A 142,900-nucleotide genomic window follows, 5' to 3' on the forward strand; every position below is an offset into this window, starting at 1 on the left:
CCAGAGATCAAATTGCCAACATCTGCTGGATCATCAAAAAAGCAAGAGAGTTCCAGAAAAACATCTATTTCTGCTTTATTGACTATGCCAAAGCCTTTGACTGTGTGGATCACAAGAAACTGTGGAAAATTCTGAAAGAGATGGGAATACCAGACCACCTGACCTGCCTCTTGAGAAACCTGTATGCAGGTCAGGAAGCAACAGTTAGAACTGGACATGGAACAACAGACTGGTTCCAAATAGGAAAAGGAGTACGTCAAGGGTGTATACTGTCACCCTGCTTATTTAACTTATATGCAGGGTACATCAAGAGAAATGCTGGGCTGGATGAAGCACAAGCTGGAATCAAGATCGTCAGAAGAAATATCAATATCCTCAGATATGCAGATGACATCACCCTTATGGCAGAAAGTGAAGAGGAGCTAAAAAGCCTCTTGATGAAAGTGAAAGAGGAGAGTGAAAAAGTTGGCTTAAAGCTCAACATTCAGAAAATGAAGGTCATGGCATCTGGTCCCATCACTTCATGGGAAATAGATGGGGAAACAGTGGAAACAGTGTCAGATGTTATTTTTGGGGGTTCCCAAAATCATGTGGTAGATGGTGATTGCAGCCATGAAATTAAAAGACGCTTACTCCTAGAAGGAATGTTATGATCAACCTAGACAGCATATTAAAAAGCAGAGACATTACTTTGCCAATAAAGGTCCAACTAGTCAAGGTTATAGTTTTTCCAGTTAGTGATGTATGGATGTGAGAGTTGGACTATAAAGAAAGCTGCGCACCGAAGAACTGATGCTTTTGAGCTGTGGTGTTGGAGAAGACTCTTGAGAGTTCCTTGGACTGCAAGGAGATCCAACCAGTCCATCCCAAGGGAGATCAGTCCTGAGTGTTCATTGGAAGGACTGATGTTGAAGCTGAAACTCCAATACTTTGGCCACCTGATGCGAAAAGCAGACTCATTTGCAAAGATCCTGATGCTGGGAAAGATTGAAAGCGGGAAGAGAAGGGGATGACAGAGGATGAGATAGTTGGATGGCATCACCAACTCAACGGACATTAATTTGGGTAAACTCTGTGAGTTGGTGATGGACAGGGAGGCCTGTCGTGCTGCAGTCCATGGGGTCACAAACAGTTCGACACGACTGAGCGTCTGAACTGTACTGATAAGGCATATTTTCTAAGAAAAATGAAAGTAATAGTATGTTCTTTTTCACTGATTCAAGAGGGAAAATTGTCCCCCACCCCCACCATTCTTGGCATTTACTTAGCAAATTTTGCATCTCCCAATGAATTATTTTCAACCCAATGAAAATTCCTAGTAGAGACTACTATTTATACATCTCTTGCCGTGAATTAAATTGTTACTTATAATGGGAAAAAAAGCCTATAAACTATGGGCATTGGACATTCTCGGGGCCCACACTGCACTCAATGCTGTAAGGGTGACGGAAGGGGAGTCTGTTCGTGAAGTTTAGGACAGTGCCCCAAGGCTTCTCTTCTCCAGGAGCCCAAGATAGACAGAAAACCTTCCTATTCAAGTAGAACCGAGTCCAGTTCACTGATGGAAATACACAGAAATGTGGAACAATAGTCCATTTGTGTGCTATTAACCCAGGAAACAAAGGGCTGCTGATGAAGCTGCATACAGGGATTCTGGGTGTCATCTGTGATGTCTCCTGTTCCCCAAGCAGGGACAACTGAGTGTGGAGGAGGACACTACCCTGGGGTCAGAGGGGGTCAGCCACCAGGAGCTGTTAGGTAGTTAGTGGGACACCATGTCTACGGGGCATCGTCAGAGGTATGGACAGTGCAGGTTTCTATTTATATCGACAGCGTTCCAGCAGATGGAATTGTCTTCTAAAATAACCAGGGACTTCCCTAGTAGTTCAGTGGTTTAGACTCCATGCTTTCACTGCAGAGGGTGTGTGAGTTCCATCCCTGATCAGGGAACCAAGATTCTGCATGCTGCAAGGTGTGGTCAATACATAAATAAATGTATTAGTAGATAGACTACACTTTAAAAGATAGGTGTCTATGTTTGTGTGTGTTTGTGTGTGTGTATTCCCTGTCCAGTTGTGGCTGACTCTTTGTAATCCCATGGAATGTAGCCTGCCAGGCTCCTCTGTCCATGGAATTCTCCAGGCAAGGATACTGGAGTGGGTACCCATTTCTTCCTCCAGGGAATCTTCCTGAACCAGGGGTTGAATATGGATCTCCCGCCTTGCAGATGGACTCCACTGTCTGAGCAGTCAGAGCCTTGTGACAATTTTCAGACAGGTAGACCTGAAGCATCTTGAGGAAGCGCACCTATTTATAACATGACCAGCCCTGGCCGTGTGGGGCAAGATCCACCCTGCCAGCCCTTAGCCCTCCCTCTCCAGGGCCTGGCATGGAGAGCCTGTGTGAACTGTGGGGCAGGGGGTGGGCATATGTATCCAGCTCTGGGGAAGGTGGCCCCTGGAGGTGGTGGCTGGAGGTAGGCGTCTGCCTTTGAGAAATCCCTCCAGCAGGATGGCTCCATGAAGCAGTGCCTGAGTCACCTGTTTCCCCTGGCACCTTCCACAGGAGGGCAGTGGAGCCCAGCCCTGGGAAAATCAGAGCATCGGACATTCAGGTGCCAGCACCTCTCTTACCTTCCGCAGGCTCCGCCCCAGCAGATGCCCATCGCACCGGATGAACAGTCTGTTGAAAGAGTTTATTGCCCTCTTTCCACATAGCTATTTTCTTTAAGTAACTGACTTGACGTCTTAGTTTTAGGCTTATCGAGAAATGGAGCAGAAAATCGAGTCCCAGTGTCCCTTTCCCTCGGAGAAGGCAGTGGCCCCCACTCCAGCGCTCTTGCCTGGGAAATCCCAAGGACGGAGGAGCCTGGTGGGCTGCAGTCCACGGGGTCGCTAAGACTCGGACACGACTGAGCGATTCACTTTCACTTTTCACTTTCATGCATTGGAGAAGGAAATGGCAACCCACTCCAGTGTTCTTGCCTGGAGAATCCCAGGGACGGCAGAGCCTGGCAGGCTGCCGTCTACGGGGTCACACAGGGTCGGACCCGACTGCAGCGACTCAGCAGCAGCAGCAGCAGTCCCTTTCCGTCTCCACGTAGTCTCCCATGTTATTAACATCTTGCATTAGTGAGGTGCGGCTGTTATAGTTAATTATATTAATAATATACTAATGACTTACATAAAGCAAAAACTAGATAGCATTTGAAAGTTAAAGTCACTCAGTCCTGTCTGACTTTGCAACCCTGCTCCTCTGACCATGGGATTCTACAGGCAAAAATACTGGGGGGGGTTGCCATTCCCTTCGCCAGGGGATCTTCCTGATCCAGGGATCAAACCCAGGTCTCCTGTATTACAGGAAGATTCTTTACCATCTCAGCCATCATGGAAGCCCTTGATAGTATTTACATTTAACATTTAAATTATTATTCAAATAATTAAATAATAATACTTTACTATTAACTAAAGTCCATAGTTTACACTAGGGTTCACTTGATGTTGTACCTTTCATGGGCTTGAACACGTATAATGACAAGTATCCATTATTATAGTGTCACTCAGAACAGACCCGATTCTATGTTCTGTGCTCTGCCTACTCAAGACTCCCCTGAATCCCAAACCTTGGCAACCACTGATCTTTTTACTGTCTCCGTAGTTTGCCTTCTTCAAAATATCACCTAGTTGGAACTTTTCAGGTTGGCTTCACTTAGCAATATGCATTTAAGTTTCCTCCATGTCTTTTTATGGTTTCAGTTCAGTTCAGTCGCTCAGTCGTGTCTGACTCTTTGCGACCCCATGAATCGCAGCACGCCAGGCCTGTTCATCACCTTGTTCCGGAGTTCACTCAGACTCACGTCCATTGAGTCTGTGATGTCATCCAGCCATCTCATTCTCGGTCGTCCCCTTCTCCTGCCCCCAATCCCTCCCAGCATCAGAGTTTTTTCCAATGAGTCAACTCTTCTCCTGAGGTGGCAAAATACTGGAGTTTCAGCTTTAGCATCATCCCTTCCAAAGAAATCCCAGGGTTGATCTCCTTCAGAATGGACTGGTTGGATCTCCTTGCATTCCAAGGGACTCTCAAGAGTCTTCTCCAACACCACAGTTCAAAAGCATCAATTCTTCGGCGCTTAGCCTTCTTCACAGTCCAACTCTCACATCCATACATGACCACAGGAAAAACCATAGCCTTAACTAGACGGACCGTAGTCGGCAAAGTAATGTCTCTGCTTTTGAATATGCTACCTAGGTTGGTCATAACTTTTCTTCCAAGGAGTAAGCATCTTTTAATTTAATGGCTGCAGTCACAATCTGCAGTGATTCTGGAGCTCCCAAAAATAAAGGCTGATACTGTTTCCACTATTTCCCCATCAATTTCCCATGAAGTGATGGGACCGGATGCCATGATCTTCGTTTTCTGAATGTTGAGCTTCAGGCCAACTTTTTTGCTCTCCTCTTTCACTTTCATCAAGAGGCTTTTTAGCTCCTCTTCACTTTCTGCCATAAGGGTGGTATCATCTGCATATCTGAGGTTATTGATATTTCTCCCAGCAATCTTGATTCCAGCTTGTGTTTCTTCCAGTCCAGCATTTCTCATGATGTACTCTGCATATAAGTTAAATCAGCAGGGTGACAATATACAGCCTTGACATACTCCTTTTCCTATTTGGAACTAGTCTGTTGTTCCATGTCCAGTTCTAACTGTTGCTTCCTGACCTGCATACAGATTTCTCCAGAGGCAGGTCAGGTGGTCTGGTATTCCCATCTCTTTCAGAATTTTCCACAGTTTCTTGTGATCCACACAGTCAAAGGCTTTGGCATAGTCAATAAAGCAGAAATAGATGTTTTTCTGGAACTCTCTTGCTTTTTTGATGATCCAGCGGATGTTGGCAATTTGGTCTCTGGTTCCTCTGCCTTTTCTAAAACCAGCTTGAACATCAGGGAGTTCACGGTTCACGTATTGCTGAAGCCTGGCTTGGAGAATTTTGAGCATTACTTTACTAGCATGTGAGATGAGTGCAATTGTATGGTAGTTTGAACATTCTTTGGCATTGCCTTTCTTTGGGATTGGAATGAAAACTGACCTTTTCCAGTCCTGTGGCCACTGCTGAGTTTTCCAAATTTGCTGGCATATTGAATGCAGCACTTTCACAGCATCATCTTTCAGGATTTGTAACAGCTCAATTGGAATTCCATCACCTCTACTAGCTTTGTTCGTAGTGATGCTTTCTACGGCCCACTTCACTTCACTTTCCAAGATGTCTGGCTCTAGATTACTGATCACATCATCATGACTATCTGGGTCATGATGATCTTTTTTGTACAGTTCTTCTGTGTATTCTTGCCACCTCTTCTTAATATCTTCTGCTTCTGTTAGGTCCATACCATTTCTGTCCTTTATTGAGCCCATCTTTCCATGAAATGTTCCCTTGGTATCTCTAATTTTCTTGAAGAGATCTCTAGTCTTTCCCATTCTGTTGTTTTCCTCTATTTCTTTGCACTGATCACTGAAGAAGCCTTTCTTATCTCTTCTTGCTATTCTTTGGAACTCTGCATTCAGATGCCTGTATCTTTCCTTTTCTCCTTTGCTTTTCACCTCTCTTCTCTTCACAGCTATTTGTAAGGCCTCCCCAGACAGCCATTTTGCTTTTTTGCATTTCTTTTCCATGGGGATGATCTTGATCCCTTTCTCCTGTACCATGTCACGAACCTCTGTCCATAGTTCATCAGACACTCTATCTATCAGATCTAGACCCTTAAATCTATTTCTCACTTCCACTGTATAATCATAAGGGATTTGATTTAGGTCATACCTGAATGGTCTAGCAGTTTTCCCTATTTTCTTCAATTTAAGTCTGAATTTGGCAATAAGGAGTTCATGATCTGAGCCACAGTCAGCTCCTGGTCTTGTTTTTCTTGACTGTATAGAGCTTTTCCATCTTTGGCTGAAAAGAATATATTCAATCTGATTTCGGTGTTGACCATCTGGTGATGTCCAAGTGTAGAGTCTTCTCTTGTGTTGTTGGAAGAGGGTGTTTGCTATGACCAGTGCATTTTCTTGGCAAAACTCTATTAGTCTTTGCCCTGCTTCATTCTGCATTCCAAGGCCAAATTTGCCTGTTACTCCAGGTGTTTCTTGACTTCCTACGTTTGCATTCCAATCCCCTATAATGAAAAGGACATCTTTTTTGGGTGATAGTTCTAGAAGGTCTTGTAGGTCTTCATCGAACCATTCAACTTCAGCTTCTTCAGCATTACTGGTTGGGGCATAGACTTGGATTACCATGATATTGAATGGTTTGCCTTGGAGATGAACAGAGATCATTCTGTCCTTTTTGAGATTGCATCCAAGTACTGCATTTCGGACTCTTTTGTTGACCATGATGGCTACTCCATTTCTTCTGAGGGATTCCTGCCTGCAGTAGTAGATATAATGGTCATCTGAGTTAAATTCACCCATTCCAGTCCATTTTAATTCACCGATTCCTAGAATGTCGACGTTCACCCTTGCCATCTCTTGTTTGACCACTTCCAATTTGCCTTGATTCATGGACCTGACATTCCAGGTTCCTATGCAGTATTGCTCTTTACAGTATCAGATCTTGCTTCTATCACCAGTCACATCCACAACTGGGTATTGCTTTTGCTTTTGCTCCATCCCTTCATTCTTTCTGTAGTTATTTCTCCACTGATCTCTAGTAGCATATTGGGCACCTAATGACCTGGGGAGTTCCTCTTTTGGTATCCTATCATATTGCCTTTTCATACTGTTCATGGGGTTCTCAAGGCAAGAATATTGAAGTGGTTTGCCATTCCCTTCTCCAGTGGACCACATTCTGTCAGGCCTCTCCACCATGACCCATCCGTCTTGGGTTGCCCCGCAGGCATGGCTTGGTTTCATTGAGTTAGACAAGGCTGTGGTCCTAGAGTGATTAGATTGACTAGTTCTCTGTGAGTATGGTTTCAATCTGTCTGCCCTCTGATGCCCTCTTATAACACCTACCATCTTACTTGGGTTTCTCTTACCTTGGACGTGGCGGTATCTCTTCACGGCTGCTCCAGCAAAGCACAACCGCTGCTCCTTACCTTGGATGAGGGGTATCTCCTTACCGCCGCTGTTCCTGACCTTCAACGTGGGATAGCTCCTCTATGCCCTCCTGCGCCTGTGCAGCCACCGCTCCTCCGGTTGCTCCTCCCGGCCTCCGGCTCTGGCCTCGGGCTCGGGGTGGCTTCACAGGGTCACCGCCCCTGGCCTCAGGCGCGAGGTGGCTTCTCCCGGCCGCCCCTGACCTCGGACATGGGGTGTCTCCTCCCGGCTGCCCCTGTCCTCAGACACGGGTGTCTCCTCCTGGTCGCCCTTACTTCGGACGTGGGGTAGCTCCTCTCGGCCGTTCCTGAGCCGTCACAGCCTGGCACTCTAGGCCACTGCCCCTGACCTCAGACGTGGGGTAGCTCCTCTCGGCCACACTCGCAGCCAGCCATGCTCAGTGCGCCAGCTCTCGCAGCCGCCCGCGCTTGGTAGCTTTTAATCTCTGAATAATATTCCATTGTATGGATGTACCACAATTTCTTTATTCATTCCCCTTTTGAAAAGCATCTTGGTTGCTTCCAAGTTTAGATAATCATAAGTAAAGCTGTTATAAGCATTCATGTTCAGAGTTTTGTGGGGACATAAATATTATTTTTAAAAATTTCTGTCATTGGAGTATAGTTGCTCTATAATATTGTTAATTTCCACTGTACAGCAGTGAATCAGCAGTATGTATACATACATACCCTCATTTTTGGGTTTCCTTCCCATTTAGGTTGCACTTCCCAGGTGCCATGAGTGATAAAGAACTCCCCTGACAAGGCAGGAGACATAAGAGATACAGGTTCTATCCTTGGGTTGAGAAGATCCCCTGGAAAAGGGAACGGCAACCCACTCCAGTATTCTTGCCTGAAGAATCCCATGGACAGAAGAGCCTGGCAGGCTACAATCCACAGGGTCACAAAGAATCAGACAAATGAGTGAAGCAACTGAGCGAAGCAACTGAGCGTGCCTGTACGCATGTAGGCCACCACAGAGCACTGAGCAGAGTTGCCTGTGCTATGCCTTCAGGGGGTGCTTAGCAGTAGGAGTCGTGTGTGCTGTTGTATCTCTCGAGCCCTCTGTTCCTTATCAGTTCCTCATATGAGCTAGCAGAGTGGCAAGCCACTCCCAGGACTGAGAACAGAGAGATGGGATTCTTGCATAGGATTTCCTTCATTAGCTTTTCCATATGGTGAAAGGGATTACTTATGACCCTCTTTTGCTGTGGATTGCCTTTTGGCCTTATGGGCTCTATTGCTCCTTGTTTCCTTGGTAACTTGTAAAGTCTGGTCTTTCGATCTTTATCTGAAGAAGCTACCTTGTAATACTCACACAGAATTCAATAAAGCACCCTTGTTCCACCAGAGACTTGGGTCCCCATGTCCTTCTTTCTCTCTCTCTCTCTCTCTTTTTCTGGCTGATTCCATGGAGCGCAGAGGCCTGCCAAGCTCGTTTTCCTGCCCGGGCTTCCAAAACCTCTCAGGACTTCTTGAGACGGGGCCCTGCACCTATGTGAGCCGTACAAGCTCTGTCCAAGGGCTTTATTGGTTTTCTGCGTAACCCATGGAATATTAGCCGCTTTCTTTCTTTCACTTTCTTATCGTTGACTCCAGACCACCAGGTTCTGGTCCATTAAAGGACCCCAACCAAGTGGCCCCCCAGAACAGGGGCCTGGTATATGAGGCACTTAGGACGGAGTGACTCAGGGCCTATTGAGGTCAGTACGTACAAGGACATACGTCAAATGGCTGGAAAGCCCCATCACTTTTCTACTTTATTTCATCATTTTTTTAAAGTTCAGGGACTTTTTGGTTTTCTGCCAGCGAACAGAGGCTTGCTTTCAAACAATAGTTGAACGTAATCGCTGGTTCCCTGATAAAGGCAGTTTTGATTTAGAAATTCGGCACTGGGTCAAAGAGAATGTTGAACGAGCCACCTGATGGGGAAAAATATTCCAATTGACTTCTGGCCCCTGTGGGCTCTCATTAAAGCTGTAATTCTGCCATTTCAAGGCAATTCTAGCCCTCCCAATATTTGACAACAGACAGAACACTTATTACATGAATATGAATTAGATGATGAAACTTTACAAAAGGCCCAATTAGAACAATGTAAAATATTTCAGAATTTTCCTACAAGCCCTTCCCCGGCTGCTCCAAACGCGCCTCCGCTGCCAACAGGCATGAATCCAAAAGTCTCTCCTTTGCTAGAACCTAATGATTCTGACATCTTTTTTGGATGTTAGTTCTAAAAGGTCTTGTAGGTCTTCATAGAACCGTTCAACTTCAGCTTCTTCAGCATTACTGGTTGGGGCATAGACTTGGATTACCGTGATGTTGAATGGTTTGCCTTGGAGATGAACAGAGATCATTCTGTCGTTTTTGAGATTGCATCCAAGTAATGTATTTCAGACTCTTTTGTTGACCATGATGGCTACTCCATTTCTTCTGAGAGATTCCTGCCCGCAGTAGTAGATATAATGGTCATCTGAGATAAATTCACCCATTCCAGTCCATTTTAGTTCGCTGATTCCTAGAATGTCGACGTTCACTCTTGCCATCTCTTGTTTGACCACTTCCAATTTGCCTTGATTCATGGGCCTGACATTCCAGGTTCCTATGCAATATTGCTCTTTACAGCATGGGACCTTGCTTCTATCACCAGTCACATCCACAACTGGGTATTGTTTTTGCTTTGACTCCATTCCTTCATTCTTTCTGGAGTTATTTCTCCACTGATCTCCAGTTGCATATTGGGCACCTACTGACCTGGGGAGTTCCCCTTTCAGTATCCTGTCATTTTGCACCATGAACTTCCAGATGTTCAAGCTGGTTTTAGAAAAGGCAGAGGAACCAGAGATCAAATTGCCAACATCCACTGGATCATCGAAAAAGCAAGAGTTCCAGAAAAACATCTACTTCTGCTTTATTGACTATGCCAAAGCCTTTGACTGTGTGGATCACAGTAACCTGTGGAAAATTCTGAAAGAGATGGGAATACCAGATCACCTGACCTGCCTCTTGAGAAACCTATATGCAGTTCAGGAAGCAACAGTTAGAATTGGACATGAACAACAGACTGGTTCCAAATAGGAAAAGGAGTACGTCAAGGCTGTATATTGTCACCCTGCTTATTTAACTTTTATGCAGAGTACATCATCAGAAACGCTGGGTTGGAAGAAGCACAAACTGGAATCAACATTGCCGGGAGAAATATCAATAACCTCAGGTATGCAGATGATACCACCCTTATGGCAGAAAGTGAAGAGGAACTAAAAAGCCTCTTGATGAAAGTGAAAGAGGAGCGCAAAAAAGTTGTCTTACAGCTCAACATTCAGAAAATGAAGATCATGGCATCTGGTCCCATCACTTCATGGCCAAATAGATGGGAAAACAGTGGAAACAGTGTCAGACTTTATTTTGGGGGGCTCCAAAATGACTGCAGATGGTGATTGCAGCCATGAAGTTAAAAGATGCTTACTCCTTGGAAGGAAAGTTATGACCAACTTAGCATATTAAAAAGCAGAGGTATTATTTTGTCAACAAAGGTCTGTCTAGTCAAAGCTACGGTTTTTCCAGTAGCCTTTCATGTATGGATGTGAGAGTTGGACTGTGAAGAAGGCTGAGCGCTGAAGAATTGATGCTTTTAAACTGTGGCGTTGGAGAAGAGTCTTGAGAGTCTCTTGGACTGCAAGGAGATCCAACCAGTCATTCTAAAAGAAATCAGACCTGGGTGTTCTGTGGAAGGAATGATGCTAAAGCTGAAACTCCAGTACTTTTGCCACCTCATGCGAAGAGTTGACTCATTGGAAAAGACTGATGCTGGGAGGGATTGGGGGCAGGAGGAGAAGGGGACAACAGAGGATGAGATGGCTGGATGGCATCACTGACTCGATGGACATGAGTTTGAGTGATCTGTGGGAGTTGGTGATGGACAAGGAGGCCTGACGTGCTGCAATTCATGGAGTTGCAAAGAGTCGGACACAACTGAGCAACTGAACTGAACTGAATGACATTTATGCTGATCTTAAAACTAGATTAGAAACTGCTATTTTCTGTACTGTAATCGGAAAAGAAGCTAAAAGGCAACTAGAGAAATTACTTGCTTATGAAAATGCATATCAGGAATGTCCAAAGGCTACAGCCCCAATTCGTGAGACAGGGACTATTACTGATTATTTGAAGGCTTGTCGAGATCTAGGATCAGAGACTCAAAAAATGCAAATGCTAGCTGAGACAATGGCTGCTCGCTTTAAAAAAGGAAATGAGGGATGTTTTACATGCCAGGATAAGAACCATTTAAAAAGGGATTGCCCTAAAAAAGCTAATAAAAAAAACCTCCAAAAATCTGCCCCAGCTGTCATAGGGGAATGCATTGGGCCAGAGTATAAATCTAAATTTGATATTGAAGGAAAACCAATCTCGGGAAACTCCAAGCAGGGGACCCCCCAGGTCCCCTTCAGCAAAAACCAGGGGTAAAATTCATCCTTTCCCTCAAATCCTCAACATCCGGCAGTGCTGCCGTTGATATACCAGCCCTAAATGATTTTCTCCTTTACCCTCAAACAGTCCCTTCTAGGATACCTACCGGACTTTTTGGGCCCCTGCCCCCACAAACTTTTGGTCTTTTACTCGGCCGATCTAGATTGATTTCTAAAGGAATTACTGTTCACCCTGGAATAATTGATTCAGACTATAAAAGAAAAATTCAAATTATGATGTCATCTAAGATTTTATAGCAATTCAAAAGGGGGGACAAAATTGCTCAATTACTCCTTTTACCTGACATTTCTATCAACTCCTCTAATGATATATTGACAGGCAGATTCGGCAGTACAGATAAAAAACAATCTTTATGGACATCATTGGTATCTGAATATGCCTGACCAAATATAAATATCAAAATTAATGGTAAACGATTTTCTGGCCTCCTCGATACTGGATCTGATATTACTATTAGAACTAAACATTCATGGCCCAAATCCTGGCCTATACAAAAAGTCTCTTGTCAAATTGCAGAAATTTCTCAAACCAAAGTACAAGAAGTTTACCCAAGTGTTCAAATCTACCATGTGAAGGACCAGAAGGCCAACCTACAACATTAAAACCTTATGTGATAGATACAACCCTTAATTTAACAGGAAGGGATTTACTTATGCAATGGCAAACTCAGATGTACATTCCACATTTTTCCTAGGGGCCACTGCTCATTTAACAAATATTGCAATTATTAAAATAACTTGGAAGAATAAGCCTATTTGGAACAGCAGTGGTCCCTTACAAAAGGAGAAACTACAGGGTGCTAAAAGCTTACAGATACACAATTAGAATGGAAACATATCGAGAAATCTTACTCTCCTTGGAACCCTCTTATTTTTGTTATAAAAAAGAAATCTAACAAATGGCATCTCTTAACAGACCTTAGAAAAGTTAATGCATCTATGAAACCTATGGGTGCATTACAACCAGGAATCCCATCGCCTACCACTATTCCGCAAAATTGGCACATCATTATTATTGGTTTGCAAGACTGCTTTTTAAATATACTCCTACACTGTTTAGACTGAGAGAGATTTGCTTTCTCTCTCTCTTATCCTAATCATATCGGGCCTCATAAATGATACCAATGGACTGTATTGCCTCAAGGAATGATGGATTCTCCCACCATGTGTCAGTACTCCCTAGCTGAAGCCCTTGAGCCTGTGAGAAAACAATTTCCTGACTTTCTTGTCATCCATTATATGGATGATATATATTTTTTCGGCTCCATCTGTCTTAGAAACTCAACAGATGTTTGATATAGCTCAACAATGCTTAAAAAACTCTGGATTAATCATTAGCCCTGAAAAAATTCAAACCTCTACACCTTATCATTACTTAGGATTTGTTGTTAATAGACAATGTATTACTCACCAACTAACTCAGATTCGTACTGATAAATTATCAACCTTAAATGATTTTCAGAAACTCTTCAGTTCAGTTCAGTTCAGTCGCTCAGTCGTGTCCGACACTTTGCGACCCCATGAATCACAGCACACCAGGCCTCCCTGTCCATCACCAACTCCTGGAGTTCACTCAGATTCACGTTCATCAAGTCAGTGATGCCATCCAGCCATCTCATCCTTTGTCATCCCCTTCTCCTCCTAAATTGGATTAGACCCTCTTTAAGTGAAAGTGAGTGAGTGAAGTCGCTCAGTCGTGTCCAGCTCTTTGCGACTCCATGAACTGTAGCCTACCAGGCTTCTCTGTCCATGGGATTTTCCAGGCAACAGTACTGGAGTGGATTGCCATTTCCTTCTCCAGCGGATCTTCCTGACCCAGGGATAGAACCCGGGTCTCCCGCATTGTAGACAGACGCTTTTACCGTCTGAGCCACACAGGAAGTCCAGACCCTCTTTCAGTTCAGTTCAGTTCAGTTCAGTTCAGCCGCTCAGTCGTGTCCGAATGTTTGCGACCCCATGAATCGCAGCACGCGAGGCCTCCCTGTCCATCACCATCTCCCGGAGTTCACTCAGACTCACATCCATCGAGTCAGTGATGCCATCCAGCCATCTCATCCTCTGTTGTCCGCTTCTCCTCCTGCCCCCAATCCCTCCCAGCATCAAAGTCTTTTCCAATGAGTCAACTCTTCACATGAGGTGGCCAAAGTACTGGAGTTTCAGCTTTAGCATCATTCCTTCCAAAGAACACCCAGGGCTGATTTCCTTTAGAATGGACTGGTTGGATCTCCTTGCAGTCCAAGGGACTCTCAAGAGTCTTCTCCAACACCACAGTTCAAAAGCATCAATTCTTTGGCGCTCAGCCTTCTTCATAGTCCAACTCTCACATCCATACATGACTACTGGAAAAACCAGAGCCTTGAGTAGACAGACCTTAGTTGGCAAAGTAATGTCTCTGCTTTTGAATATGCTATCTAGGTTGGTCATAACTTTTCTTCCAAGGAGTAAGCACCTTTTAATTTCATGGCTGCAGTCACCATCTGCAGTGATTTTGGAGCCCCAAAAAATAAAGTCCGACACTGTTTCTACTGTTTCCCCATCAATTTTCCATGAAGTGATGGGACCGGATGCCATGATCTTCGTTTTCTGAATGGTGAGCTTTAAGTCAAGTTTTTCAGTCTGCTCTTTCACTTTCATCAAGAGGCTTTTTAGTTCCTCTTCACTTTCTGCCATAAGGGTGGTGTCATCTGCATATCTGAGGTTATTTATATTTCTCCCGGCAATCTTGATTCCAGCATGTGTTTCTTCCAGTCCAACGTTTCTCATGATGTACCTTGATTTAATTGCTCTAATCATTATCAATGAAAGAAATAGGACTAAAATTCTAATTGGCTCCAATCCCCATAAAATTGTGATACCTGTCAATAAATCTCAATTTGAGAATGCCTTACAAACTTCTACTGATTTCCAAATAGCTTTTCTGGAATATTTTGGAGAAATTTCATTTCATTATCCTTCTAACAAGCTATGGAGTTTCTTCAAAAATACTGAATTTATTATTTCCCGCATTGTCAGCTCACAGCCTATACCTCAAGCTAAAGTTTTCTATATAGATGGGACTAAGAACGCTAACTCCAGGAGATGGTAAAGGACAGGGAGGCCTGGCGTGCTGCGATTAATGAGGTCTCAAAGAGTCGGACACCACTCAGCGACTGAACTGAACTGAAGAATGCTAAAGCCTCCTTCTGGTCTCTGAAAGAATATAAAGTTTTTTACATTAAATTCTATTCTGTCTCCACCATAAACTCCAATCAATCTATTATTCAACAACTCTTTTTTGAATTACTGTATTGACACAAATTCTTCTTTTATCTGGGCCCCACCTCTTTGCGGTGAAGCTACACAACACGTTATAACTCACCTATTAGCTTGTTTTGCCATAATGGGAATGCCTAGCTCTATTAAAACAGACAATGGCCCTGCCTGTATTTCTAGATACTTCAAACAATTTTTACAATCATTTTCTATTAAACACATCACAGGTATTCCTTATAATCCACAGGCACAAGGCATAATCAAACGAGCACATCACACACTAAAATTGCAAATAAAAAAATTTAAAAGGGGGGAATACACTGGAACATTGCTATCTTCCCTTTCTAAAGCAGACTCTACTAGATTCCTACATAAGATGTTCTCTAAACCTATAACTATTGTTAATACAACTTCATATGTTTTAAATTTCTTAAACTTACCACAAGGGGATATCTTGACAAGAGCAGAAAAACATTTTGAGGAATGGAAGGACACTTCTCTTCCTCTGCCTATTTGGTATCAAGACGGGTTCAATAAACAATGGAAATCTGGGAAATTAATCTTACAGGGAAAAAGGTATGCTTGTATTTCCCCAGATGGATCCAACGAACTCACGTGGCTTCCTCTTCAAAAGATTCAACCCAAGGGGGCCCCCCGCATTCAAAATGGAGACGAAACAACAAAAATCCCAGGAGGAAGAAATTCCAATATGGGTCATGTCGGCTCTAAAGATTTCCAGGAAGCACCGCCCTCGGTGACATTGATCTTATGACCTCCCCTCTTGGGGACAAATGAAAACCCTTACTAAGCAAGCTGAAAATCTGGTTTCTCAACAGGGAATGCCTCAGAGTCCTGAAAACCTTCTTAGCGCTATGTTGGCCTGTGCATCCCCCGCTTGAGCCAGATTAACTAACTGTACTTACTGGGCTTAGTTACTCAACCCCCTTTATTGCAGGTCCTAGAATGGTCGGAGAAAGGATGGCAGGTCCTAGAATGGGTCGGAGAAAGGACCAATTTTATCAACGAATGACCCCACCCATATGCCCCCTCCCTGGAACATGAAGGGGCCCTCACACCCTGGGGAAACTAATTAACATTCTCCTGACTCCAAAAGAAGACTTTCAGACATTGCTTGGATTATTTACTGCCCTTTCTTTGTCTGTGAACCATGTTTGTACTACTGAAACTTTAGGGAAAGAGTTAGGGAAAGAACAAAGGAAATTATATAAAGGGTTTACTTATAAGAACTTTAAATATACTCCTGTTCGTTGGGACAAATGTCAAGCCAAATCAGGAAAACTAATATTCGTGGCGAGCCACACCATTGTCGACTGGGGACCCCATGGTGTGTGACTGTCTAACTGCTCAGATGATATTAATAGCATTGCGTGTGATTATGCTGCCCAAGTGGCCTGGAAAGTTACTAACACTGTGATGGAACATCACCATGACAAAGGACTTCTTGGCTGGCTTGATGGTGGAATGGCATCCCCTCATCCTCGATAAACAAATCGGGCCTGAGCAATGGGACATATGGAAACTCGTTTCGAGCACTGAAGAACTTGGAACTTAGACCAGACATTTCACAGGAACCAGCTGTAGCCATAGTAATTATTTCTTTAGCTATAATCAATCATATTTTATACAAGCATGTATTCCCTTTCCTTTTGTTTTAGCTGTTATGCACCGAGCCCGTATCTCCAAACCAACCGAGAGAGCGAACAAGTCCACCGTGGTAATGCGAAGGCAAGAAGGGAATTTTTTACTTCTAGCGCGCTAGGGCTCAAGCCTCATCCGACGCAGTGGAATCAGACGAGAGCCCCGAACAAAGCAGCATGGCGGTTTATATACAGTCAGCTCTTTGTCTCAGTTACAGGGTACTTGGCGATACCTGATTGGACAGGCAGAATGAGCTCAGGCAACGCCTTCCTTATGCTATCGCATATAGAAATCTTTCCTTATTTGGTTAAGGAATGTTCTTCAAGAAGACAGGGAACATGACGCAGGTCCCCGGCGCTGTTATGCACCTCACTGAGCCGACCACCCTGCCTAACAGGAACATCACCATGACAAAGGACTTCTTGGCTGGCTTGATGGTGGAATGGCACCCCCTCGTCCTCGATAAACAAATTGGGCCTGAGCAATGGGACATATGGAAACTCGTTTCGAGCACCGAAGAACTTGGAACTTAGACCAGACATTTCACAGGAACCAGCTGTAGCCATAGTAATTATTTCTTTCGCTATAATCAATCATATTTTATACAAGCCTGTATTCCCTTTCCTTTTGTTTTAGCCATAGGAAACTTATAATTCAATAAGACTTTATGTTCTGTAGCTTGTATAAATTGCAAATTATACACCTGTCTTAACTCTTATATTTCCTTAAGAAATGAATCCCTTTTAATTCTTCAATCTTGATGTAATTTGTGGTTACCAGTAAATCTCCACCGGCCCTGGGAAGAAGGTCCCATGGCCTGGCTTACTTCCCAGTTACTTACTAAATTACTCCGATGATCTAAACAATTCATTGGATGGCTGATTCTTGGCATTTTGGGATGAATAGCTATTTGCACTACTGCTACCGTCGCTGGCGTTGCTTTACAAACCTCAATTCAAACACATAATTTTATCCAAAATTGGACTAGTGAGTGAAGTGAAGTCGCTCAGCCATGTCCGACTCTTTGCGATCCCATGTCCCTAGGCTTCTCTGTCCATAGGATTTTCCAGGCAAGAGTACTGGAGTGGGTTGCCATTTCCTTCTCCAGGGGATCTTCCTGACTCAGGGATCGAACCCAGGTCTCCTGCTTTGCAGGCAGACGCTTTACCCTCTGAGCCACCAGGGAGGAAAATTGGACTAAAGATGCTCATACTATGTGGGCCACTCAGGCTCGGATAGATGAGGACATTCAAAATGAAATACAGGAACTAAAAACAGCCATCAAATGGGTTGGAGATCAATTAATAGATGTACAAAAACAAGTGATACTAAGATGTGATTGAAATTCTACTCAATTTTGAGTTGAAAGTGAAAGTGAAGCTGCTCAGTCGTGTCCGACTCTTTGTGACCCCATGGACTGTAGCCCACCAGGCTCCTCTGTCCATGGGATTTTCCAGGCAAGAATACTGGAGTGGGCTGCCATTTCCTTCTCCAGGGGATCTTCCCAACCCAGGGATTGAACCCAGGTCTCCTGCATCACAGGCAGATGCTTTAACCTCGTGTTACTCTTGTTCAATTCAATCCTAGTACCTATAACTGGGAGCAAATCAAATTTCATTTACAAAATATACATGATAATGCCTCTCTGAATGTACAATTATTGCAAAAAGAAATCTCTGAAACCTTCTCTAAAAGTCTGCCCTCATCCGCCAATCTGGAAATTTTAGCTGAACAACTAGCTGATCAATTATTTGGGCTAGACCCACAAGGACCACAGCATCGGGTCTGAAACTGTAACTCTGGCTATTGTCTTGGCAATTATATTTGTTGTTTACTGTTGCCTTTCTGCAAAAATTATTAAAACTAAATAAAGTCAAAATGTCATGACCTTTTTTACAACTATAATAAAATAGGGGGAATTGTCAGAGAATGTTTAACAGTAGGATTCCTGTAAGCTGTTTCCTATCTCTCTTGAGCCCTCTGTTCCTTATCAGTTCCTGATAGGAGCCAGCAGAGTGGCAAGCCACTCCCAGGACTGAGAACAAAGAAATGGGGTTCTTGCATAGGATTTCCTTCATTCAGTTCAGTTCAATTCAGTCACTCAGTTGTGTCCCACTCTTTGTGACCCCATGAATCGCAGCACGCCAGGCCTCCCTGTCCATCACCATCTCCCAGAGTTCACTCAGACTCATGTCCATCGAGTCCGTGATGCCATCCAGCCATCTCATCCTTGGTCGTCTCCTTCTTCTCCTGCCCCCAATCCCTCCCAGCATCAGAGTCTTTTCCAATGAGTCAACTCTTCGCATGAGGTGGCCAAAGTACTAGAGCTTCAGCTTTAGCATCATTCTTTCCAAAGAAATCCCAGGGTTGATCATTAGCTTTTCCATGTGGTGAAAGGGATTATTTACGACCCTATTTTGCTACGGATTGCCTTTTGGCCTTATGGACTCTAACGCTCCTTGTTTCCTTGGTAACTTGTTAAGTCTGGTCTTTTGATCTTTATCTGAAGAAGCTACCTTGTAATATGGTATATAGTACTCACACAGAATTCAATAAAGCACCCTTGTTCCACCAGAGACTTGGGTCCTCGTGTCCTTCTTTCTCTCTCTCTCTCTCTCTCTCTTTCTGGCTGATTCCATGGAGCGCAGAGGCCTGCCGAGCTCATTTTCCTGCCCAGGCTTCCAAGACCTCTCAAGACTTCTTGAGAGGGCGCCCTGTGCTTACGTGAGCAGTACAAGCTCTGTCCAAGGCTTTATTGGTTTTCTGTGTAACTCAGGGAATATTAGCCTCTTTTTTTCTTTCTTTCACTTTCTTATCGTCGACTCCAGGTTCTGGTCCATTAAAGGACCCCAACACTATACAGTAAGTTTTCATTAGCTATCTATTTTGTACACACTGGTATATATATATCTGGAGAAGGCAATGGCACCCCACTCCAGTACTCTTGCCTGGAAAATCCCATGGATGAAGGAGACTGGTGGGCTGCAGTCTATGAGGTCATGACTGAGCGACTTCACTTTTACTTTTCCCTTTCATGCATTGGAGAAGGAAATGGCAACCCATTCCAGTGTGCTTGCCTGGAGAATCTCAGGGACGGCGGAGCCTGGTGGGCTGCCATCTATGGGGCCACACAGAGTCGGACACGACTGAAGCGATTAGCAGCAGCAGCAGCAGCAGCAGCAGTATATATATGTCAATCTCAATCTCTTAATTCATCCTCCCGACCTTGGTAACCATACATTTGTTCTCTACGTCTGTGTCTCTATTTCCGCTTTGCAAATAAGTTCATCTAAATCATTCTTCTAGATCCCACATATAAATGATATTATCCAATGTTTGTTTTTCTCCTTTGACTCACTTCAGCCTTATGATAGTCACTGGTCCATTCATGTCTGTGCAAATGGCAAAATCTCACTCCTGAGATTTTGTCTGAGTATTCCACTGTATAGACATACTGCATTGTCTTTATCCACTCCTCTGCTGATGGACCTTTAAGTTGCTTCGATGTCCTGGCTATTATAAATAGTGCTGCAATGAACATTGGAGTGCATGCATCTTTTGCAATTATGGGTTTCCCTGAGTATATGCCCAGGAATAAGATTGCTGGGTCTATGGTAGTTCTATTTTCAGTTTTTAAAGGAACCTTCATACTGTTCTCAAGAGTGGTGAAATCAATTTACATTCTTACCAATAGTGCAGTAGGATTCTCTTTTCTTCACATCCTTTTCAACATTTATTGTTTGTAGGTTTTTTGATGATGGCCATTGTGCCTAGTGTTAGATAATACCTCATCATACTTTTGATTTGCATTTCTGTAATAATTAGTGATACTGAGCAGTTTTTCATGCGTTTGTTGGCCGTCTGTATGTCTTCTTTGGAGAAATGTTTATTTAGGTCTTCTGCCCATTTGTTTTTTTAATTTTGAACTGCACAAGCTGTTTCTTTATTTTGGCTGTTAATCCCTTCTCACTTGTTTTGTTTGCAAATATTTCTTCCCATCCTGAGGGTTGTCTTTTCATCTCGTTTATGGTTTCCTTTGCTGTGTAAATTGAAAATGTAGAAGGAATCAACAGCTGAATAGCCAAGGCAGAAGAACTGGACAAAAATTTTCAGTTGATTTCAGCTAGGTTAGCAGACCTCTAGGTGTGTAATTGCTGGCTGGTATGTAGGTTAGCAACCATCTAGGAGTAAAAATGTTGGCTGGTTTGGTAAGAGTACGTTCAGTTTTGTAAGCAACCACCAAGCTGTCCTCCACAGCAGCTGTGTCGTTTTGCGTTCCCATAAGCAATGAATGAGAGCTTTTTGGTGCGACATCCTCTCCAGCGTTTAGCACTGTTAGTGTTTTGGATTCTGGGCATTTGAATATATGTGCAGTGGTATGTCGTTGTTTTAATTTGCAGTTCCCTAATGACATATGTTATCAAGCATTTTTTCATATGCTTGTCCCTCACTTTTTCCCTATGGGCCTAAGGGAGCTATTTCTTATTCAAAGCAGAAATATTTAGCTTGCCATTATGGGAGAAATATTTTTTTTAGATTGATTGGGCCACATATTCCCTTAACACATCTTTCAAAAGTGATGGGGAATGATACTCATGCCAAGTAACATTTTCTGTTTTATGTGCTTTCAAGATAGATAGCACTATCAATTAGATCAAGATAGACAGCACCATGGAGAAGGAAATGGCAACCCACTCCAGTGTTCTTGCCTGGAGAATCCCAGGGACGGGGGAGCCTGGTGGGCTGCCATCTATGGGTCAGAGTCGGACACGACTGAAGCGACTTAGCAGCAGACAGCACTATCAGTGTTAGATCAATAGGGAATAATCGAGGGCCTCCAGGGGATCCCCGTTGGGAATGGAGTTTTCTCAGCCACGTGGAGCCTTTGAGACCAAATCTTGCTGCTTTGCAATTGTGGGAAGCAACCAATCCAGACTTGAAAACTCTCCAAAGAGCTAGACACTAATTAATTTGTGAACTTCCTACAATACTGCTTCTCACATGTATATTTTTAGGTCAGGCAAGTCAGATTTTTTTTTTTTTTTTTAGAGAAAAGCACTCATCTCATTGAGAGAATTGACTGTTTTTTAAATATATATATTTATCTTGCTGTGCTGGGCCTTAGCTGCAGCATGTGGTTCCTTGACGAGGGATTGAACCCAGGCCGCCTGCATTAGGAGTTCAGAGTCTTAGCCACTGGACCACCAGGGAAGTCTCTGGCTTGTTTTTAATTCTGTCAAACTGAAGAATTTAATTTAGTTTCTGCGCTTGCTCCAGCAGGTTCTCTATAAGTCAATATTCATTGAGTCCTTGACATCATCTCCTAAGGACAACCTGTCAACCACAGTGAGAGACGCAAAGAGCAAAGGGCAGTGGCTCACTCCTGACCTTGATGGGAAGATGGGATTAACATGTAGGCAACAGCAGGGACAGCAAACAGCTAAAACAGGAATGCAGCCGCCAGGAGTTTCAACCTCCAGCTTGACCATGACTCTTGAGTTCCTTCTATCTCTAGTGTGACATTGATGATTCGAGCTGTCTGCTCTGAGGCATGTCACCCGGAAGAAGGAACTCTCTCAGTGGGACTGCGTGACAGTGCCCAGCGGCTGGCTGTCCAAGATCCTCAACAGGTCCTAGCAATGGTCAATATGTGGGCACCATGGTTCCTAGATGACCCTCTCTCTTCACAGCTTGTTTTTTTCCTCCTGAAGCTTTGGCAAATAATGAACCATCAGTTCTCTGCAATGTCTGAGTCAATATTTCTAGGAATCTGGGTGAGACTCTTCCCAAATGCATCCAAGCTTGGGGAGCTTGTCTGTGAGCTTCCTTCCTCCTCAGCCTCATCCCAGCCGAGCTCTGATGAGCATTACTCTGTGAAACACGATGGCAAGTGAGATGTCCTTAACATCCATGGACTTTGTCTTTAGCCCAAGGACCCTTCAGGTTCGATCCCTGGGTCAGGAAGATCCCCTGGAGAAGGGAATGGCTACCTACTCCAGTATTCTTGTTTGGAGAATCCCATGGTCAGGGGAGCCTGACGGGCTATAGTCCATGGGGTTGAAAAGAGTCAGACACAATTGAGCAACTAACAAACACTTTCACTTTCATTTCTGGGTATTACATAAAACTTTTGCAAATATTCCCTCCAAAAGACAGAGTTTGGACCATCTCATTCATTCTTCCTCAACCAGCTAATTCATAGATATTTTTTAAAAAATCTATTCTTCCAATGGGATCTATAAAGCAGCTGGGTTTCCAGCATCTTCCCAGAGGAAATGCAAAGTGAGGGAGATACTCTGGCAAAGGGCGGGTCTCTTTGACCAGGAGGACTGCATATAGAGAATCTTCAGAAGTTCCCACCTCCCCTTTCCCATCTGGAGCAGAAGCAGTGGTCACCACGGGACTTACCACATGGGTGATGTGAACCCCTAATCCTCAGCCTAATGCTAGGACTCTACATCCCATCAGCTCTCCATGCTCCAGGCCTGTTGAATTCATCCTGTTTCATTTCTGGTGGGATAGAGAGCTCCATCATCCTTCCTGAATGCAGGTGAATAGTGTTCAACCTTTCATGCTCTTCCCTATAGACAGACACCTGTCCACTTGCCAACAGATGTCTAGACAGGCCGCTAAATGCTGAGGGACTTTTACACTGTTTCATTAGACATATCTTCATTTTAGGTAAAAACTGACTGCCTTAGGAGATCTAGGAATTGAAGAAGTTGCTGCCTAATATTTCATTTGTGTTGCATTTGACAAAGATGAGGATAGGATGTCAGTCACACGGTCATGTCTGATTCTTTGAGACTCCATGGACTGTAGCCTACCAGGCTCCCCTGTCCAAGGAATTCTCCAGGCGAGAATACTGGAGTGGATTGCCATTCCCTTCTCTAGGGTATCTTCCAGATCCAGGGATCAAACCTGGGCCTCCTGCATTGCAGGCAGATCCTCTACTGTCCGGGCCAACGAGATGACGCTTTTATAAATGAAGGTGAACATTCTGAAATATTCCCTTTGAATTCCATTAGTCGGTGGCAATACAAATATGACCTCCCAGTCCCATTTTCTTCAGGGAAAAGTAGAGAATCTCATCTTTAAAAACCTGGGAAAACAGCCTGCTTTCAACAGTTTTTAAACTGGCTCTTAGTTGATTGATAGTATTATTAATAATTACATTCCATCACTCTGTGGGCAAGGTCCTAGAAGTTCAGAAAAAAACTATTTACTGATTTGCCGTTTCCATGTACTTTCTTCTGACAAGTTATGTTTTGAAATGACTTAAAGCAGCAAGGACATTGTGTCCAACTTGGTGTTAGTGCTGGAGTTAGAACAGACAAAAGGTAGTCTTATAAAATTTGCTGGTTCTTTCTGAGGTTAAGAAGATGTCTGGACACATATATATTTGTCTTAGCTGTTTTGACAAGTTCTTTGTCCCCAGTCAACTGCAGTTTTCAAAAAACAACATCAAAAAAAGCAAACCATCCTACTCTGTATAATTGCTATCAGTTATCTATTGCTACATAACAATGATACCACAAACTTTAAGGTACAAAACAACACACATTTACGATCTAGAGTTTCTGAAGGTTGGGACTCTGGGCACAGCTTAGCAGGGTCCTCTGGGCAAGGCCTCATCAGCTACAATCAAGGTGTCCACTGGGCTGAAGTCCCATCAGAGACTCTACTTTCAAGGCTCTTCTTCCAGACTGGTGTGCTGGGTGGCAGCTTCCAGTTCCTGTGGTTGTAGGACTGTGGGCTTCCGCTTCCTGCTGTGAGTTAGCTAGAGGCCATTTTCAGCTCCCATCATTTGGGCCTTTCCATAGGGCAGATTCCACCATGGCAATTGGCTTCTTCAAAGCCATCGGGGGGAGCATCTCACAAGGTGAGTGTTACAGTCTTATGTGCCCTAATTACTAGTAAAGAAATTGAATCAGTAGCCAAAAGCTTCCCAAGAAACAAAATCTAGGACTAGACAGCCTCACTGATGAATTCTACCAAATATTCAAGGAAGAATTAATACCAATCCTTCTTAAACTCTTTCAAAAAATAGAAGAGGGAGGTACTCCTTCAAACTCATTTATGGGGCCAACATCACTCTGATACCAAAACCAGGCAAGGGTGCCACATACACACAAAAAGAAAATTACAGGCCAATATCACCGATGAATATAGACAGAAAAAATTATCAAAAAATATTAGCAAACCAAATTCACCAGTGCATTAAAAGGATCCTCCATCATGAACAAGTGAGGTTTATTCCAGGGGTGCAAAGATGATTCAATATCCTCAAGTCTGGAAATGTGATATACCACATTAAACAAAATGAAGGATAAAAGATCAGCTCAATAGATGCAGAGAAAGCATTTGATGAAATTAAACATCCATTTGTGATAAAGGCTCTCAACAAAGCAAGTATAGAGGGAATATACCTCAACATAAAACAGCCATAGATGACAAGCCCACAGCTAACATACTCGGTGGTGAAAAACCTTCTCCTCTAAGATCAGTTACAAGATAAGAACGCTCACTCTCACCACTTTTGTTCAACCTATTATTGGAAGTCCTAGACAGACCAATTAGGCAAGGAAAAGAAATACAAGGAATCAAGTTAGAAAAGGAAGGAGTAAAACTGTCATTATTTGCAGATGACATAATGTTAAATATAATAGCACAACCCTAAGACTCCATCGAAAAACTATTAGAATTAATAAACAAATTCAGTAACACTGCAGGATAGAAAATCAACACACGAAAGTCTGTTGTGTTTCTGTACACTAATAACAGGCTATCAGAAAGAGAAATTAATCCTATTTAACAACTGTATCAAAAAGAATAGAAAACCTAGGAATAAGCTTAACCAAGGAAATGAAAGACTTGTATATTGAAAACTACAAGACATTAGTGAAAGAAATTGAGGAAGACACAATGGAAAGATATTTTACGCTCATAGATTGGAAAAATCAGTATTAAAATGTCCATACTACCAAAAGCAATCTACAAATACATGCAATCCCTGTAAAAACTCCAATGGCGTTCTCACAGAAATTGGGCAAATGATCTTAAAATTTGCATGGCACCCCAAACAGCCAAAGAAATCTTAAGAACAAGGTTAGAGGGACCACACTTCTTGAGTTTCAACTGTATTACAAAGTTATGGTAATTATGGTACTGACACAAAAACTATGGATTTGACTCTAGACTTTGTGGAAGCTTGACTCAAAGGAGGTGTTTTTTTTTTTTTTTTTTTTTTGAGCTGAAAGTCTTTTTTCCAACTCCCCACAGTAACTGCAAATCACAGAGTATGAGTTGTAAGTATGTGCAGGAAGTGGGCTTGATCCGTAGGCCCTGTCCCTGACCATGGGCTTACCGGGGAAGGTGTGGAGGCTGACTGGAGAGGGTGTCCCTACCGGGTTGACCTGCTGGGTATCCATCGCCTTTGGCATTTCTCTTCTCTCAGAAGTGTCATGCCAAGAGGGTCCCACCCATAAGACGTGTTTCTAGAGATGGAATTAGCGGGCAGAGTGATTCAAACTGCTGTGCCCTGGACCCTGGGGAAGATATTCTCCCCTGAATCTAGCAGAGAGGAAAGGCACAGGAGGAGTCTGAGAAGAGAGGAAACCCAGCCCTGGAGAAGCATCCTTTGAGGTGGGCACAGTATAGTAAGCCCTCTGTCGCTAGATTTCAGATTTAGCCAAGATAGTCACTGGATGGTTTTTCCTCAAAAAGAACTGAGCAGATAGCTGACAACTAAGGCTGTGCAGTCATGGGACAGAGGAAACTGGAACACAGGTGGTTTGGATGCAAAGCAGGTGAAAGGTAGAGAGAGAAGTCCCTGCCAGGGAGAGTGCCAACTGTGCCAGGTCAAGCCAGGAGAAGCCTGGCATTGTACCCTGGGCGGGTGGGTGCTGGAAGGACTCTGAATCAGTAAAGGAATAGGACCTTCTGTTGGGGCTAAGGGACAGTCTCTTGGGGTTAAAACAAAGAAGGCAGCTGGCAATCGTGAAAGATGACAGTTTCTGGAATACCACCTGACTTCAGCCCCTTCAAGAGAAACCAGTTCTGAGTTGTGGGCTGTACCCTGCGCAACAGCAGGACTTAGCCACAAGGCTGGCGGGCAGAATGAAAGCAAGCAAGGGCAGCTCGGGAAGCCTGGTCTCTTCCAGCCCTGGGCATGGGGAGGGGAGGAAGGAAGAGACCTGCAGACCTGCCCCCAGGGGCAGGGGTGGATGAGCAGGAGAGTGCAGTGGGAACAGGCCTGGGCCCCTGTCCCGGCCCCGCAGCAGCTGCAGCAGAGTGATTTTGGCAGAGGGCACCCAGGTGTGGGCGAGCAGGCAGCTGACAGGAGCCTGAGGTCTGCTCACCTGGGTCGCCCAGGGTCCTGGACCAGGAGGGAGGGCTGCTCTCTTCAGAGAGAGGCTGCCACAGGGGAGACTGCAGTCCCAGGGCCAGCCTCTTGCTGGGCTGGGTGGACAGCACCGGGGTCCCACACTGACCCTCAACTTAGAGCTGGTCCCAGTGGGGGTGGGGAACTCATGTTCAGTTGGGAAAAATGAAAACAATGGAGTCTCCCTAGGGGCATTGCAGAAGGCTCAAGGACCCAGGGACTCCTGAATCACACTGGAGCTCTAGACTTCTTTAGCAATCTTGGTTATCATAGCCCAGAGACATCCCTAATCATCGTAGCCCAGAGACACCCCTAATCTCATTGTTAGTGGCGCTAGTTGGAGCTGAGCCAGCGCTTTGAGAATAAGGTCAAGTAACAGATCAAAGAGGCAGATGTGTGAGCCCCGAGCTGGCCCAGGGAGGCGTTGCAGCTTCTGAAAGTTGCTTCTGTCAAAGAGGGACCCCAGGGGACACCCCAATAGGTCGCCGTGTGCACGCCCTCACTTGTTTCCGAGGGTGCAAGGTTCCAAGACTGTTATGGGTCCGAAAATACTCAGGCCAGCTGTGTTTGGCAATAAACTTGAGTGACCTCCAGCCAGAGGCAGCGAAAGGCATAGGGTCCAGGTTGTCCATGTGGAAGCCACAAACCCCCTACAGGACACAAGTTTCAGGTCCTTTGGTCCATGTCATCCCATCCAGGCTTTCTCTTAAGCATGGAGCTTTTCTACCTTAGCTTTCTCGTTGAGTGAAAAGCAATGTGGCTTTTTTTTTCACCAATGTGGGAGTTGTTTTGTTCATCTAACAAGTGTGTTTTGAGCCCTGACTCTGTCCCAGGTTCCCTACCAGGTCTTCAGGTGGGTCTCGATGGACAAGTCCCTGGGGCAATGCTGTTGGGAAGTGGAGTGGATATAACGTCAGCCATGAAGGCCATGCTGTGCGCATATCTAACCCTTGGCACCCAGCTCCCAGGGCATTGATCAGCCTGGGGAGGGTCGAACACTTGAGGTTGACGTCTCTGTTTATGAGGGCTTTTAGCATGCACTGGAGAAGGAAATGGCAACCCACTCCAGTGTTCTTGCCTTGAGAATCCCAGGGATGGGGGAGCCTGGTGGGCTGCCGTCTATGAGGTTGCACAGAGTCGGACACGACTGAAGCGACTTAGCAGCAGCAGCGTGCTTTCAGAAAACACTTGGGAAAATGCCAGAGATTTCTATCCTAGGAAGGCATAAGATTTTATCAGAGGAAGATTGGCCTGCAGAAAGTAGGGAAGAAGAGTTAACCCTCTGGACCTTGAATGAGGTGGCTGGTGAATCGGCCTTCTGTGTAAATAACGAGCAATCACCCATTTGACGTCTGAATAATTTCAGCATGTTAACAATCAGCCTCCTGGTGTTGTTGGATATGTGTCTGACAGCCTCATACACCATCATCCCCATAACACAACCTGCAAATGCTTTTCTGGTGCATCTGAGAGTGATTTTGTGCGGAATTCTAAGGAACATGGTAAAAAATAAAATAGAAAATTTTTTTCCTCTATCTTTCCCTGTGGTTTGGAAGAGATGTGTCTTAACAGGATAAGATCATTTTTGGACTAGCTTTTTTAATAAAGAAAAAAAAAGAGGGTTAAATGCTGTTTTCTTTTTAAATACAAGACCTTAAATGTTGTTAATAAAGATTATGTTCTTAGTAAATGTTTGCTTCTCTCTGGTCAAACCAGTTTGCATTGTACTTGGGGAAGCTCCACATTGAGCAGTCCCAGTTTTAAATGATTAGAAGAAAATGTAGCAGTATTTAATGGAGGGAGAGAAATAAGTTACGACTTCTGAATCTCACCGAGAAAAATGTTCATTCTTATTTACTACTTGACTACCTTCAAATCTCTAGAAAGAACAGAAGGGCACTGTGGATAATGGTGCTTGTGTATGCGTTCTATCCTCTGTGGTGCTGCCAAGCCTTTGAAAATGGAATTATTGTTATGTATCCAAGTTGAACATTTATTTTCTTTTTAAATACAGGGCCTTAAATTTAAAGTATGTTTTGCCTGCCGACTTGGACTGGAGTCTCCTATGGTATTATGGTTGTAGTGTGTGATAAAGGATTTCCACATCCTTCAGTATCACGTTTTTAATTCAGCACGCCATGGGATAAAGACTTCTGAGCATTGACAGTGAAGGAAAGCCTTCAGTCATTTTAAGTCTTTAGGAAGGTAAGTATTAGGAATATAACTCCTAAAATGTGCAAGTGTGTGTTTATTAAATTTGCACTGTGAATGGTCTTCACAAAGAACAAGGAAAAATTTTAAGAAATTCAATTACTGTTTATAGTCAATATTTCCTAAAATTCAGTAGAAATTCAGCTTAACTTTCAAACTCAGAATTGAGACAAAGGGTACATTACAAGTTTTTTTTTTTTTTTTTTTTTAATATTTAGATAGATGGTATGTGGTGGGCCAACAGTGCCTGCTGTTCATGACCAAATAGTGATTAAAACGTAAGACTGGGCTTCTCTGGTGGTCCAGTGGTTAAGAATTCACCCTGCAGTGCAGGGGACATGGGTTTGATCCCTGCTCTGGGAAGATCCCACATGCCAAGGAACAGCTAAGCCCATGAGCCACAACCACTGAGCCGGAACTCTAGAGCTGGCGCTTCTAGAGAAGCGACCGCAGTGGGAGGCCTGCATACCTTAACTAGAGAAAGCCCACATGCAGGAACAAAGACTCAGCACAGCCAAAACTAAAAAAAAAATCTTTAAAAAAAAGTAAGACGTTTGGTCTTTAGTTAACATTAAATATTTGACAATCCAAAAAGAAGAGGAAAAAAAATGGAAGGGAAATAGAAAAAGAACATAAGAACGAAAGGAAGAAATGAAAAAAGGGGTAGGGTGAGGAGAGAGACAGAAACAGTAAAAAGGAAGTAAGGGAATCGCTTTTCCCCCAAAGTGGTCTTGACAGTTTCCATTCCCGCAGGCCACGTGCGTGTGACTCCGAGTTGCTTCAAGTCCTCCCCGACACTTGGCATGCTCAGATTTTAATTAGAGCCTTTCTATCACATGTGTGGGGGTATATTTGTGGTTTCCTTTAAAAATGCAGCCTTTCATGGGAATTCCCTTGCCAGCCAGGGGTTAGGACTTAGTGTGCAGGGACCCAGGTTCCACCCCTGGTCAGGGCACTAAGATTTGTCAAGCCATGAGCCATGGCCAAAGAAAAAAATTAAAGAAAATTCAAAACCACCAGGCTTTCATCTTCCACTCCTCAATGTTCATCATCCTCATCCCCGCCCCCACATCTGTCTGGGGCAGATCCTCCTCTCCTCTCCTCTCCTCCTGACTCCCCAGCCATCTCCGGTTCCTGCCATCTCCTCTGCATCCGGCTCACCGCGATGGAGAAACCACGGCAGCCCCTGGGTCCGACATGGTCCCTCTCCCACTCAGACACCGCCGGTGGGCCCTGAACGACGGGACCTTCTGTCCTTTGGCAGGTGCATGGTGTCCTCTTCACAGGCTCCTCTCCTGTGTTATCCTAGCCCTTCCCCACTCCCCCTTTCTCACTTTGTTTCCACCAACTTTGGACTAAATTTGGTGCCAGAAGCTTCCTTGCCCTTCACTCCTCTGGCCTCTACGGGTATGGGGTCGGCCCAGACTTTCTCCCTGAATTGTAAAAAAAAAAAAAAAAAAGCTATATTCTCTGAGCAGATTGAGGGCCCTCTGTTCTCCATTTCTGATAATGCAAACATTGCCTTCTATTTCCCTTCTGCAGCAGACCTGCGGTCTGGGGTTCACACGAGACCCCAGATCTGCTGGGGGCAAAACTGCATTGTGGGGCTCCCCTGGGGGCACAGCGGCGAACAATCCGCCTGCCACTGCAGGAGACACGGGTTTGGTCTCTGGTCCGGGAAGATTCCCCATGCTGCAGAACGCCCAAGCCCACGTGCCCCAACTATTGAGCCCCTGCTCTACAGACTGAGAGCCACAACCACTGAGCCCAAGTGCGGCAACTCCTGAGGCCTAGCGCACAGAGCCCGTGCTCGGAAGCAAGAGAAGCCTCCACAATGAAGAGCAGCCCCCACTTGCTGCAACTAGAGAAAGCCCATGCAGAGCATCAAAGACCCGGCGCACCCCAAAATAACAAACAAATAAAACCACTTAAAAAACTGTACTGTGCCTTTTATGTGTGTATTCAGTTGCTGAGTCATGCCCAACTCTTTACAGCCCCATGGACTGTAGCCCGCCAGGCTCCTCTGTCCATGGGATTCTCCAGGCAAGAACAGTGGGGTGGGTGGCCATTTTCTATTCTAGGACGTCTTCTCCACCTGGGATCAAATTGCTCGTCTTACGTTCCCTGCATTGGCTGGCAGATTCTTTACCACTACGCCACCTGGGAAGCCTGTGCCTTTTAATCCCCTTGTCTCATTTAGTGCCTGGCCACGGTGGACCACAGGTTACTCCAGAGATGTGCGGAGTCACCTCATCCTGGTTTTTCTCCCTTGGGATACAGCAATAGTGTCTGCCACCCATTAAACACCTTCATTCAGTGTGCAAGAACTGTCATCAAATCTCAAAAGCGCTCTCAGCAACCTGTGCTGCCTCTAATCCCCCAACATGATGGCAACAAAAGAAAGGGGGGGACCCTCTGTCCTAAGAACAGAATGGCTGCCTGCGGGGAGCTCTCCGTGGTCCTGGAAGTCTCCTTTCGCATGGGGGCTCCGACTCGACACGCCGCGATTACTGCCCGCCTTCTCCTTTCCTTTTCACAGCATCTTGACTTCACTTTCCTCACCATCCAGACTCCACTGTCCATTTCTGTATTCTTTTCTTGCTTAATGAAAATATAAAAGAACACACAAAACCACAAAGTAAAATATAGCCACCCAGCATGAGTATTAACACTTGAAAGATAGATGTGATGTATTTGCTTTAGATGTTTAAAACAAACAAGAAAAAGTACCCATTCCGGAACACTGAAGTCTTCTCGATTCCCGGCTGAGTTCCAGTCTCTCTTGTCTTTGAAGATCAGAGATCTTGCTTTCACACAGTCAAGGACCTCTGGGTAGCCAACCCGTTTTTATGCTTTCATTGCCCACTGTTCTCCACAGATACGTTGCCTTGTATTTCCCTCTCAGCTTGAAACTCTGTATCACTCTCTGGTGGTTGTTTTCCCCTTGCTTCCTCCCTTCACCAGAAAGCTAACCCTGGCTTCCTGTCTAGTCTGAGTTCCCCTAGCTTCAAATGTACAGTCAAATGTGGGGCCTCCTACCTGGTACTGTGTTGCCCTGTTCTTGGTCTTCAGTTATATTTTCTAGGACAATCTTGATTTAACCTTCTACCTCTTCTATCAAATTCTCATTTCCTGAGTTACTAGATTCATTGTTCTCTGATAATTTCATTTTCACATATTATTGTCTTGTGAGTGTAATAATGTATTTTTTAAGCTTGAGCTGTAAGAGACATACAATGAACTGTATATACTTAGTATAATTAGATGCATCCAGCTGTGGACTCACACAACCAAAATAATGACCATCAAACCCAAAGATTTCCTTATGCCCTTCTGTAAGACCCCATCCCTTGCCTGCATTCCCAGGCAAATGTTTATCTGCACACAATGAAGTTGGCCCTCATTAACTGGGCTTCTTTCAGCCAGCAAGATGATTCTGAGATACATTCATGTTGTTGCGGATAGTCATACTTTATTCCTTTTAGTGCAGGGTAGTGTTCCATTGTATGGCCACACAATACGTCTAAGCCATTCATCTGTTGGTGGACAATTGTACTGTTTCTAGTTTTTGCTATTATAAATAAAACTGCTGTGAACATTCACGTAAGTTTTTGTATAGACATATGCTTTTATTTCTTGAGTAAATGCCTAGGAGTGAACTGTTTGAGTCATGCAGGAAGCATATGTTTAATTTTTTAACAAACTGTAACAGTGCTTCCAAAGGGGGTTAGATCGTCCCCCATTCCCACTAGCAGTTTGTGAGGGTTCCTGGGCCTCCACATCCTTGCCAAGCCTTGGCTGGTCATCCTTTTTAATTTCAGATATTCCAAGAGGTGGGTAGTGGTATCTCATTGAGGCTTGACTGGTGTTTTCCTAGTGACGAAAGATGGTGAGCATCTTTGCATGTGTGTTTTGCCATTTGTACATATTCTTTGGTGAAGTGGCCATTCAAATCTGCCCATTAAAAAATATTTAAAATATTTATTATTGAGATTTGAGAGGTCTTGACATATCTGGATATAAAATGTCCATCAGATGTGGTTTGAAAGCTTCCATCAGCCACCCACCCCTTCACGTCACCGAGTCACATTTCAGTGACTCAGTCACATTTCAGTGCATGACAACCGTCCCACACATGTTCACTCATCTGTGTTTGCTGAGTTGCCCAGATGTCACAATTAAAAAATTTCCTTTTGTTCCTGCAATGAGGTTTTCCCCAGAGCCGTTTGCTTTTCAGTGACAGGGACTTTTCTAAGTATCTGGTGATTCTCGGTCATCAGTTCACACCTTTAAAAAAGCACCAGAAAAGCAGAGCAGGAGCTGTCACTCAGGGGCAATACCACCCCATGAAGGTTCCCATGCAGCCCAAGGCAGACGGTGACAACACCACGCTACATGGGATGGTTCCTGAAGACCCAAATGTGGAGGCCCTTTTTCCTAGGATGCAAGCATCTATTTGCTCCGGCTTTCCCTGGAGAGGCCTCCCAGCCCTGCCCCCACCATGCTTCTCCCCTGGGGATGGGCACAGAGCTGATTTCTGGGCTTTGCGTCCTCTTTACGCGGAGCAGGGGGAGCAGGCACTGTTACCCGTTCTGTGTGTTAGCTCTCCACCCTCCCATCAGCCCTGGCATTTAGGGACGACCACCATCACAGCCCCAGGTGGCGCAAGTGGTAAAGAACCCGCCTGCCAATGCAGGAGACGTGAGAGATGTGGGTTCGATCCTTAGGTCAGAAAGATCCCCTGGAGGTGGGCATGGCAACCCGCTCCAGTATTCTTGCCTGGAGAATCCCCGTGGACAGGGGAGCCTGGCGGGCTGCAGTCCATGGGGTCTCAGGGAGTCGGACGCGACTGAAGTGACAGCACGCACCCACAGCACCTCTACTCGATTCCGTCTCCACCCACTCTCCTCGATTCCGTCTCCACCCCCTCTCCTCGATTCCGTCTCCACCCCCTCTCCTCGATTCCGTCTCCACCCCGACACGTGCTGTGGACCGCAATAACTCAACCTCATTCTCCTGACGGGGCCAACCCCAATCCATAAACTCCTTCACAGGGACTGTAGTGGGGGTCAAAATGCGGCAGAGGGAAGTAACAGCATACGTTCAGCTTATCATACCTAGCTGGGAACTTCTAAGTGTACTCCTAAAAATATAAAACCATTCCTTGGACGCTTAGTGCTCAGTTGTGCCCAGCTCTCTGTGACCCTTTGGATTGTACCCCTCCAGGCTCCTCTGTCCATGGAACTTTCTAGGCAACCAGAGTGGATTGCTGTTTCCTCCTCCAGGGGATCTTCTTGACCCAGGGATCGAACCTGAATCTCCTGTGTCTCCTGCAATGCAGGTGGATTCTCTACCTGCTGAGCCACCAGGGAAGCCCCAAACCATTCCTAAGGATGCTTGAAAAAAAAAAGGAACTCTCCTTTCCAGATCACTATAGAAAGTAAACAAAAGAAGCTGCAAACAAGTAATAAAAGCATAAAATATGATAAAAGAACATTTCAGTGTGAAAGAACAGTTCAGTTAATAAAAGAATTTGAGCTTGAAGTGGCAAAGTCCATTTGTTAGGTTGGTAAAGATAACTGAAACAAAAGATTTTTAAAAACTTGGAATGAGGACACAGGCAAAGAAATGCCAGATGAACTTACCAACAAAAAGAGCTTTGTGGCCATCTTTTTATCAAAGTAGAGTTAAGGCACAGAGAAGGCAACTTCACTTTCACTTTTAACTTTCATACACTGGAGAAGGAAATGGCAACCCACTCCAGCATTCTTGCCTGGAGAATCCCAGGGACGGGGGAGCTTGGTGGGCTGCCGTCTATGGGGTCGCACAGAGTCGGAGACGACTGAATTGACTTAGCAGCAGCAGCAGCAGCAGCAGAGTTAAGGCAAAAAGCATTCAGCAGGTAGATTATCTTATACTGATAACAGGTACAGATTACAGAGTGAAAAACTATGAAAAACAACAGCATCAAAACACAGAGCAAGAACTGTTTGAAGTAAAATGAAAATGTGATCTGGAAGAAAAGATTGCAGAGAATGGTAACAGTATAAATACTGTATCTGAATTAACCACAGAGCAAATGGCACCAATGTTTAAAATGATGTTGTATTTTATAAAAAAAGGTTTGAGGCTACAAGGAAAACTCAGATTCCTCAAAGGAGAAATCGCACAGATAACAATCTCCAGTACACCCACACGTGGGAAAAGAACAAAAAAACGTTTAAATAAAATCCCCCCAAATGGTTGAAAAGTAAAAAGCACCACTGCAAAAAGACTAGTTTTCCAAAAACATTTAGATCAGGGCTTTCCAAAAACACTTAGATAGTCCAGTGGTTAAGAATCCGCCTTGCAATGCGGGGGACACTGGTTCGATCCTGGCCCAGGAAGATTCCACATGCGTGCGTCACGGCTCCTGAGGCCGGAGGGCCTAGAGCCTGTGCTCCCGAACAAGAGAGGCCGCAGCAATGAGAAGCCTGAACACTGCAGCTAGGGAAAGACCGCCCGCTGCAACTAGAGGCCCAACACGACCAAGAATAAATAAATGCATGAAAAGCTGGAGTAAAACAGGCAAACGTAAAAGATAAGCATTGAGAGCGGCCAGTGAATAGCTACAAGGTCAGAACGTCCGAGTGAACCTAGTCAGCCTGTCATCTCCTCTACACCGGCTGGGAAATCCTTGTCTTCCTTTTTCATCTGTGCGGAGTGAGTTTGAAAATCTTAGTAAACAGAAAATGAACGAAAACAGCAAAGACACGATCCCAATGGCTAAAGCAGAAAACAGAACAATAACCACACAAGAAAATAAAAGCGATCAAAATAATAATTCTGAGTTAGGCATTCCTGTGGAGATGATGCAAACATCATAGCAATCACCTCTATTATTTAATCCTCCTCTTGAATTTCTTGCTAATATAAGCAGTGGACAACGATAGTACCAACAGCTTCAAATATTGCAAAACAAGAGCTAGTTAAGGTATCTGAGAATGGTATGTTGTGAAACTGGAGAATCTGAGAATAACAAGAACAAGAAGCGGGAATTCATAAAATAATCTTAGCAGCATGGTTGGATGACATGGCGCAAACGCCAGGAGACAGTGAAGGACAGGGAAGTTGGCAGTGCTGCCGTCTAATGGGGTCACCAAGAGTCCAACGTGACTTAGCAACTAAACAAAAGCGTGGCTGGGTGTGACAGATACAGAGCATCAGGCGTGGGTGTGTGTGCTCGTCATGTGCAGCTCTGTGACCCCACAGACTATAGGTGGGTGTGTGTGCTCAGTTATGTTCAGCTCTTTGTGACCCCATGATAGCTCGCTGGGCTCCTCAGTCCATGAGATTCTCTAGACGCGACTACTGCAGTGGGCAGCCATTCCTGTCTCCAGGGGATCCTCCCGACCCAGGGACTGAAGCTGAGTCTCCCGTGTCTCCTGCACTAGCAGGTGGATTCTTTATCACTGTGAATAGCTTTCATTCATCCTGGTTCTAAAATGTATTTGGGGACATAGTCTCATTCACAAGAGAGAATAAAATATCTAAAAATAACCCTAGCAGAAATGCATAAAATTTATATAAATAATGTTACACAGCTCTACTGCAAGACAGAAAGTACTGGACACTATGAAATGTAAGGGCTTAACTGGTGGCTCAGACTGTCAAGAACCTGCCTGCAATTCAGGAGACTGGAGTTTGATTCCTGGGTCGGGAAGATCCCCTGGAAAGGGAAATGGCAACCCACTCCAGTATTCTTGCCTGGAGAATCCCATGGACAGAGGAGCCTGGCAGGCTACAGTCCATAGTGTCACAGGGTCGGACACAACCAAGCAACTAACACACATACACACACACACATGAAATGCTAATATGAGTGGGAAGGAGAGCGCAGGGCTGAAACTTACGTTACTGTCTGAACTTCTAGTGTGAAGAATTATCCACACAGAAGAGTAACAAATGACTGAGCCTTCAACGGTTAATTTTATTAATCTCCTTTATTCTTATAATGAACACAATAATGTCATAATTTGCTACGTTACAGTGTCTAGTAATTGGAAGACAGGCAGATGAGACAAACTGAGATCTCTTCCTGCGTCAGACACTGCATGCCAGCGAAGCAGGGGCTGCGCGTGGAATCCCCACTGAACTCCAAATTCTGGATCACTCGAAAAAGCAGCGCCAACAGATGCAGAGTCCCCAGCAGGCCTCTCTGCCTTTCAGACAAGCCTCTTCTTGGCCAGGTACGCCTTCCAGGACCCAGGGCCCAAATCAGTGAAGGCTTGCTCAGATTTGAGTTTTCCAGACGACACTCTAAATATTCACTGTTTCATAGTGTCAAGTTGTTATTCACTCAGAAAAAGGTTCAAAGTTTATTTGATCATAAAGTTTCCCTGCAAGAGCATTCCAGTTTTAGTTAGAATGAAGCACAGATTTTATCTGATCATAAAAGTTCCCTGCAAAAGCATTCCAGTTTTAGTTAAAATGAAGGACAACCACATCAGGAAAAGCTTTTCGAAAACCCCAAGAGACTGTAACAAACTGCTAACACCAAGAACACAGTTTCTACATGAACACTCATGGGGAGGGAGCCGCTAGTGGGGAAGGTGAGCCAGGAGAAGGGGAGAGGGGTGCTGACCCGATGGGGTGCCCAGGGGCCCGGAGAGCAGGGGCCAGAGGGCATGCTTCCTGCCAGGAGGCAGCAGCTGAAGAATGCTTAAGACACCACGTCGTGCGTCTTGGAGTCCCGTCACTCAGCACGGTCAGCAATCGTAAGCGAACAGGAACTCTCTCCACTCACCCCTGTTCCAGTTCCCAGCTCTGCAAATGCAGAAGCAACAGAGGAGAGGAGGGGGTCTTCGCCACGTTCATTACATTTTCACAGCAGAGACTCAGCAGCCTTCCAAAGGGGAGGCTCCTGTGACATATCTGGCAATACCTAGTCAACGTTATTACTGCCACTGATCTCCGTAGAGTTAGGAGCATCGAGAATAAGAAATTCTGCTTCAAGTTGCAGGTGTGCAATCTTGAGAAGTACTTAAAAAAAAAAAGTTCCTGAAAAAATTCTAATTCTCCCTCAAAGGAGGAAGGAAAGCCATCCCAGGCCAGCAGCGCCTGGTGAGGGATGCGACGGGAGGGCTGGCCCGGGCACCTTCATGCCCCCAGCCGAGGGCCACCAGAAGTCCTCCTGGCAGGGGGATACAGTGGCCTGATCCTGAAGAATGCCCCTAGCCCCCTGCCTCCCAGTGAGGTCACCTGGTGGACCAGGCCGGAGCAGGTGCCAGAGGCCTTTGGTACCAGCCTCCACTGGGCCTCTCCAGGCCCAACTTCTCTGCCCACCCAGCACCCAATTGTGAGAGGCTATGGGTACACCGTGAGTACCCAGAACTGACCTGGTGGGATGAGGGACATGAAGATAGAACATGTCTCCGGTCAGGGGAAGGGGATGTCACCTTTGACCTTAAACTCATGCTGTAGGTTGTGTAAGGGGTACAGAAACGTTTCAGTTCATGGAAAGTGAAAGTGAAAAGTGAAAGTATCAGTTGCTCAGTCACGTCGGACTTTCTGCAACCCCATGGACCGTAGCCCTCCAGGCTCCTCTGTCCATAAGCTTCTCCAGGCAAGAATATTGGAGTGGGTTGCCATGCCCTTGGGAGAAGGCAACGGCACCCCACTCCAGTACTCTTGCCTGGAAAATCCCATGGGCAGAGGAGCCTGGAAAGCTGCAGTCCATGGGGTCGCTGAGGGTCGGACACGACTGAGCGACTTCACTTTCACTTTCACACATTGGAGAAGGAAATGGCAACCCACTCCAGTGTTCCTGCCTGGAGAATCCCAGGGATGGGGGAGCCTAGTAGGCTGCTGTCTCTGGGGTCGCACAGAGTTGGACACGACTGAAGTGACTCAGCCGCCGTAGCCGCCATGCCCTTGCCAGGGGATGTTCCCAACCCAGGGACGGAACCCAGGTCTCCTGCCCTGCAGGCGTATTCTTTCCCATTTGAGCCACCAAGCCCCACTCCATGGAAGCAGACCCCAAATCAGAGGAGTTCAGATTCCTGACCTGGTTGGTGGGCAGCGTCATACTTCAGTCTTGTGATTTCAGCTTGATTAGACTGTTATTAGGCAGCTTACACACCTGCTAGGGAAAAAAAATCCTAGAGCAAATCTTAAAACAGATGAAGTACCAGAAAAATGACAGAGACGCCAGTTCATTTACATGGTCCCAGGAGAAACATCATCGAAAAGCTTCAAAGTCCCGAGAGAAACATCATCGAAAAGCTTCAAGTCAAAGATAATCCCACTGACGGCAAACTTAAACCAAAAACGGAATCATGATTTTTCTGAATTTTGGATAATCTTCAAATTTCTCATGGTACCACCTGAAACAAGACCAAAAAATACATTTAAAAAGTTACTTTTCTCACTAAAACGTTTGACAGATGCTAACAAAATGGACAATAGTCTCCTCATAAAGGGCTCCTGACCTTTTCAAAAGTACTAATAAAACAGTAGAAATGAACACAGCATTGATAAGGAAACATACTCCAATCAAAAAAGAGTAATAAAAATTCTGGCATCTCAGGTACACAGCTTGATTTTGTCAGTATCATGGATATCTAAACACATCTGATGGCAAAGCATGATTTGAGAAGACGTGACACCTATAATTCACCTTTATATTGGCAAGGAAAGTTACAGGCATGTGATAAACACACTGATCGGGGGCTACCTTAGCAGACCCTAGAAGCAAACAGACTGGTGGAGGGGAGGGGAACCAAGCAGGTGTGTCCTAACGATGGTAATAGTGACTTTGAGAGTTTTCTCCAGTCCTCGGAGGAGAACTAGGGCCCAGAGTCTGTGGCAAGAGCACACAGCTACGGGCCGGGCAACTCTCAAAACAAATCTAGGAACATGCAACAGGGGTCATTCATAATGTGGCCCTCCACTCAAGCAAACAGGCGTTTTCAGTTTTGACTATAAATGAAGTCAACCAAGGCATACTCATTCATTGTGGAAAGGGTTGCAGCTAAGTGGACAGAGTAGAGATGAAAAAACAATCAGACAAAATGGAGAAATAGATGGAAAAAGGGAGCTTCCCTAAGCACAGTGAAGGTTAAACAGACTGAAAACAACGATGGAAAATGATTAGCTATTATTTTCAGACATGGCAGAAATATATGAAATACACCTGTTATAAAGATGGCAGAAATATATGAAGACAACAACCTGGAAGTGAGTCAGTAAAATCCTGTTGATTTTAGATAAATTCAACACTGTCATCCGCACGGAGTCGCGACATGGAAGACTGCCACGGTGCTTTCATGCGAGCTTCTGTATCCCCAAAAGGCACATCAAGAGAAGCACCCCGAGAAGGTGGTCAGGGGATCTTGGATGAAGCATGACCTCCCCTGACACGTGTGTGTGTGCGTGCTCAGTCGTGTCCGACTTTTTGTGCCTCTGCGGACTGTAGCCCGCCAGGCTCCTCTGTCCATGGGACTTCCCAGGCAGGAATACTGGAGTGGGTTGCCATTTCCTTCTCCAGGGTATCTTTCCGACCCAGGGATCGAACCCTGGTCTCCTGCATTCCAGGCAGACACTTTAACCTCTGGAGGTGAGGCCGTCGGGAGGTGATGAGGGTGGAGCCTCAAGAGTGGGGTCAGTGGCCTGATTAAAGGGGCCCCAGAGCCCTCCCTCTTCCCGCCTTATGAGTTTACAGTGAGTAGGCGCCATCCGCGACCCAGCCGAGGGCCTCCCCCAGAACTGGCCCCACTGGTGGCATCCGGATCTCAGATCTGCTGCCTCCAGAGCTGGGAGAAACAGATGTCCCTTGTTTATAAGGCCCCGGTTTATGGCACGTTTGTTACAGCAGCCTGAATGGACTGAGACATCCTGCTCGGGATCCAGGACATGAACCAGCTGGTTCCTAAGAGCCTCCCATAGCTCAGCAGGGCAGAGACACCAGGCCAGGAGGGCAGGAGGTGAGTCCCTCTCCTGACCCTGCCTGGGGACTGGGGACAGTGGCCTCGGAAGGGCAAGAGTGAAGGCCAGCGGCAGTCCAAAGTCAACAAGGACAGCCTCACCCACACAGCCCTCGAGACAGCCCCAGGCGCTGTGCGCTCAGGAGGCTGTTCTACTTTGTTCAACCACTGAGACCTCAAATCCACCTCAAGAAAAGACTTCAAAGCAGAGGTCGACAGCCTTTTTGGTACTAGGGGCTGGTTTTGTGGAAGATGGTTTGTCCACAGACCAGGTCAGGGGAATGGTTTCAGGGCGCCTCAAGCACATTAGACGCATCGCGCGCTTCATTTTCTTTTATTACTACATCAGCGCCACCTCAGATCGCCAGGCGTCAGATCCCAGAGGCTGGGGCCCTGCTTACAAGGAGTCTTCCAGTGGCCCAATGCTTAACACTCTGCGCTTCCGCTGCAGGGGGCACGGGTTTGACCCCTGGTCAGAGAACTGAGATCCCCTAAGATGACTCATGCTGTACAGCACACACACACACACACACACACACACACATATACATACACACTTTATATATGTGTCTTCTTGTTGTTCAGTCGCTCAGTTGTGTCTGATTCTTTGTGATCCCAGGCATGGCAGCATACCGGGCTTCCCCGGCCTTCACTATCTCCTGGCGTTTGCTCAACTCATATCCATTGAGTCGGTGATGTCATCCAACCATCTCATTCTCAATCACCCCGTTTACCTCTTGCCCTTAATCTTTCCTAGTATCAGGGTCTTTTCCAAAGAGTTGGCTCTTTGCATCAGGAGGCCAAATATTGGAGCTGCAGCTTCATCATCAGTCCTCCCAATGAATATTCAGGACTGACTTCCTTTAGCATGGACTGGTTGGATCTCCTTGCAGTCCAAGGGACTTTCAAGAGTCTTCTCCAACACCACAGTTCAAAAGCATCAATTCTTTAGCATTTAGCCTTCTTTATGGTCTAACTCTCACATCCAGCTCATGACTACTGGAAAAATCACAGCTTTGACTATACAGACCTCTGTCAGCAAAGTGATATTTCTGCTTTTAATACACTATCCAGGTTTGTCATAGCTGTCCTTCCAAGGAGCAAGGGTCTTTGAATTTCATGGCTGCAGTCACTGTCCACAGTGATTTTGGAGCCCAGGAAAATAAAGTCTGTCACTGCTTCCACTTTCCCCCTTCTATTTGCCATGAACGGATGGGACAGGCTGCCACAATCTTAGTTTTCTGAATGTTGAGTTTTAAGCCACTCTCCTCTTTCATCCTCATCAAGAGGCTCTTCAGTTCCTCTTCACTTCCTTCCATTAGAATGGTAACATCTGCCTATCTGAGGCTGTTGATATTTCTTCCGGCAATTTTGATTCCAGCTTGTGATTCATCCAGCCATAGACACTTTTAAAAGGACAAGCAGCATATTCCTATTACTTTTCTCGTTCATTTTTCTACCCCTAGAATCAAAACTTATGCGACACTTATATCACTTCTTTGTCTTGAATTTACTGCTGTTGAGGCTGAGCTGACATCTCTTTATTGCCTTTCTGCTGAATGCAGAATAACCCTGTAACCCTTTTTTGTGTCTGTGTGTTTCTAGCTCATGAAAAGCTTCATGTTCCCAATCTCTCTTCCAGAAGGCTTCCTCTGCCAGGGACGGGTCACTGATGGGTGAGCAAACACTTTCCAAGTGTAAACAAATCACAGATCTTTATCAAAGTTTTACAAAATACACTGTTGTCCCATGAATCTAATTTTTTTTTAAAAATTTATTTTCTAAGACATTTGATATTTTTAGTCTAAAGAGATGATAATAAATGGTTTCAGCCAGGCCTGCGGAGAGCATGGGTCTTTCTGGTTGTGGGCAACATGTTTCATAGGCCTGAGACGGCAGGGATCAACCAGCAGAGGAGAAAACCGAGCGTACTGCATCCCAGAAGGGCTGGCGTGTCAGCTTCCCGGGGCTGCTGCAACATACAGCCACGAACCTGGGGCCTGAAATGACAGCATGCCTGCTCTCACTGCCTGGGCACCAGGAGCCCACCACCCGGGTGTAGGCAGGAGTACGCTCCCTCTCAGGCCCCAGGGGACAGTCCATGCTGCCTCTCCCAGCTTCTGGCTGCCTCTGGGTGCCTCGGTCCGCAGCAATGAATATTCAGGACTGACTTCGTTTAGCATGGACTGGTCGGATCTCCTTGAAGTCCAAGGGACTCTCAAGAGTCTTCTCCAACACCACAGTTCAAAAGCCCACATTGCTGCAATCTCGGCCTCCAGCTTCCCTGTGTCTGTCTGCTGGTGGCCCTCTTTTCTCTGCGTGCCCGTCTGTCCAGGTTTCCCTTCTTCATCAGGACACCAGTCCTCGGGCCCGACTCCAGTGCCACCTCATCCACACAGGCTCCACTCCCAGGGTCAGGACACAATCCGACACACACCAAACTCCCAGCATCGCTGTGGCATCAGGGGGACTGTCCCGATGCTGAGCCGGTCTGGGAGCCCTCCTGTCGCAGGACACGTGACTTCCAACCTGCCTGAGTCTTTGTTCCCCGAGCCTCGGTTTCCCACCTGTTAGACTGAGCAGATGGCCTTCAAGATCACTTCACCTTTAGCACCCTTTGTTTTTCATGCTGATGGTCCAATGCGTCATAGGCCTTTTCGGGGATCTGATAAAGGCTGAGGCCCCACACTCTGGAAAATGATGTGAAATGATGTGATTTCGGGGCATGGTAACCTGGAGCCCACTGGGGACCCCAGGCCCGGGTGGTGGGGCACACCTGTGGGACAGGACTCTTGCCAGGGCACGATGCCGACTCTTCCAAACACTGCTGCCTGGTCAGCATCCCCCACTGTCATGGGAAAGTCCACAGCAGACCCTGAATCCCCTGCTAGACATTGAACTTGACCATGGAGCTCAGCCATGGAATATCAAAAATGCTCAGAACAGGGTGGAGCAAACAAGGAGGCTGACACATGCCGGACGATTATAGCTAGGCATTTCTTCGGACATTTGTGCTTTTCTGTTTTAATGTAGCTAAAAGTGTTAGTCACTCAGTCGTGTCGGACTCTTTGTGACCCCATGGACTGTAGCCTGCCACGCTTCTCTGTCCATGGAATTCTCCAGGCGAGAATACTGGAGTGGGTTGCCACTTTCTCCTTCGGGGGATCTTCCTGACCCAGAGATCAAAGCCGGCTTTCCCGAATTGCAGGCAGATTCTCTAATGTATGAACCACCAGGAGAGCCCTTTTGTCTAGCTAACGCTTGGTACAGACTGGGATTTGACAAATTAGTATGAACGCTTCTAAAATCTAACCTGAGGATTGCTCTACAGAGATCAGAGAACAAATTAAAAATGCCGAACGTGTTTCTGAACGTACTTGTGATGTTGCTGAGCCCTGGTGAACAGGACACAGAAGGTGAACACAGCGAAAGCCCAGCCCTGAATGGACCAGCTGGCAAGGGCGTAGCCGCACCACTCCACGACTTCTCCGAAGTAGTTGGCTGCAGATATGTATTCAAACAAGCCCCCTAGGAGAAAACAGAGCCAGCAGCACATTTACTAAAACGCAATGCCTAAGGAAACCTTGACTGCAGAGAGACCTGCAGATACCTGCAGGGAGAACATAAAAACCAACCCTGGAAAAATACGACCTTCACAGAACTTGCATCGACGAGACACCTCCACTAAGACCAGCTTTACTATTTCGTATTGCAACTTCTGGTAGTACCTGCATGCCTGTATCAATATTCACCTGTTTATCTGACTATAAAAATGCTACGGCTTCAACATACTTCAATGTTGCTTTACTAGCTAACGAGTCAAGCTGACAAAACTTAAACAAGGCTGGGAAGCACAGACTAACGTGTTGGTCTGGCTAAGGTGGACTTCTACGGACCCCTAGACAAAAAAGGGAAGGAAACACTAACTTTCAAGGACAGGTTCACTTGTACGTTCAATCATCAAGTCTCCCCAGATGCACCAAGTCTACACGACAGGCCAGACCTTCTTTTAAGGATGTGGGGTGCTCCATGGATGAGACCGCTTTCTGCACACCTGGGCTATTACACCCCAGGGAGGGTGCAGGGGGCTCAAGGGGCAGAGCAGGGTGAGGGGGCTGGGAGTGGGGCTGGGGTGGAAGGAGCTCGGGCCAGAGACCACAGCGGCGGACCGCAAGGACAACCCCAGGGCCACAGCTTAAGTAATTTGAGGTTCACGGGGTTTTCTGGTTATTTGTTCCGCTGTTATTTCTGTATGGTTTCCAGGAAGATAAACACAAGGATTCCAACCTGAGTGCTGCTGTTTGTGCTGTTTACCTCCGCTCTTTGAGTTCTTAGCTTTACCGACTGATTAAAAAAAATTTTTTTTCCAGAAGCTCTATTGTTTTTTTAACTTCTATATCTGTTTAGTTATTTTTATAGTATGCTACTCTTTACTCATACTTTCAATCCCTTTATGGTTGAAACATTTAAGTTTTAAATTTGAAAGTTTATAACCTGTATCTGAATTCTAAGCTCTGAGGTCACTCACATCAATGAAGCCCTTGCTCCTGGGGCTTTGTTCCTCAGGGGCTCTGCAAGGACTGTGGCCCTTCTCCCGCGGTGTAGGGTCTGCTGGGCTCTCGAGGCCTGAGTGGAAGGCAGGTTCTCTGGGAATCTGGGTTTGCCTCAATCATGGGTGTGAGCCCACCACCCCCAGGACCTCAAGGATCCTATTCATGGCTGGATGGTTTCTCAGATCAGACGAGTGGCACGGATTTGGGCTGCCAGCCAGCCTGAGGGTCAGCGGGCAGTCACCGATCCAACCAAGATGCACTCGGGCTTTAGCCCTCATGTAGATTTTGCCCTCTGATGATCATGTCTGCTCTTGATACCATACTGATGTGCCGGGAGCCAGCATGCGGAATCCCACCGGTGGCAAAGGTCATGAGGAAGGGGGCCTGACAAAACACAAAGGCGGGATCAAGCCTCAGGGGTCCCCCTAGATTTTCTCAAGCATCTACCCCCAGAACCAAAATCTGTCTGCCTTACTATATTATGCCTTTCACCAACTCCTCTGACATTAACAGGGGGCTATCCCCCACCACCTTTATCTGAAAAAAGTTAATTTAGAGCTTTCAGATAACAAATCCCCTGGGCATAATAAGAGTGTTTCAATCCAGAAACCCCTCTGATGGCTTTCTAGCCTGCCTGACAGGTCTGTCCAGACCTTTTACAACTGTGCATGTGATTGCTCACAGCCTCCCCACTGCAAGAGGCACAGGAAGCTTAAAACATCCTAGGAATTTAGGGGCTTCCGAGGAGTCAAAATCATTAGGACTGATTGGGGGTTTCATTGTTGAGCCAATACTTGCTGCCAAGTTTTCATATCTTTTATTTGTTGATATGGTTGGTATATAGAAAAAACAAGTAGCAACATAGATCTTTGAGTTAAGTACTTTCTTTCTTATAACCCACTGCACCTTTGTTCTATAGGGATGTAACTTTATTTAGTGCTTTGAGGGTGATGCAGATTAAAGAAAAACACTTCAGGGGAAATGAGATTAACATTCATTAAGGAAGAGAGCCATAAAGTGTTAACAGGCCAGAAGATAATGTAAATCACCTGAGACGTTCTGTATACAGAAAGATATGCAGAAAGAAAGCCTGGTATCGATAAGGGTCAGGACTGCTGCCCCTGCTTGACTCTGTATCTTCCATTATGTAAAACACAGGGTATATAAGCACCTTTAAGTTATGGGGGTTTTTGCACAAGCTTGGCCTCCCCCATGTCGACTCTCTCTCTCTCTTTCTCCCTCTCCCTCCCTCTCTTTTTCAGGCTGATCCCTTGGAACGCAGAGGCTCTCCGTGTCTACTTATTTGCCCGGGCTTCTAAGACCCACGCGAGAGGGAGCCCAAGGCGGAGCACCCTCTGCTATTCAAGTGGGCGCCTGTGGCCTAACATAGACGGTGCAAGTTTCCTGTCTTGAGACTTAATTAGCTCTCCATGTAAACCAAGGAATATCAGCCTCTTTTCTTCTCTATTTTTTCACTACATTATTCTTCCCTAACCTCTCTTTAAATTTCTAATTAATCTCTCTTTAATCGCCGAATCTGTCCCCGCTTCAAATTCCCTGGATCCACTGGGGCTGGTCCCCGGCACTGACGCATTTAAAAATTTTACTCAACATTTTAAAATGTTTTGGAAAGAGGGTCAGTCAAGGAATCAATTCTATTCTGTGGCAAGAAGGGAAGTGCTGGACACCCCTTGCAGACCATAAATTCCTACTCATATGCTCTTTCCAAACACAGATATAACTAGAGTTTCCTTTCTGCTTCCATTAGTCAGAACGGGTTCTTTTATCATTTTAATAAAACAATGATTAGTCACTGCTCCTACTAGCAGTAGTGACACACTGACCTGCAGCTAACGAACAGTGTCCTTCAGCTATGAGCTCTGGCAAAACCAAAGCCGCGCAGCGTCACGCCGTACAATCTTGGAACGCATGCTAAGTCGCTTCAGTCGTGCCCGACTCTTTGCAGCCCGATGGACCCACCAGGCTTCTCTGTCCATGGAATCCTCCAGGCAGTCAATTTTAGAAGAAATTCCCCATTTTCAGTACATACCTCTTGGTATTTTATAGCCAGTCTCCCCTGGTTTCCTGAGGTTCCTCAGGACATGATCTGAGTGGATGTTAATCAGCATGCCTATCAACCATAAGGCAGAACCTAAACAAGATAAAACATCCAAGGGTATTATGGTAACTAAGCCACAGAATTCACAAGCCCAAGTGTGAATGAACAGTATTATTGTAATCCTTCACAATATCATTAGAGGCATAACATATAAGCCATGACTGATAGTAAAAACCATGGAAATAAATACTGTGCTTTATTTAGAAAGATGACTTAAAGGTGTTGTGAGATAGGGCTTTGTGTTTCTAAAAACACTACTGAATTACGCATTTAAAACAGCTTGATCTGACGGTCACAATCTATGTTTTTAGGATGACTGGGATGACTAAAAATCTGACTAAGGCACAAGCCTCTTTAGGAAAAGGTATTGTCATCGCCCATGGGTCAGCCCACCAAGTTTATGTGGCATCACAGACACTGTCTGAAGCACAGCATCCCCCCCCCGACCCCCTCCCATGGGCAGACGTGGAGCAGGGAGTCCCCAGCGTGCGCTTTACCAGGGTGGGCTGCACTCAGGCCCCTTGAGGGAGTGGTTCCCAGGAGCTGAGACCTGGTCCTCATTTCTCTATAATTTTATGTAGCGATTTAATGTAGATCCACACCCCTCCCCTACTCATTTCCTGCTCGCTCGTCATTTGGCATTTGTGGGTCTGTTTGTGTCCTCAACTCTCAGCAAAACTGTCAACTGCCAGCTGCCCGGCTCTGGCTAGATATTCCTCAGCATCTGAACGCTTTCTCTCCCATTGTTACACGATTTCAGAGGTTTTTCATCAGTTAAGGGAGACTTAGTATCACACTGATGAATGTCAACAAGAAAAGGCAAAATGTCAAAACAGTGTTTGATAAAAGGAATGACTTGATTTCATAGGACGTTCGCTTGATTGTTCTGAGACATGAAAAGAAAAGTGGAAAGCACATGGTGCTCAACTGTGGCATTTGACTCCAAGTCAAAGAGAGGAACACTTGGAGCAACATTATTAACTATTCATCAGTTAGTCCAGGGGCATTAAACAGTTTTCCCGGGTGAGAACAGGGACGTAAATCACACTCAGGTCTACAGTAAGGCTTTCAGGATTTCTTTCCTAGGCAGCTTTCTTTCTAAACAGTTTGTACCTAATTTTGTTAGTAGCTTTTGTAAGTCATTTATTTCGTTTGTTGTTTAGCCACCCAGTTGTGTTCAACTCTTTGCAACCCCATGGGCTGCAGCCTGCTAGGCTCCTCTGTCCATGGGATTTCCGAGGCAAGAATACTAGAGCGGGTTGCTATTTCTTTCTCCAGGGGATCTTTCCGACTCAGGGATTGAACCCACGTCTCCTGCTTTGGCAGGCAGGTTCTTTACCACTGAGCCACCTGGGAAGCAAAAGCACTTTCTAAAGCCATCGATTTATAGTTGACTTGCTACTCTTTTTGTATTTCACTGTATCTATCACTTTTGAAGCTCCAGAAAGTGTCACATTCACAAAATTCCAGGAGACAAGTTTCCTTTATCACCAAGGTCAGTGATAAAACTAATATTTGTGTTCATCTGAATTAAACATTTAATTTCGTGCCTAGAGATCTTAACATCTCTGTACAAACTCTTTTAGATGAACTACATGTACTCCTCTGGAAAACTTTTTGTTGGGATTTTATTATTATTCACTATCTTTTCATGGTAACTATTGTAAATATAATCATTTATGCTATTTCGAAACTTCATATGATTACAAAAGCTATGTGCATGTGTACTTAATGAAATGAACAGGATACCAAAAAAGTAACCCAGCTTGTTTCTCAATGACTTATGCTCTCATTTTCAATTCTTCCTATTCAATCATGGAGAAGTTAAGAAGTCTATATATAATTTACTGAATGTCTTAAACTTTAGACCAGCTTCAAAGGGTTTGCAGGGGACAAGGCCTACCTGCAGAACTACTTCAAATGACATTTAAATGCACAGGCCAAATAATTCTTTTGTTTTATTGCTGTTCATCAAAAATTTTCAAACAATCCATCCCAGAAGCAATTCCCATGAGAACCTCAAGTAGCAGTAGTGTTAGTTGCTCAACTGTCTCTGACTCTTTGCTGAGCCATGGACTGCAGCCTACCAGGCTCCTCCATCCATGGGATTCCCGAGGCACAAACACTGGAGTGGGTGGCCATGCCCTCCTCCAGGGGATCTTCTTGACTCCAGGGATCGAACCCAGGTCTCTTGAACTGCAGCCAGTGTCTTCACCATCCAAGCCACCCAAATAAACATTTAAAACTGTTATCTTTTAGTTGAAAAAAATTCCCTTTCTCTGTCCTTGGTTGCCTACTTGTAGGGGCTGGTGAAACCACTACTCCGCTGTGACTCGGGCTAGGTCTGGGGCCGCCTGATTCACTCTCTGACCTTTCCTTCCTCGAGTGATGAGGACCTAACTTCAGTCCTTCTCTGAACCTCAGAAGGCAGAGGCGTGGGGGCAGTTCCTGGCAATGGGCCAGGCCTGTTCTTTTTCCTTCCTCCTTCTGGTAACTGGGGCAGAAGAAAATCAGATAGAGAGCAGGTAAATCAAGATCGTGTTTGAGGGCAGGGAGCAAACACAACAGCTCAGTCTGGCATTTCATGGAGGCACAGATTGTGGAGCTAGCCTGGGTGTGTGCTGGGTCGCTCAGTCGTGTCCAACTCTGTGCAACCCCGTGGACTGCAGCCCACCAGGCTCCCCTGTCCATGGAGCTTCCCAGGCAAGAACACTGGAGTGGGTTGCCAGGCCCTCCTCCGGGGGATCTCCCCTTCTCTGGGACTGAGCCAGCGTCTCTTGCGTCTCCGGCACCAGCAGGCGGGGCTCTGTACCACTCGTGCCATCCGGGAGTTTAAACGTTAAGTCCTCTCTGTTATGACCAATTCATAGATGTGGAGAAAAACACACAAACAAGAGAAATGGAGGGTTGCTCTGTTTTTTAATTTGTTTCTGGCTGTGCTAGGCCTTCACTCCTGCGCGCGGCTTTCCCGAGTCGCGAAGAGCGGGGCTGACTCTCTAGGTCGGTGCTCCGGCTCCTCACTGTGACGGCTTCTCCTGGCGCAGACCGCAGGCTCTAGGACACACCAGCTTAGCTGGTCTCAGGCAAGTGAAGTCTTCCCAGATTAGGGATCAAACTTATGTCCCCTGCGTTGCCAGGTGGATTCCTAACCACTGGACCACCAGGGAAGCCCGAAGGTTACTTTATATAGTTTAAAGGGCTTAGGGCAAGCTGAAAAGCTGACGGACTCTTAGTAGCTACCTGTGAGCATGTATGTGCGCTCAGGGGCTCACTGTGTCCAACTCACTGCAACTCCCTGAATGGGACTCTCCCGCCCCCCCACCCCCACCCCAGGCTCCTCTCTCCATGGAATTTTCCAGGCAAGAAAACTGGAGCAGGTTGCCATTTCCCTCTCCAGGGGATCTTCCTGACCCAGGGATCGAACCCACGTCTCTTCCATTGGTAGGCAGATTCTTTACCACTGTACCACCTGGGAAGCCCACTAGCTATAACTGAATGTGCTAGAATTTCTAAACATTAGGAGGGTAAACATATAGAAATTTCCTTATAAACAAGAGCCCCCAAATTACATATTTTTAACATCCTTGCAAATATTTTTGATGACTAATTTTTTTTTTTTTTTTTTTTTTTTACTATTTTTGTTTAGAAGTTGTAAGGTTATAATTAGAACTGGAAAATGTACTAGGAAAGTGAAAGCGTTAGTCGCTCAGCTGTGTCTGACTCTGTGACCCCAAGTACTGTGGTCTGCCAGGCTCCTCTGTCCATGGGATTCTCCAGGCAAGAATGCTGAAACAGATTGCCATTCCCTCCTCCAGGGAATCTTCCTGACTCTGGGATGGAACCCGGGTCTCCTGCATTGTGGGAAGATTCTTTACCGTCTGAGCCACCACCAGGGAAGCCTGGAAAATGTGCTACTTTATATTAATTGATAAAGATAAAAAAAATTTCGAAAACCTCATAAACCTCAGAGTTTAAAGTCTAACTGCCTCACTGAAGATGACTGACTTTCTCTCGCTTTCCAGAAGAAACTGTAGGAGGTTTGATGACATTCTTAGATTACACGGCCCATTAGTGCCCAAGCACCCTCATTCTTGGCCCCTTGCTTAGTCTGCTGCAGCTCGTTGCTATTTTTAGGTCATCTTAAGAACAGGTATTTGTGCGTTTGGCGCTTGAGTGGGCGAGGGAGCCAGGCGCTTGCGTCATGGGGACAGCCTGACCTTCCATCCCGCCAGCACTCAGTCCCCCGGCCTAGGTCAAGGGGCCTCCGCAGGCTCTCTGTTCTCTCAAGATGAGTGTGCTTTCTAACTGGACCCTACCGGAAGGTGAACACCGAGCTGAATGTTACAGGGATGGGATGCATCACTGAGGACACTCACCTGTTAGAAACCGGGGGTCGCTGAGCCAGTCATCCGCGTACACTGCGTACTGACTCAGATACCTGCTCTGCAGGTAGCCATTATAGGTGCAGAAGATGAATGCCAACAGGAAGGCGTACAACGGCGTGGGCTTCCCTCCTCGGATGAGAAATGGGAAAACCAAGGTCCTTCAGAGACAAGAAATATGTATTTTTTAAAGCAACAATGATAAAGAATTTAATGTCTGCAATTCTCCTTTACTGTCTTACATTTCTTTTTTTCTTTTTAAGCATGAAGATTTTCTTTATTTTCTTCCTCCAGCAATGCTTAGATGTTTCCTTAAACTGGCTCTTGGGCTTCCCTGGCGGCTCAGACGACGAAGAATCTAACCTGAGACCAGGGTTTGCTCCCTGGGTCAGGAAGATCCCCTGGAGGACGGCATAGCAACCCACTCCAGTACTCTTGCCTGGAGAATCCCATGGACAGAGGAGCCTGGCAGGCTACAGTCCATGGGGTCACAAACAGTGGGACATGACTGAGCGCCTTTCACTTCACTACTGGCTATTCTATTACTATTATCTCTAATTGTCCCAGATGTCTTGCAGAGCTTTCCAACTAGAGGAGCTCAGCACTGAATTACAGGTGTGCCAGAGCGGTGCTGCCTTAGCCCCCCAGCTGACAGGGCAGGATCTGGGGGGGCCAGAGCTCCGGAACAGCTATGTCTCCCCAGGGAGCCTTCTTGTCAGATTATCCCACTATATGCTAAAGATATGTCATGTACATTGTGTGCTATAATGAGAAACAGATTGAGAAGCTCTGCTCTCAGTGTCTTGGATTTTTAATCTTGATTTTTATATAAAAGTCATTCTTAGGAATACTTGCCCAGATGTACTGTATCTGTTGAAAGCAGAATTTCTAGTTAAATAATTAACTGTGTTTCAAAACAGGACACGACTGTGCAAAAATTCAGGGTTCTAGTTATACGGAGTGTGAAACAGATGCACGGAATGAGAGAAAACTGAAGGTACCATCCCCCTAACACCAGTGACTCAGTCTGGTCCAAGGTGTTTGAGTTTGGGGCCCACTGTTACATTATCTGTCACCATGGCGATGGCTATCATCTCCCTAGTGCCCACCGCGGGCAAGGCCTCCCAGCTACCTGCACAGAGTCACTGTCACCACAGTTGACAGAGGACACGGTTAAGACTCACAGTGCTCCAGTCTGCTTAAGGTCATGGGCTAGAGAGTGGCTGAGTTTAAGTATATTTTGGCCACCTGATGCGAAGAGCTGACTCACTGGAAACGACCCTGATAGTGGGAAAGATTGAGGGCGGGAGGAGAAGAGGACGGCAGAGGATGAGATGGTTGGATGGTATCACTGACTCAGCGGACATGAGTCTGAGCAAACTCAGGGAGATAGTGAAGGACAGGGGAGCCTGGCGGGCTGCAGTCCACGGGGTCATAAAGGGTCAGACATGACTAAATGCCTGAACAACAATATTAGCGTTGCTCAGTTGTGTCTGACTCTCTGTGACCCCATGGGCTGCAGCCTGCCAGGCTCCTCTGTCCGTGGGATTCTCCAGGAAGGAATACTGGAGTGGGTTGCCATTACCTCCTCCAGGGGATCTTCCCTGCCCAGGGATCGAACCCTTGTCTTCTGTGCCTCCTGTATTGGTAAAAGGATTCTCTACCACTGCGCCACCACCTGGGAAGCCCTTAGAGCACATCAGTAGAAGTTTAAAGACAGAAATTAAAAGGATAAGAAGCTAGAACTGTACGAAAAAAACAGGATGTAGAACTTTATGTTGTGTTTTAATTTTCTCTTTAAAATCAATACGTCATATATTTAAAAGGGGGTCATCACTACATATCATATAGCCCTTAAGAGGATAATAAGCGATTTCAACAGCTTTATGCCAACAAATATGACAACACGGATGAAGCAGACAAAAGTGACCAAAACTGAGCAGAGAAGAAAGTGACAACTTTAATCCCTCTATCAAGGAAAAAGAATTCAGATGCAAGGAATTCTAGAAAAGCCAAAACTAGAGTCAGGGGAAGGGATCAGCAGCAAAGAAGCATAAAGGACATATATGGGGACACAACGCCCTGTATCTCTGGGCTGTGATGATGGCCACACAGCCTGATCCAATCACCAAAACTGATCAAGTGAAAATTTATTTACGTAAATGATAGCTTAAAACGGGAAAAGGTGCACACTTATAGTTTCCATTTTGGCCATCTGCTCCAGGACATTAACGACTGTTAACAGTAACAGCACAGTAACAGCACTGCGATGTCACATCCACAAGGCATTCTCTCCCCAACAGCTTCACTCAGCATCTCGGAGAACTTTCCCAGGAATTGCAAGCAGGTTCTCATCTTGTTCAGCCACTTCCCCCAAAGACCTTGTGTAAGTTTAGGGCAAAGCACGAGCTGGACGGGAAGCATCCATCAGGCGATGACACCGCTGGTGGAGCAGCGATTTGCCTGGAAACCAGTGCTGACAGCTCAGCTCAGCTCAGCCGCTGAGTCGTGTCCGACCCTTTGTGACTCCACGGACCGCAACACGCCAGGCCTCCCTGTCCATCACCAACTCCCAGAGTTTACTCAAACTCATGTCCCCTGAGTCGGTGATGCCATCCAGCCTCTGTCGCCCCCTGCACAAGCCCCTCAAAAAGAACAGGGAGGGACTTCCTGGTGGCCCAGTGGTAACAACTCCAAGTTTCCAACATAGGGGGGTGCAGGATCACTCCCTGGGTGGGTAGTAAGAATCCACACTCTGTGTCCCAAGGTTCATGTGTGCTCAACTGTGCCCAACTCTTTCTGATGCTCTCTGCAGGCTCCCCTGTCCACGGAATTCTCCAGGTAAGAACGCTGGAGCGGGCTGCCATTTCCTCCTCAGGGAATCTTCCCATCCCAGCGCTCAAACCCACATCTCCCGCGTTTGCAGGCAGATTGTTTACCGCTGAGCCACGGGGGAAGCCCACGTGCTGTGTGGTACACAAAAAGAACGGCCATTTCTCTCTGCATCGGGGAACCATGGCCGCTACCTGGGCAGACAGTTGGTACAAGCTGACTGGCACTGGGACGCAGGCTAACTGCAGACACTGACGCTGCAAGGGCAGGGCTCGCTCTTGACTGGGGTACTGGCACAGGCTTCCTTAAAGACAGGCAGGGGTTCTGAGGTGTCGCGATCGGGCACTGTTGCCATGGTGCCTTCTGCTGCTCCCAGATTCTCAGCCAGGGCAGAGGGCCCCGTGTTACAGCCTGAGGAGGCGGCTGATGACAGACCGGTTCTCAGCCTGTCCCCGAGTGCCCAGACTTGAGAAGCACTGGGAATAAGCGAGCTCATTTCCCAAGTCAGCTCAGGGGATTCCCGAGCCTTGCGAAAGCAGGAAGGGGACAGTATGGTGAGAAAGTTGGGGGGGTGGGGAAACAACTTCTCGGGAAGCTACGGTCTCAAGGAATTTTCCAGGAGGGAAACTGCAGGACCCAACTGAGAAAGTGTTAGAATTCCAAGTTTGGAGGAACACGGAGGGAAGAAAAGTGAGTAGGAAATAAGACTGGGGGGGGACGCAGGGGGTGTGGGCTTGGTTTAGAAACATGCCTGAGGAAATGCACAGTGCTCTGGTCCTGAGAGTCTCGGATGGATGACCTGAGCAGAATCCACGCCGAGTTCAACACAGGCTAACAGGGATGCACGATCCGAAAGTGGAGGAAAAAAACCCAGAGAGCTCAGAGTAGAAAAACCAGGTCCTAAAAAGTGGTTGAGAAGGAAATGGCAACCCACTACAGTGTTCTTGCCTGGAGAATCCCAGGGATGGCAGAGCCTGCTGGGCTGCCATCTATGGGGTCATACAGAGTCAGACACGACTGAAGCGACTTAGCAGCAGCAGCAAAAAGTGGTTGAAGGGGCCTTCCCTGGCAGTCCAACGGTTAAGACTTCACCTTCCACTGCAGGGGCCACGGGTTCGATCCCTGGGTGGGGGACTAAAATCTCACATGCGGCGAGGTCAGGCCAAAAAAAAAAAACAAAACCCTGCAGTTGAAGGCAAATTTCTAGGCTAGTCATCACACATCTCTAGGTTATAGTTATATGCAGTGCTGAAGGCTTAAGTCTGAGGAAACGCTGCAGAGGTGGAAGACCTCTGTAACTTCTGGCAGATTTCCCCCCCTCTGGTTTCCACGTTTGCATGGGCAAACACCGGCTGGGTGTGTGTTAGCTGCTCAGTCGTGCCTGACTCTTTCCGATCCCACGGACTAGAGCCCACCAGGCTCCTCTGTCCACGGGATCCTCCAGGTAAGAATACTAGAGTAGGTGGCTATTTCCTTCTCCAGGGGATCTCCCCGACTCAGGGATCGAACCCTGGTCTCCTGCATTGCAGGCGGACGCTTTATCTGGCTGGCACCCCGTAAAGGTGGAACCCAAAGCTGCCTCTTGTTTTGCCTTCCTGACCGTTCCTCCTGGGTCACTAACGTTCTCTGACACCAGCGTGAGTGCGGATCAGGTGTCGGCAAATACAGCCGCCGGCAAACACAGCCGCCGGGACAAGTCCAGACCACCACCTGCTTTCTACAGCCTGGGAGCTAAGAACGCTTTTTACATTTTTAAATAGTGTGTGTGTTGGGCAGGCGGGGTGGGGTGTGGGGAATCAAAAGACTATTCCATGACACATGAAAATTGTACGAAATTCAGATTTCAGTATCCGTAAATAAAGCCGTGCTGGAGCGCGGCCATGGGCCTCTGTTAGCGTCTCGGCTGGAAGGAGTTCCGTGGGCGGGGCAGGCCCTGCGTGTGGCGCTCTCGTCTCTTTGCACAGGGCTCCCTGCGCTTGGTGTTGTGTCGCGTGGCGCAGGGATCTGCGTGCCCGCCCACCGTGTCAGAACGAGGAAAGCTGCTGGACTCTTCGTGCTTTGACGGTAAGTGGAGCGTGGGATTTTCTGTTACTGCGTGCTCGTGCGTGCTCAGCTGTGTCCGACTCTGCGACCCCACGGACTGTGTAGCCCTGCCAGGCTCCTCTGGCCGTGGGATTCTCCAGGCGAGGGTACTGGAGTGGGTTGCCACGACCTCCTCCAGGGGACCTTCCTGACCCGGGGACTGAGCCCTGACTCCTGCATCTTCTGCGTTGGAAGGTGGATTCTTTACCACTGAGCCACCTGGGAAGCCCCTTTGAGAACTCCACCAGCTGGCAAAGCATCCCTGGGGCTCACTGCCAGCAGAGCTGTGGCAGACTCTAACAGAGGCCCCCACTGCCAGGCTCGGTGGTCATTGCAGTATCCCCAACTATGGGAAAGCAGCAGTCAGAAAAATCAGAGTTTAAACCAGCACCCCAATACAGAACTTCTTTTAAAAAATGGATCAAAATGAGGCTACAGCCTTAGGAAGCTACCAAGCAGTTCATTTTGCTAGCCCAGCAAGGAAAACCATGTAGACCGACGGTGACTCAATTAATTGTAGGGGCCAAAGAAACACATCCAGGGAATACAACCTTGTGTAACATGATTATTAGCTTTTTGGGAAGCAGAGTGGCTTGGGGAGTGAGGACACCAGGAGTGACGCTGGGCAAGTGAAAAATGGAGGCAGAAGGCGGCGCAGGCGGGCATCCTCGGTGCCTGTAAGTCCAAGGGCATCGCTGCAATGGCTCAGCTGTTCACTCCAGGGGTCGGTGCTGAGGCTGGAGTGGCCGAGGGCTCAGGCTCTCTAAACCTGGGGCCCTCAACCCCCAGGGAATGGACCGGTGCTGGTCCACGGCCTGTCAGGAACTGGGCTGCAGAGCAGGAGGTGAACGAGTGACGCTCCATCTGTATTTACAGCTGCTCCCCCATTAACTCACTTTACAGTCTGAGCTCTACCTCCTGTTAGATCAGTGGTGCCTTTGTTGCTGCTTCTGCTAAGTCGCTTCAGTCGTGTCCGACTCTGTGCGACCCCATAGACGGCAGCCCACCAGGCTCCGCTGTCCCTGGGATTCTCCACAAGAACACTGGAGTGGGCTGCCATTTCCTTCTCCAATACATGAAAGTGAAAAGTGAAAGTGAAGTCATGCCCGACTCTTTGTGATCCCATGGACTGCAGCCTTCCAGGCTCCTCCATCCATGGGATTTCCCAGGCAAGAGTACTGGAGTGGGGTGCCATCGCCTTCTCCACAGCGGTGCCTTTAGATTCTCATAATAGCTTGACCCCTACTGTGCTTGAATCATCCCCAAACCGTTCCCACGCTATCATCTCGGTCTGCCAAGAAACCGTCCTTCATGAAACTGGTCCGTGATGCTGAAAAGGCTGGGGTAGGCTGCTGTATACAGTCTGTGGGGAACAACTAAAGGTGAGGCTACTTCCAAAGAAGTTGAGCAACCAACTAGCTCAGTACAGTGGAGTCTACAGTGGAATCTGCTGAGATGTTGTAAATCATGGTGGTAAATATGCGTGCGACAGACAAAATACAAATTCACAAAGCTTGTGAAAATTTAAGGCCTTTAAAGCCATCTCTTATACCAGCTTCTCTGGTGGCTCAGACATTAAAGAATCTGTCTGCAATGCGGGAGACCCAGATTTGATCCCTGGCTTGGGAAGATCCCCCGAAGAAGGGAATGACAACCCATTCCAGTATTCCTGCCTGGAGAATTCCATGGATGGAGGAGCCTGGTGGGCTACAGTCCATGGGGTCGCAAAGAGTCGGACACAGTTGGGCAACTAACACTTTCACTTTCCTAGACCAGCAACTTGTTGCTATTGTCGTTTAGTCACTAAGTCATGTCTGACTGTTCATGGCCCCATGGACTGCAGCCCTCCAGGCTCCTCTGTCCGTGGGATTTCCCAGGCAAGAATACTGGAGTGGGTGGCCATTTCCTTCTCTGGGGGACCTTCCCCACCCAGGGATCGATCCCTCACCTGCATTGCTAGTGGATTCTTTACCACTGAGCCTCCAGGGAAGCCTCAAGTTAAATTTTATTCCCCAGCAACAACAAAAAAGAATCCCATTCTTCTCATTACATGTCTATTACCAAAACTGCATTGAGGTGTTATTATATTTTGAATTCTCTTGACACAATTTCTGTGAACATCTGTTTCCTCTTCAGTTATCAGTTGTGACACCAAGGATCTTCCTTTGCAGACACACCTGGCCCTTTCCAGGGAAGTTCACAGTCCTTAGTCCAGATCACAACAGCAGATCTAATCTGGACATGTCACCTGGGTTTTCTTCGAAAGCACTCTTGCCTGTGGCCCCAGCACTTGGGTTTCGGACAGCCACTGTGGTCTGGGGCTGGCCGGTGGCCGGTGGGGACTACACACACCTGTCCTGTTTCCCAGATGACCAGGAAGGGTGCCCTGACCTCTGTGCCTGTGGGAGCCGGTCACAAACAACCTGGGGAGAGGATTTCTCTCTCTTTGGTCTCACGTGAGATGTCAGGAAAGGGGCCAGGACTGGAGACAGGGCCTTAGGCTGACACAGGTCTCTTCTGTTGCTCTCTGTCCTTGGAGGGCTCAGCAGGGACCCTGATGTCCACAAAACCAGGAGGTTGGAACAAACTGTCCCAAGCAATGCCACCCAGGCCACAGACCTCCAGCAGGGAGCTGAGATCGTTTTCCCCACCCTCTCCTTCCCCAGAGGCTGAGCATGTCCCCGGGGACCAGCCGCCCTGGCTCACAGACCGGGTCTTCAGCGGCTGGACACTCAGATGCGACATGCCTTCCAGAGGGGAGCGCCGTGCCCCCTCCTGGCATCTTCTGGGTGGTCTTCATCCTTCTGGGTTGTTCCATTTTCCTTGGAAAGCCATGCAGCTGCTACCAGCAGCGTTTCCCTTTGCCTTGGGCCAAGAGGAACCAGAAAGGGTGGGGAGGAGCCTGTGGGCTACAGTCCATAGGGTCACAAAGACTCAGACATGACTGAGTGACTAAGCGCACATGCAAGGACAAGGCATGTACAATGTGGAAACACACCAGAAGACTGGAGAACGAGAAGGGCACACCAAATCCTCGCCTGAGCCTTGTGGAAAACTTTTATGCCAAAGGTTAGAGTGACCGACAGTAAAGTATTCTTTGTGTTTGCAGCTTCACCTTGAAAGGGCAAAATCCTTGTTTAAATACATAGCTTTATCACAGTTTAATCACTATAATCACTAAATTCCTTTCTTTTTACAGAAGGAAAGATAAGAAAAAGGAACTGATCCAAATCTAGAAGGGCTGTAGATTACAGGGATGTTAAATTGTTGAGAAAGAAGTGAAACAATTAATTATTAAAATTAACAACAATTCTCATTTAAACATTTGAAAATGATTAGATCTACCATTTCCTAGTAAGTGGATAAGTAGACGCATGCTTAGTCATGTCTGACTTTATGGCGCCATGGACTGTAGCCCAGCAGGCTCCTCTGTTCGTGGGATCCTCTAGGCAAGAATACTGGAGTGGGTTGCCATCTACTCCTCCAGGGTATCTTCCTGAAGGAACTGAACCTGCATCTCCAATATTGCAGGTGGATTTCCCGCCACTGAGCCACCGAGGAAGCCCACCATTACCTAAGTTACTGCCAGATCACCCAAGTTGGCTACTTAAGTGTTCCCAAAATTGGGTTGGTGACCTTATAGGCTGCCCTGGGAGATGATGTCCAACTGCTTCTATTTCGAGGGTCAAATCATTTGCTGAATGATTGCATTATTTCTTATAGCAAGAAAACGAAACAAGAGTCTTCTCCAACACCACAGTCCAAAAGCATCAATTCTTCAGCGCTCAGCTTCCTTTACAGTCCAACTCTCACATCCATACATGACTACTGGAAAAACCATAGCTTTGACTAGATGGACCTTTGTTGGCAAAGTAAAGTCTCTGCTTTTTAACATGCTGTCTAGGTTGATTATAACTTTTCTTTCCAGGAACAAGCATCTTTTAATTTCATGGCTGCAGTCACCATCTGCAGTGATTTTGGAGCCCGGAAAAATAAAGCCTCTCACTGTTTCCCCATCTATTTGCCATGAAGTAATGGGATCAGATGCCATAATCTTAGTTTCTGAATGTTGAGTTTTATGCCAACTTTTTCACTCTCCTCAAGAGGCTCTTTAGTTCTTCTTCACTTTCTGCCATAAGCGTGGTGTCATCTGCGTTTCTGAGGTTATTGCTATTTCTCCCAGCAATCTTGATTGCAGTTTGTGCTTCATCCAGCCCAGCATTTCTCATGATGTACTCTGCATATAAGTTAAATAAGCAGGGTGACAATATACAGCCTTGACGTACTCCTTTTCCTATCTGGAACCAGTCTGTTGTTCCATGTCCAGTTCTAACTGTTGCTTCCTGACCTGGGTATAGATTCCTCAGGAGGTAGGTCAGATATCTGGTATTCCCATCACTTTAAGAATTTCCACAGTTTGTTGTGATGCACACAATCAGTTGTGATCCACACTGACTGCTTCAGCACAGTCAGTAGGGCAGTAATGTTCTTCTGGTATTCTCTTGCTTTTTCGATGATCCAGTGGATGCTGGCAATTTGATCTCTGGTTCCTCTGACTTTTCTAAATCCAGCTTGAATATCTGGAAGTTCATGGTTCATGTACTATTGAAGCCTTCGCTGGACAATTTTGAGCATTACTTTGCTAGTGTGTAAGATGAGTGCAATTGTGAGGTAGTGTGAGCATTCTTTGGCATTGCCTTTCTTTGGGATTGGAATGAAAATTGACCTTTTCCAGTCCTGTGGCCACTGCTGAGTTTTCCAAATTTGCTGGCATGTTGACTGCAGTACTTTCACAGCATCATCTTTCAGGATTTGAAATAGCTCAACTGGAATTCTATCACCTCCACTAGCTTTGTTCATAGTGATGTTTCCTAAGGCCCACTTGACTTCACATTCCAGGATGTCTGGCTCTGGGTGAGTGATCATACCATTGTGGTTATCTGGGTCATGAAGATCTTTTTTGTATAGTTCTTCTGGGTATTCTTGCCCCCTTTTCTTAATATCTTCAGCTTCTGTTTAGGTTTATACCATTTCTGTCCTTTATTGTGCCCATCTTTGCATGAAATGTTCCCTTGGTATCTCTAATTTTCTTGAAGAGGTCTCTAGTCTTTCCCATTCTATTGCTTTCCTCCACTTCTTTGCATTGTTCGCTGAGGAAGGCGTTCTCATCTCTCCTTGCTATTCTTTGGAACTCTGCATTCAGATGGGTGTATCTTTCCTTCTCTCCTTTGCCTTTTGCTTCTCTTCTTTTCATAGCTGTTTGTAAGGCCTCCTCAGGCAATCATTTTGCCTATTTCCATTTCTTTTTCTTGGGAATGGTCTTGATCACTTCCTTTTGTACAATGTCATGAACCTCTGTCCATAGTTCCTCAGGCGCTCTGTCTATCAGATCTCATCCTTTGAATCTATTTGTCACTTCCACTGCGTAATTGTAAGGGAAAAGCTTGTGCACAACAAGACCCAAGAGAGAGGAACAGTGACCCCACAAGAGACTGACCCAGACTTTCCAGGAGCCTCTGGCGGAGGCGTGGGTCAGCGGGGGCCTGCTGCAGGGTTGGGGGCACTGAGTGCTGCAGTGCATCATGAGACCTTTTGAAAGAGGTCCCCATTATCTTCATTACCTCCGCCATAGTTTGGCTTCAGGTCAAAGAACAGGGAGGGAACACAGCCCCTCCCATCCACAGAAAATTGGATTAAAGATTTACTGAGCATGGCCCTGCCCATCAGAACAAGATCCAGTTTCCCCCTCAGTCCCTCTCTCCCATCAGGAAGCTTCCATCAGCCTCTTATCCTTCTCCATCGGAGGGCAGACAGACTGAAAACCACAATCACAGAAAACTAACGAATCTGATCACATGGACCACAGCCTTGTCTAACTCAATGAAACTAAGCCATGCCGTGTGGGGCCACCCAAGGGGGACAGGTCATGGTGGAGAGTTCTGACAAAACGTGGTCCACTGGAGAAGGGAATGGTAAACCATGAACAGTATGAAAAGCCAAAAAGATAGGACACTGAAAGAGGAACTCCCCAGGTCGGTAGGTGCCTAATATGCTACTGGAGATCAGTGGAGAAATAACTCCAGAAAGAATGAAGAGACAGAGCCAAAGCAAAAGCAATACCCAGTTGTGGATGTGACTGGTGATAGAAGCAAGATCTGATGCTGTAAAGAGCAATATTGCATAGGAACCTGGAATGTCAGGTCCATGAATCAAGGCACATTGGAAGTGGTCAAACAGGAGATGGCAAGAGCGAATGTCAACATTTTAGGAATCAGCAAATTAAAATGGACTGGAATGGGTGAATTTAACTCAGATGACCATTATATCTACTACTGTAGGCAAGAATCCCTTAGAAGAAATGGAGTAGCCATCACAGTCAACAAGAGTCGGAAATGCAGTATTTGAATGCAATCTCAAAAATGATAGAATGATCTCTGTTCATTTCCAAAGCAAACCATTCAATATCACAGTAATCCAAATCTATGCCCTGACCAGTAATGCTGAAGAAGTTCAAGTTGAATGGTTCTGAAGACCTACAAAACCTTCTAGAACTAACACCCAAAAAAGATGTCCTTTTCATTATAGGGGACTGGAATGGAAAAGTAGGAAGTCAAGAAACACCTGGAGTAACAGGCAAATTTGGCCTTGGAGTACAGAAGGAAGCAGGGCTAAGGCTAATAGTTTTGCCAAGAGAACGCACTGATCATAGCAAACACCCTCTTCCAACAACACAAGAGAAGACTCTACACATGGACATCACCAGATGGCCAATACTGAAATTGGACTGATTACATTCTTTGCAGCCAAAGATGGAAAAGCTCTATACAGTCAGCAAAAACAAGACTGGGAGCTGACTGGGGCCCAGATCATGAACTCCTTATTGCCAAATTCAGACTTAAATTGAAGAAAGTAGGGAAAACCACTAGACCATTCAGGTATGACCTAATTCAAATCCCTTATGATTGTACAGTGGAAGCTGAGCCACAAGGGAAGCCCAAGAATATTGGAGTGGGTAGCCTATCCCTTCTTCAGGAGTTCTTCCCAATCTGGGAATCAAACCCAAGTGGCCTGGGTTGCAGGCAGATTCTTTACCAACTGAGCTATCAGAGAAGTTCATGGGATTATCCAGGTGAGAATCCTAGAACTGGTTGTCATTTCCTTCTCCAAGGGATCTTCCGGACGCAGGGATCAAACGCTTGTCTCCTACATTGGCAGGCGAGTTCTTTACCACTAGCACCATCTGGGAAGCCCCTTGTGTGTTGAGTGTTAGCTGCTCAGTGTCCGACTCTTTGCAACCCCATGGACTGTAGCTCACCAGGCTCCTCTGTCCATGGGATTTCCAAGGCCAGAATACTGGATTGGGTTGCCATTTCCTTCTCCAGCAGATCTTCCCGACCCAGGGAGTGAACCCAGGTCTTCTGCGTTGCAAGTGGATTCTTAACCGTCTGAGCCACCAGGGAATCCCTGGAAGTCCCTTATGACACATTTTAAAGAGCAGCTGACCAAGGCTCTCCCCAGGTCATCGATGGATTCCAGCAGGAGGGAAGCTGAACCTCAAGCCGGTGATAAGCTTTGAGGTGCTACCGTGAGGAATGACAACAGAACCAGGATCCCACAGGGTCACAGACCTGGCTGAGCACAGGCCTTGTGGTGGGCGTTTCAGAGTCTGCACTCTGGGACTTGGGGGTGGGGCGGGGTGTGTTTGGACCCCTTCCTCTGTGGCCTCAGGGCAAAGGTGGTAACTGGGGGCCCCAGTGGGATTTGGGTTTGTGACTACCGTTACACAGAGGGGCTGATGAAGAAATGACGCAGTGAGTCGCTCACTGACTGCCCAGTGGGAATCAGTGACTCAGGCGCCCTGGGTCCAGGTCACACTGAGTCCCTGCTTGGCTTGACAGAAAGCAGAACATGAGCTGAGACAGGGTTGAGGGCGCCACCCCAAGACCCCGGCGTGGAGAGGCTCTGAGCAGACCTGATAACTGAAAGTTGCTCATTTCCAGTACACACGTGCCTGGGGTGAGCAGGTGAAAGGTCACACTCTGCACACAAACAAAGCCCAGGGTGATGTGACAAGGTGTGGACAGTGCCCTCGGGACTCAGAGGCCTGAGATCAACAGCTGACCTCCACGCTGACCCCATGCAAGGGCGACCGGCACAACGACATGGTTTGCCATGGATTAAAAAAAAAATGCCTACAAACATCCTTGTCCATCCCCAGGGGTCAGGGCCTCTGTCTGACAGCTGGCCCTACCCGCTTCCTAGGCAGGCCTGCCCCGCCGTCCCCGGCTCTCCTCCAGAGGTCCTGTTGATTCTACCCTTGTACTTAGCAAAAGTACAAGCGTTTCTCTCATCCTCAGCGATGTCTTCAGAGAACCTCTTGCCTCACACGCCCACCGTGAGCAAGGCGTCAGTGGATCCTCAGACAAGGTGTGCTAAAGGACGATTATCCAGCATGCAGGCAGACACCCCTCCCACAGACCACGGGAAGCCCTTGCACCCGGCTCTGGTTCTTCACGATGCTAACACTCCCCTAGGGCAGGACCCTGTCCCCCCACCAGGGTCAGCCCACAACCCAGCCCAGGGCCTCGGCAGACGGCCACCAAGTTCTGGAATTTGCTGCCCACTCGGGCTTGCATCTCCCAAGCACGTGTCCCAAGCCCCGTGGTTGGTGTCTCTCCCGCCACTAGTCTGACCAGGTTGGGATTCACACAGCCCTTCTTCCTCAGTCTGGGCTGGCACAGCAAAGCAGGGGCGACAGACGTCTCCCGACTGGCGGGGGGCTTTGGGACGAGCTCTCAGTCCATTGTGCGCTCCTGTTCTTGTCCACTGCCTTCCGTAATTAGCAGCCTGGGGTGATCAAACGGAGGCCCCCACTTCCCCAGAGGCACAGTCCCTGCTGGGACCAATCGGCCCTTGTTATCAGGGCCAAGCTGAGCACACTTGGTCTAAAACTTGGCTATAAAACTATGATCACAGAAAAACAATTTTTGACAATGTGGTCACAATATTCTTTAGACTCCAGAGAAAGCTTGATGAACAAAGTTATCTCTTTAAGAATACTTGCCCTGAGGAAATAATTCCTCCCATACCTTTAGACCTGAGCCTCTCTGGATCACTTACCTAGACCATCTCTAATTCATGAAACCAAAAGAAAAAATGTGGAACAAAGCCTTTTCAAATCTTACTCCAACCATTTTTACAATTAGTGTGTTTTATATTGCGATACCTGATTCATAACTAAGTTTGAAAAACATAACTTTGTTATCCATTTATTTGGATAAATGTATGTCTCAGTGCGCATCTTTGTATTGTGGGTAATATTGCCGATTGCCGAGATCAGTGTGTAAATGACGTTTAATCTTATTGGCTTAAAAAAAAAAAAAGTGGGCTCGTACAATTCAAATAATTCTAAATACAAGACAAATTAACCTAAATGAATTTCAGGTTCATGTGAACTGGGAAATATTCAGTATTAAATACCTGGTATTAATGTTTGTTTGTTGATCTAAATAATGTAGACATGTCTAAGAGTAATTAACATTAAGCAGAATATTTTCATTGTACCTAGGTTTAACAGAAGTTAAATATTATTACATGTGTTACAGGTTTGTCAGCAAGGAAATTCTCTCAAGTGAAAAAACTTCTTAAAAATGCAAATGAGATATGAGCCTTTAGATAGACTCTATTAAGAATAATTATGCTTTAGGAATGTCCATCTAAAATAGTCTCTGCAGACTGGGGTAACCTGAACTTCTAAAGGTTGTACTTAACTAAGTGTTGGAAGTCTACTGAATAGCTAAGTCATTTTCCAAATAAAATACGATTTTGAAACATTTATCACTGAACACCAATCTCCTCTTACAGAGAAACTAAAGTGATTTCGAATTAAAAATGAATGATGTTTGGTGTCATCCTAAAATGTTCTAAGAAAGCAAAGCGTTTAGAAATTAGTGGTATCTATGCTCACTGATCTATATATAAAATGCTAATATAAAAGTCAGTTCTTGTTGCTTGAGGAAAGTAAGTAGTGTGTTTTCAGTAGAGAAGGAGTGAGGAACGGAATGGCATTTTGTGACAGGAACAGAAGTAAGCCTGGCTCACAGGTGGCTTTCTGGATGGAAGAACACGGTGACAGGTACGGAAAGGGATGAGGCTTGCAACAAGGGAACCACGCGAGAAGGGTCCTGTACATGGTTAGGACTAAGTTTAAGATAAAGTTAATTTTAAGTTTACCTTTCAAATAAAGAAAGCTGGTACAAAAACTTGAATTTAGCTTTTCTCTCTGTCTAGAGGACACCTTTTCTTCAGATGTTGAACTGCCTATGATAATAGATTTAAATTTTAGTTTCTTTATCTCTTAAATGATTCTGAAATCCCTTATTGTTGCTTTGGCTAAGTGAATAGTATTGTTTCACAGTGAACTATAATCCCATTTGACTGAGTGCTCTAAACCTTTTTGATATTTGTTGACAAAGCTTCCTAAATCATTCTAATGAAGAAGATTTCTAGCTAGCCTCAGGATGCTTCAGAGGGCCTCTGAAACATCCCAAAGAGAGATACTATATTAATTAGGTTCACTTGGTATACAGAATTACATGGGGGAGTACTGTCAAGTGAATAAGTCTCGGGTTATATTGTACAGTAAATGTTGCTAATGTAGATGTCCTAGAAAACTGTGTGGAGTTCCTAAAATTCTGATATGTTTGGGTGTAATGTTATCAGGCATAATTCTAGTTACTATCTCAAAATATTGTCACAGCACTAACCAAGTTTCTCAAAAATGCTTCCTCTTCAAGAAGATTTATAGAAAGGACTTTTGGATAAATACTAGTTTCTGAACTGGTAAGGATTCTAGTGGAAAACCTGATGACTTCACAAAGGTTCACAAAAGGACTGAATGGTGAATATGCTTATGGTTTCTATCTGAAAAATTACTGATTTGAATCTGTGTTTTCCAGGTGTAAGAAAAAAAATTAAAACTTTCTTCTCGAAGTAATTATGACAGTTATTTGGTAAAATTATATTTTATAAACAAATCGACATTTATCTTTTCTATCTGAACTCTCCAGATACTGGAAGCTCTTAGTTTCCAGCAGCTTTATCAGGTAAGTTAGGAAGGTTATCTCAGTAACAGGTATGGAAATCTCAAAGGCATTCTGGAGACCTTGAGAAGGGAGGAATTTACTTAGATCTATTAGGCAAGAATACACAGAAGAACTGTACAAAAAAGATCTTCACGACCCAGATAATCACGATGGTGTGATCACTCATCTAGAGCCAGACATCCTGGAATGTGAAGTCAAGTGGGCCTTAGAAAGCATCACTACGAACAAAGCGAGTGGAGGTGATGGCATTCCAGTTGAGCTATTTCAAATCCTGAAAGATGATGCTGTCAAAGTGCTGCACTCAATATGCCAGCAAATTTGGAAAACTCAGCAGTGGCCACAGGACTGGAAAAGGTCAGTTTTCATTCCAATCCTAAAGAAAGGCTATGCCCCAAATGCTCAAACTACTGTACAATTGCACTCATCTCACACGCTAGTAAAGTAATGCTCAAAATTCTCCAAGCCAGGCTTCAGCAATACGTGAACCGTGAACTTCCTGATATTCAAGCTGGTTTTAGAAAAGGCAGAACCCACATCAAATTGCCAGTATCTGCTGGATCATGGAAAAAGCAAGAGAGTTCCAGAAAAGCATCTATTTCTGCTTTACTGACTATGCCAAAGCCTTTGACTGTGTGGGTCACAATAAACTGTGGAAAATTCTGAAAGAGATGGGAATACCAGACCACCTGACCTGCCTCTTGAGAAATCTATATGCAGGTCAGGAAGCAACAGTTAGAACTGGACATGGAACAACAGACTGGTTCCAAATAGGAAAAGGCTGTATATTGTCACCCGGCTTATTTAACTTATATGCAGAGTACATCATGAGAAACGCTGGACTGGGAGAAGCACAAACTGGAATCAGGATTGCCGGGAGGAGTATCAATAACCTCGGACATGCCGATGACACCACGCTTATGGCAGAAAGGGAAGAGGAACTAAAAAGCCTCTTGATGAAAGTGAAAGAGGAGAGTGAAAAAATTGGCTTAAAGTTCAATATTCAGAAAACGAAGATCATGGCATCTGGTCCCATCACTTCTTGGCAAATAGATGGGGAAACAGTGAAAACGGTGTCAGACTTTATTTTGGGGGGCTTCAAAATCACTGTAGATAGTGATTGCAACCATGAAATTAAAAGACACTTACTCCTTGGAAGGAAAGTTATGACCAACCTAGATAGCATATTAAAAAGCAGAGATATTACTTTGCCAACAAAAGTCTGTCTCGTCAAGGCTATGGTTTTTTCAGTGGTCATGTATGGATGTGAGAGTTGGACTGTGAAGAAAGCTGAGTGCTGAAGAATTGATGCTTTTGAACTGTGGTGTTGGAGAAGACTCTTGAGAGTCCCTTGGACTGCAAGGAGGTCCAGCCAGTCCATCCTAAAGGAGATCAGTCCTGGGTGTTCATTGGAAGGACTGATGCTAAAGCTGAAACTCCAATATTTTGGCCACCTCACGTGAAGAGTTGACTCATTGGAAGAGACCCTGTTGATGGGAGGGATTGGGGGCAGGAAGAGAAGGGGATGACAGAGGGTGAGATGGCTGGATGGCATCACCGACTCAATAGACATGAGTCTCAGTGACTCCGGGAGTTGGTGATGGACAGGGAGGCCTGGCGTACTGCAATTCATGGGGTCGCAAAGAGCTGGACACGACTGAGCGACTGAACTGAACTGAACTGAAGCCTTAACAACTTTCATAAGCTTTAAATGATAGTAATCGGGCTATTAGCCTACTGAATTCTGAGATCTCTGTGATGAAAAAGGCAGTGCTACACAACTGCATGGCCCTTGACATCCTTACAGCATTTCAGGGAAGCACCTGTGCCATAATTCAAACTGAATCCTACGTTTTTATACCTGATGAATTCTCTAGTATAACACATTTGATGAACCATATGAAAAGTCAGATTTCTGCTTTAAGTGACCCATTCCCTAGTCCTGACGATCTTTAAAAAAAAAAAAAAAAAAAAAAAACTGGTTTGCTGTGGGAGGCTCATGGTTAAACTATTTACTTTTAATTCCACTAATGTTATTAACTTCACCATTTGCATTTTGCTTGTTTCACAAGATTATTATTTCTTGTATTACCAGGTGTATGATGGAGCCTCCAATGAAAATGATGATTAGACTTGGAGCAGCTGATCAAATGTATAGTTCAATATATGATCAATGATTATAATAGTGTAACTCTAGGCATTTTCATGCAACAAGAGGGAATATTTGCCTGGACCATAACTAGAAGACAGGTGTCCCGACATCTCTGACTGTTAAGATCTAGTCCAGTAATAGCACACTGGGTGGCTTATCAGCAAAAACCTTCTTCAGAACTGGGAATGAGCCTTCCCAGCAAGGAGGGACAAAATGGTTATGAAATGCCCCTCAATGTATGGCTGGATTTATGACCACAAGGGGGCTGTGTCAACTACAAATTGGCAATTAGCAAGATCACTGCCGTCTGCCTGCGGGGAAATTGAACCCCAGGCTGCTATAGCTGTTGACCTTCAACAACCCCTGAGGGAGTTCGTGGTGGAGTGAGGCACTCTGTGCTCCAGAGAATCTAGAGGGGACAAGTCTTTAAATAGTTGGATGTTTTTAGGAACAGATTTTATGATATCAATCTTTGCATCTTCTCATATCTACAGAAAGCTCTAAATCCCTTCATGGTGACATCAGATCCTCAAGACTAACAAAAACCTTTTGTAAAATGAGTGCTTCATGGCATTGAACTTCCCCTTCACCAAAACCTTATATATTGACCTTCCCCCACTGCCGCTTTGGAGCAGTCTCTCAGAGGTATCAGAGATGCTGCCTCCCGGGCCACAGTCTTCATTACCACTACTACTACTACTAAGTCGCTTCAGTCGTGTCCGACTCTGTGCGACCCCATAGACGGCAGCCTACCAGGCTCCCCCGTCCCTGGGATTCTCCAGGCAAGAACACTGGAGTGGGTTGCCATTTCCTTCTCCAATGCATGAAAATGAAAAGTGAAAGTGAAGTCGCTCAGTTTTGTCAGACTCTTAGCGACCCCATGGACTGCAGCCTACCAGGCTCCTCCATCCATGGGATTTTCCAGGCAAGAGTACTGGAGTGGGGTGCCATTGCCTTCTCCGACAGTCTTCATTTTGCCCCCAATAAAACTTAACTCACAACTCTCAAGTTGTACATCTTTTTTAGTCGACAGTGCTCACTGACTTAGGTCAAATGACCGTTGAATAAATTAGCTGCTTGGGTAGAATGGAAGATGTTTATCTCTTCTATTTGGAAAACTTGTCGTTTAGTTGCTCAGTCAAGTCTGACTCTTTGCAACCAATGGACTGCCGAACACCAGGCATCCCTGTCATTCACCATCTCCTGGAGTTTGCTCAAGCTGGAAAGTTTGGAAAACTTAAATGTCCCCAAACCACATGGGCTATGTGTACAGTAATATGAACACATAAGGCTGTGGGTGGCAGCCTTGCTGTAGAGGTCTCCTCTCTTCATGAATGAAACTACTGGCCAGGTTTAGGTGCTGCAAGTCACCGATCGGCTCCCGGCTTTGGTATGGATTTATGGCAAACTTGGGCTTCCCTGGTGGCTGAGACAGTAAAGAATCTGCCCGCAATGCTGGAGACCTGGGTTCAGCCCCCGGGTCGGGAAGATCCCCTGGAGAGGGGAATGGCTACCCATTCCAGTATCCTTGCCTGGAGACTTTCATGGACAGAGGAGCCTTGCAGGCTACAGTCCATGGGGTCGGTTGCAAAGAGTCAGATGTGACTGGGAAACGCACTGGTGAGTCTGTTACTGAGTTTGCTTACAGGAATTCTCTAGGACTGTCAGGTACAGAGCACTCAGAGAGACTTCATGGAACACCGACTGCGCATTTCCAGTGTCTGCTTAAAACTTAAAAGCAGACTGGGATGCAGCTGCCCAGGGGTTCAAGAGAGGCTCAGAGACGCCGGCACTGACTTCTACTGCTCTGTGAAGTGGGTGTCCTAAGGTGGAACCCACAACCAGAGAGGTCAAGTAACCTGCCCACATTCCCAAAGCAGTTGAGCTAAGGTCCCTGACGGGCAGAGAACACCCCTTTTAACTGGGCAGCCTTTCGAAGTCTGAATACAAATTTTCAAATTTTGATTTTAAGCTTTCGAGCAGCCATTTGGTTTAGCTATGCAAAAGTGTGAAAATATTAGTCGCTCAGTTGTGTCCGACCCTCTGCGACCCTATGGACTGTAGCCCGCCAGGCTCCTCTGTCGGCATGGATTCTCCAGGCAAGAATACTGGAGTGGGTTGCCATTCCCTTCTCCAGGGGGTCTTCCCCATCCAAGAATCGAACCCAGGTCTCCTGCAATGCAGGCAGATTCTTTACCAGATGAGCCACCAGGGAAGCTGTGCAAAAGCCAAAGCCTAAGACCTGGAGAGAGTCCCAACTTGTTACAGACCTGAAGGGTACAGACACAGCCAATGAGCCTTCTTCACAAAAACCAAACATCTGTAAGTTAGCTTAAAGACCTTAGATGTGTTTACCGCTTATTTCTTGGAAGGCTACTTCCACAGTGCTGGAGGCATCTGCCTGTATTGTAGAGGAGAAAGTCCCTGAACGTGACCCATTCAGTAACTGGAAACCAGACCCCCAAGGTGCATCTGACTGGGGGCAACAATCCTCCCCTCAACAGAGTCCACGATGGAACTAGAAAAGCAGGAAGACGGCGCTGGGGGAGAGAGAGCAGGGGCGCACGGAGAGGGCGCCAGGACCTGGTGCACAGGTGCAGGGAGCCGGCCCGGGGTGGCACGCGGGTGGTGCACCAGGGGCGGTGGGGAGAAGGTGGCGCACCAACCAGGGGCGGCGGGGAGAAGGGGGCGCAACAGGGACGGCTGGGGGAAGCGCGGGGCCGCCCGCTCTTACCGTTGCGCATAGTGGACGAGGAACATGGCCAGGAGGATGCAGTTGGGCCAGCGGTTGAGGCGCTCGGCCGGCGCGCCCGCGCACGCGAGGAGCGGCAGGGCCAACGAGGGCAGCTCCTGCACGGCCCAGGCGGCCCGCGCCGGCAGCTCGAAGGCAGAGCCGGGCGACGCGTAGCGCCCGTAGGGCGAGCCCACCAGCTTCAGCAGCACGTAGCACACGACGCCCAGGGCGCATTCCAGGTAGGCGAGCGCGTCCAGCAGGAACCGCTCGGCCAGCTCCATGGTGGGTGACGGCAGGCGTGCTCCATGGCCCGGCGGCTGCGTCGGGCCACATATAGGGCGGCGGCGGCGGCGGGCGGGGTGAGGTAGGGGGCGGGAGGCGCGGTTACCTGAGGCCGGCGACCGCGGTCAAAGCCCTCGGCCCGGATCCGCCCCGTGCGGGCGGCCCCGGAGCCACGCGCCCCCAGTCTCCCTAGTCCTGGGTGCGCGCGGGGGTCCGGGTGGGAGGCCTGGGGCGCCGGCTCGCCACAACCACACGGCCAGAACCCCGCCCATTCCAGGCCCTCCCCGACCGTCTCACCAATCCCGGGTGCGCGCCGCGGACCCGCCCCGCCCACGCGCCTAGAGCCCCCTCCCAGGCCCCGCCCTCTAGACCCCGCCCACTCCGGGCACTCCCGGACCGTCTACCTTAGTCGTGGGTGCGCGCCGGGGACGGGGCACGACGTCCGCCCGCCCGCCCCTCCCACGCCGCTAGAGCCCCGCCTACTAGGCCCCCGCCCACTTCGGACCCTCCCTGACCGAGCGTCATTTCCGCGGTGCGCACGCGCGACCTCGGGCTGCCCGCATCGGTGCCTGAGCCGACGCGGAAATCCTTGCGCTCCTGCAGGTCCCTCCCTCCCTGTAGGTCCCTCCCTCCCTGCAGGTCCCGGGGAGGCGCATGTGCGGTCCCGCGGGGTCCTCGAGCTGCAGCCCGGAAGTGCTAGCGGCCGACGGTGGCGGGTTGGGCCGTGCGGGCGGCGTGCGCGGCCGCGTGGGCCATGGGGCGGCGGTCGCGGGGCCGGCGGCTCCAGCAGCAGCAGCAGCGTTCCGAGAGCGCGGAGGACGGCGGAAAGCGCAATGGGGCGGTAGGACCCGGGGGAGGGCGGGCCGGGGCCCCGAGGCCTGCGGGGCGGCGAAGGGCGGCTTTGCGGCCCCGGGTGCCAAGTTTCTCACTCCTCAGGGCTGGGAAGGCGGCTATCCCGAGATCGTCAAGGAGAACAAGCTGTTCGAGCACTACTACCAGGAGCTCAAGATCGTGCCCGAGGGCGAGTGGGACCAGTTCATGGGAGCGCTCAGAGAGCCTCTCCCGGCCACTTTAAGAATTACCGGTTACAAGAGGTAAGGGGGTCGTGCCTTTCACGTTTCTCGGAGAGTTGGGGTTTAGAATGCCCCGGGTTTAAAACGGAAATGTATTTCTCCCAAGAAGCACACGTCAGCGGTGTGGATGCCAGAGCCTGGAGGCCTTGAGAAGAGGGAGCATGGGTGTCCCAACAGAGTACGGGGAGGAGGACCTGGCAAGTTGGGAGGTTAGAATCAGACACGAGTGTGCAAGATGAGAAGCAGTTGACTCTTGGGGGCCCGTTGACGATGCCCCACCCTTTGGAACACATGAGAACCTGTGACATTAGTGAGTGTTAAGTGAAGCTTGTGGTGGTGGTTTTTTTTTTTTTTTTTGAGTCGTGTAACCGAGCACGTGGGCTTATTGCTAGCTGCAGAATGAAAAGACCAAATAAAGAGGCAACAGTCTTGGAGAAAGCGAAAAGGCTTAAGATAGTCAAGCAAGGAGACAGGAGGCAGTGATCAGCTCCTTCCCGTCAGCTGTTGAGCAGGGTATTTATCCATGGAAGTAGGGAGTAAGTGGAGGAGGGGGCCCTGGAATGATGGGTGGAAATTAAAGGTAAGTTTCCAGCGTCCCCTGCAGGTGCAGCTCTGCTTCATCCCTTTTTATGTGCAAGTTTGGGGTGGGGAGTCTGTTACATGTGGTGGCTTTTCACTTTGTGATGTCTAAAGTTTACTGTGGGTTACTTAACTTATTAAAAACGATTATTACGAATATTTTGGCCTCAGCCCATGGCATGTGGGATTTTAGTTCCCAGACCAGGGATCAAACCTGCACTCCCTGCATTGGAAAAAAATAGTCTTAACAACTGGACCGCCAGGGACTGTCCCTGCTGTGGGCTGTGTTAGTCCTTTGATGTGCCTCTGCTGGGCAAAATGGCCTTTAGGACTGTTGTGGTCAGATCCTGTTTCGGCGGTCTCCTTCGAAACAAACTTAGAGATGTCATTTAATCAAGTTGTTTCTTCCTTATGAACCTTTAGTGTGTAAGTTTCAGGATACGGTTGCAGTTGTACCTTTTGAAGATGACCTGAAAGTGAAAATGAAACTCGAGGGATGTTCAGGAGAGAAGGAGTAGAATAGTATTGTATGTAGTTTTCACCTTTTAGAGATTAAAGGACAAGGATTGTTTAAGCTTTGAAAGAATACAGTAAAATGGTAGTAATTAAAGAATGTCTTCACTTGGCACACAAGGATGACTTTTGTTACAAAACACAATCTTGGGTTTATAAAGAGATAAGATGTCTTGAATTAGCTTTCCAGATTGATTTGAAACTTCAAAAAATTTTTTTTGATAGCCATGCAAAAGAGATTCTCCACTGCTTAAAGAACAAGTATTTCAAGGAACTGGAGGACCTGGAGGTGGATGGGCAGAAAGTTGAAGTTCCACAGCCCTTGAGTTGGTAGGTGTAACACAGCTTCATTCTGTTGGATATTTCTCTGGGATTTTAATCTTTGTCGCTTGAATTTATTTCTTGGTAACCCGTTTGATTTTGGCACGAAAGAACCTATATATACTTTCGAGACATTTTCCTGTTCTTATTCCCAGAGCTTTTTTCTGCTGTTACTGCACACTCGTGTGCAAGTTTTCCTTTGTGATTTGCAGCGCTGTGTATTGAAGTCTTGATTTCCATCAGTTTTTCCAAGTCAGTCCAGCTTCTTTTCTTCCTCGATGTCACCATTTCCACCATTTCTACTTAAACCCTTGTCTTCATGTCAGAACTGTTGCAGATTTAATGTTGTTTTGCAGGGCCTAGCATAAGACCAGGTAAGAGTCAGAGGCTGGGAGACATATGGAGTGTAGCCAACATTTCATTTTGCTAATGGCTTGGTTTATTGCATACGAACACACTACACAACAGAAGTTAGTCACGCAGAGAAGGAAAGGAAAGGGGGTGATGGAGGAGGCGTCTCGGCATGAGTGTCGGCCCCCTGCCTGCAGCTGGGCCTTGGGACAGGTGTGAGCTGGAAGTCCCCGTCTGTCTGCCAGCGCCTCCAGTGGCATCTGTCTGTCTGCAACAGTTTCTTCATCTTGCAGCATCAGGTCCTTTGACAGTGAGCCTTCAAGCCCCCGTCTCAGTGTCTTAAAGTGTCCGTCAGTGGGTGTCTTAACAGTGATAATCTGAGACCTCCTCTTTATCAGTTGCCGCTTCTGTTCCCACGATGTCTTTCTGAGACGTTACTAAACAGCGGATGTTTCCGAATAGTCCTCAGGGAGGACTGGGCACTGTGCCTCCATTTCGAACTCCTCGACATCACCCAAAGTCACACAAGATGAGTGGGATTCCCGTGACTATAAATCACATCATAGCTCCTCGCCGGGCAAAGGCTCAGCAGGACTGCGTTAGCTGTCCTATCGGTCTCTGTCTCCAGGGCCCGTGCTCACCCTCCTTTTATCCTCGCTGTCCTGTCAGCGTCTCGTGGCTCGTTTGTGTGTCTTGATCCAGCTCAGGCGTGTGAAAGCGGTCCCGTCTGTCTTGTGAATGGCCCAGAGAGTCAGGCACAAACCACAGTGGTGCCAAGGCCGGGGCCATCAGCTCAGCTCAGCCGCTCAGTCGTGTCTGACCCTTTGCGACTCCATGGACTGCAGCACGCCAGGCTTCCCTGTCCATCACCCACTCCTGGAGCTTACTCAGACTTGTCCATCGAGTCTGTGATGCCATCCAACCATCTCATCCTCTGTCGTCCCCTTCTCCTCCCGCCTTCAGTCTTTCCCAGCATCAGGGTCTTTTCCAGTGAGTCCATTCTTTGCATTAGGTGGCCAAAGGATTGGAGTTTCAGCTTCAACATCAGTCCTTCCAATGAACATTCAGGACTGATTTCTTTTAGGATGGACTGGTTGAATCTGCTTGCAGTCCAAGGAACTCTGAATAGTCTCACAGCCTGGGCTATGGAAGTCACGAAGTTGTTAACAGTTACCCATTGCAGATTATCAACTTTCAGGTACTGAGAATTCTCACAAAAGGACAACAACACATTTTATTTATTTGTTTTTATTTATTTATTTCAACAACACATTTTAAATGATTACTATAAAAAGGTGAATTTAACCATCATTGCCTGGCAGTTTGTTGTTCAGTCGCATCTGACTCTTTGTGACCCCGTGAACTATGTCACACCAGGCTTCCCTGTTCTTTGCCATCTCTTGGAATTTGCTCAGATTCTTGTCCAATGAGTTAGTGATACTGTTTGAAAGCATTGGTTCTTTGGACCCCAGCCTTCTTTATGGTCCAACTCTCAGAGCCATACTGACTACTGGAAAAACCATAGCCTTGACTAGGTGGACCTTTGTTGGCAAAGTGATGTCTCTGCTTTTTAATAGACTGTCTAGGTTGGTCATAGCTTTTCTTCCAAGGAGCAAGCGTCTTTGAATTTCATGGCTGCAGTCACTGTCTGCAGTGATTTTGGAGCCCAGGAAAATAAAATCTGTCACTGTTTTCACATTTTCCCCTTCTGTTTGCCGCGGAGTGATGGGACTGGATGCCGTGATCTTTGTTTTTTGAATGTTGGGTTTTAAGCCAGCTTTTTCACTCTCCTTTCACCCTCATCAAGGCACTCTAGTTCCTCTTCACTTTCTGCTTGAGAAGATGAATTTAACCAGCGTTTCCTGACAGCTTTTGAAGTTTTAACTGTACAAGTGTTCGATGTATCTTTTTTCTTTGGCTAACTTTTGTTTATCACAAGCCAAAATGAGGTTTTCATTGTTCTGGTCTGTGTGTTTGCTTGCTTTGCATTCTTTTGTTGGCCGTTTGGATGCTCAGTGTCCATATCACAGACGTGCACAGCATCCACGGTGGAATGAGTACTGAGTGGCCAGATGCTTAAATCAGATCAAAACCAAATGTTACCATTACAGAGCGTGTTTCTGGGATCCAGGAGTAAGCCTCCAGTATTACACCAAAAAATTCCTTGATGGCTTTTTTGTTAAACAGTTTTAATCAGAGTTGAGAAGCTTGACTGTTAGAGAACAGGAAAAGGACTCTGATGCCAGGTGCTGAGGCCAGGAGATAAGGAAGGTGCCTCCCTCTGCTGTGTCTGCAGCATCAGCGAGTGTGGTGGCCGTCACATGACGAGCGGGTCCCCCTGTCAGTCACTGGGGTGTGCACTGAGCTCTTGGACTGTGCCATGGTTTGGAGATTTGATGGATGGCCCCAATGCTCCAAGTTGGGGTGTCTAATGTTTTCAAAAGCAGATTTAGGATTGTCTTTGCACATTTCTATGCATAATAATCTTTCCTGCCTTTGCTGCCTCAAACAGTCTCCTGGAAACATTTATTCCTTCTACCCTGTGTCCAGAAGTGCAGTATTCCGATGCAACCGCCTCTGCCTGTTCTCTGCTTCTGGGCAGAAAGTGGAGCTGGAGAGCCAGCCCCCTGGGAAAGGGTGTCTTTCTGGGCTGTTCTGGTGGAGTTTTCTTCCACAGTCCCAACCTGTCCAGAATTAGTCTCGCTATTTTTATTGTTCTCTGCACACTATAGTCGGACTTTGGTTTAATTGGCCCATTGAATGTTTAATGGCCTTTTTTCACTCTTGATTGTTGAACTTTGGATATGGGGCAGGACCATTCAATTCCAGACCTCTTGGAAGGCCCTGCAGGTATTCTGTGGGTGAAGAATGCAAGGAGTCACCCCACTAATAGCCAGGCGTAATAGCCGGGCCTTCTCTTCATGATTCTGTTTGATCCAGTTTTCTGAACACAGCTGACGGGTCTGAGCAACATGTTGAAAGATATGAGTTCCTAATACTCACCCTTTTTTCATTATCAGTGACAACTGTGAGACAGTTTTATTGTATAAACATTAAATCAAATTCACTTGTAAGGTGTGGGATATCTATAAATCAGTAAATAAAGCAGAAACATAAAATACTTTCTGGTGGTTCTTTATATTGTGGAAATTGCAGAAATAGATCTTAATAGTCTTTTAACCTTTTGAGACATAGCGGGATGTAATGTAGGAGAAGTATTTTAGGGGACCAGGTTTTCTAGAAGGAATGTTATGTATAGGACTTACAGCGTGGGCAGGTTTCATTTTTTTTCTTCCCTTTCATAGACTGGGAACTGTGAGGGATTAAAGCATTTTTTAGAAGGCCTTGTTTTGACAATGAGTTGTTGCAAATGCACCTTATTGTCATTCTGTTTATGTTCTTTTTAACTGAGTTGATGATGAGTTATCCTAGATGTTATATATAGAGAGAGACTTTTGTTTTTAACTCAGTCTCTTTGTAGTTAACTGTTTGAAAGTTAAGTAATTTTCTCATAAGATGAAAAGCTTTTGTAATTATAACTTACAGTCAGATTTTATTCTTGTAATAATAAATTTACATTTTTAACTACTAGAAACTTAGCTAATAAAGCACATAAAGAAGTATTCCCTCAAGTTATACCTAGAGTCTGCTCTCTATTAGAAAATGAAAATTCAGCTTTGTACAATAAGTAATGGGAGGGATCATTCAAATTAGTGACGTTTGGTGGTTTGATAAGGTAGTTACTGGCACGTGTGCTGTCGTTGATCACAGACAGCTCCGTTTGCCAGGATCTTACGAAAGCAGATGTTTGGCTATCACCAAAGGCCCGTAGTCTTGCCTGGGAAATCCCATGGACAGAGGAGCCTGGCGGGCTGCAGTCCATAAGGGCGCAAAGAGCTGGACATGATTGAGTGCAAGCACATAAATACACACAAAGGTTGCAGAGGAGCGGCAGGTTCCGTTCAGTTAGTTACACAGCTGGAGCCAACCCACATGAATCCCTGCCTCTGAAAAAAAGGAAACGTATCCTGTCCATGTACTGACCGTGCTGCTGGACCTCAGTGGGTGGACAGGCGCACCGGCAGATAAAACCACACACTTCCTCATCTGTGGTGGCATCGTTTACACACCGTTCAAGTACGTTTACATAGATGGCAGGAAAGGCTTTGTTCTTCGGTCTGTATAAACATCAGATTAAGGCGTTTTTTATTTCCGAGGTTTGGGGGTATATAGAACATTTCACGATATTATTGGACTGCTTGGTTTGAGAAATAGTGAAAAAATAAACAATTACTGTAATCAAATGCCGGACATTCTGATAGCTGCCCCGCGGCATTATTTCTGTTCTGTGTGAGCCACGCCCCGTCTCGGGGAGCCGTGTCTGCTGCGCGTCCTCGGGGTGTGAGCAGCCAGCATGCGGCTGGGCGTCTCACTTGGCCCGTGAGCTGTGTAATGAAGGCGCTGTGAAGGGCCCGCTTCAGTATGTGTAACCGTTACGTGTTTTACTTTCCTTTCGGTCAGGTATCCTGAAGAACTTGCCTGGCACACAAATTTAAGTCGAAAAATCTTGAGAAAGTCTCCACAGCTGGAAAAGTTTCACCAGTTTCTGGTCAGCGAAACTGAATCTGTGAGTAGATGACTTCAGGCTTGCTGGTTTCCTTGAAGCCTTAGTATCGCAGTTTTATCTCAACCACGCTTGCCACTGGCAGTGATTAGGTAGATGAGGCACGCAGAAAAGCACCCTGAACTCATTGTGAGCGCCCCTATAACATCTGGTAACGTAGGCATTAGTAGCGCCTCTGATCACGCAGAGTCCCGGGGGCGCCGGCACGGTTGTCGGGGTGGCTTCTGGTGTGGGGTGGCTTCTGGCGTCAGGTGGCTGCTGGCGTCGGGGTGGCTTCTGGGGTGGCTTCCAGCGTTGGGTGGCTTCCGGCGTTGGGTGGCTTCCGGCGTTGGGTGGCTTCTGGCATCGGGTGGCTTCTGGTGTGGCTTTCGGTGTCGGGTGGCTTCTGGTGTCGGGGTAGCTTCTGGGGTGGCTTCTGGCATTGGGTGGCTTCTGGGGTGGCTTCTGGTTTCGGGGTGGCTTCTGGTGTCGGTGGCTGCAGCCACGGCTGGGCCCGGCACTCTGTCCCCGGCCGCCACATTGGAGCGTGTTCCGTCTGCTTTCGTGTCCATTTGGGCTGCACGTGCCAGGTGCCTTTCTTGCAGAGAAGGTGATGGTTTTTATGGCCATCTTTATATTTTATTAAAAGTGCTATACTCCACCTTCGCCAAACAGGAGAACAGCATCTAAATGTGATACGTTTGGTTCTCGTAAAACGACATGGTCTTGCCCCCGGGCTCCTCGGCCGCCGCCTGATTGCCGTTCAGTCGCTAAGCTTCTTACCTTTAGCGCCACATGTTCCCCAGCGAAACAGCCGTCCCCGCGCGCAGTGCGTGGCTGAGTGAGCGCCGTGCGCGACGGGCGTCGGCGGCGTGGCAGCTCCCTTTCACTCTCTCGTGCGGCATCGGGAGCGCCCCTTCTGTATTCTAGCCTCCCTTGCCGGGCCCGGACCCCCGAGTGCCACCAGATGGTTTTGTTTCCTTGTTGCCCTGAGCTTCTCTGTCCGCTTGGCGGGATTATTTGCTTCCCATGATTCTTGCCTTGAAGCCACGGCCAGTTTAGAAGCGCTTCACTTCACTTGGTTCTGATCTGCTCAGTGCACAGCTGCGTGCTCTCCTGCTTCCTGTCCATTCGGGTGAGCTGGCAGGCAGGCTCCTGTTGGCCTCCTTTCCCACTCCCACCGTGTTGAGGAGCACAGGGTGCTGGGCACTGCCTGTGCCCCCTTGTTTGCACAGAGTTGTGCAGAAAGGGCTTCTCTGGCTTGGCATTTAATCTCCGGGGCTGTGTGAACTGTCGGAGAAAGTGCAGGTTTGCACTTCGGCAGAGCGTTGGTAATCCTGGGTCGATGTGAGGTGAGTGGCGAGCGTGGGGTGGCTGTTCAGACAGGAAGCGCAGGTTGTGAAGGAGCAGAAGCTTCCTGGTAGCTGACAGTTTTTGGCTTTTTGTTGGGCGTTCAGTCCTAAGCTGTTAAAATAGAGTTGTGAGTGTCACAGGTGCTGGATTTTTCAAAGAATCTTTGAACAGTCGAACATGTGAACAGATGTCTTGACCCAAGGGTGAAGGTGTGGAGGATGGCTGATTAGTGTGGAGGTTTAGTTGTTGTCTGCCTTCGCTGAGGCAAGGAAGCAGTGGTTGATGGGGCGGTGTCCAGGAATACAGAGCAGGTGTGGGCTGCTCCTGGAAACAGGAGAACCAGGAAATAGAAGTCAAGTTTCAGCTGTGAGGGGACACTTCTAGGGGGACTTTCTGTCCTGTGTGGGTGTTGTACTTGAGTTTCTGACGAGCTAATGTCATTCTGACAGTAATGCCAAAGAATGCTCAAAGGACCACACGATTGCACTCATCTCACATGCTAGTAAAGCAGTGCTCAAAATTCTCCAAGCCAGGCTTCAACAATACGTGAATGGTGAACTTCCAGATGTTCAAGCTGGTTTTAGAAAAGGCAGAGGAACCAGAGATCAAATTGCCAACATCTGCTGGATCATGGAAAAAGCAAGAGAGTTCCAGAAAAACATCTACTTCTGCTTTATTGACTATGCCAAAGCCTTTGACTGTGTGGATCACAACAAACTGTGGAAAATTCTGAAAGAGATGGGAATCCCAGACCACCTGACCTGCCTCTTGAGAAACCTATATGCAGGTCAGGAAGCAACAGTTAGAAGAACAACAGACTGGTTCCAAATAGGAAAAGGAGTACGTCAAGGCTATATATTGTCACCCTGCTTATTTAACTTCTATGCAGAGTACATCATGAGAAACGCTGGGCTGGATGAAGCACAAGCCGGAATCCAGATTGCTGGGAGAAATATCAATAACCTCAGATATGCAGATGACACCACCCTTATGGCAGAAAGCGAAGAAGAACTAAAGAGCCTCTTGATGAAAGTGAAAGAAGAGAGTGAAAAAGTTGGCTTTAAAACTCAACATTCAGAAAACGAAGATCATGGCATCTGGTCCCATCACTTCATGGCAAATAGTTGGGGAAATAGTGGAAACAGTGGCAGACTTTATTTTTGGGGGCTCCAAAATAACTGCAGATGGTGATTGCAGCCATGAAATTAAAAGGCGCTTACTCCTTGGACGGAAAGTTATGACCAACTTAGCATATTGAAAAGCAGAGACATTACTTTGCCCATAAAAGTCCGTCTAGTCAAGGCTATGATTTTTCCATTAGTCATGTATGGATGTGAGAGTTAGACTATAAAGAAAGCTGAGTGCCGGAAATTTGATGCTTTTGAACTGTGGTGTTGGAGAAGACTCTTAAGAGTCCCTTGGACTGCAAGGAAATCCAACCAGTCCATCCTAAATGAAATCAGTGCTGAATATTCATTGGAAGGACTGATGCTGAAGCCAAAACTCCGATACTTTGGCCACCTGATGCGAAGAACTGACATTTGAAAAGACCCTGATGCTGGGAAAGATTGGGGGCAGGAGGAGAAGGGGATGACAGAGGATGAGATGGTTGGATGGCATCACCGACTCAATGGACTTGAGTTTGGGTAAACTCTGGGAGTTGGTGCTGGACAGGGAGGCCTGGTGTGCTGTAGTCCATGGGGTCGCAAAGAATTGGACACGACTGAACTGACAGTCGTGATTCTGATGGACAGGGATTACTGTCTTTTGATAGTGGCCATTTATCCACTAGTAGAAAAATTGGTCTTACTTGCTGTATACCCGATAGTACTAACTTTGTTGTTCTGTGTATGGTTATACAGTATTTTCTTAATGCATTGGAAATAATGCCCAATATTAATTTTTTCTGCTGTTTTTAATGCCGTTGCTGACTTTTAACAATTTCATTTTCCAAGGGAAACATCAGCCGTCAGGAAGCCGTCAGCATGATCCCACCGCTATTGCTGAATGCCCACCCTCACCATAAGGTACTCTGAGCCTTACGTGGAAAATGCTGTTGTTCATCTCTCTCTGTTTTGTTGAGACCTTTTATCTTAATGTGGTTCCTCATTTATTTTCCCTTTTCACTTTGGGTGAAGTGGAAAATGATATGTATTTTACGTTAGGTTCGTATTGTGATTTTTACCACTCAATTTTTTTACTTAGTGTTGAGATTATCTTCATTCTTTCTGATTGACTCAATCAGGTTGAAATCACAGTGAACCCATACCGAGGGCTTGTTGAATTCCGACCATGGTTCTGTGTTCTTTTTGTGAATTAATTTTTTATTGCACACACATCCCTGTGAGGGCAGATGCTATCACTGTCCCTGTTTTTCCAGATGAGAAAAAGGAAGCAAAGAGAATGGAGGTAATTGGCTTAAAGTTAGAAGCTAGTTGTCAGGGGCCAAACTGAGATTGGACCCAGCGACCTCTGCCCCATAGCGTTCTGTTACAAGGCTTTTTGCATTCAGTATCTTTACTCATCATCCCTGAATGTGTTTTTCTGCTGGTTTCTAGTGCCGTTTTTGTTCCTGTTTCTTGTGGAGCAAGTATCTTTCTCCTTCTGTGGTTTGGGGTCAATATATATTAGGGCATCCCAGTAAATTAAATAGAACATATGTCGTAGATTTATCTTATAAATAAATGTGCTTAGGTCCTAAAGTAGAAATGAAAAATAATTTTTTAAATTATTCTAAGTTTGATGTAGGATAGTTGGTTTATATAAAGAAAAACATCAAACGTTTTCTTGCTTTTCACTAGATCTTAGACATGTGTGCAGCTCCCGGGTCAAAGACCACACAGTTGATTGAAATGCTGCACGCGGACATGAACGTCCCCTTCCCAGGTATGTATGGGGGAGGTGCTGCTTTGGTGGGTGGTGGATGAGGAAAAGAGCAAACATAGTGACAGCTTATGGTGAATGGTGTGATCTCCGAAGAAGATTGAGCTTCGGGACCAGGGACCAGGCTTGATCGCTCAAGAGCTTTTGTGTAGCAGACTTTTATTAAAGTATGAAAGGGACAGGGGAAGCTTCTGACATAGACATCAGAAGAGGGGCAGAGAGTGCCCCCCTCGCTAGTGTTAGCAAGAGAGTTATATCCTTTTTTAATTAGTTATTACAGTAAATCAAAAGAATGTCTCAGGTTTGTAAAAATTTTACGAGACCCACTCCCACAATTCATGTTTTAGGAGAACAGGATTAGAACTTCGCAGTAGAAAGGTCCTACCAGACCCACCTCCATGATGTGCATTCTAAGATACCAAGATTAGTCAGGTTTCAGGACGGAGAAACTGTCCTCAAGCAGGATTGTTGTTATATAATTCCTAAAGTGAATTCGCTCAGTCGTGTCCGACCCTTTGCGATCCCATGGACTGTAGTCCACCAGGCTCCTCCATCCATGGGATTTTCCAGGCAAGAGTACTGGAGTGGGTTGCCATTTCCTTCTCCAGGGGATCTTCCTGACCCAGGGATCGCACCCAGGTCTCCTGCATTGCAGGCAGACGCTCTACCCTCTGAGCCACCGGGGAAGCCCGGCATGTAATTCCCAGGACAGTGTTTAAACTGGGCTATTTGTTGTGTAATCATCAGTTCCAGGCTTAAAGGAGAAAAAACAAAACAAAACTTAGTTGTGTGTGACTAAGACTAAGGAATGTAGAGAAAAAAGAAAAGATGTTTGTCCTTTCCGCCTCCTTGAGAGTTCCAGGCCCCCTTTTCCTCCTTGGGTACCCAGGACTTCTTATCAACCTGCCTAGGAATTGACTGTCTCTACAGGAGGCGTCAGGCAGCTGGGCTTCCTGTCTCTGAAAGTAGAGCTGGGTGCTGTGCACGACCCCGTCACTCGTGCCCTCGCACACCCCGTGGAGAGGGGCCTTCAGTTTAGCATCATGCGTGGTCTCTGTAAAAGCATGTGGTGTTTCTTTTTGAAGCCACAGTAGGTAGATTTTTTTTTTTTTTATCTGCCTGCTGAAAATCTCTGGCTGCTTCGCACCCTGGTTGCATCACATGGGATCTCTCATTGCAGCACGCCTGCCCTTGCCGTAGGGCTTGGCCCAGGAGTTGACCCCCAGTGTGTGGGATTTCAGGTCTCCCACCAGGGTTCGGACCCACGTTCCCTGCATGGCGAGGCAGAGTCTTAACCACCAGACCCCAAGGGGGGCCCCAGTAGGTTGATTTCAGTTTGCATTTTCAGGAGTCCCTGTCTCACACTGGGGTTTTGGTTCTCTTCTGACAGTTAGTACCTGTGTGAGAGGCGGGAGGATGTAGTTTAGAGCCAGTGTCAGACTCCCCGGGTTCAAATCCCACTGGCGTCTGGTAGGTGAGTTATGTGACGTTTCCAGACTCCACATGGGAAATGAGGCTTCAGTCTTGAACTTGGAGGACATTAGGTCGATGGCAAAGGTCCGAGCCTCCCCGGCAAGTGGACCCTCAGTCCCCACCTCACTCTGGGAGCTGAAGCTCAGGGTCTGGAGTGGAGCCCCAGCACGTGTGGCCTATTTTAAACACTTGTCGGGAGACTCTCTTAGTTTCCACGTCTTTCTCTCCTCACCCTCCCTTTTTTTGTTAATAGTCAATGGTAGAAAAGCTAGTTTGGGCAGAATAAGCCGTCCAAAGTGAGGAACTGTTGGCGAGATGAATTTTGAAGGTTTGACATTTTAAGGGACTTGAAACCCCTGCCAAGCCCGCTTCCTTCTCCTGGACGCGGCCCCAGTTCCTGCCAGTCTGAGGCTGGGTTGCGGGTCTCGCCTGCCAGCCTGGGGGCGAGCGCTGCCCCCTGTCTGCCAGCTTTGCCCGACGCTGCGCCTCTGTGTTCGCAGAGGGCTTCGTCATCGCCAACGACGTGGACAACAAGCGCTGCTACCTGCTGGTGCACCAGGCCAAGCGGCTGGGCAGCCCCTGCATCATGGTGGTCAACCACGACGCGTCCTGCATCCCGCGCCTGCAGGTGGACGTCAACGGCAGGAAGGAGGTCCTCTTCTACGACCGCATCCTCTGTGACGTCCCTTGCAGGTACCGTCAGGAGGCCGGGAAGCCCAGCGTTCCGCGAGAAAGCAAGTCAGAGTCCAGAGTGAAGCTGCACATGGGCGCGTATGTGGCGAATCTGGTCACAGCTGGTGTGAAGAGAGGGGCAGTGTGAGCCTAAATCAGAAAGCAGAAACAGTTTTAGTGATAAACTGAGAGAGATCAGAGCGGGGTGGTCTAATGGCCTTGAAAGGGAACGTGAGGAGCAGTGGCATCACATAGAGCCTTGTTGCGGGCACTGTGCCAGGAGTGAGGTGTGTGTTCATTCTCGCCTGCTTGTGGTGAGTATAGATACAGTGTCACAGCATAATAATCTGTGTTGACACTGGGTGAGTCCTGAGTAGGACATCCAGGGGTTCCATGAAGGTTGGCAAACTCATGCATTTGTACACGTATCTTTCTTTGAAATTTATTATGTTAGATTTTTATAGTTTATTAATAAAAGAACTTCAAGGCATAGCTGAATTACTGAGTTTTTCCAAAAAGGAAAGGGTAAAACTAAAGTGGCTAAGTTCCCAGAGGCAGTGCCGTAGATGTGGATGTCAAACGTGTCTCTCTGAGCTCATGACTTGGTGAGACTGTTATACAAAACCCTCCGTTGCACTTTGTTAGCCCTAAACGTAGCATTTAAGGGGATGCATTGTTATCAAGTCCTGTCTTATTTAAACACATGGTAGTTTCACTGCTGGTGGCAGAACTCAGTGGCGGTATGACTGCGTGTCAAACACCCGGAAGAATTCTCCTTCAGAAAAGTTGAAATAGGTCATGAGCTGTAATCGTTTTTTTTATCTCGGATTGCAGGTTTTTAGTTTTCTTTGGGATTAGATGTTTTCCCACTCCTGTGGTTTTTTTCTCCTCTTTTTTTTTAAATTGGAGGATAATTGCTTTACCATGCTGTGCTGGCCTCTGCCGTGCGTTCCCGTGACTCAGCCTCGGCGGGTGTACATCTGTCCCCTCCCTCCGCCTCCCCCCACCACCCCTCCCCTCTAGGCAGTCTCAGAGCACTGGGTTGAGCTCCCTGTGTTCTTGTGATCAGAGATGCCACACTGTGACCATGATGTGACCTCGTGGGCTCTGAGTTGTAAGCCGAGGCAATCAGAATTTTAGTCCCCACAGTACAAGCAGGGGATGGCATTTGAAAGCCATTATATCTTACAGGACATTTCCACCCTGCGGAGCCTTCACCCGAAGGACGTGTGGCTAGACCCACAGTGAAAATCACATTTTACAGGGAAAGCCAGCGGACACAGAAACTCCTCCAAAAACCTGGGGCTCAAAATTAGACCCGGACAGAAAGACTGATTGATCAACTGTATTATAAAATTTACATGGGAGTGATTTCTGTTAAACAAAAGTAGAAATTTAAAAAAATGTTTAATTGATACAGAGAACATTCGTGGTAAAGAAATTGGCTTACTGAATTTGCTGAGGAAGTCCTTTATCAGTTTATTGTTATTCATGTAATTCTGGTTAAAATGCTACTGTTGATCAGCAAGTTTCTAAGTAGCAGGATCAGATTGTTATCTGTGTTCAGAGTTCTGTCCTAGGTCTGGAGATGGTGTTTTGCTGATATTTCTCTTAAATGGAAGCAAATTACTGTCTCTTTGTTGAGTGAAGTTTCCTACTCAGATCTTTTATTTTCTTGTTGAATTGAAATTAAAATATAATTAGAAAGTTTAATGCATTGTAGTGTCCTCCAAACAGAAATAGGAAGTTTATTGGTTTATGAAATAAGTTTACCACTTACTTTCTCAGTGGCACTCGTAATACCCTTTAGCTTGGAGTATTAAGCTCCAGTCATCCTCTGGTACGGAGTTTTAAGTTCTTCAATATCTTTCTTTGCAGTGGAGATGGCACAATGAGAAAAAACATTGATGTCTGGAAGAAGTGGAGCACCTTAAACAGCTTGCAGCTACATGGGTAAGTCAACTGTACCTGGTGGCCCTGGGTGACTAGGAGGTGAGTGAAGGTTTATAGTCGAATCCCTGAATGTGCAGAGCTTCAGCTGGCTGACTGCAAGCCTCAGAGCTGCCTTCCTGAGTATGCCTATTTGTCAGGAGTTGTTTCTGAAACCTTTCAAGAGTAGGACACTGAAATTGTATACGTTTCAGGTACACATGTATCAAAAATGCCTTTTATAAAAATTTCCTGTGATATTTCAAACATGTTGTCTGTGAAAAGACTGTTTTGTACTAATATTTCTCCTTTCTGTTTTCAGTTCTTGTTGAATTATTTTGCCTTTTAACATCTGATCTCAGAAATATTTATGGCTATATTAAAAAAATTTTTGGAAAGTTCTTAAAACTGAAAGGAAAAAGGAAATCTTATAACGCATATATTTTTGTAATTCTTCGGCTATTATAGTGTTTTCCTGTGCATAGGGATTTTTAAAAATTGTACTGTCTATGGAGCTTTGGTTTCTTTCTTTCATTTAACATCGGAATTATAAACGCAGAGCTGTGGTGACCTAGAGTGTGCAGGCGTGTGACCTAGAGTGTGCAAGTGTGTACTCAGTTGCCCAGTCGTGTCCAGCTCTTTGCGACTCTGTGGGCTATAGGCCGCCAGGCTGCTCTGTCCATGGGATTTTTCCAGGCAAGAATACTGAAGTGGGTTGCCATTTCCTTCTCTGGGATATCTTCCCCACCCAGGGATCAAACCTGAGTCTCCTTCATTGACGGGCGGATCTGTACCACTGAACCACCACCTGGGAAGCCCTGATCTAGAGTATCCTAATGAATATTTTTGTAATCCCGATACTAATCTATATTATTTAAATTTATTGCTTAACTACTCTGATAATTGCGGGGGGGGCACTGTGGGAAGCAAATTTCACTGGTACAGAAAAAAAATATTAATGAAAGTTAAAAAAAAGTATCTGTAAACAATGTTGATACTAATCTACATTATCCAAATTTATTACTTAACTATTCTGATAATTGAGAAAAAAACCAAAATCCACTGGTGCAGAAAAAAATAATGAAAGTAATAAAAGTATCTATAAGCAATGTTGGTTTTGCAGCCAATTAAGCCGACTGTGCTCTTTTCCTCATGGGGGCCCAGTGTGCAGTGGCTGCAGACAGCAGCCTCCTTGGTAGTGTATGCAGCCTGTTGCCTGTACAGGTTGCCCTAAGGGACCTTGGAGACACTCTTTCTAGTGGGCATTCATGACTGGCCTGCTGTCCCCAGTCTGTCCCTGTGTTGGGAGGATCCCCTGGAGAAGGAAATGACAACTCACTCCAGCACCCTTGCCTAGAGAATCCCATGGACAGAGGAGCCTGGTAGGCTACAGTCCATAGGGTCGCAGAGAGTCGGACACGACTGAGAAACTTCACTTTCACTTTCATAAGCAATGTTATTACTGTTCTGTTAACCTTTCCCAACATGTGAACAAGCAAAGCATAAAGCTAACAACTGAATTCAGTGTATAAGGAAAATTTCACTATTAAAAAGGCCATACAGATACATGATTTTTCTTTCTATTAGCAGTTGGTATATTCTAAACCTAAATTCCTGTTTCATGTGAAGCATTGAATTGATATAGTTAAGTAATAAATTTAGACAGTATAGATTAGTATCAACACTGTTTATAGATACTTCGTTTGTTTTTCAATTATCAGAATAGTTAAGTAATAGATTTAGATAATATAGATTAGTATCAGGATTACAGAGGTCATCTGGAATAATCATAGTCAACACGTCAAGGATGCCATCTGCATTCACATGTACACACCGAATGTAGGTTATGCGTATTAATTGCATCGCATTGGACTTCCCTGGTGGCCCAGTGATGAAGAACCTGCCTGCCCGTGCAGGGGACGTGGGCTTGACCCCTGGTCCAGGGAGACCCCGTGTGCCTTGGGGCAGCTGAGCCCGTGTGCCGCAGCCGCTGGAGGCCTCGGGTGGAGAGGCTGTGCTCTGCAGTGGAGACCCAGCGCAGCCAAAAATAGAGCAAAAATGAGTGAGTGAATGCGCCGAATTCACTTTAAAATGAGGCATGTCACATAGACTTAGATGAGATTTACTTTCACAGAGGAAGATGAAATGGAGTTATGTAGAAAACTTTTTAAAAATGGGGTTATGTTGAAAATCTTGATATTCAAAAAGGTATTTCTTCTGTGAAGAGCCTTATGAAGAAAAGGAAGGTCTTTTAAAAGATTGGAGACACTATTTTTGTGAACGGCGCATTCTGGGTTTTATGGGCGTCGGTTGCCCCGCCCACGGGAGGTGAAGGATTTCTACAGATGGGTTCCTGGCCTCTCTGTCTCCCCAGCCTGCCGGGTTATTAATCTCACTGTCGTTTTGAAAAGGGCAAGTTTTGTAGTAATTCAGTTGGTTTCCCAAATTCTCTCCATAATTTTACCTCGGAACTGTATTGGGATGCGTTAAAAATAATGAAATAGTGCCATTTGCAGCAACGTGGATGGACTTGGTGATGGTCATTCTGGGTGAAGTAGGCCAGACAGATAAAATGCCTCATGATACCACTTATATGTGGAATTAAAAAACACAGCAAACTAGTGACTGTCACAGGCGAAAATCAGGCTCACAGATACAGGGAGCAAACTGGTGGTTACCAGTGGCAAGGGGAGGAGGGACAGTGTAGGGCTTGGGGATTCTTGTTTTTAATCAGCACAGAGCTCCTTAACTAGGTTTACACTAACTTCGTTTAGAACCTTAAAAGGTACAATAATGAGCGTTGTTCATTTTACAGAGTGTTTTGTATTTTGTTGTAAGTTTGTCCTAAACTCTAATGAATACCTGCTCTAGTAGTTGCCTGTGATGTGTGTGCCATATAGTCGTGCTTGGTCTTAAAGTAACCTAGTATCCGGCCCTTAGTTTACAGCTACGGATCGCAACGCGGGGCGCTGAGCAGCTGGTGGAGGGGGGCAGGATGGTGTACTCTACGTGTTCGCTGAATCCCATCGAGGATGAAGCTGTCATAGCGTCTCTGCTGGAAAAGAGCGAAGGTAAGTGTGCGATGAATCTCTAAGAAAATGTATTTCAGAACCTCTGTTGCTGCAGTGCGTTCTCCTGTAGACTTTTTCTAACTTTGTTCATGGACGTCAGCTTGTATGGTTAGTCCATAAACCCCACAGTGAGGTGTGTGCGTGCTTGTCAAGTCGCTTCAGTCGTGTCCGACTCTTTTCAAGCCTATGGGCTGTAGTCCCCAGGCCCCTCTGTCCGTGGGATTCTCCAGGCACGAATACTGGAGCGGGTTGCAGTGCCCTCCTCCAGGGGGTCTTCCCAAACGAGCCCACCTGTCTCATGTCTCCGGCATTGACGGGCAGGTTCTTTGCCACTAGCGTCACTTGGGAATCCCCAAAATGAGGTAGCCCTGATTAAAAACATGCTTCTATAATGAATTTGTCATTTTTCATGAGAAATGTGTTTTGCCTGTTTTCTTTCTGTAAGTTTGAAAGGTGGTATCAGATCCTTTACCACACCGTTGCATTTGTTAAGTTTTAGTTGTGGTAAAACACACATAATTTGAAATTATGCAGTTAATTTAAAACATGCAGTTCCCTGGCGTAACTGCGTTCACTCTGTTGTGTAGCCAGTCTCCCGAGCTCTTGATCTTGCAAATGAACTTCTAGGTCCGCTGAGCGGCTCCCCCATGTCCCCCCCGCCCCCCCCCGGCTGTGTTTTCTGTCTCTGTGTGACTGCTCTAGGTATCTCCTCGGAGCACAGTCATGCAGCATTTTTGTGTGTGACTGACCAGCTTATTTAGGATCATGTCCCCAGGCGTTATTCATGTTAGATTATGTACTCTCAGAATATCCCTCGTTTTTAAGGCTGAAAATATTCATTGTATGTTTAGACTGTACTTTGTTCATCCATTGATCTGTCCATGGACGCTTGGGTTGCTTCCACATTTTAGTTGCTGTGAATAACGCTGCTTTGCACATAGCTATACCAGCAACTCTTGGAAGACCCTGCTCTCAGTTCTTTCGGGTGTATCAGTTCAGTTCAGTCCAGTCACTCAGTCGTGTCCGACTCTCTGCGACCCCATGAATCGCAGCACGCCAGGCCTGTGTATGCAAGTGAAATTGCTGCAGCCTGTGGTAGTTCTGTGTTTATTTGTTGAGGGCCCACAATACTTTTTCCCACAGCAGCCACACCGTTTCATGTTTCTGCCAACAGTGCACAGGTTTTCCAGCTCCTCTGCATCCTTAGCAGCACTTGCTATTTTCTGCTTTCTTGAATATTAACAATCCTAATGGGAATGAGGCCTTACCACACTGTTTTACGCTGAGGGACCAGACAGCCTGTAAGAACGTTTCATGTGTTCATGTCAAATATTTCTCCTTTCATGTTTTTGCTGAAATGTTAACCTTTTCCATCAAATTCTCCTTAAAGCAGATAGTGGGAAATTTAAAACTAATTACATCTCCTGAATAGAATGCTGCTTGTGTATGAAGCAGGTTGAAATGTAGATCCTGAAGCTGGTGTACCTTTCCTGAGATGGTGTCCACGACTGTCTCAGCTTCTGTTACATTCTTATAAGTGGCTGAAAGGCCTGTGCTGTGAGGTCAGCCCTCCTGTTCTCACCTCTGCGGTCCTTTCCGTTTGAATTTACTGTGTCATATTTCGTTCCGCTGTACTTATCTGAACCCTTGATTTCTGCATCATGTTTTCCGTATGGAAAAGCTCCACACTTCAGGTGGTGCTCTATTTCAGAAGGCCTGTGAAGAGAAGGGCCATGGGTGGTGTAACTCCAGGCATTTGCTCACTGCGCAGGTGGGTTTCTGTCTGCGTTCTGCTGTCACAGCTGTCTCTTTGCACGTGGTTGCTCCAGACCACACCGTGGCTGTCTCAGTCCCGTGCTCCGTCACAGGCATGTGTGTAGACGTGGCTTCCTCAGACCATGACTCTTGCCGGGTCTTGTCCTCTGCATCTGCTGGGCATTTTAACTGCAGGGGTGGGGCTCCCACCTGAACAGTCTCAGACCCAGCAGCGGGGAAAGGTGGCCAGTAAGCATTCAGTCTGTGCTCGCCTCTGACCCAGATGCCGGCAGAGTCAGTGCCGAGCCCAGGCAGCGTTGGATTGAGAAAACCGTGTTGAGTTTCCGTGTTGGTACTGTTACCTGGTGCTCGTGTTTAGAAGCCAGAATATTTGGATGTACCATGGAGGCCAGCGTGACGCTTTTGTCGAAGGTTTCTCACTGTTGGACCTCCGCCTTGGGGATTCTTCTGCTTCGTTTTCATGGGTCCTGCGTTTTTCACAGCTTCCATGGAGCTCTGTTGGATTTTCCTTTTTGGGAGGTTGTCCATGGATCTGTCTGCAGGTTGTGGTGGGTGGTTCATCTGAGAGGTCTCCTGTAACGCCCCGGAGTAGAGCTTCTTGTAATGGCACGCCTGTGAACACTGTTTTAGACGGGGCCTGTCGTCCTGATGGCTGCTTTAGAAAACCAGCTTGGGCCTGAAGCCGAATGTTTAAAACTGTCCACAGTTTCATCGTGTTGCTTTTTGGATCCGGTATGTCTGTTCGAGATAAAGGCATGCAGATGCAGATCATCTCCTCGGCTCCCAGGGGCCAGCCGAGCGCGGGGTCCAGCCCTGTGTGCGTTGCTGGGCCGCCTGCCGCCGCCGTGCCTTGGGTGCAGCGTGGACTCTGCAGCGGCTCCTCTGCTGCCCGTTACCCACGTGGCGGCACTTGCCCTAAGTGTGCAGTTCCGTGGTCTTGAGTGACTCTTGATACTGCACCGTGGAGAAGAGCTCATTTACGGCCAGTCCCTGACCTGCCCCAGAAGTCTCTGATCTGCTCTGTCTGGGCGGGTCTGCCCTCCCTGGACAGCCTCTGTAAACAGGAGCTTGACAGTGTGATCTTTTACAGCTGTTTCCTTTCACTGGGATAACGGGAGTTTTTGTTTTGCTGTTGACCTGCAGGTGCTTTGGAGCTCGCCGATGTGTCCTCGGAGTTGCCAGGACTGAAGTGGGTGCCTGGGCTCTCGCAGTGGAAGGTAGTCTCCCCCAGGACTCTGGCTCAAAAGGGCGGGTCAACTTACCAGGCCTCTCAGAGTCGTGAGAATTCTAAAGCACCCTCTCTAGGATAACTTGAAGAGATGGTTCATTTGACTATGTAACTTAGAATCAGTTTCAGACGTTTAATGACAAACGGTATGTTTATACAAATATTTCTGGCAGTGGAAGTTTTCCTGCCTTTATTCTGCAATTACAAATCAGCTTTGTTTATATACAAGTATAGCTTTGCTTTTTTCCCTTTTAGTTGGTTGGGATTCCAAGCTTTGTTTCCAGTATGAAGCAGTTCACTTCTCAGTGTTAGCCCAGGAACAGTCAGAGGCTTGTTTTATAAAAGAAAGAAAGAAAAAATAATAACTCACTTGGAAAATGAAAATGCCACCTCATAGAATGAGTGTATTGGTTCATGGAATAAAAGATGGTCTCATTTCTTTCCTTGCAAACCGTCCTCCTCTCTTTGGGGAGAAATGAGACGTGATATCTCTTGAGAGCTTCCCCACCCCCTCCTCTGGCATTCGCTGCTCTCAGGTGGGCTGGTCATTCAGAGTCCCAACCCTCTGGCCCTGCAGGTGATGACAAAAGATGGGCAGTGGTTTGCATCCTGGGACGATGTCCCCCACAACAGACACACCCAGATCCGGCCGACCATGTTCCCCCCAAAGGACCCTGAGAAGCTGCAGGCCATGCACCTGGAGCGGTGGTGAGTTTCTGGGGAGATGCGTCTCGGGCATTTCCTGCATGGGCCATGCTGCGCCCTTGGCTGAACTCTTGGACGTGAACTTTTCAGCAAGTGAGGTTCTCAGTGTCTCTTAGCTGCTGGCAGCAAGCAGTTGTATTGTAAACTTAAAAAAGCAAACTGGTTCGAACATAAATGGCAATGTTTTAGACATTGCGTTATTAACTCTTTACAGATTACACACTGACCATTCTCTTAGTGAGGGTTGTGTATTATATTGAGTAATATATTATGTTGTGAGATATTTTGGATCAGTTAAAAAGGGTAAATTGTGTATGTGTGTGCTTTTCCAGTCTTAGAATATTACCGCATCATCAGAACACTGGAGGGTTCTTTGTGGCGGTGTTGGTGAAGAAGTCTTCAATGCCATGGAATAAACGTCCCCCAAAGGTAAACGTCTTCCAGAACAGCAGAGCGTGCTGTGTGGCCTTTCTGTGCAGTTGAGGCCGAAGCTGCCTGCGGAGTGTGTTTGAAGGGTGGAGTGCAGTGGGGTGTTCTTGTGTGTGTGATAGTGATGGTGTCCTTACACTTTTGAGTTTTCCAAAAAGCAGCAATTTCTTAAAACTTTTAATTAAAGTCGCTCAGTTGTGTCTGACTCTTTGTGACCCCATGGACTGTACCCCATGAAATTCTCCAGGCCAAAATACTGGAGTTGGTAGCCTTTCCCTTCTCCAGGGAATTTTCCCAACCCAGGGATCGAAGTCAGGTCTCCCGCATTGCAGGCAGATTCTTTACCAGCTGAGCCACAGGGAAGCCCAAGAATACTGGAGTGGGTGGCCTTTCCCTTCTCCAGGGGATCTTCTCCACCCAGGGATGGAACCCAGGTCTCTCTTGCATTGCAGGCGGATTCTTTCCCAGCTGAGCCACCTTATAAGGGAAGTGGAAGAGGCGGAGTTTGGGAATTGCATGGGCTATTGTCCTTGGCGTAGACATGGACTGCAGAGTCGGACACGACTGAGCGGCTTAACACACACGCCTTCCTTCTGCAACTTCAACCCGCTTCTTTAATAAAACTTAAAGAGGCGTGAGGACCACTCTGTGGCTCAGCCAGAACCCCTGCTGGTGGCGTCTGAGCCCTGCGCTCCCGCTTGTGGTTTTCAGCTGGGACAGTTCTGCCAGCCTGTTTTTGGCTGTGCTGAGCCGTCTTTGCTGTGACGGCTTTTCTCTAGTCACAGTGTGGGGGCGTCTCTTTGCGGCGGGTTCTCTTGTTGAGGAGCACAGGCTCCAGGAAGTGCGCGTGGGCTCGTGAGTTGTGGCTCCCGGGCTCCTGAGCGCAGGCTCAGTAATCATGGCCCGTGGGCTCAGTTGCTCGGAGGCCTATGGGGTCTCCCCAAACCTGGGATCAGGCCTGGGTCCCTGGCACTGGCGGGTAGATTCTTTCCCCCTAGCCACCAGGGAACCCCGAGGACAGCCTCTGAGTCTTAACGTGGGGTTGCGGTGTGAAGCGCAGTCCTCCCCTTTGTTAGCGTGTGGTGGGACTTGATAGCTCGTCCATCAGCATGCCTCCTTATTGCCGTGGACCGGGGCCTGGGGTCACTGTCTGCGGGGCTCTAATTCCTTCCGCTCTGTGCCAGAAAATGAGGACCGATGGTGCTTATAGCCTTTGGAGAAGCAGAAGCCAACCATTCTCTAGGGTATGGCGGCTCATCCAGGCAGATGCCTGCGGGCACAGCCTCATGGGGAGGTGACGCGGCGCTTCCGAGTGGTCGTCCTGGGGCTCATGAGGCTGGAGAGGGTCCCCTGGAGGCGGGGCTCCTGCCTCTCGCAGCCCCTCGCCCCCGTCAGGAGAGCAGGTGTGGAGCTCAGAGCCATGTGCTCAACATGTGAACGCCGACCTTGTCTGCAACTGAAATCATCTTGCAGCCATTGCCGTACATTACATGTAACTTTCATGCAGTCACAATGTTATTAATGAAGTAGTTTGTATGCTTTTGTTCTGAGACTTAAAAACTGAATTTTGCACTCTGAGATCCATCTTACTTTGCACTGGTCATGTTTGACCTGGTCAGAGCACACGTGAGCCCACCTAGCTTGGTGGTGCTGGGGCCACATGGTAAGACTGGGGGCCTCGGTCTTCAGGACGCCGTTGTCCCGTTGAAGTGATGCAGAGTGTGAACGCTGCTGGAGCTGGGGCCGGGGAGAGGCGTGCGGACAGAGTGCTGTTGGTGTCATTGTGACGGCGCAGGATCAAATCTCATTGCGCCCGACAGAAGGAGCTTTCCGGGCCAAGGGGCGCAGGAGGGGGCCTGTGAAAAGCAGGCAATTCCCAGAAGCACAGACGTGGGGGGCGGGATAGAAAGGACACACAGCCTTGCTAACCTTGGCAGAGGATTTGGGGGTTTGTTCTTTGTTTGCCTTTTTCTTTTACAATTAAACCACGTTTTTTGGGAGGCAGTGTTGCAACAGGATTATAGAACCTTACCAGCCTGTCTGCTTAATAGCTTTGTGAACTTGACAGACGTGTTGGACTTTCCTGTGTACATAACCTAATTTGTAAACTCAGTTCATAAGGGTTGGAAAACACCACTTTTACCAGTCTGGTGACTTGTTAGAAAGGACATGTGGTTTTAAAGAAGTTTACCAAGTTGAGGTGTAATGGACACAGGCCATCATGTCGGTTCAGGGGCGCGCCATGGTGATTCTGTGTAAATATGCCTGGCTGTGGTCTGTCTTTTTCTCAAGGTGAGGACTTTTAAGGTCTCTCTCGGCAAGTTTGAAATGCTCAAGCAGTGTTGTTACCCGGCGTCCCGGTGCTGTGTGTCACACGGTCGTTCACTGCCTAAGATCTTATGTGAATGCAGGTTTACATAAAAAGTTAGCGGCAGTAAGACACTTTGCTCATTCTTAAAGCTGAATTTATCTACAGTTGTCCCAGATCAGAAGTCAGCTCATTTTTCGACAACTGGTCCCTCTGTTGAGGTGCGCTTCATCTTTCTTCAGTTGATCCCTGGGCCGTGGAGCATTTCCACTCTCCTCTCTTCGAGTCCTTGTCTTTCTTCTCGGCCCTGTGTAGCGTGTCTGGAAGTGTGTGACTCACTGCACAGAGCAGAAGCCTGGCAGGATTTCTGGGTGAAGACAGGCCGATGTTGCTGGCCTCTGCTAAGAAACAGAAAGTTAAAACTAGACTCTGTGCCCATGAATTCTGCTTATAATAGCAGATTTAAAATACTTTTTAAAAGAATCCTGTAGTCTGTCTTTTGCACGTGAACTGTTGTATTCGTTCGAGCGGGTTGTGCGGCCCTGGAATCTTCCTTCTCTGCGTCAGGACAGAGGCGGTTGCTGTCTGGGTGTTAACGAGCGTGTCCCTGTCCAGCCGCAGGGTGAACCAGCAGAGCCGCGGGCCCCCGTCCCCCCGAGCCCTGCGGAGCCCACGGCGGGCTGCGCCTCCACCCCCTCGGAGCTGGAGAGCAAGCTGGCCCCTGGAATCAGCGACACAGGAGCAGCGGAGAGCGCGGAGGACGCGGACGGCAGTGGGAGTAGGAGGGGCGGCGTGTGCGGGTGAGGACCGCCGCGGCGTGGCCCTCGCGCCCCTCGCCCACCCAGCCCTCGGGCTTCAGCAGGGCCTGGGTGGAGGCTTCGCGGGTCAAGCGGGTCCTGGCTGTGTGGGCCCCGGAGCTGGTAACTGCCGGGGATGGACGCCTCAGACTGGCCTCCACAAGGAAGAGACCCGCGTCCCTGCAGGCTGGGGTGGGGCCGCAGGGGGGGAGGCGTGGGCTGGTGGGACTACAGCCACCCCTCGCTGACTGATGCCCGCATGCTGTCCCCTCCTCAGCCCTCCTCCGTCCAAGAAAATGAAGCTGTTTGGGTTTAAGGAAGATCCCTTTGTGTTCATTCCCGAAGACGACCCGCTGTTTCCGCCTATCCAGTAAGGGTTCATTCGGCCTGTCACAGCTCCTCATTTGTGCTTACCACGGGGTTAAATGCACACGGGGCCACATGGAACCGTAGCTGTTCATGTAGCTCCTTCTTAACTGCCTGTGAGAGCTGGGTGAAGCTCTAGAGGGTGTTTACCAAACCCTTCAGTTTAAGGTGAGCAGTCATCAGAGAATGCTGGACCCCTGAAGGCAGAGATGACAGAGGTGGGGACTCTGGACTGCGGGCCTGGGTGGGGCACCCCACCTTGCTGCCGGTCAGGGAGGGTCGGTCTGCTGGGGTTTCTGGATCGATCCCAGGGGAAAGGTGCTCAGGATACCTGCCAGGTTCACCTCTTCCTCGTCAGGTAAATTTAGCATCTGGGAGCCAGAGTGCTCGCGTGTGCTGTCCTATAGATGGCTGGTTCTTTGCCTGTGTTTGTGAAAATTCCTCCTAAAATGTCTGTGAAGGGGGAGTGTTCTCAGTGTTGTTGGAATTCGGGGGAGACACTGTGCCTGTGAACGCATGTCCTGGATCCAGGAGGTGCAGGCCAAGCGGGGCACGTTAGGGTTAGACAGTGGGCGTCCAGGGCAGAGCCCCTGGTCCTGAACCACACGAGCGTGAGAAGTTAGACCATGGAGGGGGCAGGACGCCACAAGGCCAGCATCACGTTTGAGCTGAACCCTCGTAACTAGCTGTGTCTTTTTCACAGGAAGTTTTATGCTTTGGATCCCTCGTTCCCAAAGACGAATCTGTTAACTCGTACCACGGAAGGAAAGAAGAGGCAGCTGTACATGGTGTCCAAGGAGCTGCGAAACGTGCTGCTAAACAACAGCGAGAGGATGAAGGTGGGGTCCCGGCCACGGAGGGTCATCCTTTCTCACTGCTCCCGCTTTGTCGGAGGGGCTGAGGCCAGCCGCCCGCCCGGGGGTCTCAGAGCCGCCAGTGGGCACGGGCCGCCCGCCCAGGGGTCTCAGAGCCGCCAGTGGGCGCGGGCCACCTGGCCGTGTCCTTCCCGCCATCTGTGTCATGGGGCACAGGGGCCTGCCTGTTGCTCTGTGGGCCCTTGGTTTCGTTTTTCCTTAATGGTAACCTTTAGGGCCTGCACTTAACTTGCTTTACTGTGTTCCCAGCTCATTTCCCTCTCGCCTGTTTGTTTCACACGGCCCAGCTCCATGTGGTCTGGAGGTCCCGGGCATCACGTACTCTCAGGACAGGGCTTGGACACTGTCCTCTCCTGGGCACTCACCGGGGTTTCCAGGGTGACGGCAGCCTTGCTCCTGATGGCCTGTGGACCGCATGCTGATATTTCTTATGTTCTCAGAGTTTCCTAGTTTTAGTGTCTTATTTGAGTGCTAATTATTGGGCTTACCTGGTGGCTCAGTGGTTAAAAAAAACTCTACCTGCCAATGTGGGAGACATGGCTTCGATCCCTGGGTCAGAAAGATCCTCTGGAGAAGGAAATGGCAACCCACTCCAGGATTCTTGGCTGGGGAATCCATGGGCAGGGGAGGCTGGCAGACTACAGTCCATGGGGTCGCAAAAAGTCGGGCAGGACTTGGCAACTGAGCGCATACACACGCGTGTGCTAAGTGTTAGTATAAGCCACGTAAAGCAAAACCGCTTGAGGATTTCAGTCAGGCTGAGCGTGTCTGTTTTGGTCAGAGGACCGTGTCGGGCACCTCTTCCCTTCTTTCAGCAGCTGCTGACAGCTCTGTCTCCTCGTGGTGCTGACGGAAGGCAGTATTCCCATCAATGTTCCTGACTTCCGCTTTCGTGTGTGTGTTTCATCTGTATTTTCCATCACAGGTCATTAACACTGGGATTAAAGTCTGGTGTCGAAATAACAGCGGTGAAGAGTTTGACTGTGCTTTCCGGTTGGCGCAGGAGGTGAGGGCATGGACGGGTGTTTCTGAGCCGGCATGGTTTCTGCCTCCTGCGGGAGCTCCTGTGGTTTCTGAGCTCTCCTGGGCTAGGGGTTATGTCTGCCTGTGCGACCCCCATGTCACTGGGGTCCCCCCACCCCAGGGTAGGGGCCACGGTGAGGGGGCGGACCCCGGGTACCACCTCACACTGGTCGTCACGGTGATGTCTCTGTATCCCCACAGGGAATATATACGTTGTATCCGTTTATTAACTCAAGAATCATCACCGTATCCATAGAAGACGTCCAAGTTCTGTTAACCCAGGAAAACCCGTTCTTCAGGAAGCTCAGCAGCGAGGCCTACAGCCAGGTCAAAGACATGGGTAAGCGGCCTGACCTGGAGACGCAGCCCACCCTCACCCAGGGCTGCTCGGTGCTCCCGCCTGCCGGGCTTTTCTAGCCTCGGTGTTCCGCTCGCTGAGGCTAGGTTCTCAGGGCCTGCGTCCACCCGCCGATGGATCTGAGGGAGGAGGAGGTAGTCCGATGGGCGGGGACATGCCTGGGGCCGCACCCCTCCTGGGGCGCTCTCCGCGGCCCGCCCCCGCGCCCGCCTGTGCAGGTGTGGGGCTCAGTGGCCGTTGGGGAAGCCGAGGCCCAGGAGGGCGGCCAGCGCAGGACGCGGTTCCAGCGCAGGATGCTGTTCGTTTGGCGTCTTGGCCAGCCCCCTGCCCTGCAAGGCGCGTCCTTGCCCGAGGCTCCCGCCTCTCCATGGAGGGGCTCAGCCGGGCTTTCCTGTCTCTTAACCTTCCACCCACATCCCTCTAGTGAGATTTTCAGCTCAGAATGAAAATAGGGCCACCGGGGATTCTAATTGCGTTTGCTTTCTGTTCTCGCTTCCTTCTTTATCGCTGAACCCGCGTTTCTGGCTCGGTTTGAGGGAAAAGGTACAGATTGGGTATTACAGTCGCGCAGGCTGAAGTTTGGAGCCACGGCCCAAGGCCCCGGCGCCTCCGGCCAGGCTCGACTCCTCGGGTGGAGCCACGTTCACCTTGGGGTTTGTCGTCGAGGATAAGGGAACTGCTTGGTGGTGTTTTTGTTTTGTTTTTTTTCCTTTTAATCCTGCCTTTATATGATTGTGGTATGATTTTGACAATTTTTATATGTTGTTTCACGCTGTTTCTGGGAGTTGGACCAATTATCTCTTTAATCTTGCATTTTGAGAATTAAGCAGTGGTTAATCCCCACCTCTCTGCGCCTGAGAGAGCCTTGCAGAGCAGCTGAATCCCTGCACGTTCTGACTCACGCCGCGTCCACTATCTCTGCGGCCCCACTTGGTGCCTGGCGTGGGGCGGCCTGGTGGGCTTAGAAAGAAAGGCCTCTGGCCTTCTCCGAGACCCCTGAGACCTAGCTTCTAGGTTCTCCTCTGGGCCCGTGAACGAGGGCAGCAGAGGCGTCCGGACCTGGAGGGCTCAGCCAGCAGTGTCTGTTTCTCTTCCAGCCAAGGGCAGCGTTGTCCTGAAGTACGAGCCGGACCCCACGTAAGTGAGATGCTCTGCCCTCGGAGCCTCCGGGTTCTGGGCGGGAGGGCGGGGTCGTGTTAGAAGCCTTTCAGGATGCTCCCCTCAGACAGTACCGTGGAGCCCTCAGAGCTGCAGTGTTCCCGGGTGTCCCCGTGACAATCCTCTTTATGAAACATGTATGCATGTTTATTCAGAGGATAAAGCGCAGGGTCAGTGTGAAGACGCGGCCATTAAGAGAGGCTGTGTTCTCCCACGCCTGCAGGCCGTGTCTGGCGCTGTTGCCCTGCCCGTGGGGGCGGCCCTGCCAGCTGCTGTGGCCCCCGGGACCCCCGCTCGGTGACGCCCCTCACAGGAGGGCCTGGTTCTGGGTGGTCCGCACTTGCCAGAAATGGGACAGGGCACTTGAGTGCTGGCCCGGGGCCCTCAGCGGGGTGGGGGTGGCCGAGTCAGCATCTGCACCCCAGATGGTCCCCACTCAACAGCTGCCTCTGACAACAAAACGCCGCCTCCCGAGGAGGAGAGAGAACAGGCCCTGGGCTGGAGAGCAGTTTGGGCAGCTCCTCCCGAGGCGGGCCTTGGCCTGAGTCTGGGTGGTGGAAGGGAAGCTGGGGGCCCAGCCCCTGAGGTGGGGCCTGGCCTGGGGGGGCTCTGCACTGCCCGCAGGGGAGGGGCCAGGTCAGTTTTAAGATATTAGTACTTAGGCGGCTCACAGAAAATTTAAAATAGGCAGTTTTAAGATGTGGGTTCAGTGTTCCACGTAGGCTGGTTTCTACCAGTTGAAGTACACAGGTGAAAAGAGCTTCAGGAATTAGATTTTTTTTTTTTAAGGAAGAAAATTGGAGTATGGGAATTGTCTTAGATTTTTCTCTCGTTTTTTTTAATCAACTAAAATTGTTCTTAAAAAATGGAAAGGTCCGGTAGATGTCTGTCTCTCTCTCTTAGTGGTTTTTCTTACTGGTTCAGGCCTTTCTCATCTTTTTCTGTTTGTTTTTTCTTAATTATTACTTAAACCCTTGTTTGCTCCTTGCTCAGCCTGCATCACTAATGCCTGTTGCCAGTGGGCTTGGGACAGGTGTTTACTTAACGAGGCCTTTAGGGGCTCAGAAACTAGACCAGAGTCTCCTGTGAAAGGGGCTAAACAGCAGTGTGTGTGTCCCACAGTGACACGCACGGTGCTGGGTGAGGGCACGCGAGTGCCACCTACTGTCAGCGCCCTCCTCCTCAGGACGGGCCGGCGCGGCAGGGCTGTGTGGTCAGGGGTGGGGACCCAGACCGGGTTGTCGGGAGCCTCGAGTGTGGGGAGGGTGGGCGCCCTGGTCCCTGACCCTGTGCCCCTGCCATCCTAGGCCGTGTCATCCAGCCTCTGGGGGCCTTGGTGTGCTCGCGTGTCTGGATAGGCCGTGAGGAGGACCCCATGAGGGACAGGGCCGCGTGCCTGTGCGTCAATAGGCAAGGAGGCGTAGGGATAGGGCGCACGTGTCTGCACATGCTCACGCTGAGAGTGCTGGACGTCTGCAGCCCTGGGGGCTCGCCCGCGAGTTTGTAGAGGGGGACCCTGGCCAGCCTGAGGGCCTTGGCGATATTTGAGTCGGGAGGAGGGACGCCCGTAGGACGGCAGACCGGCTTGGGGGTGGCTGTGGGCGCGGTCGTCTGCGCTGGCCTCTGAAGCTGCCCTGAGCAGACGAGGACCGCTGACCCGGAGCTGCTCTGTGCACAGGAAGCCGGACGCGCTGCAGTGCCCCATCGTGCTGTGCGGCTGGCGCGGCAAGGCCTCCGTGCGGACTTTCGTGCCCAGGAACGAGCGGCTGCACTACCTGCGCATGATGGGGCTGGAGGTGCCGGTGGGAAAGAAGCGAGAGGGCGTCGCTGGGGCGCCCGGGGCCGGTGCGGGCAGCCCCGCGGAGCCGGAAGACGGGCCGGGTGCGGGCAGCCCCGCGGAGCCGGAAGACGCGCCGGGTGCGGGCCGCCCCGCGGAGCCGGAAGACGGGGCCGGTGCTGAGCAAGAGGCCGTCCCGGACGCCTCCTCAGGCGGGGACCCGGCGGAGGCTGGCCTGCCCCGGTGAGCCGCGGGGGCCCTGAAGACCGGATCTGGGACGTGCCTGTGAGGACGGAGCTGACAGGAGGCCTGGTCTCGGAATGATCCCAGGACTCCCTCCACGTGGAGCTGACGGAAAGTACCTTTCTAGCTTCTTAGTAAGTGCTCACTTTGTTTCTTCAGCAAAGTTGATCCGCTGTGCCTGTGGCCGGAAACAGACTTGGATCATTAGAAGTCTTACTCTGCCTCGAAATGTAACTGCCCTGGCGGGAAGTTTCAGGTCCTGTTTGTTATGCCTGTATTGGTCTTAAGGCCCAGAACCTCTTTTTAAGTGTTATTTATAGAGAGAACCTGTCACTACTTCCAGATCATTGGAAGACTGTGCTGTCAGCTTTAATAATTGTATTGAGTTGCACATGAGTGTGACGTGTATGCGGTGGGGTTAACATCTGACGTGTCAGATGACTTTCTGTGCCTTTGTAATAAAGGGTAAAACAAACTTTATCTCACAGTAAGAGCTTATTGTGAGTTGTGATACTAGTTATGAGGGTTTCGTGTGCTTTTATTGGAATGCTCTGCAATTAAATAATTTTTAAATGGGGTTTGGGATCCTTGGAAAGTTTAAATAAAGAATTATTAATGAAAACGTGTGTGTGACTCAAGTTGTACTCCACTTCGTGAGGCAGAAGGAACAGACTTATTTTGGGGCAAATGGAAGTGTTAGAATTAAAAGCTTCTTAGCTGGTGGAGGGAATGTTAATGTGAAGACATGAAGTTAAAGTCACTCAGTCCTGACTACAGCCCTCCAGGCTCTCCCGTCCATGGGATTCTCCAGGCAAGAACACTGGCATGGGTGTCCATTCCCTTCTGCAGGGGATCTTCCCGACCCAGGGCTCGAACCTGTGTCTCTTGCGTTGCAGGCAGATTCTTTACCATCTGAGCTGCCCGGGACGTCCAGCTCTTTAATGAAGTCCAAGGTTGGGCCTGACCCAGTTGAGAGGACTTGCTTACGGTTCACCTTTTATCCTCTAGAGGGCGGTGTTGACGCTGCAGCCGCAGTGGGTCTGGCTCGGCTGAGAAGGGCCTCTTAGCAACCTGGGGACTGACCGGCCTGCTCCTTGGGGCACTGCGCTCACCCGGCAGGTGCCGCCTGGCCGTGTCAGTTAATCCGTTAACTGAGTCCCTACCGGGTGCCAGGCGGGGCTCTGGGTGCTGGGGACGCCACTTTTCAAGGCAATCAATTTTAAGATTATGGTACAGTGAGCTCTCACGTCCCCTGACGGCTTCCACGATGCACGCAGTCATCTTAGTACCTCTGCTTATTTCCACCTTTTTCTGTTGTTTTGAAGTAGATCGTTTCTAACAATTCAAAAGATAAGGACCGTTTTTCTCTTTAAGAAATAACCTCAGTAACTAGACACCAAAAGCAGTAACAGTTCCTTAATGTGAGATACCTTACATGAAAATTCTGTGCATTGAAACCTGTTAAGACGTGGATGAGAGAAACTGAAGACGCAAGTAAACAGAAAGATACCCTGTGCTCCTGGGTTGGAAGAATTAATGTTAAAAATGTCAATACTGCCTGAAGTGATCTTACAGATTTTCCTAGGTAAGTTTTACTGAGGTTAAAGCTGCCTGCACATTTCTTCCCTTAACTTGGTAGATATTTTGCAGGGCAACACGTAAAGACTGTGTACCTCTTCGTTATCAGACTTTAATTACTCTTGGTAGCGCTTCCTGAACCAGTTTTTTTTACCATCAGTTCAGTTCAGTTGCTCAGTCATGTCTGACTCTTTGCGACCCCATGGACGGCAGCACGCCAGGCCTCCCTGTCCATCACCAACTCCCGGAGTTCACCCAAACTCATGTCCATTGAGTCGGTGATTCCATCCAACTGTCTCATCCTCTGTCGTCCCCTTCTCCTCCCGCCTTCGATATTTCCCGCTATCAGGACCTTTTCCAATGAATCAGTTCTTCATATCAGGTGGCCAAAGTTTGGAGCTTCAGCTTCAGCATCAGTCGTGCCGATGACTATTCAGGACTGATCTTTAGGATGAACTGGTTGGATCTCCTTGCAGTCCAGGGGACTCTGAAGAGTCTCCTCCGACACCACAGTTCAAAAGCATCAATTCTTCGGCGGTTAGCTTTCTCTGTAGTCTAATTCTCACGTCCGTACATTACTACTGAAAAAACCATAGCTTGGACTAGAGCTATTAAACACTTTCTCTTGTCCCCTGTTTGCCTCCTTATTCATTTATTGTGTCATGAACGCAAAGGTTCCTGTGTGTTACTGTCATCGTCCCAGTTTTGGCTGACGGGACCTGCTTCTAGTTGGTTCTGACGTCCCTCATGCACCTCTGTCGTTTGGAGTCTCCCCCGGGTCCCTGGGTCCTTGCAGTGGAATCTGGTCGTTAGAAACCAAGGTCTGGCATTAGGAGTGCTCGCTGCTGCTGGGGTGCTGTTTCTTATAAACCCTCTCAGCAGACAGAACTAAGAAATCAGTGTGACTGTGCGTGCACACGCTGTGTTATGAGTTACCTGTACATTGTTTAAAACCCTGTCACACCAACACCTCTAGTTTCAACTTGACCCTGGGTTCTCCTGTAGCCCCCCTTCCGTGTTTATCCTCTCTCCTCTCCCACGTAGGCCCCAGAGCCCTGCGTTTCCTCACTGTGTGTGTGTGTGTTCAACATTTGAAGGTACTGATTCCCTCTTAGGGGCTGAAAGCCTCACACGGTGGCCCTTCCAGTTCCCACTGACTGTGCCAAAGCCACAGTCACCATCCTCTGACTCTCTTCCCCGAAGGTTCCTGCCGGCCAGTGCCAGCATGAACGTCAGCACCAACCACAGGGAATAGGGAGCTCCTAGTTTCGACTGTTTCTCCTCCAGAGCTGCTTTGAAAAACGGGTAGGGGGTGGGAGAGAGGCTTAAGACGGGGGGTCACACGGCAGAAACCAACACAGCATTGTAAAGCAATTATCCTCAGAAATGAATTTTAAAAATGCAAAACTCTGGCCCTACTTATCAGAGGCTATGTCTCATGGCTGGGCTAGAATCTACACCCACTGTGGTCTGACAGGTAGCCAGGTGGAGGACCAATGGCTTATATAACCTTAGCTTGTACAGGGCTGATCTTGTAAAGACAAGTTAGAACTCTTACTGTTTTCTTTGCAGTAAAGAATCCCAGCATTTGTTCAGTTGAGGTACTTTACATTTTGTATAGTTATGATCTATAGAGGCCTGGGTTCGAGGTACAAAACCCAGGTATGTTCACACTGCATCATAGTTAACCATGGGCTCATTCAGTCAGCAAAGCACCCTTGAGTATTTAAATCTCTTTCCAATTTGACACATAAGCAAACCAGTTCAGTTCAGTTCAGTCGCTCAGTCGTGTCTGACTCTTCGTGACCCGTGGACTGCAGCACGCCAGGCTTCCCTGTCCATCACCAACTCCCAGAGTTTACTCAAACTCATGTCCATCAAGTTGGTGATGCCATCCAAGCATCTCATCCTCTGTCATCCCCTTCCCCTCCCGCCTTCAATCTTTCCCAGCATCAGGGTCTTTTCCAATGAGTCAGTTCTTTGCACCAGGTGGCCACAGTATCGGCACACCAGGCCTAGGTAATTGCAGTTATTTAGCAGGGCAGTGACTGGCCTTTGCCAGTGATATTTAAGTGACTCAGTCATACTGACCCGTGTCAGTCAGATATGACCAGGAGAAACCACATAGTCATGTGAGCTGGGAAGTTGGAGTAATGAGGGTCTGGCTGGTAAAATGAGAGAAGGCTGTTGGGAGCCAGAGCACCTCAGGAAGAATCTACCATTCCTCACCCGGGGGTTTGCTGGGGAGGGGGCGACCACAGCTCACTGAATGGCAGGAATGTAGCTGTGTCTTTGCACTCGTGGAACTTGCTGGAAGCCTGCCTCCTGGGCTGCTGGGGATGGCTGGTGGCCTCAGGAGGCCGCTGGCCGCTACACTGACGGAGCCTGGCGCCAGTCCGCTGGGTCTCCCCGGCTCCAGAATCTTGTAAGACCCCTCCTTCCAGCAGTGCCTCTCTGGTGCCCTCTACTGGCAGAACTGTCTCAAGGCCCAGGTGAGGACGATGATTGGATGAGTTTGGAGCCCTGAGATGAGCAATCGATAACTGATACGTGATTCATTCAATACAGCAACCGAAGGGAGGGGGGTTTGTTATTACCCCACTTACAGGTAAGGAAACTGCAGCAAAAAATTAAGTAATTACCAGATGCCGCACAGAGTGAGCGACAAAGCTGGGATTCCAGTTTTTCAAGTATTTGTTGGCTGCATCCGATCATAGTGGCGGCCTGCGAGGCTTTTGCCGCAGCAGGTGGGTCTCCTGTGCCCTGCGGGCTCCAGAGCACGTGGGCTCAGTAGGCGTAGCACACGGCCTCAGTTGCCCCATGGCCTGTGGAGTCTTACTTCCCAGACCAGGGACTGAACCCGCGTTCCCTGCATTGGAAGGCAGATCCTTAACCCCCAGACCACAAGGGAAGTCCCCAGGATTCCAGTTTTTAAAAACGCGTGGGACCCACAGGGAAAGCATCTCAGGACACCTCCCCTTTCAGGGGCTGGCTGCACTGGCTGCTTTTCAGTGACCACGTTTTCATGGTTTCAGCTGCTTTTCAAAGCTGCCAGAGAAGAGTGGACCTCCGGAGGTACAAATGTGATACCCGAGTGTGTGTTTTCTGGCTTCTTTTAAATTAAAGGCTATTTAAAACCTCTGAGCTGCTTTTGTCAGATGTAAACGTGAGCACTTTTCTCAAAGCACAGGAAATTAGGAGAGTTTGCCTAGTTTGAGACGTGGGTTGAATCCAGACATCTAATTTCAACCTCCCCCCCCCGACCCCCCCCCGGCAAAACGCTAGTAAAAACTACAGTAACCGTATTTTAACAAGCAAAAGAGAGGGCGGTGCAGAAGCAACACGGTTTCAGAAGCTGGAAAGCATGCAGACAGGTAGTAAGACGAGAACCCGGAGGGAAGCGCTAAGCCCGAGATGAGAAGAACCGGGAAGACAGCCACATGCGGCCCTTCCCTCAGCTCCGGATGTTCAGGGCAGCCAGTCTCCCCGTGGAAGATCTTCTCTGGAACCTGTCCAGCTCCAGAGGAGAGATCTAGGGTTCCTGGCCTCAGGGTTCCCCAGAGCTGGCCCCCCTGGAGTCGCCCTCAGAACTGGCATGTCTCCCCAGCCGTGTAGCTGATAGGTCTTGGAGCCCTCGAGTAGCCCAGAGGAGGCAACCTGGGAGTGCCAGGCCTCGGAAACCGCCTCCGGCATCCGACACAGAGATCAAAGCAAGCAGATTAAAAAAAAAAAAAAAAAAAAACGGAAGAAGCACAGACTTTCCAGGGAGGAAGAAAGCTTCTTTAATAGAAGTTGGGGACACCCCCTGGTGGTCCAGTGCGTTAAGACTTTGCATTCCAATCAGTGCAGGGCTGCGGATTCGATCCCTGGTTGGGGAGCGAAGATCCCACAAGCCTCGCAGCCAAGAAACAGAAAACAGAAGCAGTACTGTAACAAAATCAATAAAAACTTAAAAAAAAACAAGGTTCGATGATGACAGTGTATGATTAAGCCTGATGAGACCCCTTAAAACCAAAAATAAAAGTTAACAAGGGTGTTTTTCACGTGAACGCTCCACTGAAGGTTTCTTTCCGATTCTAATCAACATTTTGGTGAGGAGTTTCTGCTCTGAAAGAATAGTGTTGAAGGAGAAAAGACAGAGCTGGCCTAAGACAGGTTTCTCTTCCAGACACAAACCCTCCCTTGAGTATGTAGCGGGTGTCGCTGAATGAGACCCACACATCCAGAAATAGTGGCTGCTTGGCTGCTGCTGAGACAGCAAGGTTTAAAAGCTTTAAAGCATCTGTTTCCTTTGAACGGTGGAATCCGTTTTTGAGAAGACGGGTAAAATAAATTTCCTAAAAAGAAAATGACAGTATACATAACTTCGACCCAGTAAGTCCAATTCCTGCACTTGCAAATGAGGAAAACGATGTGTCTACGTCATTTGATGTCCCATTGTTTATAACAGAAAACCAGAAAGACCTCAACACCCGTGGCCAGGGCACCAGTGAAATGAATGATAACTTCCCACTGAGCAAACTCTGGGAGATGGTGACGGGCGGGCAAGGCTGGCGTGCTGCCGTCCATGGAGTCGCAAAGAGTCAGACGTGGCTGAGCCACTGCACAACAGAGGCACGCTTGATACCACTGAAATGGTGGGAGGAAGTCAAGAGTCCTCTCCTGTGGAGGAGCACAGGGCGTCCCCGAATCATCAGCCGGTTGTGACACACGTGTCACCAGGAAGGTCATCAGATACCCCGTGCCCAGGGTTTGTGCCAGGGCACTCCCCCCCCCGGTTTTTCCAGTGGTCATGTATGGATGTGAGAGTTGGACCATAAAGAAAGCTGAGTGCAAAAGAATTGATGCTTTTGAAGTGTGGTGTTGGAGAAGACCCTTGAGAGTCCCTTGGACTGCAAGGAGATCCAACCAGTCCATCCTAAAGGAGATCAGTCCTGGGGGTTCACTGGAGGGACTGATGCTGAAGCTGAAACTCCAATACTTTGGCCACCTGATGTGGAAAGCTGACTCATTGGAAAAGACCCTGATGCTGGGAAAGACTGAGGGCAGGAGAAGAAGGGGATGACAGAGGATGAGATGGTTGGATGGCATCACTGAGTCAATGGACATGAGTTTGGGTAAACCCTGGGAGTTGGTGCTGGACAGGGAGGCCTGGTGTGCTGCAGTTCACGGGGTCAAAAAGAGTCGGACACGACTGAGTGACTGAACTGAACTGAACTGAACGCCCGCCTGGCTCGTTCAAAATCACAGCCTTCCGCAAGGAAAGCAGGTGTTCAAGACACCGTCTGCATACACAGTTGAGATGCAGAAACCCTCCCCATCAGCTCAAGCAGGGCAGGAGGGGACACTCCTGAAATCCAAGTTCCCGGAGTCCAGCCCAGAGTGCAGGTCTTGCCGAGGTCAGCGGTCTCAGCCCTGCTGGGTCAGGTCTTCCCCGCACACCTCCACCCTGGCAGCCACTCACCTGGCAGTGAATGCTGCCAGCAGCTGCGCGGGGTGGGGTGGGGGGGGCTGGATGCATGGCCTTCCAGAGTCAAGTCTTGAGATGACTAGAGCCTCCTGGCACGCTTTGCAGCTGGAAACCCAGTCCAGATCCAGCATCCTGACCCACAGAAGCCAGGAGACAGTAAATGTAAATAAATTCTGGGTTGACTTGTTACACAGTGGTAGATAACTGATACAGTCACTTAGAGACAACTGACTGACCTTGGGCCAGCTTCTTAACATCTCTCAGCCTCCATTTCCTCATCTGTGAAATGGACGGAGTGGTGGCACCCACCTATCTGGTAAGACTGAAGCTGAAACAGTGGGGCAGCAAGTGTTTCAAGGTGGAGGATGATTTTTTTTTAGCTTTTTAGGCATTCACTGCTAAGTCAGTGTTTCTTTTTGCTCTTGGATAAAACCTTCAATCAAAGCAGACAGGGGCTTTCCAGGTGACTCAGTGGTGCAAAATCTGCCTGCAGTGAAGGAAACGATTTGTTCTCTGTGTCGGGAAGATCCCCTTGGAGAAGGAAATGGCAACCCACTCCAGTATTCTTGCCTGGAAAATCCCACAGACAGAGGAGCCTGGCGGGCTACAGCCCATGGGGTCGCAAAAGAGTCGGACGTGACTGAGTAACTCCGTACACATGCACAGGGCAGACGGATCACCTGGGAGACGTGCAGGCAGCTTAAACTGCGGCCTTGCTTACAGGCTCTGTCGCGAGAGTGAATAATGCTGTCAGATGTGGAGGCAAAGCAAGGGGACCACCCAGCACCCATCGCCTGGCTCTGGGAATCCTGCTCTCGCCTCTTTGCAGGCCCGGGGAGGGGGTGTTTCATGTCAAGGGGAGCAGCTCAGGAACTGGTTTTGGCAGGAAATAGGGGTGGCGTGATGGACCCCACTTAGAAAATTTTTTACTTACTTGGCTACACAGGGTCTTAGGTGCAGCATGTGGGATCCTGTTCCCTGACCAGGGGTCGAACCTGGGTACCCCACACTGGGGGCACGGAGGCTTAGCCATTAGACCACTAAGGAAGCCCTTTCAAACTGGTTTCCATTACCAGCTCCTTCCACCCTCAAAGTCAAACTTCAGTTACCATCGAAGACTGAAGGTCGTGAATGAAAGACTCCTAAAGCCTGAAAAATATCTGTCTTGTGTTAAAAGTGTCTGAGCACCTGTGAAATTATGCAGATTTGTGTTCTGATTAGAATATTGTTAAGATTGCTGTTGGTGTCAGGAGAACGACTGTACTTTTTAAAATAAAATTAAATATCTGTGGTTTGTTTCTCCAGGTGGATTTTTGTTGCAATAAATAGCATTTTCCAATAACAACGTGTCTAAATATTTCAGCCAGTTTTAAACAGACAAGTGCAAACAGTATGAAGTGTTGAGAACCTGCACTAATGGGACACAGTCAGCACCAACATTCAGATATGCCTTTTTTTAAAAAATTAAACTGGTTTTATGATACTATGATGATATAATTTTTTTAAGAAATAAAATTTATTTTTTTATTTGCCAAAGCGTACTTAATCATATACATAGAAAACTTTAAGTAATCTTCAAAAAGCCAAAGTAACAACTGTAGAGCTAAGTTAATTAAAGTAACAATACTGTGACCAATGTGGAAAATTTTATCGTATTTCTGTAAGCAAGCAACAGTTTTTTGAAACCAATGGCAGCCCACTCCAGTACTCTTGCTTGGAGAATCCCATGGACGGAGGAGCCTGGTGGGCTGCAGTCCATGGGGTCACTAAGAGTTGGACACGACTGAGCGACTTCACTTTCACTTTTCACTTTGATGAATTGGAGAAGGAAATGGCAACCCACTCCAGTATTCTTGCCTGGAGAATCCCAGGGACAGGGAGCCTGATGGGCTGCTGTCTATGGGGTCACACAGTCGGACACGGCTGAAGCAACTTAGCAGCAACAGCAGCACCAAGCTATAGTATAATTTGCAATTTTGTATTTATTTACAACAGCATCCAAAGAAGGGAAAGGAATGGGGATAAGTTTAACAAAAGATGTTCGGGTCCAGTCTGATATACCTGTTAATAACTGATCATCCTTCATCATTAGCATTGAGCCATTTGCATGACCCAGTCTTTGGAGAGGCAAAGCCATAAGTACATATAAATGCAGGCGCACACAGGACTCTGCTTCTGAATGATTTCAGCAAAGCAAGTCCTGCGAGGGAGGAAGATCGGGGTGTCCTGAGGACCTGTCCTGCTTGGGAGAGAGGTCACAGTTTCCATCAACTCTAAGGCTGATTCGGTAAATGCGTGGTGTAGTCAGGTCCCCTGGGAAACAGCTCCCGGGGGGAGATTTTTGCACAGGGAAGTTTGGATCAGCACCCAAGGCCCAGGGAAGGAAGCAGGCTGGACTGTCTGCCTGAGCAGAGCAGGGTGCGTCCCCGACACCCCTGAACTGTCTTTGTCAACACGCTAGAGAAGCACAGATGGGAACTGACTTCCCATCCGCTGGGGGGAAAAGGTAACAAGATTCTACCAGTCTAAGGAAGGAGGGGAAAGGGAAAAAGGAATAGCAATAACAAGGAATCACAAGGAACAGAAAACACGAAACAGCTCCAAAACATGAAAGGAGACGGACACAGGCGAGCTCTCATGAAAGACGGAGGTGTGGGCGTTTTGTTTTAGTGTTGCTTGAAAGAGCCCGATACTCGGAATTTGACGTGTGGGAGGTTCTCTCCCGGCCCCGTTCTCCTCTGTAGCAGCCACGAGCATCGGCAATTTTCTGTATATCCTTCCAGAGAGATTCCAGGTGGGTACTGGGTTGGGCAAAATGTTCATTCGGGTTTTTCTGTACGATGTTATGGAAAAACCTGAATTTTTTTGCCAACCCAGTGTTTTCTCCCTTCTGTACAAATAAGGCTTCCCTGGTGGCTCAGTGATAAAGAATCTGCCTGCCAAGCAGGAAATGTGGGTTCAATCCCTGGGTCAGGAAGATTCCCTGGAGGGGTGATGAATGGCTACCCACACCAGTATTCTGGCCTGGAAAATCCCATGGACAGAGGAGTCTGGCAGGCTTTAGTCCATGGGGTTGCAAGAAGCTGGACATGACTTAGCTTTCCAAGGAGGTTTATACAAGTAATAATATGACTTATAGACAGAAAGTTCTGCTCCTAGCATTTGTTTTTATTTAATAGCACAGCTTGGAAATTATTTCCTACCGGTACATCAGAGCTTTGTTTCTTTCTTAAAGGGCAGAGGATCCACCTCCCGTTTAGCCAAACCATCTAGACAGCAGATATCTTACTTTGCGAACAAAGCTGTGTCTAATCGAAGCTATGGTTCTTCCAGTGGTCATGTATGGATGTGAAAGTTGGATCATAGAGAAAGCTGAGCGCCAAAGAATTGATGCTTTGGAACTGTGGTGTTGGAGAAGACTCTGAGAGTCGCTTGTACTGCGAGGAGATCTAACCAGTCCATCCTAAAGGAAGTCAGTCCTGAATATTCATTGGAAGGACCAATGCTGAAGCTGAAACTCCAATACTTTGGCCACCTGATGCAAAGAGCTGACTCATTGGAAAAGACCCCGATGCTGGGAAAGATTGAAGGCGGGAGGAGAAGGGGTCGACAGGATGAGATGGTTGGGTGGCATTACCGACTCGAGGGGCATGAGTTTGAGCAAGCTCTGGGAGTTGGTGATGGACAGGGAAGCCTGGTGTGCTGCAGTCCAGGGGGTTGCAAAGAGTCGGGCATGACTGAGCGACTGAACTGAGCATATAAATAGATGCGTGCATTGTTCCTGGTCCTTCATTACCAAGTCATGTCCAACTCTAATGCGAGCCCATGTATCTTGATATTAATATCGAAGCAATTCATCGGAAGACACGTTAAATGGGAAAACAGTAATACTTTATATATTTTATATTTATGAAAGGCATAATGTACCAAGGACATATAGCAGCCTTTAACCTTACAACAAAATACTGAAAATGCAAAAAGTATGACAAATAGGAGAAGAAACTGACAAACCCACAGTCACATTAAAACATTTTAACAACAGCATCTATCGGAAATTGACAACAGCATCTATCGGAAGTGAAACACGGGGATGTATCAGTTAACACACCTGAGCAAACACAAAGTAATGAAACAGAACGCATGCTCGTGGGTGGCGACCGGCCATCAGAAGCCTTTGGAAAGACCAGTAAAACAGGCACCTCTTTAGTCACCACTCACGGAAGAAAGAGACAGTGAGTGAAGCCAGTAGCAGGATGGGACAGACTCGAAAGTGCACAGGGACACACCCAGCTCCTTTGTGCCTGAGATTTGAAGATGCAGGTGAATGAAAGCATGCAGGAATAAAAACACCAGCATTGTTCCAAGAAAAGGAGAGAGACAGAGCAGGAGTAATAGCCACAGGCAAAGGGGAAGAGCCTTGGAGGCGCACCCACCTCCTCGCCCCAAGGAGAGGCCCAGGGAGACTGCCAGGTGGGCTTTGCAAGGCTTCAGGAGTCGCCCATGTTCCGTGCTAAACTCATTTCATAGAAAAAGCCAGAACGTGGCCCCAGTCAAATGGTCAAATAGAAAACAGAATGGAAAACCCAGCTGCCGATGCATGGCTACAGTGAATGGGAAGAGACAAGACAAGCAGGGAATTAAAATAAGAGGCCCGCTGAGATGTAGTCACAGGGCACAAGGATTTTATTCTGTATATGATCACATATATATTATAAATACTGCAGGTTTTAGTTATTACAAATCTACATGTTATATATTTATATACACATATAGTATGTGTATCTATGTTATATACACACATATATAATATACACATATATAATATAGTGCATACATGTGTATATGTGTATTTAGTTATATATACCTATTTACATTTTTTAAAATATATTTATAAAATAAATTATACATGAATGTATACATTTAAATTATACATGAATGTATACATAGTTACATAAGGAATCAAAAGGAATATTAAGTGCTTCAAGGAGAATAATTAAAAATGAAAATGAGTTTTAATAAAAGTCAAGACTGATTTCTTAAAAAATGGCAATAAACTAAGAATAGAAGCGAACTTACTTAATAAAAGGATATTTATCAGAAATCATAAATCAAACATTACACTTAATGGTAAAAATATTAGGAGCCAGAATCAATGAACGTATTGCTCACTATTGTCTCAGTTAGTTCACAGCAACAGTCCTGGTTGGTACAGTGAGACCAAGAGAAGAATTGACCTGCCTTTACTGCAGGTCAGATAATTATCTATGCATGAAAATTCAAAAGGATGAACTAGAAAGACATTAAAAACTCAATTAAGTAGCTTACTGATTTAATAAAGATGAAAGACATCATAAAGATTTTTACAAAATTACACATTGGGAGCAAATATTTGCCATATATATAATGGCCAGCACATCACATCCATGCTATGCAAATAGCGTGTTCAAATCAGTAAGAAAAAGAGAACAATTTGAGAGAAAAGTAGAGAAAGGAGAGACACAGGCCATTTGCAGAAAAAGACACACAAGTGACCCCTGGACAGCCACACTCAGACTTGAAAAATGAGAGGTGAGAGTGACAATGAGGTCTTCCCAGGTGGCTCAGATGCTAACGAATCTGCCTGAAATGCGGGAGACCCAGATGCCTGGGTCGGGAAGATCCCCTGGAGAAGGGAAAGGCAATCCACCCTGGTATTCTTGCCTGGAGAAGCCTGTGGACAGAGGAGCCTCGTGGGGAATCCATGGCGTCACAAAGAGTCAGACACAGGTGTGCAACTGAGCACAAACAAGCACGCGGTATCGGGAAATTCCAGTCTTTCACTCACTGAAGGCACCGGAGCTGGAGGAGTAATTATATCTGGGGGTGAGGGCAGTGGGAAACGGGTGCGTGCAGGCGGACGTCCCCTGGGCTCCGCTCCAACTCCAGGGGAGGCCGTGTTGTGGGCACCGCACTGTGACTCGAGCTGAGTCAGGTGCGTGGATCTCGGGGGATTTGACGGCTCCAGGACTTGGCCCTGGGAGTCAGATTGACAAGGGTCGTCCACATCCTGTCACAGTTCTGGATGGTGGCCAGGTGTGTCTGTGGGGAGCGGGGAGGAGTTCAGCCTCTCCCTGGCTGGCTGTGACCCCCCAGAGGTGGCCGTCTCGATAGAGGTCTTCAGTAGGATCATGTGTGTGCGCACTCCATCGCTTCAACCATGTCTGACCCTCTGCAACCCGTGGGCAGTAGCCTGCCAGGCTCCTCTGTCCATGGGATTCTCCAGGCATGATAATGCGAGAGGAATCAGAGCAAAACCCACAGCGATGCCGGCAGGTGTCAGCCAGCGTCCCAGCCCTCTGCTGAGCCCTCCCACCTGCTGAAGCCTCAAGGTCCCGCCCACACACTCACCTGGTGTGTAACCCCCCCAGGCGGCTCTGACACCTGTCCTGCCATTTGCCCTCTGGCGGCTCACTTGCTTGGTTCCCTGTCCTCCTCCCTCCGTCTGGGCCTCTGGACAGAGGCTTCACCAGGACCGGGACCGGGACCGGGACCGGGACCCCCCTCCCTCCCCAGGGCCTGGTGGACGTACGGGGTGGGGGAGGGACTGAGGCTGGCCCTCTGCTCATCTGTGTGTGTAGCGGGGGGCGGGGGGGGCGGGGGGCGGTGTCTCTGCCCAATTGGTCACGGGACTCAGGGAAGGGCTAGACAAGCCCCCAGCCCCCTGCCCTGGGGCACCAGCCTATCATGAGATTCAAGGAGCCTGAACCAGGCAGTGCTTGGGAAGTGTCTACCTGGCGGGCAGCCTCCACGCGGTCCCCCATCCATCTGCGCTGACAGCGGCTGAGTGTCTGTACGTCTTTCATATGGAGATAGGTTGTACTAAGTCACTCCGTCGTGTCCGACTCTTTGCGACCCCACGGACTGAAGTTCACCAGGCTTCCCTGTCCATGGGATTCTCCAGGCAAGGGTCCTGGAGTGGGCTGCCATTTCCTCCTCCAGGGGGTCTTCCTGACCCAGGGGTCAAACCCGTGTCCCATGTCTCCTGCACTGGTAGGCGGGTTCTTTATCACTAGTGCCCCCTGGGAAGCCCTAGAGACAGGCTACCGGGGGATCCCTGCCTGACATGTTCAGGATGAGGCCACAGAGGGAGCTCTCAGAGGGTTCTACCCAGAGTCAGAGCTGGGGTTCCTCTCCCGACTCGCCAGCGCAACGCACGGAGGGGGAGAGACTCCCTGTGGATTCACGCGGGGATGTAGTTATCTGTTCAGCCTACGGGAGTTGGACCATAAAGAAGGCTGAGCACTGAAGAACTGATGCTTTTGGACTGTGGTGCTGGAGAAGATTCTTGAGAGTCCTTTGGACTCTCCAACCAGTCCATCCTAAAGGAGATCAGTCCTGAGTGTTCATTGGGAGGACTGATGCTGAAGCTGAAGCTCCAATACTTTGGCCACCTGATGCGAAGAACGGACTCATTGGAAAAGACCCTGATGCTGGGAAAGATCGAAGGCAGGAGAAGGAGACGACAGGATGAGACGGTTGGATGGGATCGCCAACTCAATGGACACAAGTTAGAGCAAACTCTGGGAGACAGCGAAAGACAGGGAAGCCTGGTGGGCTGCAGTCCAGGGGGTCACAGAGAGCTGGACACGACTGAGAGACTGAAAATGGCAAAAATTCAGCGTTATGAATATGCATTTACATCTGGAACCCGATGCAAAGAACATGAAAAAAATCATTAATTGCAGAAAATGAAGCCCATCTGAATCTTGGCAGGTGGAGCTATGCAGAAGACCCTTCTTTCCAGCCTGCGCTTCCCACCCTGTCACCCCACCCCGTCACTGCACCCCCATCCCGGAACAGGCAGAGTATCAATACCTCCAGGAGCGGGGGTGAGGGGAGAGCTGTTAAGTTTCAGCCAGAGGGCTTTAAAACTCCCCCTGGAGTGGCAGGACCTGAGTCTGGGTAGGTCTCAGGCTTCCCTGAGCCCTTGACCACCTCTCCCCCTTTGCTGTTGATAGCTTTCGGTGAAAGGTGTCGGATTCGCGATCTCCGAAGAAGAAGATTTAGCTTAGCTTCAGAAGCAGGGACCAGTCTTGATCACTCAAGAGCTTTTGTGTAGCCGAGTTTTATTAAAGTATGAAAAGGGACAGGGAAAGCTTCTGACAGACATCAGAAGGGGGGCGGAGAGCGCCCACCTCGCTAGTGTTAGCAAGGGAGTTATATACTTTTTAAATTAGTTATTACAATAAGTCAAAAGGATGTCTCAAGGTTGTAAAGATCTTACTAGACCCACTCCTATAATATACATTTTAAGGTAGCAAGATTAGTCAGAAGGTTTTCAGCAGGGAGAAACCTGTCCTCAAGCAGGATACATTATTGTTATATAATCCTTACTAAGGAATGTAGGAAAAAAAACATTTGTCCTTTCCTCCTCCTTGGGGGCCCCAGACCCCTTTCTCCTCCTTGGGGATCCTGGACTTCTTATCAACCTGCCTAGGGATTGAGTCTCTCACCGTCTGGAAGGGGCAGCAGGAGGCGCCTACGGGAAGGGCGAAGGCTTCTCTGAAATGTGCTGCCTGGGGGTCCCTGCCGTGCCTGACGTGCAGAGACCCCCTCCTGTCAGCCTGTTGATGCAGCTGTAATGTAACTGCTGCTTCTTCCTTGCACCATGTCTCCAGGAGCAAGCGACGCTCTGGCCCGGGGGCTGCCCTGATGCCCACCCAGCACGGGCGAGCGTGCCCTGTGGCCCACGGTGGCTTGTCGGCTGGCACAGCTCCCAGGTTCTCAGCCAGGGGGCAGCAGGGGGCACCTCTGAGTCATCGCAAATTGGAGCCAGGACCCCTGTGTCTGGATGCTGTTAGCGGCCCCTGGGGCGTGCCAGGAGTGGGTTACTGACCTTTGCACCAGGGAGGGGTGGGTGGGGGCATCCTGAGGCTCTTTCCATAATGGACCAGCGTCTGTTGTCTGCGACTGGCCTAGCTCTGGTTTAGAAGGACACCAGTTCTTGTATGGGCTAAAACTCCTGCAGAACAGGGCCAGCCTCCAGGCTACAGGGCACCCTGATGCCGTGACTAATAAAAGATCGGGCCAGTGGTTGATGCTGGCCTCTGAACAAACCTTCCCTCCCCCACTTCCAGTCTCCCATCCCAGTTTCCTCTTTGCCTCGTGGAAGCAGGGCCAGGGAGGGTCACTAGAGTCCTGAGCTCCCTGTGGGGGTGGCTCTGCCCTCCCTTCATGGAGTTGGGGTGCCCTCTGAGTCCTGAGCCACCAGGAGTTGAAGTGGAGCTGAAGGGCACAGGGACCTATTTGAGATCATGTTTCAGGTGGTAAAGAATCCGCCTGCCAATGCAGGAGACACAGGAGACATGGGTTCCATCCCTGAGTCATGGGGAAGATCCCCTGGAGGAGGAAATGGCACCCCACTTCAGTATTCTTGCCTGGAGAATCCCCCTGGACAGAGGAGCCTGGCAGCTACAGTCCATGGGGCTGCAGAGAGTCGGACATGATTGAGCACACCCACGTTAGACAGTTAGAGAGCACCGCTCTTTGATTTAGAGGCATTAGGACGTGATAGGCCCCTGGGGATGGGTAATGAATAACTATTTTATAGACAAGGCTGGGGCTTCGCTTAGATGAGAAGAGTTACTGGGTTACTTTGCCAACGAAGGTCCGTCTAGTCAAGACTATGGTTTTTCCAGTAGTCATGTATGGATGTGAGAGTTGGATTATAAAGAAAGCTGAGCACCGAAGAATTGATGCTTTTGAACTGTAGTGTTGGAGAAGACTCTTGACAGTCCCTTGGGCTGAAAGGAGATCCAACCAGTCCATCCTAAAGGAGATCAGCCCTGAATATTCATTGGAAGGACTGATGTTGAAGCTGAAACTCCAATACTTTGGCCACCTGATGTGAAGAGCTGACTCATTGGAAAAGACCCTGATGCTGGGAAAGACTGAAGGCAGGGAGAGAAGGGGACGACAGAGGATGAGATGGTTGGATGGCATTAGAGACTCAATGGACATGGGTTTAGGTAAACTCCGGGAGTTGGTGATGGACAGGGAGGCCTGGCATGCTGCAGTCCATGGGGTCGCAAAGAGTCAGGCTGAGCGACTTAACTGAACTGAACTGGGCTGGGTCCCAGCGTCCAAAAGAGCTTTCAGGTTCATGCTCCCCACTTCTAACGGCCCCCTCCCAGATCTGCAGATGAGCAGACTGGTTCTCTTGTGAGCTCCTCACCCTGTCCTGGCCTATGCGTCTTTCTTCCAGGGAAAAACACGGCAGGATCGGCATTTCAAGAACGCATATTTCTATCCTCCAGAAAAAGGGTTGGCAGGAAAAGCATGTCTCCTCTTTGTTTCCTGGGATTTTATCTATATCTTGAAACTTCTGCCAAAGTCCCCAATCCAGGCACTGCATGATTTAAGTATCAATTGAATTTCACCCAGAAACTGAATTGAAGTGTATAAACGGAAGCCACACCCCAGGTCTTCTCCTGCTTTCCCAGAGAGACAGGCCTGGTGGTCTGGGCAGGATCCTGGGGAGACTGAGGGTGGTTTCCCTGTGGCCTCTGCTTACCCAGCCGCGTGGCCAGCTGCCCGTGGGACTACAGATGGTGACTGTTACCCCATGGGCCTCAGTTCCCTCACTATGGAAACAGGGGGCCAAACCTGTTGACCTTTGATCTGCCCTCAGTCTAACGATCAGTGATTCCATTGCTGGATCTTAAGCAATGTGACTGCGGTAGACTTACATTGAATACAGTGTGAATGTGTGTGTGAGAGTGTCTGTGTGTGTATGTGTGTATGCAGGGGGCATTTAAAGCTCAGTTGATTTTTACAGACTTGGGGTTTTAAAAAAATACGATCCCATACTCATAAACATGAAAGCAAAGATTCAGAAATCCAGCTACATAAAGGTCCCCTGTGTGGGGAAAAAAACAAAAAAACCTGTAAAATAGTCAAGACAAAAGATGAGTTGGCATACCCAATCAAAGGGCTAGTTTCGTTAATAAATTGCCTCCAAATCAAAAGGAAAAGATGACCAAGCAGAGAAATAAGCAGAAATCTATAGATACTAGTAGCCAGCAAGCATGTGGAGTATGCCCAGTCTTGGAATGTGAGCTGAAGCAATGGGGTAGCTTGTCTTTCCCCCTAACACTGTTGGCAAGGCGCCCTGACATCTTGCTGAAGGGGTGCACATTTAGTCCTCTGGATGGCCGCTGGACCGCCCCTGTCAAATTTAAAATTCCTGTACCCTTTTAAAAAGATCTATTTAGTTTCGACTCTGCTGGGTCTCCGTGGCTGCCCAGGCTTCCTCTAGTTGCCGCAAGCAAGGGGCTGGCTGCTCTTGGTTGCGGCGTGAGGCTTCTCTTTGTGCTGGCTTCTCTTCTTGCTGTGAAGCCTGGACTCTAGAGTCCAGGCTCAGCGGTTGTGGTGCAGGAGCTTAGTTGCTCTGTGGCATGTGGGATCTTCCCTGGACCAGGGATCCAACCTCTGCCCCCTGAACAGGCAGGCAGATTCCTAACCACTAGACCACCAGGAAGTCCAAAATCCCTATACCCTTTGACTTGGGAGTTATCCTCCCAGGAACTTACCCAATAAAATATTTTGGTAAGTGGGGAAAAAGGTGTGCATTCAGATCAATTACCATGGCATTAATTACCATTAATTACCATACAATTCATTACTACAGTCAGAGCAGAGGATTGGAAACCAGCTGCTAAGTAGGGGGATCGGTTAAATAGATTGTTGTGTGTCCACCATGGAATAAGACTTGTTCAAGGAATAAGGCAGCTCTGTATTTACTGTTGAGTGTCTCTAACATGCGGAGAAGGTGATGGCACCCCACTCCAGTACTCTTGCCTGGAAAACCCCATGGATGAAGGAGCCTGGTAGGCTGCAGTCCATGGGGTCGCTAACAGTCAGACACGACTGAGCGACTTCCCTTTCACTTTTCACTTTCATGCTTTGGAGAAGGAAATGGCAACCCACTCCAGTGTTCTTGCCTGGAGAATCCCAGGGACGGGGGAGCCTGATGGGCTGCCGTCTATGGGGTCTCACAGAGTCGGACACGACTGAAGAGACTTAGCAGCAGCAGCAGCATCTCTAATGTGAGGCTTCCCTGATGGCTCAGGTGGTAAAGAATCTGCCTCCACGGCGGGAGACTTGGGCTCCCCAGGTGGTACTAGCGGTAAAGAACCCGCCTGCCAATGCAGGAGACACAAGAGATGCGGGTTCAAGCCCTGGGTCGAGATCCCCTGGAGGAGGGCATGGCGACCCACTCCAGTCTTCTTGCCCGGAGAATCCCATGGACAGGGGAGCCTGGCGGGCTGCAGTTCTTGGGGCCGCAAAGAGCCAGACAAGACTGAGCAACTGAATGCACACGCACACACACACACACACACACGCATCTCTAACATACCTCACTGAGTGCAGAAAAGTAAGGCGCACAGTGGCCCATAGGACCTGCCAGCTCTTCCCCTTTTATGTGGATATCTCAGGAGGATGACCACGGAACTTGCCACTGTGCTTGTGTCCAGAATGACGAGTGTGTGGGGGGATGGCAATCAGAGGGGAATGCATTGAATACTTTGAAATTTTTTCCTGTGTGTATTACTTGCTAAAAATGGGTAGAACACAAAAGTGATACAATTGCTTTGGGCTGAATGTTTGTGTACTCCCAGAACTTATGTGTTGAAACCCTCATCCCTAAAATGATGGTATTTGGAGGTGGGGCCTTTGGGAGGTGATTAGGTCGTGAGAGTAGAGCTCCCAGCATGGGGTTAGGGTCCTGCCTAAGGGGATGACAGAGGATGCGGTGGTTGGATGGCATCACCGACTCGATGGACACGAGTCTGAGCAGGCTTCGGGAGTTGGTGATGGACGGGGAGGCCTGGCGTGCTGCAGTCCGTGCAGTTGCAAAGAGTCGGACACGACTGAGTGACTGAACTGAACTGAACTGATAGACTAATTTAGCTTCAGACCTTTACTGTATGTTTTTTTTTTTTGAAACATGGCTTGATTTGCTGCATACAAAACCCTGGTAGGCGCAAGCATGCCATCATGGGGTCCATCCAAGTGTAATTTCAAAAACTTCAAAGCGTGATTCTGAGACAAGTGTGGAGTGGCCACGCGGGGAACCACTGCTGATCACATCATTCACTGATGATCCTTAGAACTCGGCAGCGAGGAGAGCGGCCGGGAGGTGAAGCTGGCTTAATGGGCATTTGAGGATCAGAGATAGACAGTCAGCTGGGAAGCAGGTGCCGGAGGAAGCCTGAGATGAGATGCAAAACTGGGCAACAGCCCTGCATAAGCTCTGGGATATCCCTTCTACCCGACACTTGGGGGTCCTAAGTTACCTGCATCTCCGAGTGTGGTTCTAATCAAAGCGTGTGCGTTCCGGGCGCAGAGGTAACTGTTGGCAGGTGAGCTGAAGGATGCGCCTGCATTTCGGAGCATCTCTTCTCGGAGACTCTTCTCGTCAGGGTCCTCCCTCCTCCCCTTTTCCCAGCTCACAGCCGCGATGTCAGGGGCCAGCAGTGAGCTGTGTGTGCCGCCTGCCGTCACCTGGATGAGATGCGCACCCAGCCATATGAGGAGGCCGCCAGAGCAAGAGTCCAGCCCTGCTATGAAGCCGGCATCCCCATCTGAATCGTGTGGAAATATGACCACACAGTATCAACTGGAGCATCATTCATGACACGTGTGTGAGTGTGTGGCTCCAGCAGCCATCAGGGCCCTCTCCAGGCTTGCGGGGGTGGGCGGGGGTGGGCGGGCGGGTGGGTGTAGAGATGGTGCGATTCCTGCAGCTTCTGGCACAGGGTTCGCCTCCCCCGCCTTCCTCAGTGTAGTCAGAGCCCAAAGTCTCTGCTTCCTTGTTTGAAACACTGGGGGGCAGATGCCCTGCTGCCAGAGGCCTTTTCATTCTTGACCCAAGTCATCACCGGGCTGGGGGAGGGATGGGTAAATGCCAGCAAGGAGAGCACAAGGCGGGCTCACCAGCCTCGGGAAATAAGAATACAGGACCCCTGGTGAAATCTGACCATCAGACAAACCGCATGCATACAGGCAGACTTCAGAGACATCGGGGTTCCGTTCCAGACCACTGCGATAAGGCAAGCGTGGCAATAACGTGAGTCACACACATTTTTTGGTTTCCCAGTGCATGTACGTTTATATTTACATTATACTGTGGTCTAATTGTGCAATCGCAGTTATGCCTAAAAAATGCACATCCCTTAATTTAAAAATAATGTGGTGGGAAAAATGGTGCCAATAGACTTCCTCAACTCAGGGCTATAAGCCTTCAGTTTGTTAAAAATACAACATCTGAGGAGTGCAATAATATGAGGCATGACTGTCTATTTTTAAGCATAAGTTTGTCCCATGCAATATATGGGATATATGTATATTAAAAAATTATTTGTGGTTTCTCTGAAATCCAGAGTTGACTCCCATCCATATTATATCTAGTAACTTTGGTCCAGGGACCAGCAAGGGGGAAAAAGGAACTGGACTGGGTAGTCAGGGAGGCAGAGAAGCGGGGAGACAGAGGGGCTTTGAGAGGACGCCCCAGAGGTCAGAGCGAGGGGCAGACAGTTTGTGACCTGCGGAGCAGCAACAGAGGAGGACAGGGGCAAGGGGCCAGTGGGGCTGGGCCGGGAGGGGGAGTCTGGGGGAGGGCTGCAGAAATGCGTGAGCAAAGCACAGGCTGCTGCTCAGAGCCGGAGGCAGGGGCTGGTGTGACTGCTCAGGGGAGCACGGCTGGCTTTCTCTGGCTGGGCTTAAGTAGGAAAGGACGAAAAAGAAAAAACCCAGGGCAGCCACCAGTTACTCGTCAGCTGCTGTCCACGTGGGGCTGAGGGTCACAGGGATTATGTTTGCTCCCCGGATGGTCCGTGTGGATCCTGCACGCAGCTTCTGGGACAGCTCACTGCAGATGAGGGCTTGGTTCCGGGGCTGGTTGCAGCGGGCTGTGGGCCAGAGTTCTATTTTTATTATAAGTTCTGAGTGATTCCTCTACTCCCTTCAAGGTTCACTTATCCTGGACTGGCTTGAGTCCTGCATTTTCAAGACTGCAATCCAGCTGTCCAAATCCTGAATGGAGTCTGTCTTCTATAGAAGGTCTCCAGTGTGGAATATGCCTGACTTCCTCTAAGGAGCCCTGCTCCCCTGCTCCCTTCCCGTCCCCCTCCTCTGTCTCCCTCCTTCCATCCATCCATCCTTCTTCCCTTCCTTCTTTCCCTCCACCACGTACCCTCACGTGCCTGTCGCCGCGCGGTGTGCTCAGAACGGCTGGCAAGGGAACAGCCGTGACCTCCGCCCAGGGGATGACCGCCCAGAGACCCCTTCAGCACCCCTAACATGACTCACGCCTGGTCCACAGAGGTGCCTCCTGGAGAGACAGCCGGCCGCCCTGGCCCAGATCTCGCAGACCCGGGCCGATCTGCAAGTGGCCTCAGCTCCCCTGCTGCGGTCCCGCTGTCTCAACGTCTCCACCCTGTTCAGCCTTTACATCCTCGGGAAGTGGGGATCCCCAGGGGAATGTGTCTTCCGTGAGGGCCTGACCAGGCCTGGAAGGAGCAGAAGAGATCGGCTGGCTGGGTTTTGGTTCTGTGAAGGCCCAGCGCTTCTCCAGGCACGTCTCAGTGCCGCTTACTTCGGCGCCAGGGCAGAAGCGCCACAGGCCGGGCCCTACCGTCTGAGCTCTGGGCGGGTGGCCCTCCCCAGACGCAGTCTCCCATCGGGAGCCCAGGCAGCAGCGCCCAGCCCCGCGCGGGCTCCCGGGTGGTGACAGGTCACCAGGCACGGGTCTCCAAGATCAGGGCTACGGGGCCTTCTCACTCAGCCGCAGGGCTCAGCTGCTTCTTCCTAACATACTTTGGAAGTTCTAATTGGTATGTTATTCTTCCGTCTTTTGGTTCATCAGTCAAGCTTAATTTTGTTAACTTTTTCTGGAAAATTTCAAATGTGCAGAAGTGGGGCAAGTGGAATGATGAACATTCTGCATGCGACCATCGCTCAACTCCGAGGTCACTTTGGGGCTCATCTTGTTTTGTCTACAGATCACACACACACACACACACACACACACACACACCCCTCTACACCTGCCCAGACAGACACACACACACCCCTACACCTGCCCAGACAGACACACACACACCCCTACACCTGCCCAGACAGACACACACACACCCCTCTACACCTGCCCAGGCAGACACACACACACACCCCTACACCTGCCCAGACAGACACACACACACCCCTACACCTGCCCCAGATGATTTTAAAGCAACCCCGAGACAGTCTATGGTTTTATCCATTAATTCCTGGAGAAAGAGATGTGTCTTCTCTAATGCACCATGATACGATTTTCTCAGCTGAACAGCACAAGACCACAGCATTGAATACTGTTGTGTTCTAGTTTTTTTTAAAAAAACAAGGAAAACCCAGCCAGGATGCGAGCCCTTTCTGAACCCATCCTGTGGCCGCCGGACGCGCCCAGGAGCCCGCGGCTCCCGATGGCTCTGCCGCTGGTCTCTGGCCCGTGAACCCTCCTGTGACCTTGGACGTCCCGGAAACAAGCTGCCGCTCCCCCATGGCACATAGCCAGGTTCAGCTGCTTCCCCACGCGCTGCGTGGTGCCAGTTCTGCTCTAACAGGCCAAATCCCCTTCCAACGAGAGCAGTTTGAATGCTAACTGTTGTCTTATTAGGACCAGTTCCCCAAGTGATTTCCCAGTCTGGTGGGTCTCCCCGCAGGCCGCCCATTAGCACCCCCCGAGCAGCGCTGAGATCACACAGGAGAACGTGCTGTGATCCATCCAGGTAGAGGGGGCCTAGGCCCCAGTTTCTTAGCTGTCCACCGTGGCCCTCACTGACAGCCTGGGTGAAGACCACCGTCCACCCCTCTCCTAGCTCTGACAGCATCCAGAGCACAGACAGGCTGACTCACAGAGATAATTGTTCTGCGGGCCCAAAATCATTTCCTGTGACCCAGTTTTGTACCTTCAAGTCTAGGCAGCAGACTGTGAAGCCAGCAAGCACAGCTAATTGAGAACCACAAGGGGCTCCCTTTCGCAGAGTGACGGGGCAGCCCCCACGTTCCAGCTGCCTGTGTCTTGCAGATGATGCCCCCGAGGTCTTCAAAGCCAGCCGGGCACGGCAGAAGGGTAAAGACCCACTTCTTCATTCCTTCTATGTCTCACAGTAAAACCTTCTCCCCCAGGAGGCTCCTCAAGCCGAGCGGAGAGCTGCGAGGGTACCACCTGGGTATCATAGGCTAAATCTGATTTTAGTGGGCCTTCTGATACATGTGGGCATGTGCCACAGCAGAACTATAAAATTACCCCAAGAGTCCCATCCCCTGGTGGTCTTGTGCTTTATAATCCCCCCCCCCACCAGATTGCAGGCAGAAACTGTGACTATGATGGAATATTGTGCCTGTGAAAAGGTTACTGAGCACTTGACCTTGAGTTAATCAAAAGGCAGGGGAGCCTGGTGGGCCTGGCCTAATCAGGTGAGCGCCCCAAGGGACTGAGCCCATCCTGGAGCGAGAGGTTGGAAGTCTGATGGGCCAACGGAGGGGGCATGTGGCAAGGGCCTGATGGTGTGAGCAGAGGTGGCCCTGGTCCTTCCACAGCAGCCCACCCATCCGCCCTCCCGGGAGCCATCCTTTCAGCCATACCCTCCCCTCTGCACAGCAGCCTCCCTCCCCGGCCCTTCTGATGCGGAGGCGGGTCCCTGCTGCTGTCCTCCAGAATGTGCTTGCTGTCCTCTGCCTCCTGGGAGAGGCTGAGGTTTAGTCTTGCATCATCAACAAATATTGTAATAAGGTGCTTAGTCACTCGGTCGTGTCCAACTCATTGTGACCCCATGGACTGTAGCCCGCCAGGCTCCTCTGTCCGTGGGATTCTCCAGGCAAGAATGCTGGAGTGAGGTGCCATTTCCTACTCCAGGGGATCTTCTCAACCCAGGGATCAAACCCCGTCTCTTGCGTCTCCTGCAGTGGCAGGTACATTCTTTACCACTAGCGCCACCTGGGAAGCCCCATTGTAATAACACTTGACGTTTTGTAGAACATTCAGTTCAGTTCAGTTCAGTTCAGTCGCTCAGTCGTGTCAGACTCTTTGTGACCCCATGGACTGCAGCATGCCAGGCTTCCCTGTCCATCACCAACTCCCAGAGTTGACTCAAACTCCTGTCCATTGAGTCGGTGACGCCATCCAGCCATCTCATCCTTTGTCATCCCCTTCTCCTCCCACCTTCAATCTTTCCCAGCATCAGGGTCTTTTCAAATTGGCAGAATGTTTTTGATCCAACAGGGACTTTGCTAGAAACATTTGAGTTTGTCCCATTGTGTGTCTGTGTGCAAATGACAAACTAAGCCTTGAGAAGGTTTAGCAATTTGCCCAAGGGGCTGGCCCTGGATTCAAAGATTGTGTGGCCATGATGAAGTCTGAATCCCCCCATGGCTACTTGGCAAGGACTTGGGCCAACACGACATCCGGGGATTCTGAAGCAGCAGCAGGTCCTCAGGGAGACAGGAGCCCAGAGAAGGGGCTGCACCTGAACTCGGGGGTCGTGGTTTTATGCCAGCTTGATGTCACTCACTTCCTGAGCGTGTGTGCACCACGCACAGAAGCTGGAGCTAGTAATAACAGGGGTGGATTTGTTGCTGGAGGAAAGTGTCTTCAGTAAAATAAGCTACTATGTAACTGTCTCATCTTTTGCATTTATTTTTTTTTCCTTTTGCCTAAGAACATCTGATGCATTTCAGACTGGCTCCGGTGGAAAAAGAAACAAACCCATAAAAGCAAGCTGTAACAATTCCTACTCTCAACACAGTAGCAATTAATGAGGTTATTTGTTGCTTATCCACACAACTTTTTCTTATCTCTAAATATGTTATGCAATGTCACGGTCAGTATCTCCTATTTTATAATCAGCGTGAACTCTAGATCACTAACATCTCTGTAGAACTTTCTTTGGATGGCCTCACTGAGTGAAAGAACCATAGTTTTATTCATCACGAGTTGGCGAGTGTCTGTGTTGTTTATGCTGTGATCAACACTAATGTCACCACTCAGAAAATGCCAGCAAACTCTCACTGGTTGATAAATTAATGGACTCATCTCTTTATAAGATGAAGATCTGTGAGGCTGCCTCACAGAAAGGAAAATTCAGATTCTTAAGTGTCAGTATTTCCAGTCCGGGCCACCGCTAGACTTACTTGAAAGGGCTTTCAGTGAATACAATGGGCTCAACCCCAGAGATTCGAGTCTAATTGGCGAGGGTGTGCCTGTCATCGGCATTGTTTTAAAGCTCTCTAGGTGATCCTAATTTGCAGCCAAGGTTGAGAAACTCTGAAATAAGCTGTCTTTATAAAAGTGTGCTTGTTTATATCTTAATAACTTGTTCCTCTCGCCTCTTTTTGAACGCCTTCCCATCTTGCTTACTGAGCTGGCCACGTTAGCCTGAGAATGTCAACCAGGGGAGACAGAAAATTAATTTATTTGAGAGAACTGGCCATTATTCATTTTATAAGCCAGGTGCGACCTTGAAACCAAGGATAGCATACGAAAGCCAAATTGCTGGGCCATCGCACTTAGGAAGATGGATCCCTAAAAGATTATCAGCAAATTGAATCCCTAAATGTATAGAAATGATAATAACCAATACCTAGAAATTGCCTACAAATATAAGGAAGATTTAATGTTAGATAATCTGAAAATATCATTGTTTTGAGAGAGAAAATTATCTCATTAGAAGTTAGAGAAAGCATCTTATAAAATTAATCATTCATGATGAAAATTAAAAATTTCTCATTGAAGTAGGAGTTAGGGTTAGTGTTAGTGTTCTTCACTTGATGAAGGGTACCTAAATATACATAATGAATCATTCTAATGATGAAACATGGAAGCATCCACTTTAAAATCAACAAGGCAAGGTTGACACATATCTTTATGCTTTTCTTGACATTACATATCAAAAGGAATCAATGGCATAGGATAGGAAAAGATAAATTTGTCATTATTTACAAATATGCAAATATTTATATTTATGTCATTGGTTATAAAATGATTATCTACAGTAATAACAAAAATCTATAAATTACTAGAAAAATTAGGTATTCAGCAAGGTGGCTAGATATAAAATCGATTTTCAAAAGTGAATAGCAAAAAATTTATAGTAAAAAAAAATCTGATGTTTCTTTAGAACAAATCTGAGAAATCATTTTTAAAATCCATATGCAGAAAATCTGTACAGAAGACCCTTAAAGAAGAACCAAAGGCAAGGCTGAATACTTTCTGTTCATGAACAGAAAAACATAACAGCTCAAAAATATGAATTCTCTCCAAATAGATCTCTAGATTTAAGGCAACTCCATTCAGAATCACAACAGGATTTTCATGAACTCAATACTGGGTTTCTAATATGTGCAGTGATGATCAAAGGGCTAAGAAAGAGCCATGTATATTCTAAGCAGAAGTAAGGAGGGAGGAGGGTTTGCCCTCCTCCCGCATGCATGGCCTGTCCTCTATTGTCCAGAAAAGCCTTTTATACATTTTTCTACATAGAGATCAATGGATAATATAAAATTATGCAGCGTCAGCAGCCCTGACTCTTATCGAGACCGGGCTTTTTCTCTACATGCGGGCATGTATAATCACGAAACTAACATTAAACTGACTCATTGGAAAAGACCCTGATGCTGGGAAAGATTGAGGGCAGGAGGAGAAGGGGACGACAGAGGATGAGATGGCTGGATGGCATCACCAACTCAATGGACATGAGTTTGAGTGGACTTCGGGAGTTGGTGATAGACAGGGAGGCCTGGCGTGCTGCAGCCCACGGGGTCGTAAAGAGCGAGACACGATTGAGCGACTGAAGTGACCCACTGACTGAGGGCATTAAAGAGCGAGGGGCTGAGCTGAGTAGAGCAGGTCAGCCAGGGGAGCACACGGAGACCAGGGCCACTTGATGCACGTCTGAGACGAGACGGGCACTATGGTTGAAGGGAAGCTGTTCAGTAAACGGAACAGGAGAGCTGGTTTGCTTGCCCATGTGAAAGATCCCTACCTCACATCATACACAAAAGTCAACTTTACTGTGATCAAAAGTAGCAACATCAAAGGGCTTCCCAGGTGGCACGGTGGTAAAGAATCCTCCTGTCATGCAGGGGACACAGGAGATGTGGGTTCAGTCCCTGGCTCTTGAAGATCCCCTGGGGGAGGGCATGGCAACCCACTCCAGTATCCTTGCCTGGAGAACCCTATGGACAGAGGAGCCTGGCGGGCTACAGTCCACGGGGTCACAGAGAGTCAGACACGACTGAGCATGCACACATCCCATCACAGGAACAGCAACACTGGAAAATTCTTCATGGGGACAGTAGGCGGTTATTTTTCCTTAACTTGGGGTAGAAGAAAATTTTCTTATGCAATGTACCGAAAGCCGGCCAACCAATATGAAATATTGGTGAATTTGGCAAGCTAGATTAAAGATGGTGTTGGTAGCACACGTAACTGACAAAGACTATAAAACAAACTTCTGGAAATAAACAAGAGGAACTTTTCTGATGGTCCAGTGGTTAAGACTCCCCGCTTCCACTGCAGGGGCCACAGCTTCCATCCCTGGTTGGGGAACTAAGATCTCGAATGCCTTGGGGCTTGCCCAAAAGAAAATAATTAAAAGGAGATTTTTTTAAAAAGAAATGACTAAGAAAAAGACAACTGATTTAAATAGTGAGTGAGAGATATGAACAGGCCTTTCAGAGAAGAGGAAATGTAGGGAGCCAATAAAAACTGTAAGGAGATGACAGGCTTCTTAAGAAGTCAGAGAAGTGCCTGTCATGTAGTGAGATACCACTGCACACCCATGTTTGGTGAAATTATGAAGTCTAATAGTGCCACGTATTAGAGAGGAAGCAGATTGAGAACATACATGTTGTTGGTGGGAGTGTAAATTGTTACCGTCATTTGGGAAATCAATCGTGTACATTTGGACATTAGTCTACCCTACAATCTGGCAATTCCAGTCCTAGGAAGCATCAAGAGATTCACTTGCACAAAACAAGCAAACAAACAAAAAAAAAGGAAAGAAAGAAAAGAAAAACAATACAGTAAGAAAGAAAAAAAAGAGAGAGGTGTCTGAAAGTGTGTTTAACAAGTCATGAGCAAGAACGCACAATACTGATTCTAGTAGCAACAAACTGGAAGCATCCCAACTGCCTATATAAACTGGAGTCCATGCCGGGGTCCAGCCCTGATGGATCCAGGGAAATTCGAAGGGTGAACGGCGTAGGTGAGGAAAGCTTATTTATTTAATTAGAAATATAAAAGAAATTAAGAAGAAATAGTATAGTAGGAAATTTCAGTGGAGAAAAGAGGCTGAATAACTTGGTTTACGGGGAAATCCAATAAAATCTCAGGACAAGAGATTTGTACCATCAACGTTGGGCCACTGGCGCCCGTTTGAATATTGGAGAGTGCCCCGCCTTGGGCTCTCTCTCTCAAGGAACTTAAAAGCTGGGGCAAGTAAGTAGACTTGGCGAGCCTCCTTGCTCCAGATGGGAATTCATCCAGAAAACAGAGTAAAGACATGGGGGAAACCAGTCCAGTGACTGGCCCGTCCTCTATTGTCCAGAAAAGCCTTTTATACATTTTTCTACATAGAGATCAATGGATAATATAAAATTATGCAGTGTCAGCAGCCCTGACTCTTATCGAGACCAGGCTTTTTCTCTGCATACTTAGTTGTATACACAAGTCTTAGGTGATTTACATCATCTTCTGGCCAGAGGGCCAATTAACATTTTACAGCCCTTTTCTGATAAGGGTAATAGTGTTGTTCTTTCCAAAGTCTGGTGCCACTCTCAGAAAGCACTAAATAAAGTTACATTCTTACATAGCAAGGACACAACAATTTATAACAAGGAAAAAGGAGTACAGTGATTTATAACAAAGAGAAAAGTAATTAACTCAAAAGTCTAGTATTGCTAACATCAAAACTACTATATTCCTATTTCTGCATCCTGATTACATTGATTAATATCCTCCCAGGTGCCTAAAAGATAAAGAATATGGAGGCCTGGCAGCAAACATTAACTCAACAAACTCTTCACCAAACTAATTCTTAATTCTAAAAGGCTCTATATCTTTAAGATGCTTTAAGCTTTGTGCCTCTCGCAGTTGAGGGGCTGTAAACAATTCACAAATTGTAAAAAGTTCGGGGGAACCTGTCAGGCAAGTTAGAGAGCCATCCGAAGGGGGTTCAGACTGAGAGGCATTCTTTTTATATGCAATAAGGCAGGCAGACTCTGGTTTTGGGGGATAGATGTTCAGGAAAACTCAGGGGGAACCCCTGAAGCTAGAGCACGCCTTTGCATTTTGTCTGGCTTCCTTCCTCATGACCATTGCTGTGGGCGGGATTCCTCACGATGGCTCCCGGCAGTCTACTCACACTAAGCTACTGCACAGGGGCACAAAGGAACAGACAGCAGCCACAGTGAAAGCCTGATGACTGGTCCAGGGAAGTGGACCACTGCAGGGGATGCAGGTTCGATTCCTGGTCAGGGAACTAAGATTCCCCTCATGCTATGTGGTGCGGCCAAAGATTACCAGCTATCACGCAAACAAACAGAAAACCCTCCCCCAAAACCCCCACAAAACACGATGCCTCGAGGTAGCATAAGGATGCATGAAAAAGCAAGTGCCAGAGGCTTCATATAGTATGAGAGCCTTTTTATGTAATTTTTAAAATGCACAACTACATGATATTTAGGACTCCATGTGAAAGAGTATTTTTAATTTTTTGTACATGAATGTTCATAGCAGTATTATTTCTAATAGTCAAAAGGTAGCAACATTCAAATGTCTATCAACAGATGAACAGATAAAAGATAGGATATCCACACAACAGAATATGATTCACTCATCAAAAAGAGTGAAGTACTGATATCTGCAACAACATGGATAAATATTGAAAACACCATGCTCAGTGAAAGAAAACAGTCACAAAAGACTACATTCTATACGGTTCCATTCATCTGAAAGTTCGAAATAAGGAAACCCATAGACTAAGATGGCATTAGCAGTCACTTAGGACTGGACGGGGCAGCTGCCGGGGAATAGGAGGGTAACAGCTAAAAGGATTTCCTTTTTTTTTTTTTTGGCAGTGCTGAGTGGGTTGCGGGATCTTAAATCCTGACCAGACATTGAACCTGGACCCCCGCAGTGAGAGCACCAAGTCCTAATCACTGGACCCCCAGGGAATTCCCTCAGATTTCTTCTTCAGGTGATGAAAAAGTTCTGAAGTTGACAATGGTGATGGTTGCTCTAATCTGTAAATACAATAAATCTCATTCAGCTGGACACTTTAAAGGGTGAACTGCACAAAAAATGAATTTATATCACAATAAAGTGATTTTTAAAAATCTCTACTCATAATAATGGCCAGAAGCCCACTAACCCAGAAGTCTCTATGGCCAGTTCTCCCTTATAACTGTGCTAGACAGTAGGAAGCATGGTCTACTGGAGGAAATTCAACTTTCAACTTGATAATTCCGTATTCATGTTAGCCTCTTACCTCATACCAAGTAACACAGAGGGAACTTCCTTGCTGTGAAAAGCTTCAAATGTTGAAGCTGTAACTATGCCAAACGAATGAGCTCATTAACAGAGATTCTGAAGGCCTTTGGATTTCGGGTCTTTCTATAAAGTCAAATAACAGTGTTGTAATGCCACATATTTGCCTCCTTGGGGGGGTTTCTAAGGTGAGTTTCGTAACGAGGAGGCTGAACCAAGAATGCGTTTTACGTAATGACTGAAGCTACTCCTATCCTGTTCGCTTTCTTTTTCAGTTCAGCTCAGTCCAGTCGCTCAGTCATGTCTGACTCTTTGCGACCCCATGCTTTCTTTTTAGGTTTTAGTAATAAGGTAGGGGGGTGCACGCACGTGTGGGCTCAGTCATGCCCGACTCTTTTCAGCCCTACGGACCATAGCTTGCCCAGCTCCTCTGTCCATGGAACTTGCCAGGCAAGAATGTTGGAATGGCTTACCGTTTCCTACTCCGCAAAGTAGTTTTTTTTTAAAAGCAAAATAATGATGTGGACAGAGGAGCCAGGCAGGCTACTGTCCATGGGGTTGAAAGAATCAACATGACTTAGAGACTAAACCGCCACCACTGCCACCACCCCAACCAAGGATGAACCCCAAATGCAAGACAGCAGTTGCCGCTGAGGAAAGAGGCAAAGTGGTAATAAGCACGTATGGAAAAGAACACGTCTGGAGGTGTGAGTCATCTGCAACGGCCTCATACAGGTGGCTGGTGAGTTCAGGGTGTTCAGCGTATAATACAGACAGACAGACAGACACATCTAGCAAAGACAGACATACATGGACCAGTGATGACATTATAACCTGAACCTGGGCTTATGCACAAACCCCAGTGCTGTGCATCTGAGGTCCAACTTTCAAGAAAAGAGAGAAAAAGGGGAGCGAAACCTTACTTGAGCTGTGCTACCAAAGGCCAAGAAGCCCAGGAACAAACACGTGGTTTATAAATCTGTGGTTTCGCCTCAGTTTCCAAATCTATCTTCCGAGACTGACATTCTCGACTCGGGTGTGGGTCGAGAAAGACTGAACGGTGTTGTGAGGCTGGAAACGTCTTCCAGACAGTCCTGATCACCCCCACCCCGAGCAAACGCCCCTTTCATCCTGTGCTGCTCTGCGCGGAGCTGTCAGGCTGCGGTCAGTTTCCCGGAAACATCTCCGTTGGTCCTTCTGGTACTAGAAGTAGCGTTGTGTCTCCGAGGCTTCCTAGCATGCATGCTCAGTGACTTCAGTCGTGTTCCACTCCTTGCGACCCCATGGACTGTAGCCAACCAGGCTCCTCTGTCCATGGGGTTTCCCAGGCAAGAACACTGGAGTGGGTTGCCGTTTCCTCCTCCAGGGGATCTTTCCATCCCAGGGATCAAACTTGTGTGTCCTGCATAGCTGGTAGATTCTTTACCACCAAGCCACTGGGGAAGCAGTAAGCCTTCCCATAGATGAGGCCGCAATCTGTGCTCTGTGTACAGAAGAAGAAATCTCTGCTCACACGCAGCCAACGTCCTTCCTGGGCGTTAAACTGCCCCCTGTCTTCCCTGCTTTCGACTGGCTGCGCTCTGACCCTCTTGAAGGAGTCTGCGCTGACTGCCTTTTCTTGGCCAGCTGGGCAGTCGGAAGCCTGTTCTGCAGCGATGCTGTTAACCCCGTTCGTTTCTACTCATGCTTTACCTTCTGTTTCACTCTGACTTCATTCTATATTAAACTTATCTAATTATCAATTATTAAAGCGACCTGATCCTGCTCAAATATTGGGGCCTTGAGCAGATAGTTTCATGTTGCTCCAAGAGAGAGCTCGGCAGAGCATACTGTGTTAATAAACAAAGGGAGTCACCTCTCTGAGGCATTTATTATGAGGAGCCTGCAGGCCCAGCATTTAAAGATGCCTTAAATGACCTGGCTTCTCTGCTCTGGCCCACAGTGTAGGTGCTATTTCTCAAAAGAGACTCAAAGTGGTGAAAGGAGAGTCCTGCCGTTTTGCTAACAAGAGGTACGACTCATTTGTATTGAAGCGAACAGCTCAGCGGTCTTCCCTGGTGGCTCAGAGGTAAAGAAACTGCCTGCTGAGCAGGAGACACAGGTTCGATCCCTGGGTCTGGAATATCCCTTGGGGAGAGGAACCTCAACTGACTCCAGTATTCTTGCCTGGGAAATCCCAGGGACAGAGGAGCCTGGTGGGCTACAGTCCATGGAGTCACAAAGAGTTGGGTATGACTTCAGTTCAGTTCAGTCAAGTCCCTTTGCGACCCCGAGTCTCTTTGGGGTGCAGCACACCAGGCCCCCCTGTCCATTACCAGTTCCCGGAGTTTATTCAAACTCATGTCCATTAAGTCAGTGATGCCATCCAACCATCTCATCCTCTGTCATCCCCTTCTCCTCCTGCCCTCAATCTTTCCCAGCATTAGGGTCCTTTCCAATGAGTCGGCTCTTCGTATCAGGTGGCCAAAGTATTGGAGCTTCAGCTTCATCATCAGTCCTTCCAATGAATATTCAGGACTGATCTCCTTTAGTATGGACTGATTGGATCTCCTTGAAATCCAAGGGACTCTCAAGAGTCTTCTCCAACACCACAGTTCAAAAGCATCAGTTCTTCGGTGCTCAGATTTCTTTAGCGACTAAAGAAACAGCAACAAAAACAGCTCACTGGGTGGATTCTAGGGTGGGCAGGGGAGGGGCTCTTATGTCAGTTTCAGCAACACTTACTAGTTGACAATTTCCTCCAGCTTTTATTGCTGAACTTCAATCAGCCTAAAAGGCAGTAGCTTAAAGTGAAGACCAGTCATTTTGTTATTTTTAAGTTCCTATTTCCTCCCTCCTGCTCCTCCCTTGGGAAGCTGACTGGGGTCTCTTGTGGGATTGCATCAAGGGGGTCATCTCAGAGGTGGCCTCACTCAAGTCTGGTGGTCATTGCCAGCTGTCAGCTGGGACCTCAGCAGAGCTGTAGGCCAGGACAGGCGTCCCTGTGGCCTCACCATGCGCCCCAGGAATCCTCTAGTGTGACAGCCGGGTGACACCAAGCCCCGTGATGGAGGACCTAGAAGCTTCCTCTGTCTGGAGGCCTGGCCTTGGAAGACTAAGGCCACACCTGCCCTACTGGTAGGATGTGAACTCAGAGGGGAAGAAGCAGGTGTGGTCCCTGAAGGAGGTGCTTCTACTGGAACCGAGTGCCCGAGGGCTCCACGGGCAGGGGAGGGGACCCCGCTTCTGCCAGCCAAGTAACTTGCATGCTGGCGTGGCACTTAGGGAGGGGAGCGGGAGCAAGGCGGGAAGTGGTTCTGGCTTGATTCGTTTATTATTATTTGTCCATGTGTTTCCTCACTCTCCCTACCTCGGGGGCATTTGGTGAACGTGTCCACCAGGCCCTGTGCTGGGGGCACTGAGGGCAGTGATGACGGAGCAGGGAGCTGGGCCTGTGGCCCTCAGTGCCAGTGAGTGAGGACTGCATCGCGCCCCTGCTGGGAGAAGTCCCTGGGGAGTGTCCCTGGACCTGGCAAGCCCAACCTCTCCAGCGGGATTGTGACCAGGGCTCAGGCTGCAAGGCAGGGCAGCTGGGACCACGGTGCTCCCCTTCTATATTTAAAAAATAATTTTATTTAGTTTTGGCTGTGTTGGGGCTTTGTCGCCTCGCAAGCTTTTCTCCAGTTGGGGCAAGCAGGGGGCTACACTTGAGATACGGTGTACGGGGTTTCTCTTGCTGTGGACGGGCACTAAGATGTGTACTTAGGGCTCCTGGATTCTAGAGCACAGACTCAGCCGTTGTGGGGCACAGGCTTAGCTGCCCGAGGCACGTGGGATCTTCCTGGATCAGGGATGGACCCCGTGTCTCCTGCGTTGGCAGAAGGCTCTTAACCACTGAGTCCCCTCGCCCTGGGAAGCTCCCCACTCACCCTCCTGAGGCTGGTTCCCCATCAGCTGGTCTCCTGGCATCTCTGCCCCAACGTGGGAGGCTGGAGGCCCCAGGTCGATGTTAGAAACTAGAGCTTGTTGAGCGATCCAGTGTATCCAGGTGGTTGGTCAGATCATCAATCCAAACTGAAAGTGACACCGAGGCCTCGTTATGGACTCAGGAGACGGGGGAGAGGCAGGGAGCGCGGCAGGTCCCGCATTCCCGGAGCACCTTGGACAGATGGACGGTGCCCGCTGGGGTCTGGGGGACAGCGCAGCCTGGGAATGCCATCTCTCTGCCCGGAACCCCTCAGCTGGAGGGCTTGGGGGAGGCCTGAGGGAGGGTGGGTGGGTCAGGGGGAGGCGGTGGGTAGGGGCCGGGGATGGAGCAGGGATGAGTTGCAGGGAGACTGCAGTGTCTGGCTCAGGGGGCTTCAGGCCTTGACTGCAGTTTCCTCCAGCAAACCACAATGTACCATGAGACTTGGTGTGAAGGGCGTGGATATCGCTCTCCGCCCATCTCCACCCCTGGGGCCTGACAGATTACACGGAGGGCTTTGGCCTGAAAATAGACACTTTGGAGACCAGGGCAAGCCCTACAAAGTGAGGTCGCAGGCCCTGGGGTGGGGCTGGCAGGTAAGACACTGACTCCCCCCTCCAACCTCCAAGGAGAGGCTCAGCCCCCCAGGCCTGCGTCCTGCACTCGTCTGGGGGTGGGCTCCACTGCCCCCCCATCCTTAGGTTGCAAGCCTGTGTGCTTGGTTGCTCCCAACTCTTTGCGACCCCATGGACTGTTGCCCACAGGCTCCTCCGTCCACTGGATTCCCCAGGCAAGATTACCAGAGCAGACTGCCGTTCCCTCCTCCAGGGGATCTTCCCCGACCTAGGGATCGAACCGCATCTCCCGCATTGGCAGGCGGATTCTTTACCCCCGAGCCAGGGGGAAGCTCGTCCTTAGGGTATTAGTCATCGATTCCCCATCAGGACGCTGTGGCCCTCACCCTGATTACTGTCCCGGGAAGGCATATGGCCGCCCTGGCCGCCAGGAACTGCGCTTTCTCTCCTGTTCTCCGCTTGCACCCCGAGGATGTCGCCTGTGCCCACTGCCGCCCTTCCCAGGGTGGGGAGCCTGCCCCCGTCCCACCCCACCCCTGCAGCAGTGTCGCCAGGCACCTGTCTCCTGCTAAAGGGCCTTCTCCCTTTGGGGCAGAGCTGTTCTTTGTTTGTCTAGTGTTCGCCTCTGCCTTCCCCACCCAGGAAAACCTGAAATCCACTGAAGAAAATCAGTGTTTCCAGGGCCCCTTTCAGCTAAGGTGGGAAGGAGGTGACCAGCCCCTGCACAGCCCTGGGAAGAAGCAGCGAGACACCCCCCCGCCCCCCACCAACCCCAGGTTCCTCCACTAAGTATCACCTGCTTGCTGGCCCGAGTGCTCAGCGGGCAGGGGCTTCAGCCCAGGGGCCAATGCAGCAACTCCTCTGCAGACGACTGAGTCCATCACGTGTGTACCAGTGATGGAAGGGGTCGGGGACGGGTCCCTGTGGCAGCCTGGTCTGGACAGATTTCAGGTTCCGGTCAGGTTTCACTTCCTTGTATTCTTGGCATCATGGACCTTGAGCCTCAGTGAAATTTCCGGGGTAAGCTGGGGCACCCGAAGGCTTAGCGGGAGGAAGCCTTGCAAGCGATTTTCGGTGTCAATGGCCCTTCAGAGCGTTGCTGGGCAGGCCGTGCTGCAGGAAGGCCGTTCTCTTTCATCTCTGCCAGGACTGCCACGAGATCCTTTAGAAAAACAGCTCGTCTCGGCCAGAGGCCCAACGTCTGGACAGCCCGGTTTGCCAAGACCCAGGGCCTGCTTCAGACAGGAGGAAGGAGGCAGCAGGCTGGTCTGGATCATGAAGCTGCTCTTGGTGTTGATTTACCCCAAACCCTCCTGGACAGGAGTGGCGTTCTGGGAGGGCTGCCTCCTCTCCAGGGAGATGGTGCCCTCCATCCATCTCTGCTGGTCACTGGCTAGGGTGGGAGAGAGGTCAGGCCCTAGGTGTAAACCAGAAGCTCCTGGATGCTGAGGTTCGTTTTGGGTTCAGCCAGAACTGGTGTTTCTGGGAGCTCCCGATCCTGGGGCTTCCCCGGTAGCTCAGACGCTGAAAGAAAGTGAAAGCTGCTCAGTCATGTCCGACTCTTTGCGACTCCATGGACTATAGAGTCCATGGAATTCTCCAGGCCAGAATACTGGAGTG

The 142,900-nt window shown here is 48.0% G+C and overlaps 2 protein-coding genes across 4 annotated transcripts; one reads left to right on the forward strand and one right to left on the reverse strand.

The window, feature by feature from the left end:
• On the reverse strand, window positions 37,042-73,550 carry SRD5A1 (steroid 5 alpha-reductase 1). 3 transcript variants are annotated; one of them, XR_001919797.1, is made up of 7 exons: window positions 72,998-73,550; window positions 52,090-52,256; window positions 47,645-47,746; window positions 44,419-44,569; window positions 39,280-39,442; window positions 39,124-39,198; window positions 37,042-37,883 (listed from the first exon to the last, which is right to left on the reverse strand). XR_001919797.1 is itself a non-coding variant. In XM_018065693.1 (5 exons), exons 1-5 carry the CDS (start codon window positions 73,276-73,278, stop codon window positions 39,376-39,378), a joined length of 768 nt encoding a protein of 255 aa, XP_017921182.1. In that variant the 5' UTR covers window positions 73,279-73,550; the 3' UTR covers window positions 38,884-39,375. The 3 variants fall into 3 exon arrangements, 1 of the variants encoding a protein (XP_017921182.1); XR_001919796.1 differs by having other exon boundaries at window positions 39,124-39,442; XM_018065693.1 differs by lacking the exon at window positions 37,042-37,883 and having other exon boundaries at window positions 38,884-39,442.
• NSUN2 (NOP2/Sun RNA methyltransferase family member 2) lies at window positions 73,962-105,766 on the forward strand. Its single transcript, XM_018065647.1, has 19 exons — window positions 73,962-74,120; window positions 74,216-74,373; window positions 75,670-75,774; window positions 80,638-80,743; window positions 84,028-84,099; window positions 84,874-84,958; window positions 86,929-87,121; window positions 88,979-89,053; window positions 91,970-92,100; window positions 95,020-95,093; window positions 95,682-95,812; window positions 96,142-96,238; window positions 99,162-99,346; window positions 99,621-99,713; window positions 100,413-100,548; window positions 101,510-101,590; window positions 101,809-101,947; window positions 103,063-103,102; window positions 104,802-105,766. Exons 1-19 carry the CDS (start codon window positions 74,034-74,036, stop codon window positions 105,145-105,147), a joined length of 2,334 nt encoding a protein of 777 aa, XP_017921136.1. The 5' UTR covers window positions 73,962-74,033; the 3' UTR covers window positions 105,148-105,766.

This window comes from Capra hircus, chromosome 20 (genome assembly GCF_001704415.2).
Source record: "Capra hircus breed San Clemente chromosome 20, ASM170441v1, whole genome shotgun sequence".
Lineage (NCBI taxonomy): Eukaryota > Metazoa > Chordata > Mammalia > Artiodactyla > Bovidae > Capra > Capra hircus.

What these genes read in the sequence shown, in the direction of transcription:
- SRD5A1 (XM_018065693.1), bottom strand. Translation starts at nt 73,278, where the DNA reads ATGGAGCTGGCCGAGCGGTTCCTGCTGGACGCGCTCGCCTACCTGGAA. An exon ending in TGGCTATAAAATACCAAGAG is followed by an intron (nt 44,570 to 47,644) that starts GTATGTACTGAA and finishes GTTTTCTCCTAG; the next exon opens with GGGGCTTGTTTGAATACATA. An exon ending in AGGGCTCAGCAACATCACAA is followed by an intron (nt 39,443 to 44,418) that starts GTACGTTCAGAA and finishes GTCTTGTTTCAG; the next exon opens with GTGGTACCATGAGAAATTTG.
- NSUN2 (XM_018065647.1), top strand. Translation starts at nt 74,034, where the DNA reads ATGGGGCGGCGGTCGCGGGGCCGGCGGCTCCAGCAGCAGCAGCAGCGT. An exon ending in TCTGCTGGAAAAGAGCGAAG is followed by an intron (nt 92,101 to 95,019) that starts GTAAGTGTGCGA and finishes GTTGACCTGCAG; the next exon opens with GTGCTTTGGAGCTCGCCGAT. An exon ending in CAGCCAGGTCAAAGACATGG is followed by an intron (nt 101,948 to 103,062) that starts GTAAGCGGCCTG and finishes TTTCTCTTCCAG; the next exon opens with CCAAGGGCAGCGTTGTCCTG.